The 129737-nt window shown below is 60.9% G+C and overlaps 5 protein-coding genes across 12 annotated transcripts; 4 read left to right on the forward strand and 1 right to left on the reverse strand.

Annotated features, from left to right (window-relative positions):
* Positions 1 to 22571: 22571 nt before the first annotated feature.
* Positions 22572 to 49660, forward strand: INF2 (inverted formin 2). Of its 5 annotated transcripts, XM_081047376.1 has the most exons (24): positions 22575 to 22691; positions 29466 to 29636; positions 33459 to 33858; positions 35007 to 35122; positions 35202 to 35361; positions 35855 to 35888; positions 37271 to 37412; positions 38124 to 38265; positions 38423 to 39178; positions 39606 to 39751; positions 39823 to 39884; positions 40564 to 40666; positions 40842 to 40927; positions 41271 to 41371; positions 41905 to 41975; positions 42048 to 42155; positions 42436 to 42506; positions 43170 to 43290; positions 43605 to 43769; positions 43900 to 44002; positions 44180 to 44341; positions 44940 to 45590; positions 45954 to 46010; positions 48794 to 49660. In XM_081047376.1, exons 3-23 carry the CDS (start codon positions 33468 to 33470, stop codon positions 46007 to 46009), a joined length of 3747 nt encoding a protein of 1248 aa, XP_080903502.1. In that variant the 5' UTR covers positions 22575 to 22691; positions 29466 to 29636; positions 33459 to 33467; the 3' UTR covers position 46010; positions 48794 to 49660. The 5 variants fall into 5 exon arrangements, with proteins under 5 accessions (XP_080903501.1, XP_080903504.1, XP_080903503.1 ...); XM_081047375.1 differs by lacking the exon at positions 29466 to 29636 and having other exon boundaries at positions 22572 to 22691; XM_081047378.1 differs by lacking the exon at positions 29466 to 29636 and having other exon boundaries at positions 22572 to 22691; positions 45141 to 45590.
* Positions 49661 to 52356: 2696 nt separating this feature from the next.
* ADSS1 (adenylosuccinate synthase 1) lies at positions 52357 to 71695 on the forward strand. 2 transcript variants are annotated; one of them, XM_081050457.1, is made up of 13 exons: positions 52357 to 52674; positions 59621 to 59723; positions 61988 to 62050; positions 62596 to 62646; positions 62961 to 63027; positions 64587 to 64694; positions 64792 to 64873; positions 65575 to 65701; positions 66201 to 66355; positions 67101 to 67225; positions 69857 to 69954; positions 71007 to 71243; positions 71318 to 71695. In XM_081050457.1, exons 1-13 carry the CDS (start codon positions 52483 to 52485, stop codon positions 71368 to 71370), a joined length of 1461 nt encoding a protein of 486 aa, XP_080906583.1. In that variant the 5' UTR covers positions 52357 to 52482; the 3' UTR covers positions 71371 to 71695. The 2 variants fall into 2 exon arrangements, with proteins under 2 accessions (XP_080906583.1, XP_080906584.1); XM_081050458.1 differs by having other exon boundaries at positions 52360 to 52674; positions 71094 to 71243.
* Positions 71696 to 77286: 5591 nt separating this feature from the next.
* On the forward strand, positions 77287 to 82713 carry SIVA1 (SIVA1 apoptosis inducing factor). Of its 3 annotated transcripts, none has more exons than XM_081050459.1 (4): positions 77287 to 77479; positions 79716 to 79910; positions 80551 to 80707; positions 82354 to 82713. In XM_081050459.1, exons 1-4 carry the CDS (start codon positions 77362 to 77364, stop codon positions 82427 to 82429), a joined length of 546 nt encoding a protein of 181 aa, XP_080906585.1. In that variant the 5' UTR covers positions 77287 to 77361; the 3' UTR covers positions 82430 to 82713. The 3 variants fall into 3 exon arrangements, 2 of the variants coding, with proteins under 2 accessions (XP_080906585.1, XP_080906586.1); XR_013993475.1 differs by having other exon boundaries at positions 77316 to 77479; positions 80551 to 80901; positions 82520 to 82713; XM_081050460.1 differs by having other exon boundaries at positions 77316 to 77479; positions 82520 to 82713.
* A 7262-nt stretch (positions 82714 to 89975) lies between these two features.
* AKT1 (AKT serine/threonine kinase 1) lies at positions 89976 to 111785 on the reverse strand. Its single transcript, XM_081048640.1, has 14 exons — positions 111664 to 111785; positions 109058 to 109195; positions 98519 to 98647; positions 96112 to 96223; positions 95816 to 95963; positions 95329 to 95460; positions 95190 to 95255; positions 94148 to 94216; positions 93911 to 94036; positions 93712 to 93840; positions 93421 to 93635; positions 92997 to 93084; positions 91132 to 91234; positions 89976 to 90897 (listed from the first exon to the last, which is right to left on the reverse strand). The coding sequence occupies exons 2-14, from the start codon at positions 109101 to 109103 to the stop codon at positions 90818 to 90820; spliced, it is 1443 nt and encodes a 480-aa protein (XP_080904766.1). The 5' UTR covers positions 109104 to 109195; positions 111664 to 111785; the 3' UTR covers positions 89976 to 90817.
* A 5469-nt stretch (positions 111786 to 117254) lies between these two features.
* ZBTB42 (zinc finger and BTB domain containing 42) lies at positions 117255 to 120821 on the forward strand. The gene has a single exon (XM_081049672.1). The coding sequence runs from the start codon at positions 117402 to 117404 to the stop codon at positions 118656 to 118658; it is 1257 nt and encodes a 418-aa protein (XP_080905798.1). The 5' UTR covers positions 117255 to 117401; the 3' UTR covers positions 118659 to 120821.
* The last annotated feature ends 8916 nt before the right edge of the window (positions 120822 to 129737 follow it).

Here is a 129737-nt window from a genome sequence, read left to right on the forward strand (position 1 = left end):
CCCTGTGGTGTGCCGTGTCACACTGCAGTGTGCCGTGTCACCTGTGGTGTGCTGTGTCACCTACGGTGTGCCGTGTCACACTGTGGTGTGCCGTGTCACCCGTGGTGTGCCATGTCACCTACGGTGTGCCATGTCACACTGTGGTGTGCCATGTCACCTGTGGTGTGCCGTGTCACCTGCGGTGTGCCGTGTCACACTGTGGTGTGCCGTGTCACCTGTGGTGTGCCGTGTCACCTACGGTGTGCCGTGTCACACTGTGGTGTGCCGTGTCACCTGTGGTATGCCGTGTCACCCTGTGGTGTGCCGTGTCACCTGTGGTGTGCCGTGTCACACTGCAGTGTGCCGTGTCACCTGTGGTGTGCCGTGTCACCTACGGTGTGCCGTGTCACCCTGTGGTGTGCCGTGTCACCTGTGGTGTGCCGTGTCACACTGAGGTGTGCCGTGTCACCTGTGGTGTGCCGTGTCACCCTGTGGTGTGCCGTGTCACACTGTGGTGTGCCGTGTCACCTATGGTGTGCCGTGTCACACTGTGGTGTGCCGTGCCACCCTGTGGTGTGCCGTGTCACCTGTGGTGTGCCGTGTCACCTACGGTGTGCCGTGTCACACTGTGGTGTGCCGTGCCACCCTGTGGTGTGCCGTGTCACCTGTGGTGTGCCGTGTCACCTATGGTGTGCCGTGTCACCTGTGGTGTGCCGTGTCACCTATGGTGTGCCGTGTCACACTGTGCAGTACTGTGCTATGCTGTGTTACGTTGTGTTGTGCTGTGCTGTCCTGCTTACAGGAAACTGAGCAGGCATCTCTGATTGTCCTCACACTCGCAGAGCTCCGGCACGCCTCCAGCACCTGTGTGGGGAGTACCATCTGCCCACGTGTCCCCGCTCTATCCGCAGGGCTCGGAGTTTTCCAGGATTTCCCTTAGATGTTTTGAAGCCTCGGCGTCCCAGAACCCTCCACGGGGAACCTACCATTTGGGCAACTGAGTCATGTCTTGCCAGCGGAAGACCCTGACAGTCCAGGGTCAGAAGCAGCGTCAGGTCCTGGGACCTCGGATTGTGGCGCCCCCGTGGCAGGTCCTTCCAGGCTGGAGGCTTCACCGGAAAGACTCAGGATGTGGGGAAGGTGAGCTGGGGTGACAGACAGGCTCACCCAGCTGCGACCACAGAGCTGTCTCAGGGACAGCACAGGTGGCTGGGTCCCCAGAGGCTCACAGCCTTCCGGTCCTGGGCCTCCCATCCCCGCCCCAGCTGGGAGTCCTGCTGACTATGCCCACTTATCATGGAACTAGAGGCACAGACCCTGAAAGAAAAAGAAAAGGGAGAGGCCACTGCCACGTGCTGCCCACGTGGAGTCCAGGGGCAGCTACAGGGTCCGTCCCCACACGTGGGCAGGGCCAACAGGGGAGCCACTGCCTCCGTCCACAGGGGGGCACCCCCTCAGGACTTGTTTTTCTTTTATTTTCACAACCCAGGAGCTTGGAAAGAGGGAACTTTTGATGGGGGACTCTGGGTTCTTCTGGCAGGGCGGGTGTGAGCCTCATCAAAAGGCAGGAGTGGGAAGATCCATCACAGAGACCCCATTTAAATTGGGGTGGGGAGGGCCTGTAGGGGCGCTCTCACCCCCACCACTCATCTCAATTACCCCAAACTGGAACAGACTTACTTTCCATCTCCAACAGGAGCATGTTTTCTACTCTACTTCTCCAGCAGGAAGAAGGAGGAGCTTCTCCTCCCAGCAACCACTCAGCCAATGAAAGACGATTACAGCTCAGCCAAGGAGAAGCCCTAGCACTTCCAACTCCCAATTTTCTCCAGTGGACTTTGCAACAGCCCCTCTGAACCCCCCCTTCACCTATAAAAGAACTTTCCACTCCTTTGTGCTCTGGACTTGCCAGCGGTTTGCCATTGGACCACACGTCCCGAGTTACAATTCTTTGTTGTTCCCAAATGAACCCATTTTGGCAGAAAAATATTGAGTCATTTGTTTATGGTCAACAGCAGAAGATGCAGAGCCTCGACCCCATGGGCCTGAGAGCTCGGAAGGGTTCTGAGGACGATGGAGGAAGAGAAAGCCCTGGTGACCGGAGAGCAGCTCCCGTGTGGGGTGGGCTGGGGACCCAGCAGAGCCAGCCATGAGTTGTAGGGGGCTGCTGAGCCCCCACTGTGGGAAGGCCGGGCAGAGGGGTGGAAGGCTCCAGGCAAGAGGAGAGCGAGGATTAGGAGTCAGCTCACATGGTCAAGTGGAGTGGGGATTCTCAGCCCTCCTCTGCTGAGCCCAGACCTGCAGGAGGAAGGCGGCACGCGTCCTCCCAGATGAAAAGGTGAGGCCGGCCAGGTGAGGGGATATCCAGCAACCAGGACCCAGGACCAGGACAGCAGAGGCCCAGGACCCCGAAGCGCTTGCCCCTCTGGGAGAACAGCCTGGGCCTGGGCTCTCTGTGCCGCAGCATTGCAGCCCCAGGAGGCACCTGGTGGTCAGAGCTGGAATGAGCCATTTCTTCTCCAGGTCACAGCTCCCCTCAGCAGCGCGCAGGGTCCAGGCCACCATCTGCACACCAGCTCCGGGTTGCTCAGCGCTTCTCAGCCTGCAGACAACAGATAGCAACTCAAAATGACACCTGTCTACCTGCACACTGAAGAACTCTGTCTGCAGAGGGACCCACCACCACCACCCAAGGGAAACCCAGTGTGCCTCCTTTTCTGAGTTCACCTTGAAAGAGGAAATTTCTGAGATGTCCTGAATTAATAACAGCAGGCTGGAGGGTGGAAGGAAGAGAAAAGAGGGGTTAACCAGGTAACAGCTGCGAGCAGAAACCGACCAAGACTGATAACATTCCTGAGTGTGTGGTGAAATTTTGGATTCGCCTCCAGGAGGCTATTTAGGCAATTAATTATCTAAAGAGAATAGTCGACCACCAAACACCACACACACACTCACACACGCTGCGTCCTGCTGGCAGGCTCTTTCCCAGCTGTCACCTACACCAGTGCTGAAGAGCAAAGTGTCTTCCTTGGCCTCTGCACAGACTGGAACTAGCCCTGCCTCGCCTTCTCCCACCCCCGACCTATGGCCAATGTAAATGCTTTCAGAACAACTCACATCTTTCTTCCCCAAACTGTTTGCATAACAGAACCCATCAGCCCCAGGATGGTGGACCTGTTTGTGGCTGGTGGCTTAGACAGCACACCCCAGGACCTAGTCCTTTTTCTGGCTGGCACTCAGTAAACCCTTTCTTTCAGAAAAGCTTCCGGCCATAAAAGTTTATAATACCTCAGTATTTCTGATCTATCAATGTGTCTGTGGCCGGTTCCCTCCAACCCAGCTACGCATCGCCTGATCCTTCATTGTGAGCTGAGTCTGCTCCTTCAGCAAGAGCTGGGGATTTTTTAAAGCTCATTGAGATATAACTGAAAAACCTGTGCGTGTTTAATGTACACAGTGTGATGAGTTTGGAACAAGTGCTCATGTTTACATCCGTGTGAGATTCGTAACATTACCCCTTTTGGGAAATTATCATTTGACGTATGTTACGTAACTACTTACTTGCCTTAATATTCACATACGATGTCTGACAATTAATTTCGTGAATTTGCTGCAACAATGCTACTAACCTGTTTTGATATCAGAGGGATTATTCATTATGAATTTGTACCAACTGGACAAACAGTTAACCAAGTTTACTATTTGGAAGTGCTGAAAAGGCTGCGTGAAAAAGTTAGGTGACCCGAACTTTTCGCCAACGATTCATGGCTCTTGCATCACGACAATGCACCAGCTCACACGGCACTGTCTGTGAGGGAGTTTTTAGTAGTCAACAAATAACTGTCTGGAACACCCTCTCTACTCACCTGATCTGGCCCCCAATGACTTCTTTCTTTACCCGAAGAAAAAGGAAATATTGAAAGGGAGACATTTTGATGACATTCAGGACATCAAGGGTAATATGACAACAGCTCTGATGGTCATTCCTGAAAGAGTTCCAGAATTGCTTTGAAGGGTGGACTGGATGCTGGCGTCGGTGCACAGCTTCCCAAGGGGAGGACTTCGAAGGTGACCATAGTGATACTCAGCAATGAGGTGTGTAGCACCTTTGCTAGGATGAGTTCACGAACTTCATTGTCAGGCCTTGTAAACCATCCTCAGAAACGAGGCCAGCACTCTTTTGAAAAGTCTCCAGACAATCTGATTTTCTTCCCCTGACAGACGACTTGGGTATTTGCCTCACTGTCCACAGGATTTTTTTCCTTCAATGTACAATAATTTTATAAAAACGTGTGGGATGTGTCCTTTCAATGTATCAGTTTCAAATCTTTTTATACCAGGTAAGCTGTCTTGGATTTTAATTTTTAGTATCAGCTTTGTTCGATGCTTTCTTGTTTGTTTTTTCCAGGAATTCCTATTATACATATATTGGCTCCTTTTCTTTCTTTTTTAAACATCTTGATTGAGATACAATTTACATATTGTAAAATCCACCCATTTCAAATATACAGCTCACTGGCTTGTAGTATATTTACAAAGTTGCACATTGAAGCCGTCATTGTAATCTAATAGGAAAGCATCTCCATCACCCAAAAAAGAAGCCTCATACCTATTAACAACCCAGCCCCTGGCAGCCACTAGTCTACGCTTTGTCTCTATAGAATTCCCTGTTCTGGACATTTCGTATAAATGGAATCTTACAATATTTGGCCTTGTGTGTCTGGCTTCTTTCACTTCGCATAACATTCTTAAGGGTTTTTTTCATGTTGCCACATGTGAAAGTATTCAATTTATTTTTATAGCTGAATAATATTCCATTATATAAATATGCTATATTTTGCTTATCAGTTGATGCCCATTGGGTTTTTTCTACTTTTTGGGTATTGTGAATAATGCTGCCAGGAACATCCCAGGATAGGTTTTTGTGTGGACATAATTTCCGACTGTTTTTGGTGTATCCCTGGAGTGGAAATGCCCATCACATGGAAACTGCTTACCATTTGAGGCTCTGCCTCAGGACAGGGGCGGCTGCATCTCTTACTTCCCCACCAGCAGTGTGTGAGCACCCCCCTTCTCCTTCCCAAAGCTCCTGCTCCTGTGTTTTTCACCATCCGTGCCCTAGTGGGTGTGAAGCGGTGTCTCACTGCAGTTTTGATTTGCATTTGCTATTGTTGGGAATGTTTTCATGTGCTTATTGGCCATTCATTCATATGGGGAAGTTTCCACTGAATCTTCCTTGTCGGTTTTTTATATTTGCTAGTTTCTCCCTAATCCTTGCTTCAATTCTTGTTATCTTTCTCAAGAATGCTTTCTTTTGTGTTTATTCACTCTTGGGTTCCCTCTGGTTTAATCTTAATTTCTGAAATAATTTTCACTTTATTTCTAATTCTCTAAGTACTATCACCTCCTTTCTGAGTTTTTCTAATTCTGACTTTGAGGTATTAGGTTGTGTTTTCGTCTGTGTGACAGCCACACTCCAAGACAGCTCATTCATACCGGGCTCCCAGAAATCCTGCGCACATCTAGGCCCCACCCAGTTTAAAATTGGAGTGACTAGCAATATCTGGGGACGTGCCATCATTGAGTGCTGTGGCTGGGTCATGAAAGGTCCTGGAGCCTGTCCTTGATTTCCTGGGAAAGCCGCCCTCACGTCATGAGGACACCGTCACAGAGAAGTCCACACAGGGAGGACCCAGCTTGCCGCCCTGCGAGTCAGTTCCGTGGGAAGCAGGTCCGTGGGCCCCAGTCAGGTCTGCAGATGACAGCAAACCAATCAAACATCTGACTGCATGACCAGGCCAAGCCGAACTTCCAAAGGAGCCACCCCAAGCACCAGCCCACAGGGGCTGTGATGGTGAGTGATGGGTGGCTGTCGTGCAGCAGAGGTAATGACACAGTGGGTCTGCAGGGTGTCATGCTGCTCCTCGCCTGTCTTCTGCCTCGAGTGTCTCTGCCCAAGATCTGACCACAGTCCACTGCTCGTTCTCATACTTCATAAACCACGTTTCCGGTGCTTGGAGTGGAGGCGTGGTCTAGACCCCTTTTCCAGTTCATGATCCAAGAGCTCTTTCCTGCTGCTCTCGTGGAGGGTTCCACAGGCCAGCTGCTCACGCCCCGTCCTTCGTCTGGACTTGCTTTTCCTACATCTCTGCGGTCCCCGTGCTCCCCAGTCTGAGTCTATTCCCGGCACTTTCTTTTCTGGGAGCCTGGCTGGTTACTCTGAGAGCTCCAGGGGTCCCCGACTACACGGCCTGCAAATGTCCGCAGCGTATGCCAGCCATCTTGCATTGGCAGCTGCACTCACATTGGCTTCTGGGGACATTCCTGCCGACGGCTGTGGAGTCCCCAGGCCCACTGCATGCCCCAGTTGCTTCCCTCCGCATCCTCCTGCTCGGAGGTCTATAGATGCTGGTGGTGGTGTGTTCCTGCCACCCACAGAGGGACACACGATGCCTGGCTTTACTGCACAGTGTCCGGGTACTTCGGTTTGCTGTCCTGGTGGCTTTGTGTGTTTGTGGGGCAATTCAGGCCTATGCCACTTCTGCCACATCCTTCTAGAATTTTTCAGTGACTTAGAGCAACAATCACCTTTGCTCAGGACCTGAGAGCCAGGAATTCAGGCTTCGGTGGTAATCAACTGTTGTTTTGGCAAAACTAAGGGGGGGGGGGACACAGACCACGTGACGTCATACACTCTGTTTATGTGCAGTTGATGGGGAAAGGGGTGTCTTTCAACCTTTTTGGTCCTTGGACACCTCTGGCTGCCTGCTGAAGCCTGTGGAGCCCTTCTCAGGAAATGATTTGTAAACACACAAAATAAAATGCAGCAAATTACAGAGAAAACCCATTATATTGAAATACTCTCACCAAAATAATGCAAAGTCTCATTTGCTGTACAGTAATAAATGAGCTTTCCCATTAATAAATTGATTAAGATCTAGCAGCAGTTTTGATGACCCCTGCCCTGTGGGGATGGGACAGTATGCAGGGTTTCCTGCCACGAAACACTCCTAGGGCCCTTGGTGGCCAGTCAGTTAGGGGCACTGTGGGGACAGAGCCCCAGAAAGCAGTTTCCAGGCTCTCGGCCTCATGTGGAGAAGTGCTGACTCGGATAGTAGATGGCCGTCAGCTGTGGCTGGTTGGCCATCAGCTGTAGCCATTGAGCCATTGGCCACTGATATAACTGCCGCGGCTACGGAGGGGAGCCGAGGAGAATGAAGGAGGAGACTGAAGGAGAGTAAGGAGAGTCGAGGAGAGTTGGTCGGTTGGCAGCAAAGCGTACAGCAGGTCGCACAGTGAGACTATAGTGGTATGGTCTGCTCACGTCACCAGCCTCCAGTGAGACCATAGTGGTATGACTTCCCTACCTATGGCTCCGTGGGTGTTCCTTTTTGGCCTCACCATGTCCTGCGTTCTTATGTGGGGAGCGGGAGCAGAGACCCCGCAGGCCGCCCCACACGACAGGCACTAAATTTAAGGGTAGAGAAAATAAAACTATGACTCTTTCCCATCCGAACTCACAGGCAGCCTGATTCTGTGCTCAGTGCTTTCCAGCCTATGAATGGGGTGGACTTCACACTGGGGTGAGGTGAGCACACGTCTCATCTCCTTCCCTTTCCTCCTAGACGTTTTCAGACGACTGTAATTGGAGCGGAAGCGTTTGAGTTCCCTTCTTTCTCCTAGATTCGTGTGTCTCCTGGCCAAGTCCTTTCCCGAGACGGTTTTCCATGGGGGCCTTTGTGTGCTGAGAGCTTCGCACTGGGAAGGTGACGTGAGCAGACACATTCTTCTAGCTCGAAAGCCTTTCTCCAGCACCCGACATATGCCGCTCCCTTGCCTGTATCAGTGCTGCTGTTGACACGCTGGGTGTCAACCTGATTTTTGTTCTTCTGTACACAATCCTCTCTCTTCTTGGAAGCTTTTAGAATTTTGTTTTAGTCTTTAATATTCCAAAACAAAAATACACCTGACCATCCTAACTGCTTCCACTGGCACCCTCAGAACCCCATGAGTTCTTCATACATTGATTCTGGTGACAAGGAAAAACTCCTGAGATGTCCTGAATTAAATGACAGTGGCCAGAGGGTGGAAGGAAGAGATGAGAGGGGTTAGCCAGTTAACAGCTGCGACCCAAACAACAGAGACTGATAACATTCCTGAGCGTGTCTCGAAACTCTGAATCGACTTCCGGGTGGTGGTTTTCACGATTATCCAAAGATTAGCCAAGGGCCACTGACTACCAGCTGCCTCCCCTTCTTACAGAAGAACTTTCTGGACTAACCCAAGGGGGCAAATGCTTCTTCCTTGGACTCTGCACCCCCCTACCCAGAACTGCCCCACTTCACCTTTTCTACCCCCGTTTGTCTACACCAGTGTAAATGCTTCCAGAAAAATTCACATCTCTCTTCCCCCTACTTGATGTATGAAAGTCTCCGCTAGCCCCCGCTCAGTGGACCTGTTTGTCTCTCCATCCAGCCCTGCTGCTGGTGGCTTAGACTGCAGGCCCCAGGGCCTGGCCCTTTTCTGGCTAGCACACGGCTCAATAAACCCTTCCTTTCAGAAAAGCTTTCAGCTGTGAAAGTTTCCCTTTAACACTAGGAAATGTATCTTCCCTGGTTTTTCAAATGTTTCCTCCACTCTGGGGCCTCTATGCCCCAGATGTTGTTGGCACCTCTACTTTGTCCTCCATGTCTGTCAGCTTTTTCTACCTATGAGGTCTGATAATTAAGTTCACGAACTTGTTGCAACGATTGCTAACTTTTTTTGATATCAGAGGGATTGTTCGTTATAAATGTGTACCAACTGGACAAACAGTTAACCAAGTTGACTGTTTGGAAGTGCTGAAAAGGCTGCATGAAAAAGTTATACGACCTGAACTTTTCGCCAACAATTCATGGCTCTTGCATCACGACAATGCACCAGCTCACACGGCACTGTCTGTGAGGGAGTTTTTAGCCAGTAAACAAATCACTGTATTGGAACACCCTCCCTACTCACCCTGATCTGGCCCCCAGTGACTCCTTTCTTTACCTGAAGATAACGGAAATATTGAAAGGAAGACATTTTGATGACATTCAGGACATCAAGGGTAATACGATGACAGCTCTGATGGCCATTCCAGAAAAAGAGTTCCAACGTTGCTTTGAAGGGTGGACTAGGCGCTGGCGTCGGTGCACAGCTTCCCAAGGGGTGACCATACTTCAAAGGTGACCGTAGTGACATTGCACAAGAGGTGTGTAGGACTTTCTCTAAGATAAGTTCACGAACTTCATTGTCCAAGCGCATATCCTCCGTCTCATCTCGCCACGGACCCCCACTGCCTTCCACACGCTTCCTCTGTCCAGAGAACTGGCCCAGGCGTTCAGCTGCATCCACTTGCAATTTGCCTTGGTGTTATTTATTTCAACAATCATGGTTGCCAGACCGAATATTTCCAATAGGTTCTTCTTGTCATGATTATTTTCTTGCTTCTTATTGATTATGTCCTCCTTTATCTACTTAAATAGATCTGTCTCATTTGCTTTGATGTACTACTATGACTTCATGCTCGTTTTACGCTCCCGGTCCCGCTGTTCCCATAATAGTGCTTCACGCCGTGGGTGTGCTCAGTAGCGGCCTCTCTTCCCTGGGCCTCTGCTCCTGGCATATCGGCTATTCGGCTTGAGAACTCGTGTTCTGGTTCTGGTTCTGGTGGGGTTTTCACACTGGTCATACTGCCTCAGAGCTCAAGGAGGGCGAGAGCTCTGCCTCCCTGTGATATGGTGACTTATAATAAATACATATTGGGTCTTCATTCCCGTTCCTGGCACAGAGCTACCCAAATCCTTGGAATTTCGGGTGATGAGGGTGACAAAGGTGTCTTCTGTTATGTGAATGAGGTGACTTGGAAAGACCCAAGGTCACCTAAGGATGGGGGCTGGTTGCCAGGGGAGCCAACCCTGCGATTAGAGAACTGGAACTCTCCAGGAAGGGGAGAGGGCCTGGAGGTTTAATGGATCGCCAATGGCCAATCAGTTAGTCGTGCGTGCCTGTGTGTGAAGCCTCCATGAAGACCAGAAGGACGGGCTTCTGGGAGCTTCCGGGCCAGTGGACACGTGGAGCTGGGCGAGAGTGGCCCCTGGAGAGGGCCGGGAAGCCCCTCCCCTGCCCATAACTGGCCGGTCGTGTCTTCACCTGGCTGTTCCTGGGCTCTCTCCCACTGACCTGCTGAGTGAAGGTCTCCTGAGGTCTGTGAGCCGCTCCAGCAAATGAATCAGACCCAGCAGGGGTCATGGGAACCTCCCATCTATAGCCTGTTAGTTTCCTGGTCAGAAGAACAGGTGACAGCCTGGCACGCGACTGGCCTCTGCAGTGGGGGAGGGGGAGTCCTTAGGACTGAGCCCTTGACCTATGGGGTGTGATGCCATCTCTGGGGTGACAGTGTCAGAATCGAGCCAAACTGTAGGACGCCCCGCTGGTGTCAGAGAATTGCTTGGTGTGGGGAAAACCACACAGGGGTCAGTGTCAGAGCCCTCGTCCCTGTACCTGTTCTTCCAGCAAGCCCTCTCCTCAGGGTTTCCCCTTTAAACCCCCCCGCCCATTAGGTATCCCCTGCCTGGGCTTGGAGGCAGAGAAGGGAGAGTGGGCCCACGAGCAGCCACCACGCTGTTCTCACCAACCCCTCACACCAGCAGGTGTACCCGCCATGCCGGCCCCCCTGCAGCCTGGCCATGGGCAGACCTCCCATCTCTCGCTGCCCCCAGGACCCCTCCCTGCCTTACCTCCTTGCCTCACCCACCCCAGTTCAAGATGACCTTGGTCCCAGGGGTTCCCACTGGGATCCTGTTGGGTTTTATGGTTCCCTGAATCCATCCTTTCCTGCCTTCTGTGGTTTTCCCAGGTGATTGGGGACCGGCCTGTATTACCCATGAATCTGGACAGGACTCAGTGCAGAGGCCCTAGGCATGCCCTGGACAGAGAAGACTGTCCCCAAAGAGCTCCACACCCTTCTTCTGCTGTCTGAGATTACGTCTTAGCCCCAGCCGAGTAGGTACCTGTGGCTGTTGAAGGGGGGACCTGACCTGACAGCGTGAATGAGAGAGAGAAGGTCGGGGCCCACAGAGGGAACCTGATCCTGCCAGGGGGGCTGGGACCACCCCCTCCTGACACACATACACACACACACACACACACACAAATCACTGTGTTACTTAAGCCACACAGTCTGTGGCATTTTATTATGACAGGCCAAGCTGACTGAGACACTGTCCCTGAAGCCAGTCGTAGGCTCCAGGGTCCCCAGGTTCTGAGTTTTGTCCAAGACTGAGCTCCTATCTCTGGCCCTGCAGCTGGAATAGACCTCACCCTCTCCTGCTACTGCCCATGAAGCTGGTTAGAGGTGCCACGCCACAGTTGCTCAGACCCCAGCTGGGTCCTGAGATCTGGCTGACACTCAGCCATCAGATCAGAAGTAAAGGCCCTGTGTCCCGGTCATCCCCTCGCCCCATCTCCAAGAATGCAGCCTGTGTATCCCCCCCACACACTGCAGGGTAGATGGTGCCCCTGGCACAAAGGCGCTTTGTCCTCTGGCCAGTGACCCCTCGTTGATGCTGGAGCTGGAGGAGTGTCAGTCTGAGTGGGTGAGCAGCCACAGTAGCTCCCTTGGGCCCCGGGCTGCAGAGGCCTAGCTCCTCCCCGGGCCCAGCTGCAGGGCCCTGGAGCAGGGAGAGGATCTGCTGTCTCCAATACCCAGCTGGCTGCAGGGCCTCGGCGATGAGAAGGATCTGGGCACACCTCTCTCAGTGTCCACGCTGGAAGACACAACTTCTCTCCTCCAAGTCTTCTCTCTGATTAATTTCTTATCCACAATACATCGTAGACCAGAAAGAGGCACCAGGGAACATCCTGCTGTGTTGGAAATGCTCCACATCTTGTTCTGGGTGAGGGCGGATGGGTGGGTGGACGGATGGATGGACAGATGGATGGATGGGTGGATGGACAGATGGATGATGGATAGATGGATGGGTGGACAGATGGACAGATGGAAATGGATGGAGAGATGGATGATGGATGGATGGATGGTTGGGTGGCTGGATGGATGATGGATGGATGGATGGACAGATGGATGATGGATGGATGGATGGGTGGCTGGATGGATAATGGCTAGATGATGGATGATGGATGGATGGACAGACAGACAGAAGGATAGATGGATGATGGTTGGATGGATGGACAGATGGATGTTGGATTCTGTAAGGGTTTTAACACTAAGTAGCCTTAAGGATCCTATGACAGAGCCAGGGTGGGAGCAAAGGAAGTGCCTGCTGACAGGAAGACCCCTAACTCTGACCCATCCCACTAGCTCTGTTCAGATTCTGTATCTGTAAAATGGGAACGCTCTGTTGTGCCCCAGACAAGAGGAAGCCCTCTGCGCTGGGACCTAGGCTATGTGTCCCTGACGTGGGAAGGGGTAACACGACTTACCTGCAGGCTTCAAACCCCGCAGTGGTCTTTGACTTCACACAAGGGGTGACTTCTCAATTCCCAACACCATGGAGCTGCTCCCAGACAGTTGACCATCCCCTTGCCCAAGCCCAAGCTCGCTAGCATCTCTCCACAGCCTTTCAGAGGCCTCTGCAGTGCTGGTGTTGAGTCAGATACACCTGTCCCACCTGGGAATCACGGGAGCCATGGGAACCACGCCTTGTACTGCGGTCCCCTCTTCGCATAGCAAAGGGCTCATGTGAGGCAGCCCAGCTCCAGCAGGCACCTCTCTAACCAGCTCTCGCCTCCCCTCTTTTGGAGAACTGCCCCTTGTTGAACCAAGATCTCCCCTTCCCAGCACCTCTCTCTCCTGGCCCTCCCACCACAGGGACTGTCTAAAGATGTCCATGAGAGGCCATCCCAGGATTCTTCTGGGGGGTGAGGTGTCTCATCATCAACCTCGCCTTCCTCCGAGGGTCCCAGGCAAGGGGCAGTGAGCCAGCAGCTGCGGGCAGATGGTGCCAGCCTGGGTGGAGGACAAGGCTGGCAGGGCAGAGCTGGGACAGGAGAGGGGAGAGGCTGTGCTGATCCAGCCCCGCCCACCTCTGTGTGACTTCAGTCAGTCAATTCCTCTTTCTCTCCTTGCCTCCACCAAGAGGGGTTTCTGAGCCTTGTAACCAAAGGCTCTTAATGACTTCCGCATCCATGGACAACGGCCACACCCAGTCTTAGGGACTGCGCGTCACCAGGCCTGGGCCCAGCCCTGCAGGCACCTCTACCAGTGGCTTCCTGCTGCTCTGACATGTGTCAGGTGCAGCACAGAATCCACCTCTCCCCCACCAGTCCCAGTTAGACAAGAAACCCAAAGCCCAGAGAGGAACATGGCCCACATGTGCTCAAAGCAGGTGCGGGAAAGGCAGGCGCAGCTCGGCTCTGAGCAGTGAGTGTCTGTGCAAGCTTCCATCTGGACAGAAGATCCCACCACTAAGATGCCTGATACTCCACACGCTGGAACCCACTGTCCCAGCAGCGGGGCAGACCTGCGGGGAGGCCAGGGTGTCTCGGGACATTGCGGCCTCATCTGCACAGCCCCAGAGGTGAGGGAGGCAGTGTCACCTGGGGCTATCCCAGCCAGAGAGGGAGCGGGAGGGTGATAGGGCTAGCACCCTATCAGAGCCCCCGCAGTCACCCCACCACCCTCACCTCACAGCCGCCCAGGGTGGTAGTTCTCAGGGACGTGGGAATGGGAGGCTGGGGCTGCTCACCGGGTCTGAGCCAGGATTCTCAGGGCCCCAGGAGACAGGGGACATTGGACCACAACACATCAGGCCAAGTGGGGGTTGGTACTTGGCACCCAGCGCTGTGCTAAGGTCCCTGAACTGGGGAGAGGTTTCCCAGAGGGGTCGCTGAAAAGCCCCTTAGCAAGAACCCTGGTGTGGCCTGGGTGTGCTATGCAGATCATCAGACACCCTCCCCTCTAGGGAAAGACCCCCACCCCACACCAGTCAGCAGAAGGCAGAGGCCAGGAAGACCACGGCATGAGGCCTTGAGGCCCGAGGACAGAGGCCAGGACTGAGGTGGCATGCCTCCCCTGCAGCCCTGCCCTTTGCCCTCCCACCCCCGCTCTTCCCAAGGAGACAGATGGTGGAAACGGCTGCCTTCCTTCATTTTCCGGAGTGAGTCAGACCACAGCAGCCTCCTCAGTCCCACACAGCAGCTTGTGGTCTGCCCTCCCCCACCCAGCAGGGCCCAGGGCTCCCCAGGGACCCCTTCCCCGAGCTTCCCCCCACCCCCGGGAAATGCAGGTCAGAGAAGCTGGACAGTCTCTGCCAGGACCTCCCCACCCCAGGCTTAGGAGGGACGGTGTGGCCTGTCCCGCAGCCTGGGCTGACCCTGAGAAGGACCCGGCTGGACACCCCTCCCCCATAGACCCCTCCGAGGCTTCTCCTGCCCACCCACCCACTGGCATCGGCACCCACAGCTTACAGTAGGGATGGCAGCACATCCAGGGGTTCCCCAAGAAGTGTGTGGGGGGGGAAGAGTGGGCAATACAGGGGCACGGAAGTGGTGTCAGGCTCAGCTGTGGTTCCCAGGACACTGCCCTGGCCCAGGGGAGGGCTGAGGGCAGGGGGAGGGGAGGCCTAGAGGGAGTCCCGAGGGAGGAGAAGTTTCCAGAAGCAGGGCTTCCTGCTGCAGGAATGCAGCAAGAGAATGTGGGCCAGAGGCCAAGGAGGGCGGAACCCACCCAGGGATCACCCTAGGACATTGGCCCTACACATTAACTCTGTCCTTCTGAGCTCCTCCTCCTCTCAACCCCCTCCCCCGAGCCCCCAAAGACACTGAGTTTGGGACAGCCCCCACCAGCATCTCTCCACCCCCACCTCCACCCCCACACCTCACTTTCTCTCCCTCTCCTGCCACGCCATGGCCACTGAGCCCACCCCAGAAAGCAGGCACAGGCACCAGCACAGGGGCACACACACCACCTCACCTAGCAGGGCCCTGGAAACAGAATCCTGTTCTCAGAGCCCCTCCTCCAGCCCCTGGAAGAGGAGCCGCCATGGCCCTCCCCCGGCCCTCCCCGGCCCTCCCCCAGCCCCAGCTGACAGCTTCCTTAGGGGAACATGCACTTGTGTGGGGTGCCGAGACCCAGGCCAGGTGTCCTGACCCCAGGGCCACCGCCGGCAGGAACACTGATGTTCACAGTCTGGGTGGGACCAGGTCCCTGGCAGGGCCCCCTGGCTGAGCGCTGCTCCCCTCTCTGAGCCTCCTCCGTTTCTGCACCTGTAGGTTGGGGACAAGCCCCCACAGCCCTGGTGTAGGTGCGGAGGAGCCAGGGGGCGGGGCAGGGGGAGTTGGGAGCTGGTGTTCTCCAGGGTGGGCAGTCCCACCCCAAGGTGCAGGCTTGTTCCCTCAGGGAGACCTGGACGTGGCCCGGCCATGGCTCCCGCTGCCTATGTGGCCTCCAGCGAGCCCTGAGCCCCTTGGAGCCTGGCTCTGCGAAGGGGTGACGACCCCTGCTGGGCAGAGCCACGCGAGGGTCAAAGGGGTTGAGCCCCGGCGGGCGCCCGGTGCCACATGCTGAGCACCTACTGCGTGCATGCACCACACTGAGCACCCTTCCGGGACGACGCCTGCGCCTCCTTTTGTCACTCTGCCCACAGGCTGTCCGCTGCACATTCTGGGGCTGTGGGCATGGCCCACACCACACAGCGGTGAACCACAAGGCCAGGTACCAGCTGAGCTGCCCAGAGAGGGCCAGAGAAATAACCAAGCTCCCAGGGTCCCAGGCCTGGTGGCTCTGTCACCCTGGGGCTTCCTGCCAAGGGCTGTGGGGGGTGGGCCACCCCGGGGGTCCCAGCTGCTCTGGCCTTTCTCTAGGGGTTCACGAGTTGAGCAGGGAATGAGGCCCCAGAGGAAGTCAGCACAGGGGTTGAGACAGGCTCCCGCGTGTCCCCAACCTTTGAAAATTGCCAGCTGTCCCCATACGGCTAATCTTACCTCAACCTCAGAGGACAGCGGGGGATCTGGCTATCCTCCCTGCTGGGCACCAGCCCGTGTCCCCTCTGCGGAGACCAAAAGCTGACTTCCCATGTGCACGCTCACCCTCAGGCGATCCTTCTCATGCTCACACACACGCTCGCACACACACACTAACTCACGGGCACTCAGACCCCAGCCAGATCCTGCCAGCTGGCCCCAGCTTCTCGTCCCACACCAGGGGTCCTGCTCACACCCTCTCCACGCCCTGCCCCACCCCGCTCTCCTGCCTGTCTCTGCAGGTCCTTATCTGCTGATCCCTCCCTCCCCTCGGCTTGTCAGGAGGAGCTGCCCTAACCGCCCCCCACCCCCAGTCTAAAGCAGCCTAGTCGCCTCCACCCCTGGACTTCAGCTGGACATTGAAGGGCTGTTGCTGGCTTGGCCTCACCTCCTGCCTGGATGACCCCATCTCACAGACAGCAGAGCTTCACACCTCACCCCATCAGATGGACACCTCCACTTTACAGGGGGCCCAGCTCCTTGCAGCCAAGGTCCCTGCCTGGGGCCAGGCAGCACATATGCACAGAGCCAGGCTCTGGGCCCAGGCCGTCCAGCTCCAGGGCCCCCGGGCTGGACACTGGGCCACACTGCCCGCTGTCCGTGGTGGCATAGCCAGCCTCTTGTGGGGCCTACCCAGGCCCACAGCTCCGGAATGCAGCCTGTAGTCAGCACTCCCTGCCTGCACAGGTCCTTGCTTGGCGGGAGTCAGGCTGCACCCACCCCCCAGGCCTCTGTACCTCCCCACCTTGTGCACAGCCTGCCTGCCCCCACTGGCCACTCCCCTGTGCCTCTGCTGCTACAGAAGGTGGGTGGTGACTCAGGCCTGAGTCAGCAGCTTAGGGAAAAGGATGTGACCATCCTTTTGCCAACACAAGGGGAGGGGCAGAAGGGCCCAGACTCTGCAGACAGGCGGGGAGGCAGGGCCGAAGGAGTTGTGAGGTGTGGGGTGTGGGGGAGAAGGGCTGTGGTGAGGGGCGCCCTGCAGAGCCAAGAGCTTGGGCAGAGGTGGAGAAAGACACAGGACACGGAGCTCTGTGGCCAGTGTGGGTCCAAGGGCCACACGTGGGTTACGGTTGCTTGGCTGTTTTTACCCCTAAATCTCCATCTGCTCTGCTGTGAGTCGGCAGAGTGGAGCAGGCTGACGGGCTGAGACCGTTCTGGGGGCCCTGGGACTGGAGCCCTGCCGCTGGGCCTCAGGGGACGCCTTCCTCCACCACCCACACGAAACCTGTCAACTTCATCGCGGGAGCGCTAAGGTGCCAGTGGATTCTTTCCCATACAGGTGAAGGAGCTCAGAGCCCACTGCGAGGACATCTGGGGTGGCTCAGAGCCACACCTTAAGGTTGTGATTCTGGGGGCCTGGCAGGACCTACAGGGACCCCCCCACACACACCCCAACCACCACGAGCAGCGGCCTCGTTCTGGTCCATTCATAAGCGGTTCTATGACACGCTCCTCACCCAAAATAAAACCGCCAAGACCCCCAAGGCCCAGACTGGTGCCACGTCTGTAAGCAACACAGTCCAGTGGCCCCAAAACAGCAGCAAGGAATTCCAGGCGCGATTACCATCTCTCCAAGAACTCCAGGGAGGACCCAGTCCTGCAGCCTGAATGCCCTTCCCTTCCCCATCTGCCCACCGCGCCCTTGCCCCTCAGCCCCTGCCCAGCCCACCCTCCCAGTCTGCAGCTTCAAGGTTGAGGACAGGTAAGCAGAAAGCTGCTGCACGGTGCAGACACTGCTTTGGGGCACTGCGGGTCTCAGGCCGTCCTCACCCTCAGAGTTCTGAGGGGCCTCCAGGGATCCCATCTGATGGCCCCACCCCCATCCTGCCCCCACATTCCCAGAACCAGGGCTGCAAAGTCCGTGGTAGGAAATGGTGATGACATGGCCCAGCATCCCAAATAGTCACAGCCAAACCACTCTCTGCCCACATCACACTGGGTCATCGGTGCAGAACCAAGCAGAAAACCACTCACCCATCTAGACCCTCACTGGTCCACTGAGGTGACCAAGCGAGGCTGGGAAGCGGAGGGACAGCGCAGGTCTCTGTGTGGGTCAGCAGAGGCCCCAGGCCACCAGCCCCAGCCCAGCCTGACTCCTGTCCAGGCATGGCCCCAGCCCTCCCTGCGGCCAGCCACTAACTGTGGGGTGGGGGAGGGGAAGGGGATGCTACAGGATTATGGTGCAGCTGCTCAGAGAGGCTTCTGAGGGGCATCAGGCCACGGACCCAGCTCTGTCAACACTCCAGGCTCTGCAGTGACACCTTCTCAGCTGGACGGGCCATGCTGACCACATGGAGGGCACAGCTGCACATGCCTGCAAAGGAGTGTGTCACCATGTTCCCTGTTTCCAGCTGCAGGACCCACACAGGGTTTCAGCTAGCCCAGGCCACAGCACCGACGGTCAAGTCTCCACAAACACGGAATCAGCGAGCAGGAACCACTGCTCCTGGGGCACGCAGGCTGAGGGTGCTGCCAGCCCCTGGTCACACATTCTCAGCAGCCCACCAGCTCGGGACCTGTGCCGTGTGTTCCAGGCGAGACTCCTAGTTTGGTGCACGTGGCTGAGTCGTGGACAGAGCTCAGACCAGCAGCCCCGGGGCTCAGGCCTCAGGGGAGCCCACCTACCACACGGGTTTGCTCCGGGAGGCACATCCCAGCCTCCTGCGCTCAGGACACTGCGGACAGCTCAGTGTACACTCGGGGCCATTTTAAACAGGGCAGTCGTCAACAAAAATACGAAAACTACGGCACTGACAGGCCTGGAGAGGGCCACTCGTCTGCAGTGAGGGGTGAAAGAAGAAGGTACAGGTTGTCTTGTTGGACTTCAGCTGAAATCAGTGTCTCTGCCACTCTGTGCATGTCCACAAGTGACAGCGAAGTGACTATTGGTTTTAACGTTACAAGTACATTTTAGCGAGATCACAAATACAGAATCTGCAAATGATGAGAACCTCCTGGGAGCATGTTTGACATTCAAATGAAGAGGCCAGAGGTTACTGGCTGATCGCAGCCTCTGCCTGACCGACTGCCCACTGTCCCCACTCACAGCGGCTGTCTGGTTCCCGCTCCCACTTCCCTCCCCAGACCAGGGATGGGCCCTAACTGACAGCTACCTCCTGCTGCCAGGCACATGTAGGCTGGCACTCAGGTGCTCTCAGGAGTTTAAACTGAGAAATGCAGGAGAAATCTGAGAAACTGAAAGACTGCCATGAGAAGTGATAAGGCCACAGTCTTTAAGCTGCCAGGCCACAGAGCAAGGCCGAACGAGAGACCGAGATGCTGGGGCCTGGGGCCCAGGCCAGGCTTGCAGTGGCCACCCTATCACAGCCCATCTGTCTGGAGGAGTCCTTGTCAACAAGCAGGGAAGCAGAACAGCTGCCTGAGGTACCATAGGTGCTTGGTGTCAGGGCTGGGTACCCCAGTGCTTACTCATCAGGTAGGGCTAGCCCTGGAGTGGGTGGGTGGATGGATGGGTGGGTGGATGGGTGGATGATAGATGGATGGGTGGATGATGGATAGATGGGTGGGTGGATGATGAATAGATAGATGATGGATGGATGGATGGATGGATGGATGGATGGATGATGGATGGATGGATGATGGATGGATGGATGGATGGATGGATGATGGATGATGGATGGGTGGGTGGATGGATGATGGATGGGTGGATGGATGGATGGATGGATGATGGATGGATGGGTGGGTGGATGGATGGATGATGGATGGATGGGTGGATGATGGATGGATGGGTGGGTGGATGATGAATAGATAGATGATGGATGGATGGATGGATGGATGGATGGATGACGGATGATGGATGATGGATGGGTGGGTGGATGGATAGATGAATGGACGGATAGATGGGTGGGTAGGTGGGTAGATGGCTGGATAGTGTTAGCAGCATCAGAAATTGTCTCAGGACACCACTGCAGGATACAAAAGGAAAATTATTTTAAAACAAAAAACATATAAATTATTTTGGGTGCTGAACTGACAAATGAAATGAAACCCAAGGCCAGGCTGCTTCATGGGGTCCCGGGGTGGGCCCCAGGCCTCCCTCTCGGTCAGAAAGTACCTGCCTACTACACTCAGGGCTGTCCTGGCTTTACCACCTCATCCAACAGAGAGCTGAGCAGACTCTTCTGAGAACTGCCCACGCCTGCCTGCCTGCCTGCCTGCCTGCCTGCTCCTAGCACAGTTCCGCTGGCATCACTCACCCGGCCTCATCCCCTCTCCAGTTTCTGCTTCCCAGCAGGAGGCAGCAGCAAGCTCTCTGAAGGCTTACTAGGTCTGCATGTCACATGCGTGTCCATCTAGGGCCAGCACCTGTGTTTCTGTGGGCGTATGTGGAGGCGGCGGCTGCAGCGAACTGACCCAACCCTCAGTGTTTGGCACAAATGTGCCTCCTCTGTGGTGCCTGCGCAGGGCACCAGCCGGACTGTGAGAGCCTGGACCGGGCCAGTCCCTGGGCCCATGTGCCCCGCAGGAGCTAGCCCTGAAGGCACTGACCTCCGTCTAGTCTCCCTCTCCCCTCTCCACGCAGGCGTCCTCACACCTGATGTGCCCCAGAAGGGCCCCACGAGGCATCCCGCTCCAGTCTCTGGGGGAGGCTCACGATTCTGCCCCCCCCCCATGCCCAGGTGGCTAGAGCTGGGGGATGGGCGGGAGGCCCCAGCCTGACACTGCTCTCCCAGCTGGGCCATCCTCCTCAGCCCAGGCCAAAGGCCTGAAGGTCACTCCCACCTTCTTCCCCTGCATTCCTTCGTTCACTGGATCAACAAACACACCTCCTGGCCACAGCCCGCTGCAGCCAGGCGCCAGTTCTGGACAGCGATGAGTCAGCCAGCCTGTGCCTCCTACCCCCATTTCCTGGTGGTGCCAGGACAGGGCCTCAGGAGAGCATGGAGAAATCCAGCTGGGGATGGCGTGGAGGGCAGGAAGGCTTCAAGGAGAAGGCCCCACCAGCTGTGGATGGGGTTGAGGAGAGGGCCCGTGGTGAGGGCTGGTGGCCTTCCAGGCAGAGGCAAACCCCCTCGTAAGGACTCTAAGGCGCATTCTAAGAACGGTGGAGGCGGCCCCACACTCACATGTCCCCAGGCTGGAGGGTGTCCAGGAGTCAGCAAGCACCCTCCTTGGCTGGCTCTCCTGGGCACGCCTGGCTCTCAGGGGCCCTCATTCAGCACTCGTCTGTTGCCAGAAGCTGCTTGTGTTCTGGGGCTAAGCCACAGAGACGTCCAGGGACTGGGACTGCTGGGTTGGGAGTGGACAGTTCCGGAACATGTCCCCACCCAGCGGAGTGGCACGAGAAGGCACGAGGTTGGCCCCAGGGCAGAAGCTGGAGAAGGCTGGGAAGCCGCCAGAACCCCAGTCTGAAGCAACTATGTCCAACGCCCTTCCCTCTGCTCCAAGCCCCTCCCTCACAAGCCCTAGCCACCCCACCTGCCTCCCCAGGTCTGTGCACAACAGGTCTCAGGGGAGACTATTCAACACAAAACCAGTGTCCTGTTTGCTCATCTCATGCTGGTTACAACCCCTAGAGGCACTTGTCATTCTTTTACAGATGGGGAAACTGAGGCTCAGCAGTTCCTGTCACATCTGAGCCCAAGTCACACTCTAAGTGAGCTGAAGTAGAGCCCTCAGGGCAGGGTTGTGTCTCCCTCATCAGATTGGGGCTGGACACAGGCCCCCTCATGCCCTCATGCACCGCTGAGCCCCCAAGCCTGGTGCACTCTGCTCTCTGTTAGCTCTGACTGAGGGTTAGATGTCAGAGGGACTTCCAGAGCCGGTGACCTGTCTCTCTCCAGCCAGTCAGCCAGGCATCCTGGGCTTACTATGGGCAGGCAAGGTGAGAGTCACGGCAGGGTGCCCAGCCATGTCTAGAGTGGTTGATGAGGCATGAGAGGAAGAGGTGACAGAGGACCAGGCCACAGCACTTGTGGCTGTGGGGGGCAGGGACAGCTCCCTCAGTCCTTTTGCCTGCACCCCTATAGAGTCCAGGCTGCCCAAAGAGACCCCACCATGGCATTCAGGGAGGGCTGCTGGGAGGAGGCTGCACAGACTGGCCTGTTTGATGATGCTCTCTATCCCAGAGGACCAACTCTCCTGTGAGGGAACCTCAGACGCGGGAACTTGGGATCAGCTGCCTCCAGCAGGGGTCCCACGTGAGGGCAGAGGGAGATGAGCACCTGGGCCACCCACTGGTCCGAGGTCTGGCTGTCAGAGGTGGGTGGAACGTGAGGAAGTGTAGGGGAAGGGCGCAGTAGAGACCAGGAAGGGGGGCAGACGGTGAGGTCCGAGGCAGGAGGATGGCTTCCAGATGTTTCCTAGGCCCCGCCCCGTGCATCACGCCCCCACAGGACGTAGGCCTGCAGCGCTGAGACCGGGTGTAACTCCGCGGGAGACCGCCGGGTATTTATAGGCGTGGGGAGATCCCCTGAACGCGCCCCGTCAGAGTGGGCGGAGCCTCCTCGGCGACCCCCGCCCCGGGCCCCGCCCCGGGCCCCGCCCCGGGCCCACGCTACTCCCCACGTGGCCGCCTGCGGGCGGGGCGGGGCGGGGCGGGGCGGGGCCTTCCCTTCCTCCCGCGCCCGGCGAGAGCCCGAGCCTGAGCCCGCGCCGGAGTGTGCGGAGCCCGCGGAGAGCGGCGCCCGGACCCGACCCGACTGAGCGCCGGCCGCACCCCCCACCCCCGGCTGCCCCCTTACCCGGTAAGTCCGCGCCCTCTGGGCCCGCCGGGAGCCGTGGGGAAACTGAGTCACGGCGGGGGGTGGGGGCAGAGGCGTATGCTCCCCGAGTGGCGGCAAGCCAGCGCCGCGGCGCAGAGCGGCTGGACCCGGATTTCGATTTCCGCGGGGACCCTCGGGCGCCTCGGGCCCCACCGCCCACGCCCACCCGGGCCTGCCGCCCCGGCGAGGAGACGCTGCGCGGGTGGTGGACCGAGGGTGGAGCGTTCTCCACCCGGAGCCGGCACAGTTTCCCCGCCTGACAGCTGCCACATCCTAGCCATAAATCAGTCACAGGTGGAAAAATAAACTTCAACTTCGCGTTCGCCGCTGGAGTGGAACCGCGAGGCGCGCAGGCCTGAGGTCCCGCCTGGGCTGCCGGGTCTGTAGCTGCCCACGCTCGGGCGGGTGAACACGGGGCCCTGGCACCCCTCCGGGTGCCTTGGGGAAGCGAGCCCCAGCACTGCTCTCAGCTCCTCCTGGGTGGGGCTGGGCGGCTGGCCTGTGCTCCGCCAGCCTCACTCTAGGACCCCCTTTCTGGGGAGGAAACCAAGGAGGGATGGTGACCTCAGGTGGGAAGCCGGGGTGCCCAGCTGTGCCTCCGCCAGCCCCCAGCTGCTCCCTGCACAGCCAAGGTATCTGCCAGGCCTCCTGAGGTTCTTTGACCCAGGACTCCAGGCTGCATGGTGACCATCTCAGTGTGGCCACAGCATTAGTGTCCCTCCCCAGCTGAACACAGCAGGAGTTAGAGGGAAGATGGCGATGACCCATCTACCCCAACCAGGAGAGGAATACGCCCCTGAGGTCAGGCACGCCCACGAACGGAAGCTGGAGTTGGGAAGTTCCCTTCCCACCCACCTGCCCCTACTCCCTCAGCCTGTGGGGCCTGGCCAGGACACTTGCCTTCTATGGTTCTCAGTTTCCCTATCTGCACGCTGAAGGGTGGGGACAGTGGCTCAGGTGTGGACCTCCCCCTCAGGAGCCAGGGACACAGAACCTTAAACCCCTTTGTGGTGCCACCCAGGGTAGGGGACTTTTGGGGAATGGGTGCTGCAGCTAATATCAGAACTCGGTTCCAGGTGTGGGGTCTGAGACCTCACACTGTCCCCTTCCCAGGTCAGCTGTTGGTGCAGTGAGCCCTTCCTGACCACTGGCCCTGTCCTCCCGTCGTCCCCCAAAAGCTCTCCTCTCCAGGCTTTTGGACATCACAGCCGGCAGGCAGCAAGGGGGGTGCTGCTGAGAGGAATGAGCTGAGGTGACCAAGTGGGGCTGTCCTTCTGTGACCAGCCAGACAGCCTTTGTGCCCCGCTCCCTCCCAGCAGAGTTAACCTTAGGTGAGGAGGCCCCCACGTTGTGGAGGTGCTGATGGGCTGTCTGGCTCAAGCTAATTACACACACCTCACATTCGGGGACCTGGAAGTTCCTACCTTAAATAGATTCTGTCCGCCTTTCATTCGAGTGTGTTATTTTCTGGGTGGGAAAAGTGAGCGGGTGAAGGCTGTGGGAAGGATATAACGGGGTAATACCAGGGCGCTGCCAGTGGGTGCAGGGCATAGCACCACCAGCCGGCTCTGCACCGGGCTTTTGGGGGGTCCCAGAGGAGGACTCGGGAGGCAGAGTTCCCCCACAGGACCTGACTCAGCTGCCTGACCCCTCCCCCACTGTAGTCTTGCACACGGCAGGTGTCTAATAGGTGACCAGTTCAAGGCCCAGTGGACATAGTGGGTGGGGAAGGCATGCCCACTTTTGTTTCAGGACAGTGGACGGGAGTGTCTAGGGGAGATGGCGCTGGAGGGCTGTCCCCAGTGGATACAGCCGGGCCTGGGTGCCTGGATGTTCAGGATGAGCAGGCTGGAAGGAGTGCCTAGGAAGGGTGAGCTCCCCGTCACTGGAGGTTGACAGCAGGGTGCAACCATGTGGCCTCCTGTTAGGGAGGCCCCCACTCCAGCCAGCCTCACCCTAGCAAGGAGGGTCCAGCCCCGTCTACCTCTGAACACTGTACAGCCTGAGTCCTGAGGCGGTGTGGAGCCTGTCCACACAGCTGCCCCCCATCCCCCGCCCAGCACACAGAGGCACCACCGTGGTGAAGGGGAGCTCCACAGTGACAGCCAGGCAGGAAGGGGGGGCTGTCCCCCCAGGAGAGGCCACTGCTGCTGGTCCTCTCACAGCACCGTCCTCGGTGTGACTAAACGTGGTGCTGCCAGGTGTACCTCAGCCCCGAGCCTGGCCTGTCCACTGCTGCACTCCTGCCCGGTGCCCTGAGCGGAGCCTGTGCTGAATGAGTGAGTGAACCAGCCCGCCGCATTCCCGCAGCCTCCTGCCCTCATGCCCGCCTGCTGAGGTGTGGGGATGGTGATTATTGTCTGTTTCACAGATGAGGAAACTGAGGCCGGGGTGGCTGGGTTATAAAATCAGTGCTGCCATTCTTGCAAGAGGCATTTATAAGCCCCTACTGTGTGCGTCGCCTCTGGTGGCAGACACCGCACTGGGCATATAGAAGGCGACTTCCTGGGGTCAGGATGAGAACTGGCTAGCCCTGCTGGAGTATCTGGAAGCCTGGGCCATCCCCATACTCCCTGTCTCTTCTACAGCACCCAGGAGCCCAAGTGGGACAGGAAGTGTAGGGAAGGTGGACTGGAAGCCACCAGCTCGCACGAGCCACAGGGAAGGCAGAGGCCTCCTGGGCAGGGAGTGCATGGCCAGCGCTGCTAGGAGGATTGGCTGACCAGGACCATTGGGTGCGGGCCTCCATGGGTGGGAGGCCAACTTTGCTTCCCATTTTTCAGCTGGTGCCCCTGAGACCTCACATCAAAGCCTAGTATGGAGGCTGACCAAGGCACGGTGGTCAGGGAGGAGAGGGCCAGGCGTCCAGTTCCAGCCACATGCGCAGCCCTGGGGGTGGTGTCCTTGCATGGCCTCCGAGCCCCCACTCAGCTGCTGTGGGCAAGGCCAGCCCCGGCCACTTGCATGCCTAGTTGTGCCTGCCTCCCAGGCACGTGGAGTCCTGGCAGACCTGGCTAGTGGGGCAGGGGTTCCCCTAAGCTTACTCTTGGCCCTTGCGAAGTGCTGGTGGATGTGGCGTGCATGCCAGCATGGATCTTGGCCGGCTGTGTAAGAGGGCTTCAGTGTCCCCGTCTGTGCCTGGTCCCCGACCCCCGGGATGTGGCTTCAGCGTGCAGCCTTCCCCGCAGTCCATGTCCCTGGTCCCCGTTTCTGCTCCAAGTACAGCTCTGCACTGCGACCCGCGCACAGCCGTGCGGAGGCAGACATCTGCTCTTCCTGGGGTGTTGCTTGTGCCCGCACTCTGCACCCCCATGCCCTGACCTGACTGGCCTGAGAACGGGAGCCCCAGGTGCTCAGATCATATCCTGCCCAGTTTAGAGGCACCCATGGCTCCCTCCTGCTACTTCCAGGTCGCCCCCCCAAGGGGCTGGGCCAGGCTGGGAGGTGGGGACAGAGAAGTGAAGGTGCTGCTTGTGGAGGTGGCAGGAGGATGGGAGGAAGGCCAAGACAAAGACCCAGAGGTGGGACCCAGGAGGCCGCCTTTGAGAGGAGGTGGGGGGAGCAGCAGGGCGGGGCCTGGTGGGCTGCACAGCACAGCCAGCCCCAGCTCCTTGGAGAACATTGTGGCCATTTCGCAGGTGAGGAACGCGAGTCCAGAATGGGGCTGGCCCCTGAGCTTCCAGCAAGCAGTGCCACCAGCGCCTGGCGCCACATGCTGAAGAGCTCGCTCGTCCGGTTGGGCTGGGCTTTTGGTGCTGGTGGCCCAGGGATGCTAAGCAGGGCCGCCCAACCTCACATGGGCCCAGCAGCCTGTGGGGTCAGCGTTGACATGCTCGCCTCCATTTGAGTACGGACCCAGGGCCTGGGAGGTCGTGTGGTTTGTCCCAGGGACCCCACTGGTCAGTGGCAAACCTTAGTCTTACCCAGAACCTGAGCTGTGTCCTGCCCGCCCCCATCCCCTGGCCCTGGCCGCAGCCCCTGGCAGTGCCGGTTGTGCAGGATGGGCCCTCCCCCACCCTCAATCTGCTGCTTTGTTTTCATTGCTCCGGGCAGGCAGGCTTGAGCTGGGACATGGGACAGGGCTGGTGCCGCCCTTGGGGGCAGGCAGTGGGCAGGCAGTCCCACCCCGACACCGAGGCCTAGACCAGCACACACACCGGAGCTTTGTCCCCCCTGGGCTCCCAGGGGCCTCCCAGGCTGGGCGGTGCCTTTGCTTGGGGTCTCCTGGATGGGGCATCTCTGTGCTGCGTTTGGTCTTGGGAGGGGGAACCCGGGCAGCGGGCATTCTTGCGGCAGCCTCGGAGCCGCGCAGGTGGTGGGGCCTATGCTTGAGCAGCACCATATTCAGACACCACCGGGCCACCTGCCCCTGGGCCACCTGCAGGACCTCCGAGTTCCCCACCCTCCCCAACCCCTAACCACAGATCTGTAGACATCACTGGCTCCAGTGTCTGCTGTCGGGACTGACTCAGGCACAGCCAATGGCAGAGGCCACTGTCAAGGGGGTGTTGCCGTGCTGCTCCCCTGTGCTGGGGCAGGCGGGAGGGTCCTCCCCTCCTCGGGCCCCCAGGCTCTGGACCAGAGCCTGGGAGTGTCAGAGGTGGCCAGGCCCTTGGAGAGTTCGCCATGAGCCCTCCTCTTTGTGCAGCTGTGAAGGCTGAGGCGCAGAGACCCTCCGGTGACAGCAGGAGGCCAGGGCAGAGCCGGCCCTGCCAGCCCACAGTGCAGGTGGAAGCGAAAGCAAGGCTTCCTGGAGCCAGTGTCTCCACCCTTCCTGTCCTCCAAGCAGAGCTAGGCCATGTACTGGGGGAGGGGCTGTCCCAGAAAACACTGCCCAGCCCAGGGCTGTGCTGCGAGGACCCTGCTCCAGGTGAGCATGGCAGCTGCACTGCCCACCCCTCCCAGTAGGCATGGCCTGTGCCTGAGTCCTGGGCCATCTTCCCTTCCTTCTGCCACTTCTGTTCCTAACCCAGGAGGGTGGGGCCTGGAGGATGCGGCGTGCCAGGCCTGGGTACAGCGTGCCTGACATCACTCCAACCTGCCTCCACGTCCTAGGGACGCAGTGGGCTGAGTCCTGGCCGGGCTCTCTGACCAGTAATGTCCCCCAGCTCTCAGAGCAGCCAGCCCAGACCCCCGCCCCTCTCTGCTAGGGGGGGGCCCACCAGTGCTTTGCTGCCATGCTGTGGAGGAGGCCCGGCTGCTGGCCGCGCCCCTTGCTCCCTGGTGACCTGAGCTGGGGGTGGCTGCTCACTGCTCTGAGCCCAGCTTCCTGTGTGAGGTGCCGTTCATTCTCTTCACTCACTGCCCTCTCGCTCTCTCATTGTGAAAATGACTATATTCCTCCCAGTGCAACTTCTGCTAGTGTTCCGGCACATGTCCTGTGTGACACATCATATTTCATGGGGTTGAAATTCTACACAGTGTGACTTGGTGCCCTGTTCCTCGTCTCTGTTTTAACTTGGCACTGCCATGAATCTCTCGGTGCCCGCCCACCTCCCAGGGGGCCCCTTCTGTCCTGCTGTTGGACGCTGACTGCAGTGGCCGGGCAGGGGCCCTCCACATGTGCAGCAGTGAGGACTTGTGAGGCAGGGGCCCTCCACTCCATCCTGGGACTGCTTGGGTATGAGACGGGCCAGGGGACAGTGAAGACACTGCCAGCCCGAGGCCCTGTGCACTCCGAACCTCTGGATGGGCTGGCAATAGGTGGATGCTCGAGTCTTCCTCATTCCCTTGAGGCTCACTTTGCACAGGACCCGTTACCTGGTTTGAGCCCACATAGGTCAGTGGAGGTCCCTTGAGGGCTCATGGCCTTGTGGGGAAGATGACACAGGCACCAGAGGCTCTAAAGGACCCAAGATTGTGGAAGGGGGAGGAATAGGGGGTCGCGGAAGGGCAGTCTCAGCACCAAGGGTCTCCCTTCACCCCGCAGAGTCTGCGCTGCCCTTGAGCTGCAGGAAGCCACCAGGAAACTCAATCCAAGCGTTGCCAGGCAGTGGAAAATTTTGGGTTCTTGGAGGAGCTAAAAATACAGTGTGGCAGCCCCTGCCACCCGGTTCCGGAATCCTGCTCCTGCCATCTTAACCCGCCCACCCGAGGGAAGACAAGCACACTCTTTGCACCCCACCCCCGCTGGCTCTGGACCCAGAAGCACCCCATCCCCGTGCTGATGCTGACAGGACCTCCCTGAAGCTGCCTCCCCACCCCAGGCAGCTAGCCTTTCTCACAGGTGCCCATGTCCCCAGCCCTCAGCCCTGGGTCCCCAGAACCCCTCCACCAACCCTTGCAGGAATGAAGGAACAGAAAGCAACACCCCCTTCACAAGGGTGCCAAGCGCTAGCCTTAGCCTCGAGTCTGGGCTTCCCCACCCACCACACTGCTCAAAGCTCAATAGGCCGGTGTGGGGCCTCCCAGCAGCTGTGCCCAGGACACAGCTTGGCCCTGGTGCCAGCCTCAGAGGCTTGCCCTCTGTGGCTCAGTTTCCCCCTCACAGCAGGGCTGGGTAGCTGGTCTCTGAAATCCGGGGGACCAGCCACACATACACACGCACACACGCGCACACACACACCCCCTCCCTGCTTGACAGACAACTGCCAGACAGGGGCAGTGCCTTCCTAGCTCCTTGTATCAGTGCAGCTGCCTTGGCATGTGGGCACCCAGGTGGAGGTGCCAGCATCGCTGTGCCAGGCTGGCCTGGCCAGGGCAGGAAAGCAGAGGTGGCCAAGAGGCCCACTGGACCAATGTCCCTATCTCTTCCAGGTCCTGAAGGCAGCCCGTGTGTGGGTTGGGTAAGCACCTGCCAGCAGGACAGCCAGGTCAGAGGGCTGACCCCGTGGGAGCTCTGAGGGAGACCCTACCCTCAGGAGTCGCAGTCTGAAGGGGTGGCATGACCCCTTCCCAGTGGAAACCCCACATTATTGGTAGAAAAAGGTGAGCAATCCCGTCAGAGCCTCGCGGTGTTCACCTGCAAAGGCCCCTGCCCACCATAGTTCCATTGGTGCAGGTGGATGGGCACCTGCCTGGAGGGCAGATGGTGCTGAAGCGCCCCTGACCTTTCAGCTGGCCTCAGCCTCGGCGTACTTGGACCTTGGGAACCTCGGATGGTCTTACACTGCAGTGGCGTATGGTGTTGGCTGAAAAGCTGGGCAAATGAAAAGTACTGTGCAGTCCCTCCCATGGCAGGGCAGCCACGCCCCTCAGCTGGGGAAGCTCTGAGAATCCATCACATTCCTGAGTTTGTGGCCCCGCCTCCACAGGAGGTCCTGCCCAGGGCAGGCGGGCCACACCCCACTTGGTGAGCCTGGGCCCGGGAAGGTCCGTGCGGCCACGCCTGGTCTGGGCATCAAGCCTACCTGGGAGCCAGACACAGCCTGCGGTCTGGACAGGGCCGAGGGTGGAGGACCTGGCCTCCACACGGTGTTACAACATCGCGAGTGTTCCCGAGAGCTCACTGTGTGCCCACCAGGTCCAGTTTCTCCGTGGGGAACCCCACAGCAGTCCTCTGAGATACAAGCTTTCCAAGTGGAGAACAGAGTAAGCCCAGGCCCCAGGCCCTACCTTCATGATGCTGCGTCCTGGGAAGGGTGTTCCCTGCAGCCCTTCTCCTGAGAGCAGTATACACGGGCCTCCCTCCTGTGCTCCGCCACCCAGACATGAGCAGCAAAGGCTGCTTATTCGGAGCTGGGACTCAGCCACCACCTCTGCTCAGGGCAGGTTGAAGAATGGGAGAGCTTGGTAGTTTTATGTGCGTTTATATGTTAATTGTTACTATATCCACACATGCACGTAATGTAAACATATTATGTGATATATATATATATATATATATATATATATATATATATATATATATATTAATCTGTTAAAACGTCTTCTGTGCGTAGTTTTGTAGAAAAAAGGCTCAGGGGTGCCCCGAGGGCCTGGGGAATCGGCAGCCAGCAAGAAGTGGGGTATTCCAGGTGACTGTTTGGGGTCTTAAGCTGAAGTGGGGCCAGAGTTAGGGAAGCCGTCAGTTACCAATCAAGCCCGGTGCCTGGATGCCCAGTACAGGGAGGGTGTGTGGCTTCCGGAGCTGTCCCTGGAGACAGAGGTCTGACTGGAGCGGGCTGCTCCCTAGGCTGGTTCCTGCCGATGAAGGATCTGCTTCCTGGAGGGTTGTGGGTCAAACTCTATCTTTACATGTGGTTTGGCCATTGTCTGTTTGTATATTCAGGCTCTTACCCTGACAAGCAGTCAGAACACTTGTGGGGAGACGTCCTCGGCCCAAGACCTGACCTGGTGTCACTGAAGGGGGTTGGGCCACCTGGTGGGCATCCCCGAGGGAGAACGGTCACCCCTACCTCAGCCGCTGGGGCCCCCGCTGAGCTCACTGTCCTGGCTGGACATCCTGTCCAACCTTGGCCACAGCCAGCGGAGCCCTGTGCATGCTTGCTGCCCCACTGGGTGCCAGGTGGGACACAGCCAGCTTGCGCAGCTCAGCTCCGGGACACAGAGCAGGGTGCACAGCACAGGATCTCCGTGGATAGGTGGGGTCATTCACCCCCTGCTGTGCTTCCACGCACCCCCCCCCCCGACCAAGGGGACCCCATAGGCAGGGTCTTTCGGGGGAGTGAGCCCATGGCCCTGGGCAGTGCTGGTGGGGCAGCTCTAGGTGATGTTGGCTCTCTCTAAGATACGGCTTTTCTGCATCCAGGGACCCGTGGGGCTCTTGGTTGGAGAGGACACTTGGGATCCCAGAGGCCTGGCCTGGGAGAGGTCATGCCCTGTCCACTCAGCTTGTGCCAAGGAAACAGGGACTCGTGCCAGTGGAGGCGGGGAAGGGGGGGTCGGTTCTGGGTACCTCTTTAAGCAGCAGTACTTGCGGGGGTGGCAGTGTGTGTGGATGCCCGTCTGCTGTGCTCTTCATGGTGCTGGGAGCGGCCTCCTCCCCTGCCCAGAAGGGACCAGGGCTGTGGCTGGCAGCTGGGCAGCTCAGCGGTCAGCAGCAATGAGAAGCCAGGAGAGCATGAGGGGCAGCCCGCGGCAGAGCCTGGAATGGGTGGGCAGAGGCAGCAGGAAGGTCTTGCACATCTGGGTGAGTGGATGGTGTGGGGCGAGAGGGCCATGGGGGCCAGACCTGGGAGGGGGGTTCTGACCATGGAGTGAGAGGGAGGGCTCCAGGCTCTCCATCAACAAGGACCAAGGCTGAGGGTCCTGGGGGAGGGCTGGTGAACACCCCGACACCCCTCTGGTTGCCTGCTGGGCACGTCCATGCCCACTGCCCAACAGGCTGATGCCGCAGGCACAGGTGAGGAAACAGGCTCAGACAGGACAGTGACTCAGCCAAGGTCTGCAGGCAAGGGCCAGAGCTGGGCGCACGTGCCGGTCGGAGCCCTCTCTTCCCCTCAGCTAGGCTGCCTCCTGAAGGACCCACAGCAAACAGGGCAGGGGCTGTTCTATGCTCCCAGCAGGCAGTGGGGTGGGCTCCGGAGCCTCAAGGGAGGACACCTAAATCCTCACCAAGACAGAGGAGAACAGGGCCTCCAGGAGGGGGACTTATACCTGGGCTCTCGTCCCCACTCAGCCCCTGTCTCTTGTGTGACCTCTGATAGCCCCTGGGGTCTCCCCTCTGAGTTACCAGGTCCAGCAGCCCTTAGAGTGAAGCTGAGCTGGCCAGTCAGCCTCTCGTGGGCTCCAGGTGCCCATCTGGGGTCCAGTCTCACGTGTCCCAACTGTTTCCAATTCTGAGGCTATGGCATGTGGGCTGGCTTCTCCAGGCTCCGACTTCATCCCCCTCCTGTAGAGTGGGGGTGTACAGTGCTTGCCTCGGGTGGTGGGAGGCTGAGAGTCAGGGGTGGGCAGTGCTGGGGCCAGGCCCTGGGTGTGAGGAGGCACGGTGGTGCCGCCATGCCCTGCCCCTCGTGCTCCCTCCCAGCGGCTCCACGCTGCCCTTCTCAGACGCTAAATATAAGAACCGAGCCATACATGGTCACTGGAGAGCCTGGGCCGCCCCTGACCTTTGGGGCCAGTTCCCAGGCACTGTGGTTGGGGACAGCGTCACAGCCAACGGTCCCAGGGTGGGGGACTTGGGCATGTTTTGGGGAGAGGCACGCTTTGGGGGGACGTTCTGGGCAGGGGTCACAACTGTTGCTACAGTCTGGGTAAATCTCCAAATGCCGAGGACCTGGGGACTACCCAGTCTTCCACCTGCACCCAGGTTGACAAGCTGAAGCCCACAAAAGCTGGGACCTGGCAGGGCTGCTCACCCATGGCGCCCTGGATTTGCCTGAAATTGGATGGGCGTTGGACATGACCTTGGAGTCAGCCTCCCTCCCCAGCCACAGTCCTGGTGCTGTGGGCAGTCCAGAAGTGCCCAGCGTCCTGCATCTCCCACGATCCACTCATTGTGCCCATCTGACCCTGTGCACTGGGCAGGGAAAGCACCCTGGGAGTGAAATAAGGGAAACAGGGCCATTTCTGTTGCATTGTTACCACTGGGTCAGTGGTGTTCCTGCCAGTGTAGCCGCCTGGGGTCCTCACGCGTACAGCGGGGAGGTGCTGCTGCCCCCTTAGTTGCTATGGTGATTCGGTCAGTGATGGGTGCGAGGAGCGCCTGGCACAGGGGACGCCCTGGTGGCACGAGGGCTTGCCAGCATGTTGTGAGGCCCGGGTGTCGTCGGGAAGCACATGAACCCCTGATTGGCAGGTGGAGATCCCCGGTGGAGAACACTGCCCCCACGGGCGGGCTGACCTCCACCTCTCTCTGGCCCACAGTTCGGCAAGATGTCGGTGAAGCAAGGCGCGCAGCGCAAATGGGCGGCACTGAAGGAGAAGCTGGGGCCACAGGACGCGGACCCCACGGAGGCCAACCTGGAGAACGCAGACCCCGAGCTCTGCATCCGGCTGCTGCAGGTGCCGTCTGTGGTCAACTACTCCGGCCTGCGCAAGCGCCTGGAAAGCAGCGACGGAGGCTGGATGGTGCAGTTCCTGGAGCAGAGCGGCCTGGACCTGCTGCTCGAGGCCCTGGCACGGCTGTCGGGCCGCGGCGTGGCCCGCATCGCGGACGCCCTGCTGCAGCTCACCTGCGTCAGCTGCGTGCGTGCCGTCATGAACTCGCAGCCCGGCATGCAGTACATCCTCAGCAACCAGGCCTACGTGCGCCAGCTCTCCCAGGGTGGGCAGGGCAGCAGGGTGCAGGGCTCACCTTAGGGAGTCAGTAGGGGCTCCAGGCCCCAGGAGGCGGGAGGGCTTCCTGGAGGAGGAGCCAGTTTCCCATTCGCCTCAAGCCTGAGACCACCAGCTCACCTCAGAGCCATGGTCTCCCCACCAGCTGCACCTAGTTGCCCCCTCTGTTCTGTGACTTTGCCTCAGTTGTCCACCCAGCCCGGTGCTGGTTCAGGCCCCACCCCACCCCCGTCCCTGGCCTTCCAGCCCCCATCCATGCCACTGTGGCAGCCGACGTCACCTGGGTCAAAAACACAAGTCCACCTGAGTGGCCTGTGGCAGCCCTCCAGGCCTGGCCAGCATCCGCAGTGGTGTCATCCACCCCCGCCCTGTCCCCTGTCCCTGCCGCCTGGGGACTGCTTCCTGAACAGTGGCCCGGGTCTCCATCTCCACCTCAGGCTGCTGTGCTTTGTGTGCCTGCAAGTCCTGCTCACTGTCACCTCCAGAAAGTCCCCTAGGCCATGTCCGGAGTTAGCCCTCAGCCTTGGGAGAGGCCCTAGGTGGGCCTTGGTAGACAGTGGTCAGTATGTGCCCCTTGTCACCAGGCTATGCTGCTCCATGGCAGTGACCAGGGCCCTCATGCTCGGGGCTCTGGGGGGGGTGGAGGTCAATGACAGGTGAGCTCGCCAGTGGGGCAGGTGCCCGTGTGGGTGACACCGGTCATCTCATTCCAGTCTGATTTGGTCAGGGCCTGGCTGTGCCTGGCTGTAAAGTCCTTTGCCAGCCAAGGGACACCCCTAAAACTTTCCCAGCTCAGAGAACGAGGTGGGAGGCTGTTGGCACTGAGTTTGGGGAAGACACGGGCTTGGCCCAGGGCAGGTGTGTTGATGAGGCCAAGGGCACAGAGCCAGAGGGCAGAACTAAGGGTATACCCTGGTGACTGGGGCTGCCCCTGGGGTTGGGGAGGCAGGTCAGCACCCCTGGAGAGGTTAGCACCTGGTGTGGGGGTGAATGGGTGCACAGCCCCGCCGCGTGTCTGCCTGCAAAGTGTGGAAGTTCAGGCCAGAGTTAGGCACAGGTGGGAGGAGAGCTGAGGAGGAGGAGGGGGAGGACGGGCCTGGGGATGTGGGCCTCGCTGAGACCCCCTGCCCTCGGCAGCTCTGGACACATCCAACGTGATGGTCAAAAAGCAGGTGTTCGAGCTACTGGCCGCCCTGTGCATCTACTCGCCCGAGGGCCACGCCTTGGCTTTGGATGCCCTGGACCATTACAAGGTGAGTGGCGGGGTGGCGGGGTGGCAGGGTGACAGGGTGGCGGGGGCCTGGGGCGCAGGCTGAGCCCTCATGCCCACAGACGGTGTACAGCCAGCAGTACCGCTTCAGCGTCGTCATGAACGAGCTCTCCAACAGTGACAACGTGCCCTATGTGGTCACCCTGCTCAGCGTGATCAACGCCATCATCCTGGGCCCTGAGGACCTTCGTGCCCGCACCCAGCTGCGTGGCGAGTTCATCGGTAACAGTGCCCTAGCCCCTGGCTGCTGGGGGCCCCTCTGCCAGCCTGGCCTGCACTGACACCCCTCAGGAGATGCCCGAGCTCTCCTGACCCCGGCCCCACCCCAGGCCCCAGAGGAAGGCCCTGTCATAAGTCTGGGAGCCTCCTTCCCCCACCTGCTCCCTTCGGTGGGCCAGGTCCTTCAGGACCCTGGACGTTAGGCCTGGAGGGCTCTCAGTATAAGGCGGATGCCTGACTCCCAGTCCCAGCCCTGCCAGCTGTGGCAGTGACCATTTAACAGGCACCACTGTGTGTCCAGCGAGATGTTAACCTCAGAGCCTTGTATCCCTCGTGTTCCGTGGGAATGGCAGAGTTCCCTCGTGCCCCCATGGGCTGAGTGCTCTGGGTGATGGGAGCAAGCCCAGGGGAAGGTGTCACAAGGTACAAGTGACCCTGGGGTGGGGGGCTGGCCTGAGCAGCCTGCAAGGCCCGCTGACCCCGTCTCCCTCCACAGGTCTGCAGCTGCTGGACGTTCTGACGCGACTTAGGTGAGTCCCAGAGCCAGGCCCACCTCCCACTTGGGTCCCCAGCAGAGCCTCCAGATGGGCAGGGAGGGCCTCGGGTCCCAGCGAGAACCCCTGCCATACAGGCTGCTCTGGAATTTCCCATCAGGGGCTTGGCAGCTGCCTCTAGAAACTAGGGTTGCCAGATACCGTACAGGACAGCCAGTTAAATCGGTTGTAGTAGACTGAAGATCGGTTTTGTGGTATTAGTATATCCCGGATATTGCATGGGATATACTTATGCTAAAAACCATTCATTGTTTATCTGAAATTCAAATTTAATTGGGACCCACACAGCTGAGAACCCCATCTGGGGCCTCAGGACCACTGTCCAAGGTGGGGCCCCCACCTTTAAGGAAGTCAGCTTGAGTTGCAGGACCCTGGGAAGAAGAGGTGAGGCTGGTGTGACTGGCTGGTGCTGAACTGGCCTCAGACAAATATCTGCAGAGTGCTGAGAGGGTGCCAGCACCCTGCCACCAAGCGTGCAGCTCATTGGCCAGGCTGAGATGATTGGCAGGTCCTGGGCCCAATGAACACTTAGGTTCCCACTGCTCAGGGCAAAGCCCTGCCCCTCCACAGTGTCCCCCCTCAGCTGTAGTCTTGGTGCCTCCCTCCCAGCACCCGGAAGGGGCCCTCCCCTCATCCTGTGCCCCTTCCAGCACATCGTCCCTCCCCTCTCTGCGCTGCGTCTCTCCTTGTGGATGAGAACTTGCTCTTCCCTTCCCAAGGGGCATGAGCTGCTCGCTGCCTCCTGGGCCGCCCGGAGGGGGCCAGGCTCAGACCCGTGAGCCCTGACTAGGGATGCCAGCCCCACACACCTGGCTGCCACCTGGCTGCGCTGGCCCTGTGCTGGCCCTGCGGTGGCCCTGCGCTGGCCCTGTGCTGGCCCTGTGCTGGCCCTGCGGTGGCCCTGTACTGGCCCTGCGCTGGCCCTGTGCTGGCCCTGCGCTGGCCCTGCGGTGGCCCTGCGGAGGCCCTGCGGTGGCCCTGTGCTGGCCCTGCGGTGGCCCTGCGCTGGCCCTGTGCTGGCCCTGCGCTGGCCCTGCAGTGGCCCTGCGGAGGCCCTGCGGTGGCCCTGTGCTGGCCCTGCGGTGGCCCTGTGCTGGCCCTGCGGTGGCCCTGTACTGGCCCTGTGCTGGCCCTGCGCTGGCCCTGCGGTGGCCCTGCAGAGGCCCTGCGGTGGCCCTGTGCTGGCCCTGCGGTGGCCCTGTGCTGGCCCTGCGGTGGCCCTGCGGTGGCCCTGCGGTGGCCCTGTACTGGCCCTGCGGAGGCCCTGCGGTGGCCCTGTGCTGGCCCTGCTCAGGGTTGTCTGTGCAGGGGGCTGGTGGGAGCTGCAGGCTCAGCCACCCGGCACCCTCCCCTGGCAGGGATCTGGAGGACGCTGACCTGCTGATCCAGCTCGAGGCCTTCGAGGAGGCCAAGGCCGAGGATGAGGAGGAGCTGCTGCACGTGTGCGGGGGCGTGGACATGAACAGCCACCAGGAGGTCTTCGCCTCCCTGTTCCACAAGGTGGGGCTGGTGAGGCAGCCCTCCAGGGACTGTCTCCAGGGAGGAGGGGCCGCCTCCCTGCTCTGGTCCCACCCCCACCGTAGTGAGGCAGTGGGACCAGATCCAGAGCCACACCCAGGGAGCAGCAAGGGACCAGGCGCTGGAAAGACGAGGAGCATGGAACTGGCAGCCCAGGGCTGGTCTGGGCAGTCCCTGGGACAGAGCCAGGGCTATAGGGCCCAGGGTTCCAAGGCTAGGGCTGCCTAGAAGTGGCTGTGCTGTCCTGGGCCCCAGCAGCGTGGCTACCATCAGGTGGACTAAGGGGACTTCAGAACCGGTGGGAGACCAGGAGGCTGGATTCCAGTCCATCTCAGGCCTCCGTGGTTGGGACCTCCCATCCTTCACTGAACCCAGTGGCTCTCAGCCCAGAGCAAATGTCCTCAGGGGGGCATCCAGAAACATCTGGAGATATTTGGGTTTTCACAATTGGGCAGAGATGCTACTGGCTTCCAGAGATGCTGCTAAACATCCCACAATGCACAGGGCAGCCCCCAACCCAGAGAGCAATCCAGCCCCAAATGTTACCAGTGCAGTGCTTGGGGAACCCTGGTGCAAGCTGATCGCCAGGGCCCGAGAGGCATGGAGTGGTCGGGGGTGGTAAACTGAGGCCAGTAGTTGTCAGCCATCCCAGGGAGGAGATGGACCCTGACCTGCACTCGTCCACCCCCCCAGGTGAGCAGCTCCCCGGCATCTGCCCAGCTGCTGTCCGTGCTGCAGGGCCTCCTGCACCTGGAGCCCACCCTCCGCTCCAGCCAGCTGCTCTGGGAAGCCCTGGAGAGCCTGGTGAACCGGGCTGTGCTCCTGGCCAGTGACGGTGAGTGAGCTAGCTGGTGGGCAAACCCTGGGGTCTCAGACTGTGGTGGGCGGTGCCCATCCTTGAGCCCTGACCTGCCCCCAGCCTGAGGGAGGGACCCACCTTTCTCGCTGCCTTCTCTGGCCTTCTGCCCTGACCCCAGCCACCCATACCACAGACCAGGAATGCACCCTGGAGGAGATGGTTGAGCGGCTGCTGTCTGTCAAGGGGCGACCCCGCCCGAGCTGCCTGGACAAGGCCCATAAGAGTGTCCAGGCTGACCTAGGCCAGAGTCGGAGAGGCAGCTGCCCCCAAAACACTGATGCCCTAAGGGCAGGTGTGGAGGGCCAACAGCCGGTGGTGACGCTCACCGGCCAGAGAGCAAGCCCAGAGGTGGCTCAACAGCCAACAGCCCTGGAACAGCCAACGCCCACCCCTCCGCTGCCTGCACCTCCCCTCCCCCACTCCACCACCTGGCCCCCTCCCCCCTTGCCAGGCCCAGGGGCTTCATCCTCCACCCCCCCTCCACCCCCTCCACCCCCACCCCTTCCGGGCCCCAGGACCTCATTCCCCCCTCCCCCTCCCCCACCCCCGCTGCCAGGCCCGGGGCCCTCATTCCCCTCACCACCCCCACCCCCACCCCCACCACTGCCTGGCCCTGGTGGACCCCTCCCCCCCCCACCCCCACCCCTCCCAAACATGGGGTGCCCACCCCCACCGCCACTGCCCATCATGGGTTGGGGTCCCCCTCCACCCCCACCCCTGCCCAGTACCTCTGGCACCCCCACCGTGGGTGGTATGGAGGAGATCATTGTGGCCCAGGTGGACCACAGCCTGGGCTCCTCCTGGGTCCCCAGCCACCGGAGGGTGAATCCCCCCACAGTGCGCATGAAGAAGCTGAACTGGCAGAAGCTGCCGTCCAATGTGGCACAAGGTGGGAGCCCTGGATCCCCACAGGTGGCTTCCCTCTGGAGGTGGGGGCCTGGGCCCTGCTGGGAAGAATGGCAGGAGGTATCTGTAGCATGTGTGTTGGCACCTGGCACCCTGGGCAGTCCAGTCCAGGAGGGTCAGAGGTCACCTATGAGGACCCTCCCCTCCCACACACCCCGTAGGCTGATGTGTGTCTGATGCCATGCTCCCCGTACTGCTCAGGCCCCTGGCTGGGTGCTCGGCACCCTGGGGGCTGGGGGGGCTGTGCTCAGAGGTCACGGCCAAGGTCACTGCCAGCCTGGACTCATGCGTGTGTATGTGTGATGCATACATGTGCACACGGGCGCTGGCAGATGGGGGATTTTCTCTGCCCAGCCACCAGCCCCTCAGACCCCTGGCAGGCATGAGCCTGATGGCTGCCTCACCCACAGAGCACAGCTCTATGTGGGCCTCGCTGAGCAGCCCAGACGCCCTGGTGGTGGAGCCCGACTTCTCCAGCATCGAGCGGCTCTTCTGTTTCCCGGTGGCCAAGCCCAAGGAGTCCGTGGCAGCCCCGGCCAGAAAGGAGCCTAAGGAGGTAGGGCCTGGGCTGGGGCTGGGGCTCCCTGCCACCGCCAGACACCAGCTCACGGGTGGGCTGTTTTCCAGATCACTTTCCTGGACTCCAAGAAAAGCCTGAATCTCAACATCTTCCTGAAGCAGTTTAAGTGGTGAGTGTGATGAGGGGAAGGGCCAGTGTCTCAGGGCCAGGCCTCCCACCAAGCCCCGCCTTCTGGTCCTGCCCGCCTGCCCGAGTTCCTCCAGCTGCCAAAACCGCCCATCTCAGGCTCGGCAGTGCCCTCTGCAGGCCGCTCCTGGAAAGTGAACATCCTGTTTCTGGGGCAGGATGTGGTGGGTGGGGTAATATCTGCACATTGCCCCAGCTGGGGGCACAGGCCACCAGTCCAGACTCCTTGGAGAAACACCAGAGAGAGCCTGGGACCCCTGCCCAAGGCCACAGACAGGTGACAGGCAGCCAAGCCAGAGTGAGGACCTGGCCCTGCCTCTCAGCCCCCAGGCCTTCCCTGCAGGTGTCAGGCACTGGCTCCTGCAGGGGGCTGCTGGGTGCTGCTGGGTGCTGCTGAGCCGGTCTCCTGAGCAGGGTCCCCCTACCCCCCGGAAGGGGAGGCAGAGGGTGCTCTAGCCTACAGGGACTGGGTTGCTCAGTCCCAGCCTCATTGCTGTGTGACCCAGGCAGGTGGCTCACCGACTCTGTGCCCCCAACTTCATGGCTGTGGGAGGAGACCATGGTGTAACCAGCAGAGGTGTCGCGGGCCGAGGGCTGTCCCTGCCCAGCTGGCAGGGTCCCTGTCCCACACCCCACCCTACCCGTGCTCTCACCCCCTTCAGCCCCAATGAGGAGGTCACCGCTATGATCCGAGCAGGGGACACCACCAAGTTTGACGTGGAAGTGCTCAAGCAGCTGCTCAAGCTCCTTCCCGAGAAGCACGAGGTCAGCAGGGAGAAATGTGGGCCTGAGGCTCCCAGCGGGGAGAGCGGAGGGGAGGGCCGGCTGCACTCTGTCTGGCCCACTGTGCTCAGATGTGAGTGGCTGAGGCCAGCAGGCAGTCTGGGGGTTGCTGGAGGGGCAGAAACTGGAATCCCACGCGTGGGCCTCCTCCCCACAGATCGAAAACCTACGCTCCTTCACGGAGGACAGAGCCAAGTTGGCCAGTGCTGACCACTTCTACCTCCTCCTGCTGAGCATTCCCTGGTGAGCTGGGACTGGCCTGCCTGGGCAAGGGCAGCAGCTGGGCTCAGACCTGCAGGAGAGAGCAGGGCTGTGCGGCTGTCGCCCAGGCCCTCCTGGGACACCCCAGCCCAGACCTGCCTGCTGTAAGAGGGAGAGGTGCCCCACGGGGAGGTGACTGGGCATCTGAGGCACCTGGGTGCTGGCCTGAAATGCCCCTTCCTGGGCCCCACCCAGGTCCTGCCCAGTGCGCCCCTGGGCCCAGCCTGGGAACGTAGAGCACCAAGAGGTGTGGGGCCCCCAGCTCTGTGCTGAGTGGAGCTGTGGGCCTCGGCTCCCGGGCCCTGACTGCCCGCTGTGCCCCCAGCCACCAGCTGCGGATCGAGTGCATGCTGTTGTGCGAGGGCACGGCCGTCGTGCTGGACATGGTGCAGCCCAAGGCCCAGCTGGTGCTAGCCGCCTGTGACAGTGAGTGGGGCCCAGAGGCCGTGAGGGGGCGGCAGCAGCAGGGGGTGCCCACCCAGCTCCTTGTACCGCCAGCATTGCTGAGACCACCACCCCAGCTCTGAGGCACACGCTTTGCAGACACACGCAATTTGTGCACGTGCAGACACACACACAGACACACTGCACACACACGTTGTCTGAGTGAGTCAGAGGCACTTGCTGCAGCCGTGGAGCAGGAATATGAGTGGGCCTGGTCCCTGGGCTACAGCTCATTTCTGCTGGGGACACACGCAGTAGATGTCCACTCCATCTTGGCCACAGAGCCGGGAGGGCCACCTTTTCTGAAGCCCCACGGGACAGTTAGCTGAGCACCAGGCCGGCTACAGGTTCTGGCAGGTTCTGCTCAGCGTCCTCAGCCCCAGAATGGAGCGGTGGTCATCGGCTCTCCGGGGTTGTGAGGGTTCAGTGAGCACTGATGTTGGGGGGCTTGCTTCTAGAGCCCCCCGAGCTCGCCTGTGGTGGGGGTTCCAGTCTGAGCCTGGCCCCTTCCTCAGGCCTGCTCACCAGCCACCAACTGCCCATTTTCTGCCAGCTGATCCTGAGAATCGGGAACTTCCTCAACTATGTAAGTGGCTGCACCCCAGCCTCCCTGGCCCCACCCCCAAGAGTCAGGGAGACTCACTGCTGTCCCTCGCAGGGCAGCCACACCGGGGACGCTGACGGATTTAAGATCAGCACGCTGCTGAAGCTCACAGAGACCAAGGCCCAGCAGAGCCGCATGACACTGCTGCACCACGTGCTGGAGGTGGGGCCGGCGGGGCTGGGCGGGGCTGGGCGGGGCTGGTGGGGCTGGGTGGCCTGCTGGCGTCTCCCTGCTCTTGGGCCACTCTTCCCATAGCCCCTGTCAGGAGCCCCTATTCAAGCTTCCTGGCTCCCCCGTGCCGTACTCCAGCTCCCATCCAGGCCCAGAGGAAGGATGCAGAGGCCCCTAGCTGCTGGGGGGGTGGGCGACAGGCAGGGGACTCTGGCATGCTCAGGGCTTGGGGGTGACCACAGTGGGTCCCACCAGACACATGCTGTTGCAGGAGGTGGAGAAGAGCCACCCAGACCTCTTGCAGCTGCCACGGGACCTGGAGCAGCCGTCCCAGGCGGCAGGGTAGGTACCTCCTACCCCATGCACCTTCCCCATGCCCTCCTTTGGTCTCTGCTAGCAGGGTGGCCAGGCCAGGCTGGGTCTCACGGCTGCAGTACAACCCCAGGTCCCCCAGGAACCAATGCCCAATAGATGGGTCACTTTCTCTTTGAGACAGGACCTCGTGTCCACTGTGGCCTGTCCTGTGTGACTTAGAGGACGAAACAGGCCTGGAAGGCACAGGGAGTGACCTGGCCCCAGTCATGCTGGGGGCGGGTCTAACAACCACTTTAAAGGTTAACCTGTGAGCAAGGCTGTGATGGAACCGAGGCCCAGCAAGCAGGGCCGCATCCGTGGGGCCACAAAACCTGTAGGGGGAAGCTCTGGGAGAGCATCCCAGGCTGTCTGAGCCCAGGGTCCATGCTGCCGAGGACAGTTCTCTGGTTCCTGAGCTGCTGAAGCTTGGGGGGGGGTCAGGTGAGGACAGGCTGAGCCCTTGGGGTCCCTGACACTGCAGGCCCAGCACCTGCTATGGCAGACGGGCACCTCTCCCCACACTGACCGGCCCATCCTAAAGCTCTGACATGCTTCTGGCAACCTGCGGGTGTGCAGGATGAGGGCCCAAGTGTCCAGCAAGGCTGGACAGTAGCTGTCACCTGACCCCACCTGGTCCTCGGTGGCTTCCAGGATCAACCTGGAGATAATCCACTCCGAGTCCAGCACCAACCTGAAGAAGCTTCTGGAGATGCAGCGGAAGGTGTCCTCCTCCATCCAGGAGGTGCAGGAGCAGTACGCCCACCGCCTCCAGGCAGGTGTGCTGGGCGGGGCCCTGGGCTGAATGTGGTCTCCCAGTCCCCACTCCTGCCAGGCCTGGGGTCTGCAAGGTAGGACCGTGAGATGGGCAGGACAGGTGAGCGTGGGGAGGGGGGGCTAGAGCAGGCACCTTGGCCGGAGGACAGCTCTGCTCTTCTGGACGCCCCCCACAACGTGGTTCCTGCAGGTGAAGGGCCTGCCCTGATCCTGGGGGCTGCAGCGTCCAGACCCCTAGTCCTGCGCCGGTGGCCGTCTCCCTCCTGCAGCCATGGGTCCTCACAGGGCCGTGACCGTGCCCCGCTCCCCCAGGCCTGCATCGAAGCTTCCCAGGCACTAGAAGAGGTGTTCCAAGCCATCGAGCAGAAGAAGCTGCAGCTGGCCCACTACCTGTGCGAGGATGTCCAGCACCTGTGCCTGGAGGACACATTCAGCACCATGAAGACCTTCCGGGACCTCTTTGTCCGTGCCCTGAAGGTGGGCAGGGCCGTCCTCAGGCGGGGCAGGCAGGCGCACGCATTGAGCGCTGGGGTCACGGCTCTGTCTGTGACGGCCTTCCCCCTTCTTTCCCCTCCCCCCTCCTCTCCCCATCCCCCTCCCTGCGCAGGAGAACAAGGACCGGCAGGAGCAGGCTGCCAAGGCTGAGAGGAGAAAGCAGCAGCTGGCCCAGGAGGAGGCGCAGAGGCCGCGGGGCGTGGACGGGAAGCCAGGTGAGGCCAGGCCCAGGGAAGGGGTGGGCCGTGGTGGGCGGCTCATCTGTGCTGTGGCCACTGTCCCCCCAGAGTCACACAGGGTTCCTCCATCCGCTGTGGGTCATCTCTCAAGGGCTCCTGGTGGCTTCCGGGGACCCTGTGAGCAACATCTCTGAGTGTCTCTGGGCATCTCAGTCAGGAAGGGAGGCAGGAAGCAGGACGAGGTGTGCGTCATCGACGCCCTGCTGGCCGACATCAGGAAGGGCTTCAGGCTTCGGAAGACAGCCCGTGGCCGAGGGGACCCGGAAGGCGCCAGCAGGGTGGTGGCCGCAGACCCTCCAAAGGACAAGGCTCCTGGTGAGACCCCAGCTCCTCCTCCTCACCATTCTCCCCCCACCCCAGTGCCATTCTTGCTGCCCAGTGCCTCCCTCCCTCCAGGACGCCCTCCCTGATCTCACAGGGAAACCCTCTCATCTCCCCTGAGGCCCTGAGATAGGGGACAGTCATGAGGTAGGGCTACAGAGGCCGCTCGCCCCTACAATGCTTCCACATGTCTCCTCTGAAACATAGAGCTCCCGGCTGGTGTGACAGCCATCTGTCCAGCCCCTGGGGTGGGCTCATAGGGGCTGCGGTGGTGAGAGGCAGCCTGAGGCCTTAGGGGGGCACCTCCACTCCTGGGGGTGGCTGCCATGGGGACCCTGGAAACAGGGCACGTACTGCTGCCTTGGGACTCAGTTCCCCTGCTGTCCCCCACTGTGGACAGACAAGATTCCAAGCCGGGCCTACCCTGTGGGAACCCTGGCTTGGAGACGACCAGGAAGGCTCCCAGGAGCAGGGACATTCAGGTAGAAGCTGACGTGGAGGGAGGCCCCCCACTTGGGCTTATCATCAGCAGGGGTCCATCGCGATAGCTTCAGGGTGCCCTGCCCTCTACCGACATGTGCTCCATCCACAGTGGCCGCCAGTGACCCCACAGGAGGCCCAGTGGGCGGCACCAGCTGCCCTGCCTCTGGGCCAGGTGTTGACACTACAGTGGCCAGGGAGCGTCAGTCCTGGGGTCTCGCGGACGCCACCACCCCCAGCCCGAAGCCCACTGGAGGCCTGTTGGAGGAGGGCGGCCCCGGGCCCCAGGAGAGACGCTCTTCCTGGTACATAGATGCCAGCGATTTCCTGTCTGTGGAGGACCCCCACGGCCCCCAGCCGTCGGCAGGGGCCTGGCCGCTGTCGCTCGGGGATGCTCAGGCCCTGAAGCCTCTTCAGTTCTCCAGTGACAAGCCCCCTGGGGCCGTGGGCTCGAGCCATGACACTGAGGACTCCACAGCCCCTCGGAGCATCTGCCAGGCTGAGGCCGGCAGCACAGGCGAGGGACCGGAGGACACAGCTGCCCACGGCCGCGGCGCCAGCCTCCCTGCCACAGAGCCCGCTGGGGAGGGGGATGAAGAGGACACAGCCCCAGACTCCACTCTGGACACATCCCTGGACAGGTCTTTCTCCGAGGATTCGGTGACCGACTCCTCAGGGTCTGGCACCCTCCCCAGAGCCCGCAGCCGGGCCTCAAAGGGGACTGGCAGGCGAAGAAAGAAGCGCCCATCATGGAACCAGGAAGGTAACGTGGGGCCCCTCCCGTCACTCTTGTCCCCTGAGCAGGGAACCCAGGTGGGCGAGTCATGCAGGGCTCGGGGCACTGGGCCTCTGTGTCAGCCAGCCAGCCCCCCGCCACCAAGAATGGGTGACTCCCGGGGTGTCCTACATCCTGCAGGAGAGGAGGCAGCAGCCTCTCCCCAGGAGGGGCAGCTTTGAGGGTCGTCGCCCAATGGCTGCACCCTAAGCCACTGGCTCCCGCCTGCAGTGGGAGGCTGCCCCACCTGGGGCCTGGGCCCTGGGGCGGGCTGCGTGTTGGCCCAGCGTCCAAGTTCAGGTTGCTAGTGGGCGATAAGCTGTTGAGTGCACGTCTTTTATTTGAAAGCAGAGGTTGCCCCTGACTCTGCTGATAATAAAACCAGAAGGTTCTGTGAGATCCAGTAAGGTAGGTGCTCCACCTGGCGCTCTGCACTAACGCTGGTGACGGAGGCAGGCTCGCGCTGGTGTCCTGACGCTAATCCCTGGCCCCCCTGCAGCCCGCCTTTGCCGCTTGTGGTGGGCCTCGCCCCTCGTCCCCACCCTCCAGGGGCAGCAGCCTTGCTTAGCTGGTGTCGGTCGCCTCCGCTGTGGCAGGTGCAACCCCAGAGCTACCCTCTGGGCAGTTGGGCCTCGAGAGGGCGGGTGGACAGGGTCCACTCAGACGCCCTCCGGGAGCAGGGCTCCAGGGCCTGGCTGGACAGGACGAGGGTGCCTGTCCCTAACCCTGGGCTTTACTGACCTTGGGGCCTCCAGGGCAGCACCTTTACTCTGAGTCTGTCCACAGGGCACAACCCAGCCCTCCTCTGGCCCTGGTGTTGCCACGCATGCCTGCAGGGTGACAGTCAGGGACAGGGACAGTCCCAAGGATGGGCTGCCAGAGACAAGCAGGCCGAAACGCCCCACTGCAGGGTGTGCAGGCCTGCTCTCTGGAGGCTGGGCCTTGGACACAGTGAGTGGGTCTGTTTAGACGTAGGCGCCTCCCAGCGAGCAGTACTGGCTCCCGGGACCCTGCCTGTGGCCAGGACACTCGGGGCCTTTGCTGTGGCCCAGGATGTGACCACACAGATGGGCCCAGGTCCCTGCTGCGCCCGGCCTATGCTGAGTGGGGGCCATCTAGTGCACAGACCCACTCCTGCCCCCAGCGATCGTGAGCACCGTGAGCGTGGGGCCATCTGTCCCCACACGCCTCCAGCCTTGCCCAGCTGGGCCCAGGCCCGGCTCGGTGCCACAGCCGTGTGCTGACCAACGGGGCGGGGGGCTCAGGACCCAGGGCACAGAGCTGCGGGCTTGTGGCACCAGAGGAGGCACCTCTCTCTACAGTTTACGCTCACTGTTGGCCGGCCTTTGCTCTCGGCTCCAGGGTTGGCCCCAGTTACGTGCTGATCTGGGCTGTGGTGTGAAACACCGATGTGCCCCTTAAAACAGTGCTGGCATGTCCCTTAGGGGCCAGAATTTAGCTTTGTGAGTCCCTGCTCCTGGCTCTGGGAATGAGCGACAGTTGGGCTGTGCGGCCTGTGGGTTCGAGGGCCAGCGGCCACATGTGGCCGCTCCAGCTAACGATCAGCCTGCCGGGCATGTAGCCCCGTCAGTGGGCGTGAGTTTCTGCTGTGCCCGCCCGGTCCTGCCATCCCCATGACTGAGGCGGGAGGAAGCAATCCCACTTCCTTGTCTCCCCAACTTCTTATTTGGAAAAACTTCAACCCAACAGGAAATTTGTGTAGAGATTAAAACAAATACCACTCGCCCTTCACCTTGAAGTGGCAAAACGTTGCAAAACATAGCAAAATTGTTCCTATTTGGTACATTGTACCCACAACTTGACTGAACGATTTGAGAATTACTTATAGACATCATGGCCCCTGAATTTGCCCCAGGGGTCTCCTGGGAACAAGGCCCTTGTCCTCAGGACAGCCAGGCAGTGAACATACCAGCTCATGTCACTGCTGCTCTCATGTCCCCTACCACCAGCGGTCCCGGTCACACCTGGGTCGTCGTTGATTTGGCCATCAGCCTCTTCCTGTATTGTGACACTGAGATCGTGGACGACACCTCCACTTTGGGGGTGTCCCATTGCCCTCCCCCCCACACACACACACTGGGCCTGGGATGCCTTTTGGGGCAGGAATTCTATACCTGTGACACGTGTCCCCCCAGAGCATCTCAGGAGGGGCTAGGGCTGTTTGTCCTGTGCTTACTGACGGTAATGCCGATTGCCAGGTTGAAGTGCTGTCAGCAGCCCCGCCACCCAGTCCGTTTTCACACTTTGATTAGTGGAGCCAGGAGTGACTCCTGGTTTGCATAGAGGCTGCAGAACAGGGGTTTGTTCCACCATTCCTCCCACAGACTGCCTTTCTCCTGTATTTTAATGACGTGAGTCTTAATGTGTGGATGACCCATCACTGGTCCATGGCGATGCTCCTGGGGGCCCACACTGCCCCCTGTGTCCCCTCCATTCCGCTCTCCCCGCCTTGCCCTGCCCTGGGCCTGGCCATTCCTCCTGGCTGTTAGTCCTGGTGCCCTGCATTGGGGAGTGGGACTGACTCCGCTGGGAGCGACATTTGACCGTCTGTTTCTGCCCCTCTTGCCTCCTTTCAGTGGTTCTCAAATCTGCGGCTGCCCAGGACCCCCAGGGGCCTGGGACAGCACCTGGCGGGGCGCTTGGAAGGAACAACCAGCAAGGGCGCTGGACCAAAGAGCACAGAGGGTGTTAGATGGACAAGTGGGGAGGCCATGCAGGTGGCAGGAGCCAATGGGGCTGGGCCTCCGGGCCCTTAGGACCCAGCTGGAGAAAGGGCAGGCGGGAAGAGTCCAGCGGGAGGGCCACTGTGGGAGGGACAGGGAGCTCCAGGGAGGGGTGGTAACTGTGGGGACTGGTGAGCGTAGCTAGTGCAGCCTGGGTCTGAGACACCGGAGGTGCAGACCCTGCTCACCTCAGGTGAGACCCAGCTTAGACACAGGGGGGTGGGAGGGAGACAGGAGCCAACCTGCTGGGGCTCATCCTGGCCCCTTCCACCAGGCGGAGCCTTACCGTCCAAAGAACAGACCTGGGTCAGTGGACACAAGAACATACGGCACAGCCTACTGGGCGGTGGTGACAGAGGGACAGCCGAGGCCTGGGGACCCAGACATGGCGCCCTGGCACTGCCCTAGCAAGGCTGCTCCTAACCATGTCATTTCCTTTCCCCACAGGCCTCAGGCCCAAGCCCAAAGCCAAGTGACAGACCCCGTGGGCTCTGGACGTGCTGCTGAGTGGGGCCCTGCAGGGCCAGGCTGGGACTGGGCCCTGGGAAACCCAAACTCTATGCCTTACCCAGCCAGGGACATGGGCCTCCTGGAGCCTTCTGGGGCATTTGTCCCGGCCTGCCTGGCGCCCGCTTGCACACCCCCAGCCCCTCTGCTTTCCAGAGCTGATGCCTGCGCCTGCATGCACACATGGGGTGTCAGGTGGCTGCGTCCCCAGGGCGCCTCTAAGCTTGCACCCACTTTCCAGTGAGCAGACACCCAGATTCTTCTGGAGATAGGTCCTCACAGACCCTTCCCCAGAAGCCATGGGAGCCCCCCGCTCCCCCACCAGACCCCCACCCCTGCCCCCCAACCTGCTCAGCTGGGCTGGAACAGTGTTTTTAACCAAAATACGATTGTTTATGCATTTCTGCTGTCCTGTGGTGGCTGAATTGGGGATGGGTGGGTGGGTGGGTGAGAGCACCCCAGGGCCTTGGGTAGGGGCAGGCTGGCCGACCGTGCTGTGGGCAGGACAGGGTGCCCCTGCTAGCAGACGGTTGGGGGACTGCATGGAGTTGGCCCCCACCCCAGTACGTCCAGTGCTGAAGGTGACAAGGTGTCTGCCCCTGCTGCCATGCCAGGACCTGGCCACCTTGTCAACAGGTGCTGCCCCCACCCCAAAGGGCTGAGATGAGGCCTAGGGGACAGGAGGCTGCCACCTCTCCTCACAGCCCCACCCAGCAGGGGGCAGCGTGCCCAAGCCCTGCCCCTGCCCCAGGCCGGCTGCCAACGCTGGAAGCTGGAGGGACTTGGACCAATAAAGTGCGGAGCTGGCCCAGCTTGCGGCTGTTGTGTTCTGTGAATGTGGGGGGGCCTGAGCCCTCAATAGCTGTGGTGATGTGGGTGGAGGGAGGGCGGGGCCTGAGGGGATGGGGGTGGGGGGCAGGCCTGCCCGCGGAGCACCTAGAATAGGGGCAGAGCATGTGACAAACAGGCTCCACAGCAGTGGGGAAATGCGCTCCGCTCTCCAGGGGCACCGTTCACGTGTCCTCGCCCTGTGACCGCAGCTTTGCAAAGTGCTGCGATTCTCACCGTGGTCTGGGTTAGAACGTTTCCATCATCCCCAAAAGGTTCCCTCCTACTCTCCCTCACCCCTGGCCCCCACGGACCTGTCTTCTGTCTCTACAGGCCTGCTTTCTGTGAATACCAGATAAGTGAAACCACACAGCACGTGGCCTTTTGTGGCTCCTTTCATTTGCATGTTCTCCAAGCATCCGTGTTGTAACGTGTCAGCACTGCCCCATTTTCACGGCTGAGTAGCACCTGTTATATGGACAGGGCATGTTTGGTAGCCACTCACCTGTCGGTGGACACTGGCTGTTGCCAGTGAGGCTTTTGTGAACATGCCCTGTGACACATGGGGAGGGAACGCCTGGGTCATAGGCTAAGTTTATGTTTAACTTTTTAAGAAATTGCCAAAGGATTTCCAAAGTGGTCGCAGCGTTTTTCATTCCCACCAGGCACTGTTCCACTGAGGGGAAGGGTACAAGCGTTAAGTGTGGGTGTCTGTGGATGGTGTGGTCCCACAGTGAGGTGTGGACACCACAGGGCGGAAACCCTGGTGGCCGAGTCCATGTCCTCCCTGAGGGCTTGCTGGAGGTCACGCAGGGGCCCCCAAGCTTGGTGACTTGTACTGCAACCACCGTGGGTGGTGTGGGGGCAGGGTTCTAATTCAGGCTGGGCCATGTGACTGGCAGGGCCCCAGCCTGGCCTGGACAGGGCTGTTTATAGAAGGGGACTCCCCCAGGCCTGCTGACTATTTATAGACCAGGCTTGGGGGACTTGGTGTGGCAGCCAATGCAGCCAGGTTTGGCCCTGCAGAGCCTGCCAACCTCCCATGGTCCCCCTGGGCGCCCCTCTCACTTGCTGGCACAGAGCCTTGGGTCTCCCCCAAGAAGGGCTCAGAGCCAGTGCCCTCCACCCCCACCCCCAGGCCTCCAGCACTGCCCCAGGGTGGGCAGAACGAAGCACCCACACAGCGGATGTGAATCCAGCAAATGCCTCACATGACCAACGGCCCAGCTTCCTTCATCTGGAGACACGCAAAGAAGCCTCTGGAACCCTCTTAGCCCCTCCTACTACAATCCAGCCTCTTCCTCGTCCACCCCGCCAATGACTGTGCCCCAAATTCCCTCCCCCCTCCAAATCCCCAGCCGCTGGCACAGCCCCAGCGGGATGCCCCACCCTCAGCTGGCTGGGCCTTGCGTGGTACCCACAGCCTCACGCCCGGCCTGCCACTGCTTCCCAGGGGCTGGTGGCTGGGATGCTGCTCACTGCCCCCACCGGGCCAGCTGTCACCAAGGAGACTGCAGACGTGATGCCTGCACCCCACGCCCTGCCTGGAACCTACATTACGGGGTTTACCCCGCAACAATGCTGAGGGAATGGAACTGTTGGTGCCCCCGTGTGAGAGATGGGGGACTGGGGCACAGAGGGGTCAAGTGACCGTGCCAGGGTCAGAGCCAGTAGCCCAGGGTGGGAGGAAGGGAGAAGGCAGAGTCAGAGGGGCAGCGGCTGGGCAGTGCAGCCCTGTTGGGGCTTGAGTCGTCAACTGTCCGTGAGTGACCTTTGTGCGACAAGCCTGGGGTCCATTCTCTTCCTCCTGGGGACTGTCTGGTCTCCCTGTCTCCAGCCTGGGAGCTCCAGGCTGCTCTGCACCAAAACCCCAGGGTGGGAAGGGGCAGGGGCTCCCAGCCCTGGCCTGAATGCCCAAGATGGCACCGTTGCCCCCAGAGGATCATGGCTGGCCCCTTCTGCCAACCATGGGGCTAGCCTAGCCCAAGCCAGAGTCCATTTGGAAGGGGTGTGTGTGTGGGTGGGCCGGGCACTGCGCCCAGCTGAGAACACAGGAGCCCAGCAGACCATCACACAACCTCTCTGGGTACCCAGTCCCTCCACAGGCCTGAGCAGGAAAGGTCTGGTGTGGGGCCTTTCGGAGACCCTGGCGGCTCCCCTGCCCCGCCAGGTCACCCTGCCAGCACGGGTCGGTCCCTTCTCCCTGGACTCAGGCCCTTGAGAACCGAGAGCAGCCAGCCTGCTGGTACCGGCGCGGGCAGGCGCGGCCCCACGGCGTGCCCCGTGCCAGCGCCGGCCCCTGCTGCGTGTGCGTGGGGGCGGGGGGGGGAGAGGGAACACGCTGTGCGCGCGCTCCGCGGCCACCAGAGGGCGCGCGCGCCGGTGCCGGGAACCCGGGTCCCCACGGGGCGGGTGCGCGCCCCCAGCCCCTCCGCATGCGCACCCGCAGGTGGGGCGCGGGGACGGAGCCCCTCTTTGGCGCGGCGCACTCCGCCCGGGACGGACCGCCGCGGTTCCTGGGACCCCGCGGGCCCGCTGCGCCCAGGCCTGCCCCTGGGCGGGGGCCGCGAGCGTCCCGGCTACGGTCACGGGGCGCCCTGCCCAGTCCCGCGGGACGGACCCCGGAGCGCGTCGCCAACCTTCGTGCCCCCGAAGCGGCCGGCGGCGGGGGCGGGACCAGCGGCCGGAGGTCAGCGGCGTCACGGGGCCCGCCCCCGCCCCCGGCCGGCGCCTTTTAATGGCGGGGGCGCGCGGGCCGGCGGGCTCTCGGGCGGCCCAGCGCGGCGGACGGGCCAGGCACCATGTCGGCGACTCGAGCCTCCAACGACCGGCCCCCTGGCGCGGGCGGCGTCAAACGGGGGCGGCTGCAGCAGGAGACGGCGACCACCGGCTCCCGGGTGACCGTGGTGCTGGGCGCGCAGTGGGGGGACGAGGGCAAAGGCAAGGTGGTGGACCTGCTGGCCACGGACGCCGACATCATCAGCCGCTGCCAGGTGCGCCGGGGCGGTCCCCCACCCAGACAGACCCAGCCCCCCAGTCCTCCCACCCAGACTCCGACACGCCTCTTGGAGTCCTTACCTCCGCGGACACCTTCCCAGCAGCCACCCCCACCCACTCAGGCGCTCCCACTTCCCTCCCTGCACGAGACACCCCTCCCCCACTGCCGCCCCCAGGCTCCCCTCCTTCTCCGCCCAGCCCCAACCCCCACCCCTGCAGTGGGCCAGGGCCGAGCTATAAATACAAGAGTTGCTGAGTTGGGGACACCCGATCCTCAGGGGGTGGGTGGGGAGCCTCATGGGTGTGACGCTGGGCCCTTCAGTGGGGGAGGGTGGTGGGGACCTCAGCTCCCCTGAGGGTCTCTAGGACACTCCCATCCTTCATTCTGTCTGCGATGGGACTGGCTGACTCTGCAAAGGGTTCATGTACCCAGAGAGGGCTGGGGCGGGGGTCACTGGGATCCAGCGAGGCCTCTCTGGGAGGGGGTGACCCTGAGGGGTTTACCAAGGGGTCAGGGCATGATTGTGGGGAGGACATGAAAGAAGGCAGAGCAAGGACAAGAGGGTCCCAGCTGGACGCACAGAGAGACGGGAAGCATGGACCTCTTGGCCAGGGTGACCAGTGGCTGGCAGTACCACGGAGGAGGCAGACACAGGCTTTGTCCCCTGAGGGCCCAGGGCAGGGCCTCTGCCAGCTGCCGGCTGCTCTCAGCACCCTCTGTACTGATGGACCCTGGGGGCCACTGCCCCATGCCAGGGCCGCCAAGCCACATGTGCTATGTGGGCTGACCTAGAGCTTGGTTGCAAAGGGTTGGCTTTGGGGTGTCTGCATTGGAACTACTGGGGTTTGTTGCCCAAAATGGCGTAGGGGCGCCCGCCGAGCTCCTTCTCCCTGGTTCTGTGGTCCGGAGGCTGGGGCTTAGAGCCCCCTGAGAAGCTGGTGGGCTCAGTGCCCACTTGGCTGGGGAACACCTCAACAGCTGGACCACTCCTGCTGGGTGCTGACAGTGGGTTCCTTGGGAGTTGCTCCCAAGGGTCTCCCACCCTGTCTCTGTTCTAAGCCACGGAAAGCAAGCTCACCCCGACCCCTGAGAGCCCCAGGAGCCCTAGGCAGCCTCAGGACCCCTGCTGTGTGCGTGAGGGGCCTGTGTGTGGTCAGGCGGCTGCCATCCCTGTGCCCTCCCGCCCCCAGCACAGAGCACTCCCTCCGCCTGTGTGCTCCAGTGAGCCCATGACCCTCTCCGTAGACCGCCCGCTCTGGTCAGCCCATCTCCCCTCCGTGAAGTGACTTTGCGGTTAGTTGCTCTTGGTACCCCGTCTACCGCCGCCTCTCCTGGCTGTGGGGACGGCTCTGGAGCAGAGCTCTCCCTGCTCCGCCACCTGGGTCAGCAGGCCAGCCCTGCCCACTCCTGTCACTTCAAAGAGCTGCAGGTGGGACCAGCCGCTGGGGGCAGTGGGGGCAGGCTGGGGCCGAGTCCCATGTGGGTGGCTGCCTGAAAGGGCTACAGCCAGCCTCCCCCCCTACCCCCCTCCCCCCCCTCCCCCCCCTCCCCCCCTACCCCCCCCCCCCCCCCCCCCCCGTGACTGGGTCACCTGGCCTGTCACCTGGGCTTGGGGCCATCCTGAATGGCGGCTGTGCCCACACGGTTGCCCTCTCTTTTATCCCCATCTCAGTCATATGGGGCCTGTGGCCAACCTGCATCCTAGGAGCCCCCAGCACCTTTCTTCCCATCCAGTCTTCGGCCTTGGGTTCTTCCTGCTGTTCTCTTCGCCTCCAGGACCTGTTTCCAGGGCAGCCTCTCCTCCTCGCTGACCATGGACCGCTGACCTGATGTCGTGTGTCCCGGTCCCCGCCACAGCTCCCATGCCTTCTTACCCTCAGCAGCTCTTCCCAGCCGGCACTCAGGGACTGTGGGCGACTCCTGTACCCTCCCCAGCACAGGCACCCTCCTGCCCCAGTGCCACCTTCTTTCTCTCCTTACCCCCAGCTTGCCCCCCAGGGCTGGGCTGTGGCCATGCCCGCCTGTGCCTTTCCTCTTTGTTGGCTTCCTGCTGCGGCCACCTCACAGTGACCCTGAGACCGTCATCGGCCACCCCATGCTGGTGTTCTCTGTGCTCTCTGCTGGGATACGAGGACCATGCCTTCTGGGAGTCCCTGCCCCTCCACTGCCTGGCTCCCCCTTTCTGTGCCTCCTTCCTGCTGCCTGGCCCCACCCCCAGGCCCAAGCAGGAGCTAAGGGCCTGCCCACCTCACTGGCCACCGCAGTCTCCCCTGCTGCACCCTGTCCCCAGCCTGGAGGTGGCCCCAGGTCTACAGTAGCCAGCCCCTCACTTCCAGCCGTACCCTCATGTCCAGAGTTACCTTCATCAGAGGCTCCCAACCACCGAGGCAAGATTTAGAACCCACCCCTCTGACTGCAGTGAGGGCATCACCGGGGCTCATTGTGCTCTCCGTGCTCAGTACAGGGTACCCTGCTGGGGTTTTCTTAGTTTCTACAGGAGCTTTCATGCCACTACCCCCTCTGGCAGGGCTGTGTCCATCCGAGTTCCCCTGTGAAGGGCCACAGGCTGGTGGTGGAGAGCTCTGGTGATGTGCAAAGTGGCCTCACTCACCGAGGGCCGTGTCCTGCAGCTTGTCGGTGCTCTGGGGTCTCTCTCCAAGGGGACTATCGGGAAACACGTCACCATGCCCCCCAGGCTGGTCCAGGGGCCTTTGGGGACAGAGGGGCGCGGAATGCCTGGTGTTGCTTTCAGAAGCAGGCTTCCCTCCACATCTGCACCCTCAGATGGCACTGGTCACCCAGTGGAGAGCAGCTCCTGGTTTGGGTTGAATGAATGAGTGGCGGGAACCTGCTGGGTGCCAGACCACGTGGAGCCCTGCATCGCTTGGGGGGCTGCATGGCTTCACCAGAAGGGGACCAGGCATCTCCGCCCTGAGCGCAGGCTGGCTGCGTGGAATGCACCATCCTGATGAAACCTACCCTCTCCCGACAACCCACGGCCTCTGAGGGGCTGTCAGCCCCACCCTGCGCTCACCTCTCTGCTCCCTTTGTCCCCTCAACCTGCACACGGAGGTGGGAGAGCTGGTCCCTCCCTAGACAGGAGATCACTCCCCTCAGCCGCCAGTGCTGATGACAGGGTACTGGCAAGGGGCTGCATCACGGGAGAAAGGCCAGGTGGGCGCCTCCCTGAGAACCTGCTGAGCAGGCGCTGTGTGACCTAAGGAGCCATTCTGAGCACCTGTGTGGAGGGGGGAGCTGCTGCCTGAGTGGGTTGTGGGGTGGGGCACCTGGCAGGTCAGAGGGCAGTGGGGGGCCTCCAGGCACATAGCGGGGTAGGAGGGGCAAGGGCTGTGAAAGGGGGCCAGGCACAGGACACATACCCTGTTTCCCCGAAAATAAGACCTAGCCGGACAATCAGCTCTAATGCATCTTTTGGAGTAAACATTAATATAAGACCCGGTCTTATTTTACTACAATATTTTACTATAATACCATACTATAAGACCCTGTCTTATATTAATGTTTTCTCCAAAAGACGCACTAGAGCTGATTGTCCAGATAGGTCTTATTTTCGGGGAAATGCAGTACTAGAGAGCAAGGCTGTGGGAACACGTGAGGACAAGACTCACAGAGTACACTCCATCCCGAGAACCCTGCTGGTGTTGAACGTGAGGGCAAGGAAGTGTGGAGAGTCACCCCCATGGGGACATCGGGGTTGGGTCTAAGGGCTGCATGACCCTTGGCGTGCCTAGGAGGGTGGCAGAGGCCACACAAGGCAGCCAGGCTCTCTAGATGTGGGGGGGGAGCACTCAGGTGGGTTGCATGGCCCAACGTCACCACTCAGGGTCTCTGGGGACAAGCTGTGCATGGAGCTGAGCCCAGGCAGCCCCAGGAAGAGAGCACCCCGTACTGAGCCCAGGCCCACCATCCCCGGCCCCAAGGAGGGTGGGCTGCTCAGATACCTGTAGGGCCAGGAAGTTCAGAGCTGGTCAGATTCCCCAGTGGGCTTGGTCCTGTTACTGTGTCTGGGAGGGATCTTAGATCCCTGCCAGGGAGGCAGCTGGCATCCACTGGGGACTTTGAGTGACTGACCAGGCCGGGCAGAGGCAATGAGGGTGGCTTCAGCCCCCGCAGGGGCTTTGACCTGTGCCTGACCACAGGCTCCAGCACAGAGGGGAGACGCCTGAGGGGCTGGTGCTAAGGCCCACCTCCGTGCCCCACCCCGGTTGACAGGGCCGTTCTCCCAGGGGCATGGAAGTGGGTGCTGCTGAGCAGACGGGGAGGCTGAGGGCTGGGAATCCCCAGCACTGCCCCGAGGTCCCAGAACGGTCCTGGCTCACTGTCACAGGGCACTGGGCACACAGCCTCTGGAGCCTGCCTACCTGGGACAGAGGCTGAGAGCAGACCAGGAGGAGAGGGCCACTCCTCAGAGGGCTTAATAGTCCTTTTCATGTCTCATGGGGACCCTGGGTAAGTGCCCTCTCCACGTGGTTTTCCAAACCAGCCCCCAGCCAACACATGCCCTCTGGCCTGGCTGTCCTTGGGCCTGCAGACAGTAGCCAGGCCGCAGCCTGAAGACAGAACAGCTGGTGGAGTGGCCCTGCTCCTACCTCGCCACGGCCCTTGTGCAGCCGGGGGAGCACAGACCAGGGTCTCTGGTGGTCGGCAGGCCCTGGGCTCTGCATTGGGTTGGCTCATGCCCCTGGGAATGGACTGTGGCCTGACGCCTGGGCCCTGCAGCTGGCAGAGGTCATCTGATGCCCACTGGTCCACAATGGCCTGGGCCTGTTCCTAGGCACCCGTGTTTACCCCAAACAAAGGTGGGGCTGTGCTCAGAGGCGCTTCGTGCCTGCCTGTGTATCCTCCGGCCAGCAGACACTGCCGCTGGGTGCTCAGCAGGAGAGAAAGGCAGGGTGTCTGGGCTTCTCTGGCCCCCAGCCTGGCAGGCAGGACTCAGCATCCAGAGGGACAGTGTCTGCAGGGAGGCATGCTGGCCTGTGCTCTGCTGAAAACGCCCTTTTCTGGGGACCTCGGTTTCCCCGTCTGTCTGTGGATGCCACGCCTCCCGGGCTGCCCTCCTATGGCAAAGGCGATTGCGGTGTGACCGTGGGTAGACACCGCAATGTGCCCAGTGAGGGGACTCACTGCCCATGTGCCCAGATGAGGGCAGAGCAAGGATGGGGTCTCTGGGAGGGGAGTGATCCCACAGCCCGGGGCTGTCAGTCACGCGTGGGCTGTCTGAATGCGCAGCCTCCCGGCGGACTGAACCAGCACCCCAGGGCGGGACTCGGGTCTGCTGGTAGTGCCACTGACCATTGCGATGGGCGAGGCTGAGCCCCCGGCTGCTCTCCCCCACCCCACACCTCGCCCACATCAGCCCCTTCGCCTCCCCTCCGGCAGCTCCCGGGGTGGAGCACCAGCACCATCTCCATCCTCAGTCCCCAAGGCCTGGGGCCACTGCCGACCCTGGCTCCTGGGGCAGCCCTTCTCACGTCCCACGCCCCTGCTGCCCCCTTCTCCTCCGGCTTCCCCCGTCTCTTGTGCAGTTCCCACAGCCAAGCACCTGGAATTCCCAGGTCCCCTCAGCCCCTGCTGGTCATGGGGCGCCTGGAGAAGCAGCAGGCCTGCCCTCGGGAGCCAAGCTGTGGGACACCCGGGTGGCAGTGACCCCAGGAGTCTGAGTGGGCAGACCTGTCATGCATGGCCTCCACACCCTGGGTGGGCGGCACTGGGGACAGGCCCAGAGAGGCCTCCTGCATGCGTCTCATAAGTGGGACCGCTGGTAGAATTGGTTTTCAGCAGGGCCTGGAGGGCAGAGCAGGCAGGGGGAGCAGGAGGTGGGTTAGGGCACCATCCCCACTTAATGTAGCGAGGTGGGCAAGAGGCCCAGGAGGGAGTGCCCCTGGCCGGGCCTGCTGGCATCTGCCCTTTGCTGCCCTCAGCTGCCCCCGTGCCGCCTGGCTGGCCTGCTTCGGTGGAGCTGGGAGACTCGCCATGCGTGAGGAGCAGGTGCTCCTCGTGGGGGTAGGGGAGGAGGCCTGTCCTTCAGCCCTGCCTGGGGTGGGGAAAGGAAGGCAGGGTGGAGCGCCACCCTTCTGGGCCCTGCAGGGTGGCAGAGACACCACTAGCCTGCAGTCCACCACCCCTCTGCAAGGCAGGAGGACCGCAGGGTATGGCAGCACAGAGGCCCAGGGAGACTCGGGCAGGAAGGTGGGGCCGGGCCAGGCTCCAAGGTCTTGGGGAGCAGGCACAATGAGGGGGCACCAGCAAGCTTGTGTCCCTCCCTGGGGCGCACAATGCCCTCCAGTGATGGGAAGTGGGGCTTCAGGCCAGCCATCAATCTACCACTGGATCTTCCTGGGGCTCCCCCCACCCCAGCTATGGCCCCAACCCACTGTTAGCACAAGACCCATCACGAGGAAAGCCTGTGGCCTGTGTGCCCCTCAGAACAGGCTGGCCTCAAAATTGTTTTCTTTATTCGTACGTGGGAGGCGTGGGCCCAAAGGGAGGAGTCCCAACCGAGGCGGTGAGGTGCTCTGGCCCCGCAGGCCTGTGATGGTTCTGTCCCCCTCAGCTATCTGCCACCATGCAGCTTGGGCCCTGGGGCCTGAGTGTATGCTTTCCAGAAGGGTTGGGCCCCCTCATTCCTACATCAGAGGAGGGACCCTGGAGGGGCTCCGAGTGTCCCAGCGTCAGGGTCCTGACTGAGACACCTCCTTTGGACATTGCCATGTGCCCACGAGCCCGGGTGTTGGAGCCAGCCCCTGCGGCACTAAGCCAGCACAGCCCAGAAGCGTGTCAGAGCCGACCACTGCGCCAGGCTGCCCAGGTCCACATGTGCACGCGGGACAGAGCCGCCACCCACAGGCGTCTCCTGACCCCCTGCTGTGGGAGCTGGCCTGGCAGGCTGCCTGGACACTCAGCCGGATCTCTGTTCCCAGGGGGGCAACAACGCTGGCCACACCGTGGTGGTGGACGGCAAGGAGTACGACTTCCACCTGCTGCCCAGCGGCATCATCAACACCAAAGCCATCTCCTTCATCGGTGAGTGCCAGGCCCCACCAGGAGCCTGTCGTCAGCCTGTGCGGCAGGTGGGGGCGCCAGGGCCAGAGGGAGAGAGGGGCAGCGGCCGCGGAGCTCCCGGACTCCCGAGGGCACTGAGCAGGTCTGCGTACGTGCATGTCTGTGCCAGTCTGCACGTGTGTGTGCGTGTGACGGCCTGGCTTCCTGCTGTGTGGGTGGAGCCAAGCCCGTGAGGGGACGCTGTGCTTTTTCTGTCCCCGGCGTGAGGGTCCATGCTCCCCTCTGCGGCCCCCTGCCCCAGCCCTCACCCTTGCCCTCTCTGCAGGCACCGTGACATTTTAGTGCCCCCGACAGACAGCCGCCTTCAGGACTGGGAGGCTCTCTCCCTCTCTTCTGTTTGCCTGTCTCCCTCTCTATCTCTGCTCTGTCCCCCCTTCTCTCTTTCTCTGTCTCTCCCCGTCTCTATCTCTGTCTCTCTCCCTCTGTCTCTCCCTCCCTCTGGGTGTGTGTATTTCTCCCCCCCCCCCCATGTTGACAGGGCCTGACTGCCCATCCTGGCCTCAGCTCCCAGCCTCCCTTGCTCAGAGACGCTTTCTCTGGTCCCCAGGCCATAGGACGTGCTCTCAGAGCTTCCAGTACTTTTCCTTCTGGCTCTTTCCATGACTCACCACACTCGTGACCCTTCTGCACCCTCCCTCATTGCTCAGGAAGTGGCGGCTGCAGGGCAGGAGTGTGCCCGGTGATGGCACAGGGTCTGGCTCCCTGCACGTGAGACAGGAAGGGGTCTGGGTGAGGGGCCGCCTGCAGTCGGGTGAGCGGGCATGCCATGTGGGTGCAGACTTGGGCCCCAGCAGTGGGTGAGGACATGCGGTGACAACCTGCAGTTCACATTGGGGATCCAGCCTGGGCCCCAGCCTGGGCCTGGAGTGGGGTCCTGCTGCAGGAAGCCCCTCAGAGTCAGCCGGTCTGCTGGGGCCTCGCTTGCCAAGGAGGGTGCTCTGTTGGGTCTCAGGGGAGCTGAGCACACGTCAGGCCAGGCAGGCACCAGGGAGCATCGGTCAGCGTAGCCCGACGGTGCCCGACACAGGCTTAGCTGTGCGGCCTGCCGGAGCTCACACAGCTGTTCTCAGCTTTTGGACTCCCCAGGCCCTTCCCACGTGGTCATTTCAGGACGCCTGGCATTTAGGTGACCTTTTGTGCTTGGTGTGGCTTGCGTAGTCTCTGAGTCACTCCCAGCTGCACTCATGCCCTGTCTTCCTTGGTCCGGCCTGTGCCACTGCCAGCCCCAGCAGGGATCGGTGGGAGACGGTGGCCCAGCCTGGCACCTTGTGGAATGGGAGGAAAGGGCCAGTGCTCAGCCTCACCTGGACCCGACACGAACGTGCTGGGTGACCTTGGGCTGGTGTGCCTGTGTGGGACCTGCTGCAGTTTCATGTGGACGGGGCAGCACGGCTCCTGGGGGCCCACTGCACCTTGGGAGGGGTTGGGGCTTCGTGACGCCTGTCTCCCACTGTCAGGCCGTTGAAGTAAACCGTGACGCTTCATTGGGGCAGAATTCATGTGCCATGAAGTTCTCACAGCGGTGCAGCCGTCCTTGCCACTCAGGGTTAGAGCACTGCCGTCCCCTGAGAGACCCCATGCCATTTGCTGGTTGCTGGTTGTCCCCCTGCCACCCAGCCCCGCCACCCCCTCTCCTCTGGAAATGCTTCAGGCTGGGTTGTTTTATTTGGTCCCTTTCTTTTATTGTGGTAAAATACACATAACACAAATGTACCATCTTAGCCATTTTAAGTGCACAACTCAGTGGCATTAAGCACATTCACTGTTGTGTGACCATCCCACCATCAGTCTCCAGAACTTTCTCATCCTGCAAATCTGAACCTCTGTCCCCATTAAACACTCACTGCCCGGCCCCCCCTCCCCCGGCCCCGGCCCCACCATCTACTTCCTGTCTCTGTGGACCTGAATCCTTGGGGGACCTCGTGTAAGTGGATCACACAGGATTTGTCCCTCTGTGTCTGCCTTATTTCCCTTCATATAGTGTCCTCAGGTCCATGTGTGCCACCGCAGGTGTCAGAGTCCGTCCTCTTTAAGGCTGGTGACGCCCCAGGCTGTGGCTGGAGCCCATTCGTTCACCCACTCATCTGTGGTGGACACTGGGTGGCGTCCACGCCTTAGCTGTTGTGAATGGTGCCCCTGTGAGCGTGGGGTGCAGATTCCATGCCATTTTAAACACGAGGCCCAGTGTCTGTGATACAGTTCAGTCTCGTGTCTGTGTGTTGCAGGCAATGGGGTGGTTGTCCATTTACCAGGCTTGTTTGAAGAAGCAGAAAAGAATGAGAAGAAAGGTAGGTCCCAATGCCCGTGGGGGTGCCCTGTCCCAGCCCCTGAGTGTCTTTAGCTGCCGTGTTGGCTGGCACCTTGCTGTGCATTTTCTCTGGTGGGCCAACCCTGCCTCCAGGAAAGGACATGGTTCCTGGGGTTCCTTGGGTACAGGAGGCAGGTAGGCAGTGACCGAGGCCACCAGCAGGGCATCCGGGTAAGACGGACCCTGTGAGGGTGTCCATAGTCAGGCTGCCCACGGAGCAGCAGCCCTGAGACCCGAGAGGGTCCGTGGAGGAAGCAGAGGCTTGGCCTCAGGGTCCAAGTTCGTGGCAGGTGGGCACGTGGCCTTGGGACGCTGCAGGTGGCCGGACAGAGGCCCTGGGGAGGTGTTCCTGGGCTACCTGGGGGACGGGTCTGAGACCCCCAGTGGGGAGACTACAGGGTGTGGGGGGACCTGTCACTTGCCACATGCCAGAGGTGACCACGGTGGCCTCTTGCAGGGTAAGAGGTGCGGGGGGGAGTTGGCTAGGGGGGCCCGCCTGGCCCTCACCTGTGCCTGTTGCCGCAGGCCTCAAGGACTGGGAGAAGAGGCTTGTCATGTCTGACCGAGCCCACCTCGGTGAGTGGCAGTGCTGTCTGCCCGCCCCCTGCATGCTGACCCCGCCATGGCCCTCTTCCCTGGCTGCACAGCCCACAGAGCTCCACATGGTCTTCCTGGGCAAGGTGGTCGGGCCACTGTCCCCATGGCAGATGGGAAAACTGAGGCCCAGGGGGCCTCACACTCACACATGAGTTGGTGGGGAGCAGAGGCTGGATTCTAGTTTGTCCCCTTTCAAACTGGCCCACGGCTCTGCGACAGTCCGGGTGCAGCAGGGGTGGCCTGTAACCCTCTGTCTGCTTCCCTCACTCCCTCACCCTCACCTGGCCGTGCAGTGTTTGATTTTCACCAGGCAGTGGACGGGCTCCAGGAGGTGCAGCGGCAAGCCCAGGAGGGGAAAAAGTGAGTACCAGCGCTTCTCTTGGCTGCTTAGTCGCCTAGTTAGTGCCCTGGGGGCGTACCCCATCCAGTGTGACAGGAGGGGAACCTGGATCCCCTGAAAGCCTCTGGAGAACAGCCGCATTGGCCCCTGAAGCCCGGATGCACCGGCTCTCCCCAGCTCACCCCCAGGAATACCCGTGCTGTCTCTTCCGTGCCGTGCCCGCTGCCGCTGCTGGGATCCCCGGCCAGCCTCGACCCCACCCACAGCCTCAGCCACACACGCGCCCACATCCTGCCCACCAGCACCTGATGGTCATACACTTGGCCCCCAAGGATATTTGTTCCGATAAGCTGGGACTGTGGGTCACAGAGCCAGGAAGGGGCGAAACAGACGAGCACGCACCGCACACACACGTGCACACGTACGCAAACTCACACGAACACATGCACATATGCAGTCTGACAGTGAAGTTCACGAACTGGTCCTGGAAAAGGTGCTCCATGCCTCATTGCTGAATAGCACTGCGGTCACCTTCGAAGCACCTAGTCCACCCTTCAAAGCGATTTTGGAGCTCGTTTTATAGAATGACCATCAGAGCTGTCATCGTATTACCCTTGATGTCCTGAATGTCATCCAAATGTCTCCCTTTCAATATTTCCTTTATCTTCGGGTAAAGAACGAAGTCATTGGGGGCCAGGTCAGGTGAGTAGGGAGGGTGTTCCAATACAGTTATTTGTTTCCTGGCTAAAAGCAGACAGTGCCCTGTGAGCTGGTGCATTGTTGTGATGCAAGAGCCATGAATTGTTGGTGAAAAGTTCAGGTCGCCTAACTGTTTCACGCAGCCTTTTCAGCACTTCCCAATAGTAAACTTGGTTAACTGTTTGTCCAGTTGGTACAAATTCATAACGAATAATCCCTCTGATGTCAAAACAGGCTAGCAACAAGTTCACAAACTTAATTGTGAGACCTAGTACACACATGCACATATGTGCTTACTCACACTTTGCACATGTGTGCACTCATATCAGTACACACGTGCACTCACGCACGTGTGCACATACACATGTGTGCATGCTAACACGCTTGCATGCACACGTGCTCTCACACATGTAGACCCTAACATTGTTCACATGAGCACGAGTATGCACACATACACATGCACACGTGTGCACACTCATGTTTTTACACACATGTGCTGGGCAGTGCGTGCAGGGTGGGCACAGCTGGCTCCCAGTCCGAGGAAGCAGCGTCCCCAGCCGCGTCCCAGTATCGGTCAAGAGGGGCGCTTGGGCAGAATACAGACGGGATGGGAGGGCCCCATGGGCACGGTCCCAGATGGAGGTGGTGAGACGACGGGAGGGTTTGGGGCCCAGAACCATCTGCCACTGCCCAGCCCCTGGGTCCCTGAGAGCTGGCAATTCGAGGAGGCTGGTCGGTCCTCATAGCTGCCCAGCCCCTGGGTGCTGCTGCCAGGGAGGCGCCTGACATGTCACCCAGGTGTGGAAACTGTAGTATGGGGGCTGGCCGGGGACCCCAAGTTCCCAGGCGGGCTCCCGTGCTCACAGCCGCTCCCTCTCAGCATCGGCACCACCCGGAAGGGGATTGGACCAGCCTACGCGTCCAAAGCGGCCCGCACCGGCCTGCGCATCTGTGACCTGCTGTCGGACTTCGATGAGTTCTCCGCCAGGTACCTGCCTGCCCACAGCCCCAGGGAGCGCCCCCAGTGAGGAGGGGCTTGGGGATCCAGCAGAAACGAGGGGTCCCAGTCACTGTCACCTCTGCAGATTCAAGAACCTGGCCCATCAGCACCAGTCCATGTTCCCCACTTTGGAAATAGACGTTGAAGGTCAACTCAGGAGGCTCAAGGTAGAGCTGGGGCGGCCGGGCGGCGTGTGGTTCCGATGACTAGCCCACGTCCCTTGAACACACACGGAGCGCGCCCATTGCAGGGCATTATTACTGGGTGGCTGGCCTTCTTGGGGACCATGGCCGGCTGTGGTCAGCCAGGTCTCAGGAGGCTGGGCTTACCTGCCTGGCCCAGCCCTCACTTCCTCTCTGGGGAAGGTACTCAGGACGTGCTGGGGAAGGGAGGCCGGCACTGTCCTATCTGCAGCAGTAGGTAAAGGTGAGAGGGGCAGGTGGGCTTGGGGACAGGATGATGTCAGTGCAGAGCCCTTCTGGAAGTTTCCAAGGTTAGGATCCTGCTCCAGCCCTTATCTAGGGCCGTAAATGAGGACAGGGACGGACTGACAGGGACACCAGTCATACTGGATTAGGACCCACCCTAGTGACCTCATTTGAACTTGAATTACCTCCAAATACAGCCCCACTCTGAGGTCCTGGGGATTAGGGCTTCAATATATGAATTGGGGGGACACAATTCACCCCATTGTAGTCACTAAGGCCAGTGCTGAGTGTCGAGGACAAGACCCGGATGGGGTCATGTTTGCAGACCAGGCCCCTTGCTGAGAAGGATCATGCTGGCTGAGCAAGGCTGTCAGGAGGAGGCAGGAGTTGGGGGGCCGTGCCCAGGTCCCCCCCGACAGCGGCGTTCCTCCTTCTCCCAGGGCTTTGCCGAGCGGATCCGGCCGATGGTCCGAGATGGCGTCTACTTCATGTACGAGGCACTCCACGGCCCCCCCAAGAAAATCCTCGTGGAGGGCGCCAACGCAGCCCTCCTGGACATTGATTTTGGTGTGTCCCGACCAGCTGATCCCAACGCTCCTCCCTTTGTGTCTACTGGGCCCAGGGCATGGCAGGGTCCCTTCCTCAGACACGCTGCCATCCATGCCATGAAATGGTGCAGCTGTCCCTTGTTCTTACTTCAGCAGGAGGGGAAGGGAGAAGCTGAGCTGGAGATGAGAGGATGGAGGGCAACAGAGACCCTGACAGGGCGGGTGCTGCAGGGGTGCTAGAGCCACAGCTCGGGCTGTCCCATGCCGGCCTCTGTATCCCCTTACCCGAGCCCAGGGTCATACCAGCTCCGAGGCCACCTCGTGCCAGCCAGGAAATCTCCATCTTCTCCCCCACCACAACCCTGTGGGGGCCACTCCCCCAGGAGTTGGCCCTTGAGACCCCACCAAGGGGCCATGCAGGGGGCTTATCTGCCTGCTGTCCTCTGCCCAGAGGGACCCCTGGGCTGGGGTGACCTGTGGGGGGTGGCGGATGGTCCCTGACCGGTTCTGTCTTGTAGGCACCTACCCGTTTGTGACATCATCCAACTGCACAGTGGGCGGTGTGTGCACGGGGCTGGGCATCCCCCCCCAGAACATTGGGGACGTCTATGGTGTGGTGAAGGCTTACACCACACGTGTGGGCATCGGCGCCTTCCCCACCGAGCAGATCAACGTGAGTGCCCAGCCCCCGTGGGACCCCGTGGGTGCATGGGGGGCAGGCGCATGGCGGTGCGTAATGAGATGTATGGAAGGCTGCGTGGTCCGGCATCATGGCATGTGTGGGCATACACTGAGGACGCCCTGTGCACACACGTGTCCACACCACCCCACTCCTCAGGGAGGTGTTGCATGCGTGTGGAGTGCTACAGTCTCCCCTGAGCCCGGGGCAGGACTGCCCAGGGACTCCCGGGCTCAGAAAGGAGTCCTCAGGACGCCACCAGCCTGCCTTTGTCAGTCCTGTGTCAGGCCTGTGTCCTGGTGGCTGCGAGGACAGGAGGTCCTTGTGCTGAGGAGCTGTGTGTAAAGTGCAGAGTGGGAAGGATAGCAGGTGGTTTTCCCCTGGGATGGGGACCCCAGGAGAAATAAACTCACCCCCATAGGCCCCCAGCTAAGTTACAGGACAGGTGGGTCTGCCCTGCCCTCCCTGCAGGTGGCAGCTAAGGTGTGGGGGTGGCAAGGCTGCCTGTGCCTATCCACCTGGCAGAGTCCTCCTGCTTTCAGGAGGACACCCTCTGCCGGACCCCTCTGGCCAGCAAAGCGGGACCTCAGCTGGGCCTCAGCCTATGGGGAGTGAATTTGACAGGGGGTGCAGCTTCCAGATTGCCCTGAGGCAAGGCACGAGGGATGGTGGGCCAGAGGGCTTGCTGAGCAGAGTCAGCCAGGGACAGCTCTCTTTCACCTGCTCTGTTCTCACACAGGAAATCGGAGACCTGCTGCAGAACCGCGGCCATGAGTGGGGGGTGACCACGGGCAGAAAGAGGCGCTGTGGCTGGTTAGACCTCATGATTCTGAGATATGCCCACATGGTCAATGGATTTACCGCGTAAGCAGCCACCCGTCGTACTTGTTGCCACATGGTCACTCTGCTGCCGTCCACACCGGGTCCCGTCTCGGACTCCCTGGACGCCACCAGAGCAAGTGGAGCTGGGGGTCAGGGCCCAGGGCCTGTCTCCCCCGTGGGGCGTTGTCACCCCAACTAGGCCCTTCCACACAGCAGGGCCTGTCCCCGGCGCTCAGAGCCAGCCCTGCAGCCTGGGCCTGTTTTCTCCTGAGCAATACCATGAAGGCAGAGGGCATCTTGGCATCTGTAAGAGGCTAAAATAGTTCATCTAGAGACGGGCGTAGGTAAACCCGAGCCAAAGGGCTCTTGTCCTGATGGACCCAGCACGCAGCTATGTGGGCACTGGCCTGGGCCAGCTGAACCTGGCTGTCCAGACCTCTGGGCTGTTAGGGTGCAGGGCTGGGGTTGTGGGGAGGAGAGACTCTGTTCAACACAGTGTGTGACTGAGGACCAAAGGGGGCTATGTTGTGAGCTCTGAGACCCCAGACAGGCCCCCGGAGATGGCCAAGCAGGCAGGCCTCCCACAGGGCTCTCTGAGCCTAGGAAAGACCTGGCACTTTGAGATGCTTTTGTGTGCAGAGTGAGCTGGAAAGCTGCTGACCAAGAGCACTGACAACAAAGTGGTGTTCGTAGGCAGGGCTGGGCTGAGGTGATGGGAGCTCCAAGGTGAGGGTCAGGGCCAATGGGAGCTCCAAGGTCAGGGTCAGGGCCGATGGGAGCTCCAAGGTCAGGGTCAGGGCCTATGGGAGCTCCAAGGTGAGGGTCAGGGCCAATGGGAGCTCCAAGGTCAGGGTCAGGGCCAATGGGAGCTTCAAGATCAGGGTCAGGGCCGATGGGACCTCCAAGGTCAGGGTCAGGGCAGGGCCGATAGGAGCTCCAAGGTCAGGGTCAGGGGCAGGGCCGATGGGAGCTCCAAGGTCAGGGTCAGGGCCTATAGGAGCTCCAGGGTCAGCGTCAGGGCCGATGGGAGCTCCAAGGTCAGGGTCAGGGTCAGGGCCGATAGGAGCTCCAAGGTCAGGGTCAGGCTGATGGGAGCTCCAGGGTCAGGGTCAGGGCCGATAGGAGCTCCAAGGTCAGGGTCAGGGCCGATGGGAGCTCCAAGGTCAGGGTCAGGGCCGATGGGAGCTCCAAGGTCAGGGTCAGGGCCGATAGGAGCTCCAAGGTCAGGGTCAGGGCCGATGGGAGCTCCAAGGTCAGGGTCAGGGTCAGGGCTGATGGGAGCTCCAAGGTCAGGGTCAGGGCCGATAGGAGCTCCAAGGTCAGGGTCAGGGCCGATGGGAGCTCCAAGGTCAGGGTCAGGGCCGATGGGAGCTCCAAGGTCAGGGTCAGGGCCGATGGGAGCTCCAAGGTCAGGGTCAGGGCCGATGGGAGCTCCAAGGTCAGGGTCAGGGCCGATGGGAGCTCCAAGGTCAGGGTCAGGGTCAGGGCTGATGGGAGCTCCAAGGTCAGGGTCAGGGCCGATAGGAGCTCAAGGGTCAGGGTCAGGCTGATGGGAGCTCCAGGGCCTTGGCCTGTGCCAGCAGTAATTGTCCTCCATTCAGTTTCCCCTGAATTCCAGGATGACACCAGGCTTGTAAGAAGGGTGCAGAACCCCAGAGGGAAAGGCTACCTTTAAAGCTCACCTCATACCCCCACCACATGGCAATAGTGGGAGTGGAGCTCTGGTTAGAACCTGGAGAGCTCTGTCCCACATTCTCTGTCCCATCAGAGGGGCCTCCACAGGTTGCCACCTCTGTGAGCCAGCTTTCCATGGCTGTGGGGCGGGAAGGTGACCCCGAAGAGGGGATCCTTCATCTCATGTAGCTGTTTTCCTGAAGTGGTGTTCCCATGGGGCAGTGGGGTGGGCCCCCATGGTGTTCCCGAGACTGACCAGGCACCCGGGGCTTCCCCTTGGTGACAGTTACAGGTCCAGCGGCTCAGGACCTTCTGGGGAATGAGGGGCTTTGTTTGAACGGGGGACTGGCTGCTTCCTCCTGAGCTCAGTGAGCCTGGCAGGGCTGAGAGGCACACGTCTGTCACAGGGTGAGGGCCTCATCAGAGTGTCTGTTCAGTGCAAACGAGAGCCATGCCTCCTCCATGCCCATGGGGCCAGTCTGTCAACAGGAGGCCAAGGGATGAACCTGCCGTAGCTGAGCACCTGATGGGCATTCCAAGCGCACTGTGACCACGGGCTTGGGGAGCACAGGGAGACCCACCCGTGAAGGGAGGAGGAAAGGAAACAGGAAAAGGGAAGACACTTATATGAGGTCCTGGGCTCTGGGCCTGGTGGAGGAAGAACTGCCAAGGTGGACACCGTCGTCGGCATCTGTGGTGTGGACGGGCTCGGTGTTTACGGGGCAGCCTGGGGCGTGTGGGCAGAGCAGTGGGAACGAGCTAAGGCCCTAAATGCAGCTAGGAAGGAGGGCAGATGGGGCAGGAGCCGCCCTGGGGGCACTGGAGGTGAGGGAAGCTGGGGGCAGCAGGTGTGCCCAGCTCGTCCGCTGCATTTCTCCGGGGCTGCCTCACCGTTATTTTCTGGTCACTGAAATGGACAAGTGAGGGGAGGAAGCCAGAAGAGCCATGAACACATTGCCGACAGCTTCTCCACTTGTCCCTTCTGTTGGTTTTGGACAGGCTGGCCTTAACCAAACTGGACATCCTGGATGCCCTGGATGAGATCAAAGTCGGCGTGTCATATAAGCTGAACGGGAAGAGGATCCCCTATTTCCCAGGTACGGGCAAGAGGGGGCTTCCTCCGTGGGCAGCTTCAGCCACCACGGAGCGGACTTGGCCTGTGGACCCTGGAGACAAGGGAAGGGTCTGCACGTGAAGAGTGCAGAGCACGTGCTTGTCTGCAGACCCACCCGTCACAGGTTCTCACTACAGTGGGGAGGCCTGGCTGGGTCTCGGGGCAGCTGCAGGTGCGTCCAGGGTTTGGGAAGCGCTCAGAGGGACAGGCCTGGGTAAGCTGGTGGGAGGCACTTCGGCACTCACCCAGAGACATGGGCAGCAAGGCCTGCCTCCCGGAGAGCTGGACACTCACCCAAGTTAACAGACATGGATTGCTCTGGAAAGCCTAAAACTGTGCAAATGGGAAGATGACTATTTTCCCTAAGAAAACATCCTGGCTGGGGTTTCTGTTACCACACAGCCCTACTTTTCAGAAGCATGAATGACGGTGATACTGTCTTCCTGGGTTTCAGTTACTTATGCACCTGGACTGGGGGTCATGTTCTGACCCCACTACCGCCAGCAGCTTCCTCCGCAGCTGTGAGTGGGCCACCCCTCACTCCCCTGGGTGTGTAGACCCACCAGTGCCTCCTGGCTATGATGGGCAGGAGCTGTATGTGTCCTCTCTGTTAGTGTCCCCTGGCCCTACTGACCCCTGACCTTTGGGAGGGCGCAGCAGGAGTGGTGTGATCCCGGGTCCAGAGCCCCAGGGAACATGCAAACTCAGAGGAGCTGAGGCTCAGTGACCCTCGGAGTGGATGGCTCATTCCAGCATCTTCCATCAGTAAGGGATGGCTGGCATCTGCTGTGACCCTTGGAGACCCGGGACAGATCCTTCAGGATTTCCTAATATTTCTGGGGCCCAGAGCCCTTAGCATTTCCAAGTGAGTCCCTGGCGTCCCTTAGCTGAGTCACCTGTGGACGTTCCAACAGAGCATGTAGCAAATCTGCATGCAGGGTGGACATGGTCTGAAAGGGGTATCGCCAGTATCCAAGAGCCACTCCCCGACCCGGAGGAAACCAAGCAGGGTGACTTGCCCTCCTCGCCACTCAGCCCCCAGGCAAACAGGCCCCGGGCTGGGAGTCCCAGCTACCCGGCGTCGGCCCGGTGATGGACCTCGTCGCCCCTGTATGTCCCCAGCTAACCAGGAGCTCCTGCAGAAGGTGGAGGTGGAGTACGAGACCCTGCCTGGGTGGAAAGCAGACACCACAGGGGCCAGGAAGTGGGAGGACCTCCCCCTGCAGGCCCAGAGCTACATCCGCTTCCTGGAAAACCATGTCGGAGTGGCAGGTGTGTGCCCCGTGTCTGCTTGCCCTCCCCCACCCCTGTAGCACCCCGGCCTCAACGACCCTTTTCCCTTTCAGTGAAATGGGTTGGTGTCGGCAAATCAAGGGAGTCGATCATTCAGTTGTTTTAGACCAAGACAGAGCTGACGCAGCAGGCCCAGCAAGTACCAGTTCCCATATCCACAGCCGTAGTCTGTTCCTCGGAGGCAAAACCAACACCACAAACAAACAAATGTGAAAACTGTTTCCTGGACTTTTGTATTTCTCCTTGAGCCCTCGGCTCAACCCGTTGATTTCTACGATGATTTTCAAACCCCAAAAGCCAGCACTGTTCACATTTTCAAAATTCTATTATTGAAATGAGCCGAGGTGCTCGAAACACAGACCTTTAATTATCACATGGTTGTATGTCCAGTTGGAGCAGTTTGACAATAAACATATCCAACAGCCACTGGACAGTAGTAGTCAATGCATGTTTCGTTCTGACCTTGTTGTTTTGTTTTGACTGTTAAACACTAAAAAGCACCACTGACACTTCACTGTGACAACAGCCTGGGTGACGGACGTGTTTGGTGACACAAAGCCAAGTTTGTTTGCTCAGACAACAGAACAGAACCAGCCCATGAAAGAGAGACCACAGCAGTGAATATGTTTTCCAAAACCAAACATTTAAACAAATTTCACTGTAGAGCCCTGAGCCCGTCCCTGCCGGGACGGTGGTGCAAAGGGCAGCCCCTTGTCATTGCAGTGGGCGCTCCACGTGGCGCTCTGATGTCCGCATTGAATGAGCTCATCCCCACTGGCCAAGCGGCACGTTCCAACCATACGCTGTGCTCACCCTGAAGCTGAGTAGCCTCCTTAAACCACACTGCAGGGTTGGGGTCAATTTAGAAAAATAACTGCCTTTTTGGTATACTTTAAAGAAGGAAGGAATTATTATATATGGGGAAGCCCAGATTCAGCCAGGGTTACACCAGGCTTTTTGGAGCTGAGAATGTCGGCTGGGTTCGCTGAAATTGCTGTGTGCCAGCGCTGCCAGCTGCCATGAGTCCCGCCACCCTCACCCGTGGGACGCTGACTCCTGTGACGTGTCGGATGAGCAGCCACATTCTGAAAATCCAGTGACTTCACCATGCCAGCAAACACCTCAGACAGTGCCCGAACCGCATCAGCGACTTGAAGGGAGTCAGGAAAACACGGTTACGCTCCAGCTGCACAGCTCCGTGGGTGACAGGCACACATAGAAGCTGTCTCGGAGTTTTCCAAGAATTATTCCCTCTGGCCCACAATACAAGAGAGAGAAAAGGAGAGCGGCCCGAGGCAGGGTGAGCTCTTAGGACCCCGGCCTCACTGTCTCCAGGGGGACCAGCTTCCATGACCGGGGGACCAGCTTCCATGACCGGGGGTCCGCCTTCCATGACCAGGGGACCTGCTTCCATGACTGGGGGTCCGCCTTCCATGACCAGGGGACCTGCTTCCATGACCGGGGGTCCGCCTTCCATGACCAGGGGACCTGCTTCCATGACCGGGGGTCCGCCTTCCATGACCAGGGGACCTGCTTCCATGACCATGCTACATAAAAAGCTATGAGCCTGCTTTGCAAGGTGCGTGGGGGACACATGAGAGCTGCAGGAAGGTTTCAGAGGGAGATTTTGCAGTGGCCGCTGAACACCCCCCTCCCCCCAACACATGGTTCTTTCTCCTCCATCTCTGGACAAAATCTTGAGAAGCCACCGCCAGACCATGTTGCTGCATGTCAACAAAAACAGGACTGGAGCCTCTGCAGATTTCAGAAGTTTTTCCCTGGGCCCGTATGAGGACATGTCCGGGAACAGAGCTCCGAGCCTTGAGACAGTGTCCAACTTGAAGGCGCGGGGAGGCTCGTAGAAGCAGGAGGAGAGGAACAGCAGCAGCTCAGAGTTCCCTGCATTCAGGGACAGTTTTACATCCAGTGACAGGCGGCAGTGTGCAGATGGGGTAAGGGCCTCAGGCACCTGGAGCCGGAGCTGGAACCATGGGAAGGGGTGAGGAGGCAACTATTTTGAAACTTCCATCAGATGTAGAAAGCAGAGACACTGCCCTTTATAATCATTTATCTGTGTAACTGGGACTGTAGAAGGTATATGTGGCCAGTCCCACGAGGCCTTGGTGAGGAATTCACTGTCTGTCCCCACCCCATCCCCTGGAGCAGCTCAGATGCCCTTTCCTTTCACACATTTCTGCATATTTTACAGGGTGAAAGGACATTCACTTCGAGGGGACATAACTGCTCCCCAGCACCGACTGTCACTCCCGCATGGCCAGGGGTGGTGATGGGCTCGGATGGACAGCCCCCTTTCTCACTAACATGTTTGGAGGATCATAGTAGTTGTAACAAGGTGCTCGCTCTACTTTGCACCGACGACACAGTCTCCGTGTAGACGAGCTCGTATGGTCTCAGCTCACTACATGGGTAAAGATAAATAAGGAATTTGGTGAGGTTGGATAAAATCTGTTTCCAGGCACTTTGGAAAGCTGCCAGATTCCTTAGAATTAAGCATTCATCTGCCCACCCCCAGCCATTCCAGCCCCAAGCACTGACCCACAGTGAAGGAACACAGACGTCCACACAAAGCTGCATACGAGAATGTTCCAAGCAGCTGCCTTGATCACCGCCAAGACCTGGCACCAACCGAGGTGTCCGTCAACAGGTAAGTGAGCTGTGGTCCACATGCCCCACGCACAGAACGTATTCAGCCACAAAAGGAGTGGGCCACTGAGGGTGCGAAAAGATGGACAGCCTTGAAGTCAACGTGCTGAGAGGAGTAGCTAGACACTGAAGCACATGTGAGGGTCTAGGATGGCCACGCTACCCATAGGGACTGAGGGCAGACCACCGGTCACTTCTGCCGGGGGCGTGGAGGGGCGAGGGGTCACCCACGCGTGCGGATCTGTCTGAGGGATGAATTGCACATGTACCATCTGGGCATCCTATTGGGTATAAATGCGTACAATTTCACTGTAAGTAAATTACAACCCGATTTAAAAATTCCTGAAAGTAGTCCAACCGCACTACACAACTTCGGGACTCTGAGACGACTATTACTCAAAATGTTAGGATCAAGGCAACTCTGAATAAGCATTTTAAAGAACACATTTCCAGCCAGCCTCAGCTTCTGTGCGTTTGTTGGAGAGGACGTTTGCTGCACTGCCCACAGGAAAACAGAAGGTGTGTTCCTTCGTCAGTCCGATAAACATTCACTTCCAGAGTGTCCAACTTTCCCAGGTCACTTATGCCGAGCAGAAATGGTTTGCATGAGCTTGGGTCCTGGCCAGCCAGTTTTCCTGGGGTGACCCCACCCTGGGCAGGGCAGGTCTCCTGACTGGGTTTCCCCTTCCGTGACAGTTGTCCAACCAGAGGGCAGGGGCCCTGTTGGCTCTGCTCAACGCCACCCCAAGGGCCTAGCACGGAGCTTGGCCCTTGTTATGGGGCTGAATTGTGTCCCCCTAAAATTCATGTTGAAGTCCCAACTCCTCATCCCTGAGAATGGGACCATATTTGGAGATGGGATGTAAGGAGATAATTGTTTTCCCCAGCTTTATAGATATGTAATCGATATGTAAGATATAATTTGACATATAATGTGCAATGTGATTTGATACTGGGAAATCTTTGCCACAATAAGGTTGGTGAACACATCCTTCACCTCAAAATTACTACCATTTTGTTGTTGTTATGGAGAGAACATTTACGATCTACTCTCTTAGGAGCTTTCAAGTATACAATGCAGGATTGTTAACCGTCGTCAGCATACTGTACCTTAGACCCCTGGAAATCATCTGTCTTACAAGTGGAGGTTTGTGCCCTTTGACCAACATCTCCCCACTTCCCGCACCCCCAACAATGGGCAACCCCTTCTACTCTCTGCTTCTGAGTTCAATGATTTTAGATTCCGCACGTGAGATCAGACTGTATTCTTCTTTGTCTGTCTGGGTTATTGCACTTCGCATAACACCTTCAATGTTAGTCCGGGTGGTTGCAAAGGGCAGGATGTCGTTTCACGGCTGCGTAGTATTCCACTGCATATACGTACGCCATCGTCTGCTGTCTCCATGGCTTTGTGAACGACGCTGCTATGAACATGGGGGTGCAGACATGTCCTCAAGACATGATTTCATTTCCTCTGCATATGCAGAAGTGGGACTGCTGGGTAACATAGTCATTGTATTTCAATTTTTTGAGGAACCGGCAGATGATGAAGTTTTAAAGAGGTCATAGGGGCGGGCCCTAATCCAGTTTGACTGGCGTCCTTGCCAGACAAGATCAGGACACAAGAAGACAGCCATATACAGGCCCAGGAGCGAGGCCTCAGGAGGAACCCACGGTGCTGACGCCTGGCCTGGGACTTCCCACCTCCAGGACTGGAGACAGTAATTGTCCTGTGTGAGCCCCGCAGGCTGTGGTGCCACATTTCCCATTATCCACTCAGAGTATTCGAAGGCTCGGGGGTGCTTTCAATCTGAACACCAACAACTCTCCAGCAATTCCTAAGATTAAAAACAATATTTCCAGGAATTGCAGCTCTTCCTGGGATGAAGCAAACCCAGTGGTGTTTGAGTCAGTGACGGCACAATCACTGAGTCGGTTCCCTGAAACGTGCGGAAGGAAAAGGGCCACACACCGAAGCTGACAAGCCCCGGGAGGCCAGCCTGCAGGCCCCGCAGGCGGAGACCCCGCGCCCCACAGGATGGTCTCGACACCAAACTTCCTAAGTAAAGCGGGAGGCGGCGCGTGGTCACGTCCGGGCCTGTGGCTTCCTTGACCAAGGCCAGGCCCCACCGCAAGTGAGCCCGTCTGCCGTCTTTCTGCATCGGGGTAACAGGCCCTGGGAACGCCGCCTCCCCCTTCCCGGCCCCCCGGGCTCCGCCCAGCACGGCAGGCAGGGGACTGGGGCCCCCTGTCGCTGTTCTGGTGCCATTACCATCCCTGCTGTAAAATGCCGTTAACTCCCCGCGCCCACCCCGTGCAGAGGCTGTGTCTCCGTCTCACTGTCTATCCCACCCCGGGGATGTCCCGCTTCGCTCTCCCCCGCCCCCTTAATCTATAACCGATGGGTCACATGTAACCTTCCTCCACGGACTCTAATGTATAAAATAAGCTGCCAACGGCCATTTTCTGGAGCATTTTCTGAACCCGTTGCCCATTTGCTTCCCAGCAGCTGTCGGTCAGTTTGGCTCAGACGAACTCCTTCCCTTTCTGGACAGGTTCGGACGTTTCCGCCGGGACACAGGGCGAGCCGGGGACCCGGGGACTGAGCAGCGACGTGAGGCGACCTGGGGCCCCGCCGCCGGCCCCCGCCGCGTGGAGCGCTCCCCCGCTGCTGACGTCCCGTGGGGCGTCACGTCCCGCCGAAGCCGCTCTGCTCGCTGGAAAGGCAGTCACGCAGGAGCCACACGGAGGCCGTGGGAGGCACCTCCGGGCCACGGAGCATCTGAGCCCCTGAGCACGTGTTCTCCCCGCGGCTCCCGCGCCGCCGTCGCGGGGCCGGATGTGACGTGGCAGCGCCGGACGCGCGCCCAGGACAACCCGGGTCGTGCACTGGCCACTCTCCACTTCCGTGAGGATGGGAATTCCTTCAAAGTAAAACTTAGGAGGAAGGAGCTCATCCTCCAACTCTGGTGACGTGAAAGAGGAACTATAACCAGTTTCAACAGTTTACGGACCAAAAAAAAAAAAAAAAACACACAAAAAATGAGACGCTCCGCCCCTTCTGCACCAGGAATGTCGTCCCCGTGTCGCCTCCTGCCTATCAGGAGGCGCACCTCACACAGGACCCGCCCCCAGCGCAAGAGTCCCGCCCACAGCCTCACCCCGGCCTATCCCGCGCCTCTAGCCCTCCCAGTGCCCCGCCCTGGTTAGCCCACTGCGACCCAGGCCTTTCCCGCGCCGCCAACTCCCGCCCCCGGTATCTCCCCTGGCCTATCCCGCGCCGCGCAGCCCGCGAGCCCCGCCCCCACACTCGCCCTCGGCCTATCCCGCGCCGCGCACGAGCCCCGTCCCCGCCCTGCGCGGGGGACGGCGCGCGGCTGTGACGTCACCGGCGAGGCGCGGGGCGGACGCTGAGCTCCCCGGGCCCGCGGCGATGCCCAAGCGGGGCTGCCCCTTCGGGGACGCGGCCCCGCTACAACTCAAGGTCCGAGTAGGCTGGAGGGAGCTAGGCCGCGGCATGTGCGCCGAGCGCTACTCGCAGGAGATCTTCGGTGAGAGCGGGGCGGGCGTCCTCTGTGCGGCGCGGGCCGCGCCCCCAGGAGCTGGGCGGTCGGGGGCCACCGGGGGCCGGGTTGGGGCACCGCAGGAGGAGCGAGTGCGTCCGCGTCCCCTGCGCTGGCCACGACCCTGCAAACGAGCGGCCTCGGCTTCGCGGGGACGCCCCGCTCGCGCCTAGCCCGGTGGCTCGCCCTCGCCTGACAGCACGAGGTGCCCCGGCGCGCGAGAGTCCGGAGCGGGCCGTCCCGGGGGGAGTCGGCCGGTCTAACGGGGGGGTTGAGCGGCGCGCTCTGCCAGCCCCGCGAGCTCCCGGGTCCGGGGGACACCAGCGGGACAGCAATGTGCAGAGGACCCGCCGGCACAGGTCGCTGCAGCGCCACCTGCGAGGGTGCCAGGGCTCTGCTGGCGGAGCAGAGTCTACGCGCAGCCCCGCAGGTGGCCTCCCGCAGGTGGCCTCCCGCAGGTGACCTCCCGCAGGTGGCCTCCCGCAGGTGGCCTCCCGCAGGTGACCTCCCGCAGGTGGCCTCCCGCAGGTGGCCTCCCGCAGGTGACCTCCCGCAGGTGGCCTCCCGCAGGTGACCTCCCGCAGGTGGCCTCCCGCAGGTGACCTCCCGCAGGTGACCGGGAGTTAGGCGGCGAGCGGGGACAGGAGGACCCCCGGCAGGTGGAGCACACGGTGCACAGCCAGGAAACGGACGGTGCAGTAGGCCCGTGTGGCTGGACTCGCCACCTCCGGGTGAGGTGTGAGGGCAGTAAGCCATTGGAGTCCTTGTCACTGGCGCTCATACAGGTTTTAACACTGATGTTGTTGGCCCTCAGTTTGGGGTGGTTGTCACTCTGGGACGGCTCTAATGTAAAGCTTACCTTACTGAGAGGTCGGGGGCGCAGGCACAAGGTTTGCACCCGCACAGCAGTTAGAAAGTGACCTGGGTGTTTGTAATTAAGTGGTGCTGCTGTGTGTTAGGGGCTGGGGAAGAGCCCAGCCTCAGGAGACCCCCTTTTCTGCCTCTTCCCCCCATCCCAACGGCCACCATCCTCACCCACTCTGCCTTTCCTTCCTTGCTCACTCGGGTGGCAAACGCAAATGCTTCCCAAGGCCATGCAGGTGATGAAAAGGAGTGAAGCCATGGGGCCTGTGGCTGAACTGCATATGTAATCCATCAGGACATTCAAAAAACATAAACACTACCAGCAGCAAGAACTAAAAATGGGGACCAAGGCAGTCTGGCGCTTTCCCCTCTCCCTTGACCGCCTGTCGTGGAGCGATTGCAGGGCCCCATGACTTGCAGGTTTTCCAGGGAGAGGGGCTGGGCTCCCTGGGCATTCCATAGTCAGGGCAGACGCCCAGTTTGAACTGCTGTGTAGCAAATTCCAAGCTCAAGGCTATGACACTGACCACAAGACCTTGAAGATAAACATTAGCTTCGCCATGTGACACCCCCTCCCCCTAATTTCCATCCCATTGTGAGTTGGGGAGGGCACAGGAGAGCCCAAAGGAGGAGCTGGTGGCCGGGCTGTCATTAGCCACTCCATTTGAGTTACCTAGTAACTGTTCCTGTCAATTTCACATAGTGCCACCAGCTTCCAGGATCCCCACCCTGGCTCTGTTGGGACAAGACAGAAACAACAAACAAAGCACTTCTGGGGGTGGCAATGGGCATTTGATCCTGTGAAAGTTCCCAGGTGACTGACATGTGGCCCGAAAGAAAGCCACTGCTGTGGGTGCTGAGCTGCCAATTCAGCTCTGTGGGTGGGTTGTCCAGAGCCTGCAGAGGTCTGGAAAGTTCAGGAGCCAGTTGCTGCCATGTCCTGCCAGCAGCTGTGCAATGGGTGAAGGAGGCCCAGCTCTGAGCCTCTGCCTGTGAACCCGTGCTCCACAGCTCAGAACTCCTCTGCCAGACACAGCTGTCTGGTGGGGCAGGGGAGGAGGGGAGCAGTCGTGAGGTGAGGCCACGTGTTGAGAGAGCTGTATGGAAAATGAGCAGAGTGACCGGAGAGGGAGCCCGAGTGGGGCTGCACAGCCCCAAACCTTCCTGTAGGAAGTAGCAGCTGAGCCGGTTCAGGATGGGTGGGAGGCAGGGTGGGTGCAGTTCCCCAGGGAGCGGCGTGGGTAGGGGTGACCGGAGGACAGCACGGAGGGGCCTCACACACCCGGCATGGAAGACAGGATGGCTGTGCGAGGGCTTCTGGGCCAAAAGGCCTAACAGGAGGAGTGCTCTGTCTCCCCAGAGAAGACCAGGCAGCTGCTTTTTCGTGGGGCCCAGGCCTACATGGACCACATGTGGGAGGAAGGCTGCGCCATCGTTGACCTGCCAGAGTCCCCGAAGCCCGGCCCCACAGAGGCCCCGCGGGCCACACATGGACAGATGCTAATCGGACCAGATGGCCGGCTGACCAGGAGGCGAGCCCCGGCCTGCGAAGCCGGTGAGTGAGGCCCACAACAGGCACTTCCCCCCATCTGAGGCACTGTCTGCCCAGCTTCTGGAGCTGGGGCAACCCGGGAAGGCCCCTGACATGTGGAGGCTGCCCCCGCCGACATCCAGCTCTGGCACTTGGGAATTGGCTTGTTACAGTCAGGTCAGAAAGGAGCAGAGACCCACTGGGATGTCCTGCCCGCTTTCCCTGCAGCTTCCTGACAGTCCTGTCGGGGTGGGGGCGGCCTGGTCTGGTGTCTGTGCGGTGCAGTGTGCGTGTCAGACTGACATCTGTGTCCCTGGTTAAAAACAGAGACCCCAGCCCACCCCTGAGTCTGGGCAGAGCCCAGGAATCTCTGTTAACCTGTGACAGAGATGCCAGTCACAGGACAAAGGCCAGGAGAGTTCTGATGCGTCCTGGGAAGAGCTGGTCCTTGCATCCAGGGTGTGGGGGTCTGGGGAGCAGTAACGGGAGGGACACGGCCTGGAGTCACAGAGCTACCCTGCTGTCCTTGCGCATGGGTTGTCCTGAGCATCTGGGCAGGCCAGCTGCAGGAGGGTCGGCCTCTCCCCAGTGGGGAGGCGGTGGCCCCGCAGGCTCAGCACTGCGCGTCCCTGCCGGGCTGACAGGTGGCGTTTCTTCCTCACAGACACATCCGGGGTGGCGTCCAGAGCCTGCTCCTCGTGCGTGCGAGTCGTGGATGGGCCGGCGGCGTGTAGCCAGTGCGAACGCGCCCTGTGCGGGCGGTGTGTGCGTACCTGCAGTGGCTGTGGGGCCGTGGCCTGTGCCCTGTGCGCGCTCGTGGAGTAAGTGCTCGCACCGTGGGGCGCCCCGGCGGTCGTTTCTGAGGGGAGTCAGGCCTCGCAGGTTGCCAGCTCTGCTTGGCCGAGGCCTTCCGTCTTCTGTTAAACAGTCATATTCGGTCCTTTAAGCCCTCACGTTGGGATTGTGCACATGGTTTTCCTACGTGGTGGCTCCTTACTGGAGGAAAGCCTGATAGGTGAGAGCAGGTGCGCCACAGGTGTCACCATGTCCTGTGTGCCTGGTTACGGCTGTCAAGCAGGAAACAGTGTTTGCTTGGCCTGTTAGTTGAGTGCGCGTGTGTGCATGCATGTGAGTGAGTTTGTACGCGCTGAGCCAGCCCAGTGGTGACCCTGGGCTGACAGGTGGCGGTGTGGGCAGCGTCTTGTAGGAAAGACGTGGGGCCCCAAGCGGACTGGGAGCTGCCCAAAACTGCCTTCACCCTGACACTTGAGAGCCAAACATAGGAAGTTAGGTGGGCCTGCTGGCAAGACAGAAAGCCGGGCAGGTGGGGACTCTGGGAGGCCCCAGGGAATGGGACACAGGACTAGGGAGCACTCACGCTACCCATTTGGGGAGTGATATTGTTGGGCGAGGTCCGAGTGTAACTTGATCTCACCGCCTTCACTCTTGTCCTTCTGTTGATGTGCAAACGGGGCAGGGCCTGCATGGCCATGGTCTCCTCACGTTAGCATACAGCACAAGGGCAGGCTGAGGGGTGGCGGGCACCCTGCCAGCCCCATGTCGCGGGGAACTTCCTCCTGCCCGCAGTGTCCTTGCAGGACTTCCCCTGCCAGTTCCCTCCCAGCCTCTACTTCCTGCTTCCTCCTCCCTAGCTACTCACAGGATTTGTGGTGCACCCTCACGATGTACACACCCATTTCTCATGGCCACAGCCAGGTGTGGGCTCTCAGCCCTGTTTTATGAACAAACAAGTTGCTCCACGTCACAAAGCTGAGCTGCGTCCCCAGGCTTGGGAGCCAGGCCTCGGGCCTGCTGTGCCCACAGCCTCCTGCCTCTCCCCAGCTGCTTCCAGCGTGGCTTGTCGGGGTTCACAGCCTGGCTGCTGGCGGGTGGTCCTGGCATGAGCTTTGGCTGGTTCCCGGCTCACCTGCTGACAGCGGGCTTATCTGAAATACCAGGTAGCTTGCAGCTCGGACTTCCTTGCCGACTTCTCAGACTCAGCAGCCTTCCTTGTGTTTCCTATAACATGCTACCAATTTCCTGTCCTTTCAAGACCCCTCCTGATGAATGTCCCTGCGAGTCCCTGAATTTCCTCTTCTTGACCCTATTTTCGTGCTCCCGGCGTGAACCATCGGAGTCCAGGAAATCCCAACTGGACACCTGGGCAGTTTCTCTGGGGGCTTCCATCCCGTTTGAAACCCAAGTGGGGCCCTCGGTAGCTCAGCGGCTGTCTCAACACAGCTGCTCCAACGGGCACAGCAGACAGGCGGCCTTTGTTCCCTCGCTCTGGTGCCGGAAGTACGATATCAGGGCTTCAGCAGGGCTGGTTCCTTCTGAGGCTGCAAGGAAGGACCTGCCCCAGGTCTCTCCTAGCTTCCGGTGCTCTGGCACATTGGTGACCTCCGTGTCCTCATGTCACCTTTCGTCTGAGTATGTCTTTCTTGTCATGTGTTGTTCTTTTTCTCAGAGTCCCCCCATCCCTACCGCAGGGGGACTACATCCTCACAAATGAAGTGAACGGCCCCGTCTCCAAGCAAGGTTGAGGGCCTGGGTGTTAGCCCCTCAACATATTTGGGGGACACAACTCAGCTTCCTAACACCAGCTCTTCTCCCTTCTCCCTGCGATGTCGCAGCTGCAGTGACATTCATGAGAAAGTGCTGTGTGCCAGCTGTGCAGTGTTCGAAGCCTGAGGGCCTGGAGTGGATGGCAGCCTTGCCTGGATGACCTCATGGGCATCGACGCAGAAAACAGCTGGGGGGGGGGGGCTTTCTGTTTTATGTTTTGTACTCCTGGTGGCAGAAGTGAATAAATCCCTTTATATTTGGACGCAAGGACTTGCTTGTGTTGACAGTCCAGAGGGTGCTGTCTCCTGGACGAGTGACCAGCTGGTGCTAGAGGCAGCCCACAGTGGGTCCTAGCAGCTCATTTAATGCCCCCTGGGCTTCATGTGAAGTGCATGCCCGGTCATCCCCCATTTTATAGATGGGAAAACTGAGGCCAGAACCTGAGTTTTCCCATCTATAAAACTTACCAGTCCACCCAGCCAGTCATGGTGAGAAAGAATTTGAACCCGGGTTGTCTGACTCCAGAGTGGTAACCATTGTGCCAGCGCACCAGACTGTCCCTGAAATGGTGCCGTAATGCCCCATCCCTGTGTCCGCTCGCTTTTTTGTGTGCCTGTGTGATGGGGGTCCTGGGTAGCTGACAGGCCCCGCCCTCCAAGAGCAGTAGCGAGCGGGGGCGATTCAGTAGTGCAGCTTGTGTGGCCTGAAGTTTGAGGGAGTCGACAGGACAGGTGATGGCGTTGGCAGGAGACACAGACAGTTGCGGACAAGTGGTTTGCGTGTTCCCACACAAGAGGCCCCTGCAGGGCCACCTCGGCACTGGGGGCAGGATGGGGCCTTCCATGCTCGTGGGGCTAGGGCGGTGTTTGGTGGGCAGTGGGGTCATGGCTAGTTTTGAGGGGTGGGGACACTCTTAGAGGAAGCTGGGTGATGGGGCGGAGCCGGGCCCAGGTCCGGTTTGCTCCAGGGGCTGAGCACAGAACCGCTGAAGCGGGCAGGGAGGGCTGTGGAGAGGCGATTAGGACAGGGGTTGCATGTGACTGCCTGGGGTCATCTGAGCTGAGAGCGAGCGTCCTGAGGTCGTCTGACTGATGGGCAGTCTGCCATGGGCACAGAAACAGCGAGCCATTGTCGGCCGTCCTCGTCAGGGTCATCTCTCGCCTGGCATCCTCTAGGTGTCCACTGGCACGCTTTGACCCCACGCCCTCATTCCCACGCGTGCTGCTACCTCACTCCTCCGCCCGCCCGCCCCCTGGGGCGCAGCTCCAGCTGGACCCGTCAGCTCTTTCCTCCTTTCCCTGCAGCCCGGCCCAACTCGAGCTGGCAGGTGTGCTCGGCTCCATCAGCTGCCAGGGCTCCCAGCCCCTGCTTTGCCCTCTGTGTGTCCTCACAGCAGCTGATCTGTCACTGCCAGGTGTGCGTGGCCTCAGCCCCCAACATGACACCCTCCGTCACTGTCCCCTTACCCTTCCTGACTTCTCATCACCTGACATGATCTGTATTTGTTACTGCTCTCCGTTTCCGAACTGTGAGCTGAGTTCCATGTGCGCCGGCGTTTCACCAGAGCAGTGCCTGCACATTTGTTTGGGACAAATATTTGTTGGGCTTCCAGCAATGGTGAAGTGCCAGGAGCAGGTTTGTGCTCTGCCCGTAAACAACTTTTTAAAAAATACAAACTATCCAGACATTGGACAGCAAACTGCAGGACAGTGACCCTGACAGACGAGAGCAAATGAGGTGCACCCTGGGCTGCAAGTAAGATGTACCCAGGGTGTGGCTGAGAGAGGAGAGCTCTCAGACTGCAACATTGGGGGACGTGGGCTCGGGGGCCTCACTGAGCTAAGAAGTGCGGCCAAGGCATCTGGAGCTTGCATAGGCGGGTGCTGGAGTGGATGCGCAGAAAGCACGAGCCTCTGAAGGCTCACGTGTGTGCAGAGACTGCCCGCAGCTGGGCCATTGGGAGAAGACCGGGCACGAGGCGCCACCCCACAGCCAAGTGGAGAGGCCTCGGCACTCGGCCCACTTCCCCCGAAAGACGGCTCTGTTTCTTCCTAACAGAATTTAAAATCAAGCCTCGAAAAGACCAAACTGGGGCCGGCCCGGTGGCTCAGGCGGTTAGAGCTCCGTGCTCCTAACTCCGAAGGCTGCTGGTTCGGTTCCCACATGGGCCAGTGGGCTCTCAACCACAAGGTTGCTGGTTCGACTCCTGCAAGGGATGGTGGGCTGTGCCCCCTGCAACTAAAATTATACACGGCCCCTTGAGCTGAGCTGCCGCTGAGCTCCCAGATGGCTCAGTTGGTTGGAGCGTGTCCTCTCAACCACAAGATTGCCGGTTCAACTCCCGCAAAGGATGGTGGGCTGCGCCCCCTGCAACGGCAACTGGACCTGGAGCTGAGCTGCACCCTCCACAACTACGATTGAAAGGACAACAACTTGACTTGGAAAAAAGTCCTGGAAGTACACACTGTTCCCCAATAAAGTCCTGTTCCCCTTCCCCAACAAAATCTTTAAAAAAATAAAATAGACCAAATTGTTTCAAGTAATGTAGTAACACCCCAGAAGAAAGCTCAAAAATAGAACTTTTAATCCAATAAGATAAGATTTACAATGTTTAGTGTCCAATAAGAAAAAAATCACCAGAGATGCAAAGAAACAGGGAAATACAATGCACAGGGAGAAGGAAAATCAGTAGAATAGACCCAGAAAAGGCACAGGTGGCAGATTAGACAAAGACATCAGAAGTGCTATGATAAGTACATTCTACATGTTCAGAAAGGTCGAGAAAAAGAGCATGTTAAGGGAAGAAAGGAAGGACCTAAAATGACCCAAACAGAACTCCAGAGATGAAAACACTGTCAAGATGGAAAAGGAGATAGACTGGACGAGATTAAAGGCAGATTAGACTCTGCAGAAGAACATGTTAGTGAACTTGAAGACATGGCAATAGAAACTGCCCAAACTGAAACAGAAAATACTGGGAACAAGTGAACAGAGCTCCAGTGCACTGAACTGAGACGCTCGAGCCCCCTGATGTGCCTGTGGGTGAGGGCCCGGGGCTCAGGGGCGGGGAAACGTGGAGAAAATTACATGGAAGCACAGCCTGATGAATTCCTCAAAACCATTGTGATAAAACTCTTAAAAGCAGCCAGAGAAAAAGACAACTGTCAAGACAAATGTCATTTCAAAGAACAAAAGTAACTATGGCAACAGACTTCAGGAACTGCAAGCCAAGTGTGGAACATACCTTTAAATTTAGTTTTGAAAGGAAAAAAAATGTATCAATTTAGAATTCTATACCCAGTGAAAATACCTTTCAAAAATGCAGGTGAAATAAAGACTTTTTCAGACATACAAAAGCTGAAAGAATTTCAAGAAATACTAAAAGATTTGCAGGCAGAAGAAATGATACCAGAGAAAAGGACCCTGCAGAGATATGGAGAGCGCCTGACTGGTCAGTACATGAGTAAGTAGAACAGACGTTTCTTTCTAGTTTTTAAAGTCTTTTTCAAGGACAATTACTGTATAGAGAACTTCTAAAACTCAACAACAACAAAACAATTTAAAAAATGAGCAGAGGACTTGAATAGATGTTTCTCCAAAGAGGACAGCCACATGAAAAGTTGCTCAACATCACGCCTTATCAGGGAAATGCAAACTGAAACCACAACTTGGTAGCACCTCACACCCGCTAGGATGGCTGCTAATGCTGCCACCATGGGAACAATACAAAGGATCCTCAGAAAATTAGGCAGAATTACCATGTGTCCCAGCGATCCTCCTTCTGGGTGTACACAAAGCAGGGACGTAAACAGTTATTTGTGCACCAGTGTTCATAGAGTGTTATCCACATGGTCCAAAAGTGGCAACAACCCAAGTGCCCATGGCGGATGAGTGAACAAGGTAATGTGGAGTTATGCACACCCTGGGACGTCACCCAGCCTTAAAGAGGACGGACTCTGACACCTGCGGTGGCACACATGGACCTGAGGACACTATTTAAAGGGAAATAAGGCAGACACAGAGGGACAAATCCTGTGTGATCCACTTACACGAGGTCCCCCAAGGATTCAGGTCCACAGAGACAGGAAGTAGATGGTGGGGCCGGGGCTGGGGGAGGGGGACTTAGTGTTTAATGGGAACAGGTTCAGATTGGGATGATGAGAAAGTTCTGGAGACGGATGGTGGGATGGTCACACAACAGTGAATGTGCTTAATGCCACTGAGCTGTGCACTTAAAATTGGTTAAAGTGGTAAAATTCTGTATACATTTTACCAATAAAAAATATCAAAATGTTTAAGAGACAAGTAACTATTGAAAGCTACAATACTGTATTTTGGGGGTTTTGACATATGTGGAGATAAAATTCATGACAGTAGCACAAAGACTGGCAATGAAAGTCTGCTGCTTAGGGTCCTTGTGTGTGAAGTGGCATGACCCCCGGAAGACAGCCTGTGACGTGCACTGTGAATCCTGAAGCAGCCGCGGGGCCCACATTCGTTCGTTCCAAAGGTACTCCAGAGGCAGCACGGTATCCTGATTGGATCCTGGAACCAGAAAGGCACGTTAGTGGGAAAATTGGAAAAATTGAAATAAATTAGCCATTAAAGGAGATAAAATGGGATGATTAAAAAGATGTTTATTAAACCCAAAATAAAGCAGGAAAAGAAGAAAAGGAACAAAGGACAAACGGGCACAGCAAAATAATAGCAAGATGGTATTTAAGTTCATCCCTATCTATAGTTAAATTCAGTATAAGTCTGAACACTATAATTAGAGGGCACAGGCTGTCAGATCGTTCAAACAAGGACAACGAGCTGAGACCCAACTCTGTGGCCTACAAGAAACTCACTTTAAGTACAAAGACACAACTAGTTAAAAGCAAGAGAATGGCCTAAGAATGTATTGAACTGAATGATAGATTCTGTCTTTGAGCGGACATTCCAGGGGTGGTGCCTGGGGGGCTGGCCCAGGGTTGTTCCCACCACAACGGGACCCCACGTCCTTGTCAGCCTTCTCTAGATGCTGCTGGGCTGGCCCGCAGCCCCCAGGGCCTGGGCGGTGCCCCATCAGAGCCCCATTTACCTGCGCAGAACGGGCAGTCCCAGTGCTGAAGTCTCTTCTGTTTCTACCTGTCCCTCCTGAGGCTGGCCTTGTGTGGGACACTGGAAGGTGGTACAGCTCCCCTGCAGGCCAGGCCGTGGACCCCCAGCCTGCTGGCCCTCACTGCCCCCCCACAGTCCCAGGCCACGAGTCAGCAGGCCCCAGCCATGGCCTGTCCCTCCCTGCCTGCGCTGACCTGGCTGGCCAGGGCGGATGGCACCCAGGAGTTTTCTCTCTGTCTCCTGGCGCTCTCACTGCTCTCCGTGGACGCAGCTGCAGAAAGGACTGACTGGGGGATCCCACCCTTTACTTGCTCATCACCCCATTCACCTGAGATGGGACACAAAATGACGTGGTGCTTGTGTCATGCCTGTGACCTTGAAGCCTCTCCTGGACAGTAGGAATGTCCCTCAGGCACTCTGCGCCCCATCACGGCAGGGGCCCCACATTACCCTCAGCCTGGCTGGTGGGGCCGCCACCTGACACTCCAGCTCCAGTTTGAAGGCACTTCCCCACTTCTACACCACTTCTGCCACTTTCAGTAGCTATTTGCTTAAAGTTTGGGGATAATGGAAGGGCATAGCTGTATTTTCTGGTTTCTTTTTTTTTTTTTTTTTAAGATTTTATTGGGAGCAGGGGTACAGGACTTCACTGGGGAACAGTGTGTACTTCCAGGATTTTTTTTTTCCAAGTCAAGTTGTGTCCTTTCAATCTTAGTTGTGGAGGGCGCAGCTCAGCTCCAGGCCTAGTTGCAGGGGGCACAGCCCACCATCCCTTGTGGGAGTCGAACCAGCAACCTTGTGGTTGAGAGGACGCGCTCCAACCAACTGAGCCATCGGGGAAGCAGCTCAGTTCAAGGTGCCGTGTTCAATCTCAGTTGCAGGGCGTGCAGCCCACCATCCCTTGCGGGAGTCAAGGAACCGAACTGGCAACCTTGTGGTTGAGAGCCCACTGGCCCATGTGGGAATCGAACCGCAGCCTTTGGAGTCAGGAGCACAGAGCTCCAACCGCCTGAGCCACTGGGCCAGCCCCATATTTTCTGGTTTCTGCAATGCATGTTTTTGTCTTTTTTATTGCATGAAAATACACAAACTTTACTGTTTTCCATTTTTAAGTGTGCAGCTCTGGTCTTCAATAGTCCCACCGTTGTGTACTCATCACCTCCCCCTACCCCCAGAACTCCCGTCACCCCGCACAGGGGAACCTCTGCGCCCCTAACACTAAGTCCTCATCCCCTCCCCCAGCCCTGGCGCTACCGTCTGCTTCCGGTCTCTGGACCCCGCTCCCGAGGGACCTCAGGTGAATGGACCACAGACTTGGTCCCCGTGTGTCTGCCTTATTTCACTAGGCCTGTGTCCTCAAGGTCCATCCGTGTCGTAGCAGGTGTCAGGGTGTGTGTCCTCTGTAAGGCTGAGTGACGTCCCAGTGTGTCGGTGGACCAGCTGGCTTACCCATCATCCATTGTGGACACGTGGTGGCTTCCCCATCTTGGCTCTGGTGAAGCGTGCCGCTGTGAGTGTGTCCGCACGTCTTTGGGACCCTTTTAGTTCCTTGGGGGATATGCCCAGAAGTGCATTGCTGGGTCACAGGGTCGTTCTGTTTTTAATCTCTCAAGGGACCACTGTCGTCTGCCAGGCTGCACCGTTTACTTTCCCAACAGTACGCAGGGCCCATCTGATGCGCGATTTTATGTGTCTGAAACCTGGATGTCTCTTCCATCCGAAGCACAGTGTGTGACGGTACGCGTTTGTGGTTTAGAAAAAACAGCTGTGTACATTGCCACTGGTGTGATATAATTCACACCCTGTCACAACGGGCCGTCGGGGACTCGGGACTGGGCTGCTTCCTATATGCCCCCAGACCTGGACTGTCCCCACCCCGTGCTCCTCAGGGCGCCCCTCACAAAAGGGGTGCGGTGGGGGCCGCCGGTATGTGCAGGCTCCCTGGCCCCCGTGGCCTGAGGGACCAGGCAGTGAGGTTCTTGCTGGGCGGGGCCCCCACCACGCCTTCCTTGCTGCGCTGCTGGCTCCCCCCCGGCCGCCAGGTGGCGCGCGCAGCACGCCCTGCGGGGCTGCTCCGCGGGGGCGCCCTCCGCCCTCCGCACCGTCCAAGGTTGCCGTGACCTCCAGCGCGCCGCTCGGGCTCCTTGGGTCGCAGGGGCCTGGCTGTGGCCCAGGTCGTGACCGTGGCCAGCTCTGGGCCCTGTGAGGTCCTTCCTGGTGGTTAGGTGGCCATGCAGCCGGGTGGCCGGGTGGCCTCCGCGGGGTCATGGGGCCGGGTGAAGTCGGTACCGACAGGGACGGCCAGGGCACCCCGCTTGGGCAGCTCCTAGGGGACCCAGGGCAGGGAGACCTTCCCTTGGAGGCTGTCCTCGGGCCTCCGGACACAAAGGACAGGCTGCTCCCCAACAGCAAAACAAGCCACAAAGTTGAAAAGCCATTTTTATTGAAGAATTTGGAGGGGAAGTCTCATAATAGTAAAAATACTAAAGTTGAATGTAAAAAAAAAAACGCCACGGGGCAGCGCAGTGTGCGGAGGACGCAGGAGCGCCGGGCAGGGGCTGGCGCCTGGGGACAGTGAAGCTTGTATAAAGGTCGTGCTACTGGGGAAGCCATCAGGGTGAGACATCCCAAGGGAAAGAAGGGGAGGCAGGAGGGGCTCTCTTCTCTAAGATGAACCCCCCAAATGCACAGCAAGATTTCAACCGCTCCCTCTCCAGGGTTGAACCCCCGCCCCGCCCGCCCCGTGGCCCCATCTCGGGCCACGGGACGGGCTGCTGCATGCCCCCACGCGACAGAGAAGGGACCAGGCCTCGCCCGGGCTGCTTCTGCTGCCTCCGGGCTGGACCAAGGTGGTGATGGCCAGAGACAGCTGGCGAGAGGGACTGAGGGGCCACGGGCGGGGCCCACCCGGACCCCCAATCACACGTGGCTGCAGAAGTCCTCAGCGTCTCCTCCGTGAATCTCAGCATTCTGAAGGCTGAGGCCTTGTCTGGAGAACTGGATGAAATAAATTAAGAAAACCGCAGGACAACCTTCCTCCCGATTGCCTGCCGGCCGGGAAGCCACCGCCTCGAAGACGCACAGCCCTGCCCGTGGCAGGAGATGTCCCCAGATGTCCCCAGCCATGCTGAGAAGGGCGTGGCTCCTCCAAAGGCAGCCAGTGAGGAAAACGTTAAATACAGATGGTCCCTGCAGGCTTCCTCCCCGGTCCATGAGGAGTGTGGCCGTCCACGTTGCGCCCACCAGCACGGCGGGGCTGGCCCTCAAGCCGTGCCGCTGGCCGAGTAGGAGAACTGGGGGAAGTGGGGCCTCCGCTCGCTGTCCACGCACTCCATGTTGTCGTCTGCAGGCGGGAGGCTTGGCTCAGACCCCGGGCCAGGCGTCGGGGCTCGCCTCCCGGACCCCACGTCTGCACCCAGTGAGCCCAAGCCCCAGTGCTGGGGGCAGGGACAGCCACCCCGAGCACCATTCTGCACAGGGGATTTTTCCGAGGAAAGGTGAGCACCACAGGCCTCAGTGAGGGCAGCCCGAATCCTCCCGTCTGTAGAGGGGTGGTTGGTGGGAGATGGCCCCTCACCTTGGTCGGGTGGCGTGATGGTGATCATCTGGGCCGTAAACTCCTCGTCAAAATACCTGGTGTCCGTCTCCGATGTGACCTGGGGCTTGAAGGGCGGACAGAGCTGCGGGGTGGGCAGGAAGTTACAGGCTGGCTCTGCATGGCCCGGCACATCACGCCCCACGTTCCCACTGCTGTCTCCAGGTGGTCCAAGCCGCCCCCCCACAAAGCTCTAGGAAGGAGACTGGCTGGGGAGGGCGGCGGTCTGGGCCCTGTCCCAGCTCAGCAGGACCCCACATCCCCAGGCAGGAGACAATGAACCCATCTTTCCTCCGGCTGTCTTGGTGATGAAAAGGGCGCCATGGAACGAGGAGTATGTGGCGGGCTCCCCGCTCCCCCAGCAGATGCCGTTTACATACACGCCTTCCTGACCATACCGCGGGGGCTGCCGCTGGGCTGGATCATGATGCAGGCACATCCCACTGGCCCCCGACCCACCTGGCTGCTGCAGCGGGCCCAAGGGGCAGCCGTGCCTCCCAGGCCCAGGGAGCAGAGGCCAGTGCCAGCCACCTGCAGGGCAGGGCTCCGGGCCTGCGACATAGCCCTGGGAGAGGCCCAAGCAGCAGTGGGCCACTGCCCACGCCCAGGACCCACCCACGCCAGCCCCAGCCAAGTGTCCTGGAGCACCAGAGGAACTGCTCTGTCCACGCTCTGCCAAACCCACGGGGCTCCTGGAGCCTCCCTGCCATCTTCCCACCCAGGAGATGAGGATGGGGACTCTGGGGCCTTTGCCAGCTCCTATCTGGGGGACAGGAAGGAGGTGAGTCCTGAGTATGGGGTCCATCCAGCCCCGTTCACGGCTCAAGGACACCATTTGGCCCGGCTGAGTCTGGCTGCAGAGAGGACTCATGACCCAGAACACCCAGGACCTGAGGGTAACTGGAAAGGGATGTGCATACGGGAAGACTGTGCTGTCGTTGAGCACCCCCAAAATTCTGCAGACCCTGGCCTAGGGCTGCCCCTCCTGAGGTCGGGGGCCTTCGGTTGAGGCTTCGGTTGAGGAGTCAAGCCCTCGCAGGGCAGGGCCAGGCCTCAGGGCTGGCCACCAGGACACGTGCTGAGCAAGGAGTGGGGATGAGAGTGGGGGTAGGGGTGGAGGGACTCCCAGGGAGGACAGAGGCCTAGCCAGCCGTGTGTGGCCTGTAGGACGGGGTGGGCTGGAAACCAGGCAGACGCGTGCTTGGTGATGGCGCGCAGCACGCCCAGGTACCTGGGCCAGGGCACAGGGTCGTGTGCGGAAAGCAGCTGCCTCCCTCCTGGGAGGTGTCCCTGCCGAGGTAGGGCAGGTGGTGTCCCTTTCCCGCACACCCGGACAGCCAGCCTGGGCTCTCCCTGGAGCACGAGAGACTGAGGGCAGGGGCAGTGCCCTGACTGCACCTCCGGCCTTCAGCACACAGCACTAGGAGGGAGACCTGGTGCCCAAACCTGATGGGGTGCGGCTCACGGGAATCTACACGCACGCAGCTCTTCCTGCAGCAGGGACCCTGCACCGCGTTCAGGAGGGACAAGCCGTGCAGAGCCTCTGAGCCCCAGGGCTGTGAGTGGGTAGATGTGAGTGCAGGGGTGGAAGGGAGTGTACATCTGAGTGTGGTTGTGAGTACGTGGGTGGGTGTGTGGGGGTGAGTGTGTATGTGTGTGTGTGGTTGGGTGTGTATGTGGGTGGGTGTGCACGGGTGTTGAGGGAGTGCATGGTTGGGTGTGCACCAGGGTTTGTGCAGGGGAGAATGTGGATATGCGTATGAGTGGGTGTGTGGGTGTGAATGATGGGTGGGTGGGTGAGCCGGTGTGTGGATGTGCGTGGGCGGGCAGGCAGCAGCCCCACGCACCTTCTTCTCGTACACATCCTGCCACACGATGCTGGCAAAGAAGCGGTGCTGCATGATCTCCTTGGCATCGTCAGGGCCCCCTCCAAGCCTGCGGAGGACACAGGACAAGGGGACGCTGCTGCCACCTGCCCACCCAGGCCTCAGGCCACCCACCAGGGCCCTCCCCCACTGGGTGCGGCCAGGCTGTCAGATAGCAACAGTGCAGTCCTGGGCAGTGCAGGGAGGGCCTGGTGGGACGTGCGTCCAGGCAGTGGGGACACACAGCTCCCTGGATAAGCCCCAGCAGCTGCAGAATGCTGGGTGGGCAGGAGCTGCTGGCAGGAGTGGGGTCCCAGCCAGCCCCAGCGGCATTGGCCCCTCTGCCTGGGCCAGTCCTGCTTAAGGACATCACACACAGCCACCAGGGCTGCCCCCGAACGCTCACCGCTGCTTGGGGTCCTTCTTGAGCAGCCCCGAGAGCAGGGCCTTGGCATCAGGGCTGAGCGAGCGCGGGAAGCGAATCTCCTCCATGAGGATGAGCTCGAACAGCTTCTCGTGGTCCTGATTGTAGAAGGGCAGCCGGCCGCACAGCATCTCGTACATGACCACGCCCAGCCCCCACCAGTCCACAGCGCGGCCGTAGTCGTTGTCCTCCAGCACCTGGGAGACGCACGCACGGGTCACAGGCGGCTGGGACAAGGGGGCTGGGGCACTCGGGGGCACGCGGCAGGCGCACCTCGGGGGCCAGGTACTCGGGCGTCCCGCAGAAGGTCTTCATGGTGGCACCGTCCTTGATGCCCTCCTTGCAGAGCCCAAAGTCGGTGATCTTGACGTGTCCATCCTTGTCCAGCATGAGGTTCTCCAGCTGTGGGAGGGGCCTCGGGTCAAGGCCCACCCCCACCCCTCGGGCCCCGCCCCCACCCGGGCAGGCGCACCTTGAGGTCACGGTAAACCACGTTCTTCTCCGAGTGCAAGTAGTCCAGGGCCGACACGATCTCCGCCCCATAGAAGCGCGCCCGGTCCTCGGGGAACACCCGCTCCCGCGACAAGTGGAAGAAGAGCTGCAGGACGGGAGCCTGAGCGGCGGCCGGGAACCCCCCCGCCCCGGCCACCAGGCCTGTAGCAGTGCCCGCGCTGGGAGGTTCCGAGTGCCGGCCGCCACGCAGCCCTACCTCGCCACCGTTGGCGTACTCCATGACGAAGCACAGGCGGTCGTGGGTCTGGAAGGAGTATTTCAGGGCCTGCGAGGGACACAGGGCTGGGACAGCGGCCCTCCGGCGGGGCAGGGACGCGATGCTGCCCTAGGGGCCAGGCTCGGAGGACCAGCAACGCAGGGTGTGGGGCAAGTCTCTGAATGGCAGGAGCATCTAGAAGCTGGCAAGTTCGGTGAACTTGGGGGCTCCCCGGACAAGGCAGTGGGCAGCAGCTCGATGACCCCACGAGGGGAGGACATGACCTCCATGCAGAGCTGCCCCGCCACCTCCCCACAGGCGGCCTTGCTTTAAAAGGGCAGGCGGATACCAGAGTCTCACCCACAAATGCTGCCCCTGGATCTAGTCAAGCAGCTGGAGCTGAGCCCGGGTCACAGAAAATACAGACAAGGGACAAGCTCAGCACTGTGCTGGGCAAGGGTGGGGTCCCCATGCCATACTGTCGCCCTGCAAGACCCCAGAGGCTGACCCCACCACACAGGACCCAAGTCCTGACCCCTAGGAGAGTGGGGGCCCTTGCAGCCACCTGCTGACCAGCTTGCCCATGCCTTCGAGGAGCTGGCCGAGCCTGGCAAACCAACTTCTAGCTAATTCCTTGTTGTTCCCAAAGGATAACGATTTTGCATACACTCCTCCTGGGCCAAGTCCCCTGGGACAGGGACCCTTCCTGGCTTGAGCCCCACATGGAAGCATCTGGAAGATTGTGGGCAGAAGGGCAGGCACGGGTACTGGGGGGGCTTCCTAGGGCTCAGAGCAGAGAGAAACCCCAGGTCACCTGTCCCCTTTTGCACACGGGGTCAGCAAGCATGGCCCACCAGCCCCACGTCAGGCACCTCCACCCTGCCCACCAGTGCCGGAGTGCTGAAGCCCAGGAAGCCCCGTTTCCGTCCTAGATACAGGCTGGTGAGTGTCCACCTGATCCGTGGCTGGCTCCCGCCAGCACACTGGCCACAGAAGGGCCGAGTTCTGCCCAGAGGCCCAGGTGACCACAGGGACCACTCACCGTCAGGAAGGGGTGCCGGGAGTTCTGGAGGACACGGTTCTCTGTAAGCGTGTGTGCCACCTCATCCTGGAAGACAGGCTGAGTGAGCCCCTGCCCACCCCCGGCGTCCTGCCCCCGCCCGTGCCGGCCCTGCACCGACCTTGGCCACAATGACCTCCTTCTTTAGGATCTTCATGGCGTAGTAGCGGCCTGTGGCCTTCTCCTTCACCAGGATGACCTTCCCGAACGTGCCTTTGCCCAGCAGCTTCAGGTACTCAAACTCGTTCATGGTCTGCAGGGGTAGGGGGCCAGGGTCAGGGGGCAGAGGGTGATGGGCCCAGGGCTACCAGACCAACCTTGGGCTGGCACAGGTGGGGCCCAGGGCGGCTGGAGTCCACATGTCACAGGACAATATGGGGCTAAGTACCCCAAGTCAGCACTGGGCTTTGGGACACGGTGGGAGTGACAGCGCCCAGGCCTCTGGAACCCCAGCGTCCGTGCCTTCCTCCTGACATGGGCTTCTGATGGTCAGACTGCTGTCCACAGGGAAGGAGCCCAGGAGGGAGGTGGGGGGATCCCAGAGCGCTGAGGCCAGCCGTGGGGACCCCGTGAGTGCTGTGCCTCCGAGGGGGTGGGACGGGCCTCACCACGCGGTGCTTGGGCTTGGCCAGGGACACCTCCATTTCCTCGGCCCCTGAGTTGTCACTGGGCGAGCCTGATCGGAAGTCCATCATCTCCTCTTCCTGCCTCTTGAGCCCGTCGGCCACCGTCTGGATGGCAGTCGTCCACTCCTCCCTGCAGAGTGCTCAGGTGAGGTCACAGCCACTTAGGATCTGGGACCCGGGGGACACTGAGACCCAGGCCCCACCCCAGAGCCTGGGAGCACTGGAGAGCGAGGGTGCCATGAGCAGGGGGCACACCACATGCCCACACACCCCCATACCGTTCCTCGGGTGTCTCCACGTGGAAGGTGCGCTCGATGACCGTGGTCCACTGCAGGCAGCGGATGATGAAGGTGTTGGGCCGGGGCCGCTCTGTCTTCATCAGCTGGCATTCTAGGGGGTGGGGCCAGCAGGTGAGCGTGGGCACGCCGCAGACGCCACCCACCGTGTCCTGGAAAGCCCTACCCCTCTTCTCTCCATGTCTCGGTTTCCCTCATAAAATGGGGCTGGGACCCCATTCCCACTCAAGACACTGCTCTGGAGCCACCCCAGCAGGTGTCGGCTGGGTGAGGCCAACCTCCCACTGCACGCCAAGCCATGGCCCTCGACTCACCAGAGGGTCTCGGGAAGGGCTGGCGGGGTGGGGGCCTCGTGGGAAAGCAGCTCGCCCACTATTTCCCCAACCATGCCATGACTACCGGCCCCACTGCCTCTCGCAGGACTGATCCCAGGGGGAGGCTGCCTGTCCTGGAGGTGGCTGGAGGACGTGACCTACCCCACTGATGCCAGCCCTGCCACCGGGGGTGCTGGGAGTCTGGGCTCCACGGGAGTATAGGTTGTCAGGCCTGACTATACACAGCTGGGTTACACACACCTGAGCACACACACGTGTAGCATGCATACCTGCTGCCAAGCAACTGGGAATGTGCCAGGCCCGGAGAGGGGTGTGCATGAGTGTGGGGGCCGCTGAGGGCTCCTAGGCTGGATTCTGGCCCAGCCTGTGAGGCAGGAGGGGGCTGTGGGGCCAGCGAAGGGGCTGACATCCCAGTGTCTGGCCCCAGCAACGGGATGGGCACCCCGCCAGGCTCAGACAAGCACGGGGAGCTGTCTGCCAGGCCTGGGCTGGGGCAGGCCGGCCTCCTAGGTCCCTGCACACCCACTGCCAGCTCCCGCGACCCATTCCAGGGCCTAGCTTCCCACCCCCCGACCCCTGGCTGCAGGCCCCAGCAGCACCACCTCCCCGTCTGGCACAGCTCGGTCCCTTGGCGGTGCCAGTGGCCTAGGGCCTGCTTTCAAGGCCCCGCCCCCCCACACCGCTCAGACAGCCCCTGGCCGTCCCATGTGCCTCCTCAGCCCCATGCACTCGACCTGGGGAGCACTCCCAAGGGGCTCACCCCCAGCAAGGCAGCCCCCACCAGGGCCAAGCTTCCTGCTGGAGCCCTGCAGCTCCCAGGCCAGCCAAGGCCTGGATAGGGGTATGCCGCCAAGATAGGGGTACCTGCCTCCTTGGCCTCTCCTCACTCAGGGCCCCTCCTCTACCAGCTGCTTTGCAGAGGCATGAGGAGCAGGGGTGGGGGGTCAGACCTCACAAGCACCGCTCCCCATAAAGCCCCTCTGCCTGGGGCCGTGGGTGGCAGCAGCTGTGTTCCGCCCACCTCCAGAGGCCTTCAGTGGGTGCATTGGCAATGCCCAGCCAGGGCAGCCAGTGCCAGGATGCGCCTACCTCTACAGGAGTCCTTCCCCGTCAGCCTGGGCACCGCCCAGCTGTGCTACACCCTCCTGAGACCCTGGACCAGAACCTGGGGTCTGGCGAGGTACGGGGCTGAACGGCAGAGGGCAGAGTTAGCCCGAGGGTAGGGAAATCAGAAGGAAACAGAGGTGGAGCCCGGGACCCCCATGGGGGGTATGGCACCCAGTACTGCAGACAGAAGCTTAGGACAGACCTGGGGCTCAGCAGCTGGTCACTCACCCACCCACCGGCCTGTCACGGGCCAGCCCCCAGGCAGAGCCCGGGACCGCGCCCATCTCCACGCCTGCCTGGCCTGCCAGCCCCATGGGGAGGGTCATGCCTGCCGTCCCCACAGGTAGACAACGAGGACACAGCAGCACAGTTTAGAAAAAATGCCAGTTTACCCAGCTTTGGGAGATGCCCCAGGCCAGCCAGGCCCCCTTGCCCATCCCTCAGGTGGGGTAGCCCCCACCCCAGCTAATGGCAAAACAAACACACCACGATAGGGCCCATGGCCTCTGAGAATTCCAGGGGACAGCCACAGGCTCTTCTTGGGAGTTTCGAAGGTCCCAGAAGCTGGGTGCCCTTGTGTACCCTCTTCCTGTCTCCCTACCCAGGGGCTGGCAGAGAGGCCCTGGAGGGCTCCCTCTGACCCTTGCTGGAGGGGCCCCTGGTTTTAGCTGCCCCACGCTGGGCTGTCCCCAGTTGGCCAGGCCTTCCGGTCCCAGAGCAAGAGCGCCCCAGAACAACTCCAGGGTAGCCAGTCTTGGGACTCAGCACAGAGACCCCCACCAAACAGAGCTGGCTGCTAACTGTCCCCAAGGTGACTCGGAGCCAGCACTGCCCAGGCTGGCTCCTGGCCGCTGCCGGCCCCAGACAAAGAGGCCCAGAAGGACCTCAGGGTGGCTCCTGCTGCCCAGCCAGTGCTCCCATCCTCACACGGCCCTGCAGGCACTTACGCGCCACCGAGAAGTTGTTGAGGGGTGACTCGCGCTGCTCCACGTCCTGCGGCCGCTCCTTGTAGCCGATGAAGGTGCCGTCATTCTTGAGCAGAAAGTACCGGGGCCGCCAGGTTTTGATGTACTCCCCTGGGGACACAGAACCATGAGGGGCTGTGCTGCTAGGCCATGTCTTCCCCCCCCAGACAAGCCCCCAACGGCTGCGCCCAGGACACCCAATTGTGCAACCACTATCACCTTCTACGGGGGTGGACAGGGTGAGAGGGACGGCGGAGCTCACCCGCGAAAGCACCCACCTCTGATGAAAAGCCCACCTCCACCTGTGTTGGAAAGTGGCCAGGTGGGCACCTGGACATGGGGGGAAGGGCACAACTGATGGGCGTCTGGCCCAATCCAGAGGGCCGTCCTGGAGGAGGTGGCACCAAGCCAGCGTGTCCCCAGCGGGCACCAGCTACAGCCACCCACTCAGGGCTTCAAAGCCAACAGCTGTCCCCAGCCAGATGTTGGCCGAAACAGTTACTGGGATAACAATGGCAGGTGGGCAGCTCACCATGGCTGACCCCTGGCTGAGGATGGAGCCTGGCATCCAGTGGTGAGGGCAGCACCACACTCAATGGGACTCCTGGGTTTGCCCACCTGCAGCACGTCCGTCCCCGGGCTGGGCACTCGGGACAGAGCCCTCACCGCAAGTATGACAACAGAGCACCATCCTGGGTACCAGGGTGAAGCCAGGCCTGGGGCGGCCGTGTGCTCCTCAGGCCAGACCGGCCACCCTGGACCCCGGCACCGCACCCACAGGTCACCCACGTCCACGGCAAAGTCTCCCAAAAAGTTCTGCGACATCAGCCGTAAACAGGCATTCACAAGGGAACTGAGCAGATGTCCTCTGTGATATTCGAGTGACTGTCATTTTTCATACTGACACCCAGAAAAAATGTTTCATTTACATTTTGCCAAGCAAGGAGTTTGAACAACAGCAGAGAACTTACTAATGAGGCAGCCCTTCCTCACAGGAGCGACTGGGCAGCGGCAGGGAGGGCGTAGGGTCGCTGACTCTGGGCCAAGCCGAGCCCTGGACAGGACCAAAGGGCCCGCGGGACGCTTCTAACCCAGGGCCCCTGGTGTGGCCTCTGAGGCCCTGCCCCCACTGTGCGTGACCCAGGGCCGCTGGGGAGTGGGGCCTGCAGCCACTCCCAGCACTCTTCCCAGGGAGCTCACACACAGGCTGCGTCCCCAGCTCCAGGTGGAGGTCACCACTTGGCCCAGACACCACAAGCCCAGGAAGGACCGAGCAGCCGCTAGCCACCTGCTCCCACCCCAGTGGCGTTTAGCGGGCGTTCATCCAGTTCCACCCTCCAGGCCCCTGGGGATGGGCGGCTGGAAAGGCTGCGGTCCAGCCACCCTCGGGCGTATGCTGGCTCCTGCCCTGGCCTGGGACGGCCCCACCAACCTCCCCGGTCCCCCTTCCCCGCCTGGGCAGCGGGTGGGCGCCAGCAGAGCCGGCTCCAGGGGCATGCCAGCCACCCGCCGCTTGCTCCCACCCTCCTGCGCGCCAGTCTGGAGCTGTCGGACCCTGATGGAGTGCCTCCCATCCCGCCAGCTGCTGCTCTGCAGGACGCTAACTGAGCGAGGAGAGTGATGAGCGCCTCACCATGCAGCCCCCAAAATCCATCTTGATGCACCAACTGCCGCCGGCCCCCCAGTGCCGCGCCCTGCGTGTGCAGTCGGTACACTGTGCCTGCACTTGGTGGGACCTGCTCACCAGACTGGGCCTGTTTCCCCACTGTGAGTTAGGGGGTGCGAGAGCTGCCGGGCACCCAGAACGCACCCAGCCACGGGATTCTGCACTTGCCTTCCACCAGCTTGCACCCACAAGCCCACTTCCAGGGTTGGGAAGGTTCTAGAATCCAGAACGGGGGGCCCAAGGGAGCAACATTCGCCAGAAGAGGCTGGGGCCAGAGGGACCAGGGTCACCCGCGCTGCCCCTGCCTACACCCCCCAGGGCTGAGCCCCAGAGCCAGGAACGGGGGCCTAGCTTGGCTGCTCACCCTTGGCAGCTCAGCAGGGAGGAGCGGGAGCCCTGGGGAGGCCAGGGTCAAGGCTCCCAGACATACAGACCCCTTTCTTCAGTGTCTCAGATGCTCCCGCCTACAAAGGTCCAGCCAGGCGGTCCCTCAGGGGCCATCAGCCGCACCAGCTGCAGCCTGAGCCACGGCCTGCGTCTGAATGAGTCCAGCCCAGACAGGATGCCGGGCAGGCGTCGGGCCAGACAGACAGGGGCCCTGGGGCCCCACGCACTCTCAGGGCTGGAGGTGGCCGCCCGTGCCCAGCCACCACCATCCTCTCAGTCACAGGATGCCTGTCGGAGGGCACCTGCCCTGGAGTCCTGAGGGGCAGGGGACAGACACATCAGCAGTGCTGGCCATGGGACCTTCACTCCAGGCACAGACACAGGCAGGTGACAAAAGGGAAACTCAAGTCTACCCTCAGGACACTGCTCCCTAAACAGGGTCCTCACTCCTCCCCCAGGACCAGACATCCGCCCACAACCAGGCTGATTCCCCAGCAGTGGGCACTCGTGGGTAGTGAGAACTGGCTGGCACCAGGCCCAGGGCGTGTCTCCTCCCTGCTGCCACTCACACCCGACGCTCAGCCCTAGATGCCAGGGGCCCCCCAGTCCTGCCCCGTGCAAACACTCCAAGGCCTTGGAAAGCACTGGGGCTCCGGGGCCCACCCCAGCCCGAGGGACCACGGCACCCGCCAGCAGGCAGGCAGGCCAGATGAAAACTCAGTGGTGCCCCCGTGGGGTTCTCAGAACCCCGACTTGGGCTGAGGTGCGGAGGGGCCCACACTGCCCTTCCGAGACCTCCTCCCAGCCAGGCACCAGGAAAGGGGCTGTGCCCCTGCACCTCAACCTCCAGGCCAGCACACCCACAGTGAGGGCTCCAGGTCCCAGGAGGCAGCTGCCCTGGGAGGGGTGGGGGTGCACAGGCTTAGCCAAGCTCCTGTGTCCAGACCAGGGCTCCCCCGCCAGGGCCCCTCAGCTCGCAGCCCCCTCGGCATCCCCAAGTGCCCTTAACCAGGGGTCCCTTCCACTGTCCTGATCATCCTAGGAGCCAGTGCAATCCCAAGAAGGGGCTGCAGGACCCCCAAAGGCAGGAAACTCCTGGCTGGCAGCCTGGCCCTGCCACAGCCCTCATCACCTAACAGGCCACATAGCCAGGGCTTGGGGGCAAGACAAGCCGGGCAGAGGCCAAGGGCCCGTCGCCACACCTGCCAGCCACGTGTCCCAGGTACCCAGGCAGCAGACTTGGGGGACTGTGTGCTGTGGGCAGCCTGGGCTCAGTCCTGCCATGCCGCCAGGAGTCTCGGCCCCTCCAGCGCCCAGCACGTGGCACCTGGGCCACAGCCACCGGCCACCACGCCCTGAGCTCTGTGAGCATTCTCCCCAAGTCCCCAGTTCTCGGGGAAATTGCTGGATAAACACTTTGCGCAGCAGTGGTGGCGGTGGCTGGCAGGGCGCCAGGCGGCACCGAGCTGTTTCTCCACAGCAAAGCGAGCCCCAGCAGGCCTGGGGAGCGCCGCCAGCTGACAGCAGCGGCCTCCACGCACTCCCCCGCCGACGACACATCCATCGCACCGACAGCTGCCGGGCGCCCATTTACCTTCCCCAGCACAGCGAGCAAATGGCCCTGCTGACGGCGGCCCATCCATCGTCGCCCGCCAGGCAGCGGCACGGGTCACCTCGAGGGGCCTCTGCCTGGGCCAGGCATGGTCCCTGTCCCACCAGCAGGGTCAGGGGAAGGGGGGGCGCACCCCCGCCCAGCACAGCCCAGGTCTGCGGGCATGAATCCACAGGGCTGAGCCTTTCCAAGGACAGCACTTGCGGGTTCCTTGCGGGGGCCAAGCAGAGGACTGACGCCTCCTGACACAGCACCGAGCCCCCGGACCTCCCCCCGACCCATGATCCTGCCCGGGCAGGCAGGGATCCTTACACCCACAAGCCCCCTGGGGAAACTGAGACTCAAGTGAGGGGACTCTCAAGGTCACAGAGAGGCAGGTGGTGACCAGGGACCCAGGCCCTGATGCCCGGGTTGGGCTCGCTCCTTGACACAAACAACCCTTCACAAGTCTTCGGTTCTGCCGTCACGCAGGCTGGGCTCCAAGGACACAGCCCAGTGTCAACTTAGGGGGAACGTGCATGTGTGGGGGAGGTGGGAGGGAGGGCCGAGTCAGAAGCACCGAGCACAGCGGGTGAGCTGGGGGCCGCTCTCCTTCCTGCTGCCCAGGATGGCACCCGGATCTGGGCCTCAGGACAACCTCCCCTTCCAACCCCCCACAGCTGGAGCACGTCTGCCTGGACACCCCACCCACTGGCCGTCTCCCCCTCAGGTGCCCCACGTCGCCCCCCCCTGCAGGCCCGAAAGAGTCCACTTTGGCCCCACCCTGCGGCTGCTGCATCCTGGGTACCCCAGTCCTGCCCGCCGGCTCTGGACGCACAGCCTCTGCCCTGATCCACTGGCCTCCGGCCTGTGCCCACAGCCTCACGCCGCGTCTCCTGCGCCAGAGCCCAACAGCCCTCACCCATGTCACCGCCTGTGTGGAGACCGTCTCGGGCCACAGCCCCACTGTCCAGGTGCCACCTGCTGTGCCCACTGGCTGTGCCGCGAGCCGCTCTCCCTGCACGAGTCCCATGGGCTTTGTCTGGCCTCCCTGGGCGGGCTGTGTGGGCACTCTCCCCACAGCCCACGCCTCAGGGCCATCCTATCAGGCCAGCCTCTGGGTCACCTGCCCTCCCCACCGGATGTGTGCCAGGTCTCACTATGATGGGGTCTGGGGGCGCTGGTTTTCAAAGACCTGGGCTGGGACTGGGGTTCAGGGGCAGCCACAGCTCCATCTCCCTCTGAAGAGTGTCCTGGGGGGTCGGGAGAGGCAGTGGGCAGCCCTGAGCCTGCCAGTCCCCCAGGTTCCCCATCTGCTAGACTCTTAAGTCACAGGCCCCATGAAAGGGGAGTCCTGAGAGCCCCAATCCTGGCCCAGGCTGTCAGGTGGCCCCTGCCCGAGGCCACATAACGCAGATTTTGGGTTTCTAGAATGTGCCCTAGGGACACACCTGTCACTCCTGTGCCAAGAAAGGCGCCGGGTTTCCCAGGCAGGACTAGGGGAGAGGAGCGAGCGCACAGGAGCAAACGGCCCAGCCCCACTAGGGACAGCCCTGAGCAGGACAGCAGGCTCCTCCCAGGGCTCTGGCTGCCCTGAGCACCTGCAGCCAGGACAGTGACATGTGCGAGTCCCACGGGTGGCGGCCCCACCCACAGCCCCTCTCTGCAAACACTCAGAAGCGGCAAGCCAAGCCCCTGCCTAAGTGGCCCCAGCCTCTCCTGCTGGGGCAAAGGGCTCCAGGCACTGTCGGGGGCATGGGCCTTAAGCCTCGATGCCCCCAGGAGAAAGCACGGGTGGGGGTGCGGACACGCCAGCCATGGGATGTGCCCTCCAGAAGGGGCCTCCGCCCCACAGCCGCCCTCTCTCATTTATTTCTGCCCTAACTCAGAGCCACGTGATGGGGGGATGTGCTCTCTCAGCCCCTCCTGTGACCAGGTGGAGGCTGTGCACTCCCAGCCCCCTGCCCTGTCATCTCACATCCTGTCCTTGCGCCCCACACATCTCGCCCAACCTCAGGCCCACCATGTGCCCTCCACCGTGTCTGCTGCCCCCACGCCCCACCCGAGAGGGGCGTCAGCCCTCACCAGCAGAGGCCCTGGTGACCTGCCCGAGTGGGTCTCCCGGGGCCACTGGGCTCCCACCAAAGGCACCTGCAGTGTCCTGGGACCCCCACCACCAACAGGGACCACCAGCGGAGGCCTCTGGGCAGACGGTACCCCCGGGAGATGAGTGGGGGGGCTACAGTCCTGGGGCCCAGCTGGACATCCTACCCAGAGCCCCCAGCGGTGGTAGCAGCGGCACCAAAGAACCCCCCACACCAACCCCAACACGTCAGAGCTGCTTTAGGCCAGGAAGAAAGGAAGCGAGAGGGGCTGAGTGGGGGCACGCCGCTCCCGGGAGCTGGCCAGGGGCTCGCCCTGACCAGGCCCAGCCCAGCCCAGAGCTCCAGGGCTCTCTGCCAACCTTTCCAGGGCCCGGTCTGGGCTGGGGGGCCTTCTGGTGGGGCCGCCGGGCAGGGCCTGGGCCGGGCATGGTGAGTGGGCAGGGGCGGTGGCCTCTGCCCACTGTGGGGTGGCCCTGGAGAGCGGGCAGAGAGACAGCAGCCAGATTCAGTTACGGGATGGCCCTCGGGGAGGGTGCTGGCCCCAAGCCTGGCCGGGTGTGCCCAGGCAGAGGGGACGCCAGCCGCGACGGAGCCAGCTCCCTGCCCTCACCCTCCCACGGCACTTCTAGGAACAGGCCTGATGCAACCCAGCTCGGGCTCCCAAGAGCTGGAGGCGGCGGCATCTGGGCGCGGGGCTCAGGACGATGCTGTGGACACAGCCCCACACCCCTCTCATTCCAGGCCTGTTTCCCTTCTGCACAACACGCACTGTGCTACCCAGGGCAGCTGGGGTATCAACAGAGGCTGTCCCAGGGCCCCAGGCCCTCCCCTCTGTGACCCCCATCGAGTCTGGCCCAGTGCAGGGCAGCTGTGGCCAGAGAGCACCCGGCAACCAGGAAGGAGGCTGGAGCGCTGCCCACTTGGAACCACCAGGCAAGGGCCCAGGGACCAGGGCTGGGCGGGCAGCGACCCCTCACCCCCGGCGCAAGGCCCAAGCTTCCTCTTTTGTTGTTTGTTTTGAAGGGAGAACTCAACACACTCACAAAACAGGAAATTCAGCCCCACATTGCTAGGCCAGCGTCGGCCACGGCCACGGCCACATGCATGGCCTCATGCCACGGCCAGGAGCCCAGGACCGCACCTGAGGAACAGGTGCCTGCCCTCCTAGGCACTGCCCTTCAGAGCAGAGGCCCTGCCCCTGCTGCCACCCTCGGGCGCAGTCCTGGACGCAGGGCATTGCACGAGCTGCAGAGCCCACCAAACAAACTGCTGGGACCAAAGCCATAGCCACAGGCGTGTGACCAGGATGAGATCTAGGGCTGCCCTTTGCCTGACAGCAGGGAAACTGAGGCGCAGGAGGGACACAGGGCGAAGGAAGCAGGCTCCGTCCCTCAGCATCCCGCTGAGCCCTTCCCTGCAGGGCACGTCCATGTGACACCGAGGAGCCCTATGGGGCTCCACAGCAGTTTGCGCTCACAAATGGGTTACACAGGCACCCACAGGCTGCAGCCCCTGGGGTCTGCTCAGCAAAGCCACTGCCTCCTCCAAAGGGGGCCAGGCTCACACTCCACGTTCCCCACAGGGACCCCCAGGAGAGTTGGGGTGGGGTCACGCCAGCAATGTGCAACCACACTGTCCCCACGTCAGAGCCACATGAGGGCTGCAGGGAATACCCAAGACTGGAGGAGCCATGGCCCCAGCAGCCCACGTCCCTCTTGAACAGACGCTGGGGAGCTAGTCAGCAAGGGTGGCAAGGGCCTCCCCTTTCTGGGCCTGGAGCTGGGGGAGGGTCTGGGCCAGGGACAGGTTCAGGGTGGGGCACAGCAAGGCCTGAGACACACCAGAACCCACTGAGCTGTGGACACAGCCCCCCCGCCCCTGTGCAGCTCCTGGGGTGGAATTCACCTGGGGCTCGGACACACCTCCTACACAAACATGGCACAGACACCCACATACCGCACAGGTGCCACTTCCAGGCAGGCCCCAGGGCCAGGGGAACCCCGCTTGCTGGACCATTGCCTGCTGAGGACAGCCAGGCCTTCTCCTGTGCTGGGTCCCTCCCGGCCAGCAGTCAGCCTGCATGAGCCTGGGTAGGTACCCACTCCGTCCCAGGCCCAACTGCTCTCGAGAGCCTACAGCCCCTTCCTTCACCCTCTGTCCCCTCATCTCACTGCCCTCCTCCCCTTTCCCGGCCCACCTGGTCCGGCTGGCCTGTCCATGGGCTGGGGACACAGCACCGGCTCTACCAGAGCAGCTCTCCATGAGCTGGGCTGTAGCCTCGGCACTGCCAGCCCATCAGGCGTAGGGAAAGTGGGCAGGGATGCCAGCCTCAGGGAGACTTGGGCCTGCAGACTTAGCTCAGAGCACACAGCCTGAGGACAAAACCGGAGGCCACAGCCAGGAGCCAGAGGAGGAAGACGTGACAGGGCAGCTTGGGGCAGCTTCTCGGAGAGTGACAGGGAGGTGGGACCTTCGGGATGGCTGGGTGAGACAGGGAAACGTGGTGATGGCCCCCCGCTGCCAGGCATGAGCACAGTTTTCCAGCCGTCACCTCCTGTCTGCTGAGTGCACGGGGACCTGCTGCTGGACGCAAAGCAAAGATGTCACCCTGTCACCCCCCCAGCCCCAAATCGGGTGCTCCTGATTCCCCCCACAGCTAACCCGAAACCACCCATTTCCCCGCTCCATGGCCTGTGCCCCTCACCCAGTCACCCCAAACTCTAGCACACAGGAAGAGCAGACTAGTAAAAGGATGGACGCGAGGACGGCAGGGAACATGACAGTGGCATTTGTGGGGGAGGCAGCTGGCTGGGGGCAGTCAAACGCGTCTGCGACACAGGGGCCCTGGAATGGGGAGTTGGGGGAATGAGGGGCGCCCATGAAGACAGGCCTTCCTTGGTAAGCAGGGGCGGGCGAGCCAGGTGGGACACGGTGCCCGGGCCGGAGCACGACACCCACCTGCACGAGCCACATCCCCTCCTGGGCTATGCAAGGAGCCACCCCTGCCCCGGCCCCCACCACAGCACAGCGCACACTGCCTGGGCTGGGGACAGAGGAGGACGGGCAGGCACGGAGGGGGCACAGGACCCTCTCTCCTGGCCTGGAGGCTGGGGAGCCTAGCTGCACCCTGACTTTGGCCCCCCACAAACCACAAGCTGTACTCCTCTAGGCCTTCCCGACATCAGCCCCCTTCTATAGATGAGGACACCAAAGCCCAAGGAGCTTCACGGACTTGCCCTTTGCAGAGGGACCCATGACAGGGCACTCAAATCGAGTCCAAAGCCAGCTCTCTGGACGCCCGCCCTTCAGAAGACACACCCCCCGACTGACAACGTCAGCTCACGCAGGCATCGCAGGGGTCTTCTGGGTCAGTTCTTCGTCTAACATTCAGTTACCAAATGTTTGCCAAGGTTAAGAGGTCCTGGTCCCAGGTGGGGACCTCCTAAGTGAGACCATGTCCTCGTGTGGCTGCCAGGCGCGGAGGAGAGGAACAGGGGAGTGGGGGGGAGGGGGGGCTGGAGCTGGACCTGACTGGGGGCGGGGCAGGGGTGCTCCAGCAAAGGAAGTGGGACGGGGGAGCAAGGAGAGGGTAAGCACTGGGGGGGGGGGGTGCAGGAGGCCTGGGGTAGCCAGGGCTCCCCATGACCACAGGCCCCTGCAGCCGCCTCACCTCCGTCAAGGCCCAGCGCAGTCCTCCCTACAGCTGCCAGACTGAGCTCTAAAAACACACAGCTGACCACATCCTCGGTCCCCTGCTTCGAGCTCTCTGCAGCCCCCGACCTCATCTCCGCCCCTCCTCTGCCGCCCACCCCAGCTCCTGCACGTTCCCTGTTCTGCTGGGGAGCTCCTATGCATCCCACAAAACCCAGCTCCTCATACCCGCTTTTGCCACACCTCCCTGTCTGCTCCATCTGTCTCTGAGGTTCCCTCTCTCAACAGCCTGTGGGATCCTGGGGTGGGGAGGGGGACGCCCACATGCCATCTGTGGGAGGGTGAGTGTGAGAGGTAGCTGGAGGTCTGGTGAGCACGGGGTCACCAGAACTTTGGGAGGGAACAGGTCTGGAAGAAGAGGAAGTGAGGGGGATGGCTGACCAATCCCTGTCCTGGGCAGGAGGGCAGGGTACCTTGCCCAGGGCACCTCGGGGTAAGGCCTGTCCATCCCCCCACTGCCTGTCCCCGAGCAACAGAGGGTGGGGGCAGGGCTGGAAGATGAGGGGCCAAAGCCTCAGCCCCCATCCCAACAGCTCCTGCCTGAGGCTCTCCCTGGGCACAGGGCTGCGTGAGTGAAGGAGCGGGCAGGCTGGGCGGGCATCAGGGTCAGCCAGTTCCAGCACAAACATGTCCCACAGCCCAGGCCCAGCAACCCTGCCCTGCCCTCAGGAGCCCTCAGGCAGTGCCCTGGGCCACCAGTGAGCTAGGCCTTGGACCAGCCCCAGCGTCCTTGCTGCCTTCCAGGAAAGTGGGGAGGGAGGCAGCAGCAGCTCTCCCTGCCAACCAGGCCCAGCCAGGCGGTCACTCCACCGCCAGCCAGACAGGCTACAGGCCGGGCCTCGGGCCTCACGTCCCCACCCAGGGGGACCCACAAGGCCATGCCCTGCACACCGTGGGAGACACTGGGCCCTGGAAGCTCACCTGGGCAGGTCTGGGAGCCCCAGGGAGGCCCCTCCCATCCAGCAGGCCACCAAAGCACCTGCCACCTGAAGGAAGCCTGTGGGCCAGCTCAGGCCGCCCTGGCTCCAGGCCCCTGGCTCCAGGCCTCCAGGGGCACTGACCTCTTTTGTGCAGCCAGCCCTCTTTCACGATGGCCACGTCGGTCATGCTGTGCGCTGCTGCGGGCCGAGGCAGCCCAGGCGTCACTCACGCTCCTCTCTCAGAAGGGTCTCCCTGAGCCCAGCCAGCACCCACAGCCTCTGGAAGAAGCAAAGGGAAGTGTGAGGCTGTGTCTAGCTTAGGGGCCACTCCTCCGACGTGGTGATGAGCCCAGAAGGCTCGTCCCACCTGGGGCCTCAGCCTGGGTGCACCTTCCCGTGGGGCCTGCTCCCCTCAGTCCTGAGTCACTGCCGCCCCTCACTTTCTTCCCACCACAGACCTAATAAAAGGCCCTCAAAGCTCCGTCCCTCTCACCTAGCCCATTCCCACTCCCCCTGGCTTTTGTACAAATCACTCCATCCCCAAAAGGCCCTCCCAGTGTATCCCAGCCTCCCTAAGCAGCCGACTCAGCAGGCCACCTCCTGTAGGCAGCCCGACTGCTTCAGCGCACACCACCCAACTTCCCCAAGCTCCTGGTGAGGGTGCCCCGTTCTCCATCCACAGTCTTCCCACCCACAGGTGGGGGCAGGGCACATGCTCCTCCTCCCTGCCCCAGACTGGGAGAGACATTCAAACAGGAAGAAGGCAGCACCAGAAGTACAGGCGGCTGGCATAAATGGGAGCCCAGAGCCCTCCAGGGTGACGTGAACCCCTCCCCCGACCCTCCTAAGCCACGGTGCCCCTGCGGGCCTGAATCTGGTTCATTCATTCGGCCAGTGTAGACCAGGCACTGCTGGTTTGCCAGGCTCAGCACTGGGCGCTGGGGACAAAGAGGTTCAGACGGGCCCGTCTATAAGGAGTACCCAGTCCAGGGCGGTTACACATCCGTAATTAGAGCATCCAAAAGGCAATCAACGGGGGGCGCTGTACAAACACAGCGGTCCTGGCACCCGCCCACAATGGCCCACCAGTGGCCCTCTCTCAAGTAGACACTTTGGCCGTTCATCTTGCATGACCCTCCCCATGGCTCCCCTGCTGGATAAACTCCTAGACATCCCTCAAAACCCAGTGCTCACATGACCTGTTCTGGGCATCCCAGGATTCTGCTACCCTCCAGATGGGCAATCAGAGGGCAGGCCCTAAGAGACTCCACTCTGGGACACCCAGGCCAGGCAGGGAGCCCTGAGAACCACTGGAATGGATCCCAATATGGGTCTTCCCACAACCACGAAGATGGCCTCCCACAGACCACCTCACGGGCCTCCTGAGGCAGGGGCTGGGCACCCAGAGAAGGTTGCTTTGCATTGACGGTCTGAGGCTAAATTTAGGAGGGTGGTTAGACCCCACTCACTGCCTGTGTGTGATGCCAGGATAGGGATGACACACTTTGCCTAAGAAAGTGCCGATGTGCTCAGCAGGCCCATGGGCAGCAGCGGGAAGATATGACATGTGAGGATAGGGCTCTGAGCCCCAGCATAGTGGGCACTGGGGGCTCTGGTGACACTGAGTGGGCGTGGCCTGGAGGCAGAGGGCTGGATTCCAAGGCCTCTGGATGTCCCCCTACCCTACCCCCACCCAGGCCTGAGAAGGCCCTGCTGCTGATAGAGTCAGACAGCTGTCGAGAGCCCATGTGTAAAAATACATCTGTACACACACACACACACACTCACACACACAGCCCAACACCCAGGCTGCCTCTCTGCACAGGACTGGCGGGACCCAAAGGGACCTGTATCCTGCTGCCCGGTACTGAGTGCCTTCACCAGACACTACGCGACTGTTGTCATTACCAAAGCCACAACTTCTTAAAAAGTAGTCTGTGCTTCGAAAGGAAACCCTCCTTCTGCCTCCCAACATTGGTTTATAAACTGTATGTTTCAGCTGGGGGGGGGCAGGGAACCAAGCTGCAGGGCCTTCACTCCGACCAGGGGCTCAGAGCAGGCAGGGGTGGCCTGGAGGCAGGCCAGCGGCCCAGGAGTGAAGGAAGAGGCCCTGTGGCCTGAGATCACAGGCCCATGCCCCAACTCTGTCCACCATGGCAGTACTCTGAAACCAGTCCCACCCACACCTGCCCCCACCCTCCAATCTGGGGACCAAGCCCTAGCTGCCCTCCAGACCCCAGCCTCTAGGATGGGTGGGCAGCACCTCCACAGCCCACTCAGGTCAGGAAGCAGTTTCAGGGCCCACGAGGGATAGTAGTCCTTTGTGGGCTGGCCTGGGCCCCCCGCCACCAGGGACAACTTTTTGTCTACGGGAAGATGAGGTCTCCTTCCAATGGCCCACCCCCAAACTGGAAGGAGGGCTGGGGCGAGCCTCGTCCTAAGGCCCCTTAGCCTCCTGTGCTCCGGGCAGCGCTGGCCAGGCGCCGGGGAGCCCCCGACGCAGAGACGCCCCCGTCCGGGCCCGGCCGCGCCGGCCGGCGGGCCACTTCGCCAAGGTCATGAGGGAGGCCGGCACCGGCGGCCCGCACCCCTAGCCCGCGCCCTCCCCGCCCAGGCCGCGCTCGGCCACTTCCTGCTCCCGCGCCTCCATTCCGGCCGCGCCGCCCGCGCCCCGGCCCGGCCGGCCGGGAACAAAGCGGCGGAGCGGGGAGGAAATCCGGGCCCCGGCGGCGGCGGGCGGGACTCACCGGGCGCCGCGTCCGGGCGAGCGCGGGCCTAGCCGGGCCGCGGCCTCCGGCGCGCGCCGCTCCGCATCCCCGCGGGCCGGGCCGGGGACGGGCTGGGGCGGCGCGGGCCGGCGGCGGGCGCTGTCCGGCGGGCCTCGCGCCGCGGGCCCGGTGCTCGTGCGCGGCCGCGCCTCGCGTCCTCCGGAGCCTGCTGCGCGCGCGCTGGGCCGGCCGCCGCCGCTCCGTCCCGCCGCCGCCGCCGCCGCCGGCCCGCCCCGTCCCCGCCCCGCGCGCCCCGCCCGGCCGCCCGCCCACATCCGCCTCCGCGGCCCTGCGCCCCCGCCCGGGCCCAGAGGGCGGGGGCCGGGGCTGGGCCCGCCCGCCCAGCGCCCGCCCAGCGCCCGCCTAGCGCCCGCTGCTCTGCCAGTCCCCGGGCACGCCCTCTCTGGCCTCAGTTTCCCGGGTTGTCCGGTGAGCCGCACTTCTCAGCCTCGCTGTGCGGCGACGAGGACGAATGCCGGCTTCTGTCTCCATGGAAAGGGATGGGGTGGGCTGTAGGTTAGTTTGATATCAGAATGTGCTGTGCCCCAAGAGGGTAGCACCCTGCTGGGTCCAGGGAGAGAGGCGCCAACATTGTCCTGAATGACCCAATCAGAGGTCCCTTCCTCACCGGTGCAGGAGGCTGGGGCGGTCAGGTTGGAGGTGGGCCTGGAAGGCTGGGCCATCTGGGACAGGTGGACAGAAGAGGGAAAGCCAGACCCTGGAGAGACAGGGGTTCTGAGCCCTCCCTCCTTGGCAGGGGGCTTCCAGAAACTTCCCCTCCCCCAGAAGGAAGATGCTGACACGTGGCGGCTACAAAGTGGATGGGGACTTATTCCCATGGTGACAGAGGGAGAAGAGGGCACAGGAACCAGTGGAGGGGCATCCACTTGGCCTGGACTGCCCTCTCTGAGCTGGGAGCAGACACCCAGAGCGGGAGCAGGTGCAGGCTCCAGGCTCAAGAGAAGGGTCTTGACAGCAGAGGCCGCCCAAGCCGCTCCCTGTTGTCTCAATGGGCCCTGGGCACCCACAGTCCACTGGGGGGCAGCTAAGGGACCAGAGGCAGAAGGAGGCTAGCACCCTCCTCCTACAGATTCCCAGGACACTGCAGACTGTGCTCCGCCCCGGAGCCCTCCACTGGAGCCTCAGGTTCCTACTGTTGCCCCTTCCCCCAGCCCTGAGGCCTTCAAGTTGATAGTAATCCTTTTGTGAAATGAAGAACACTGTGAGCTATCTTCCTGGGGTTGGTATGTTTGTTTTTGCTTTTTTTTTTTTGGAGGGGGACATTTTTGTTCTTCATCCAAGGTCAGAGTTCAGCCTGGGGTGTATAGACACTTTATCTGGGTCAGAAGCAGGTACAGCCCAGCTGAACCCCCAGGACAGCGTCTACAGCGGAAACTGGGGCTCTGTCCCAGCCTCTCAGGCCCACTGAGAGAAGGATGCTTCTCAGGGAAGGACTCTCTCCCCTGCTCAGGGGACACCTGCTCCTTAGGGAGGGGCCCCCCAGTTCCACACATCTCCCTTTGGCCCTTGTGTCCCCACGCCAGCACAGTTGTCTCAGTTTTCACTGTGTACCCCCAGGCAGGTCCTGCCCCTGGGGCCAAGTGACAGGCCCAGCCAGTCGGTGCTGCTTGGGCCAGACCCCTGACCTAAGGGTACCCCCAGATGTCTGATGTCTCTCCATCACTCACCCCACAAATCCTCCCGTGGGTACGTGGGGCCTCCTCTGGGACTGTCCCACCTACACACTGCTCTCCCAGGTGGGGTTTCCATATCTACACCCCATCCTGGACTCAGCAATGCTTTGGAGAGGCAGAAGATGGGAGGAGAATGGTGAGGTGTCAGCGAGTGGCGACTGGGGGGACCAGGAAGGTGCCTTCTCATGGAAGACGTGGCGACTCCCCAGGTTCCTCTCGGGCCTGCTGACCCACATCTTAACCAGGAGGCTGCGCTGAGGTGGTCCAAAGCCCCCTGTCTTCAGGGGCCTCTCCATGTGCTTCGTCTGAAGCTCTGGCGCACAGTGGATACCCAGGACCCGCTGTGAGCCCCGCACCCACCCCGTCTGTGCAGCACCCAGTCCTGTCTTGGCCTCTTTGTGAGCCTGCCCTGTGACTGGCGTATCCCTGTGGGCAGGGCCAGCCCCCTCCTCCACTGGACTCCAGGAGGGAAAGCTGAGCTCCTTTCCCCAGGAACACTCGTCTCCCACCCCCCAAACAGAATGGCAAGGAGAGCACGAGCCCTATTGGCCAGCCCTGGCCACTGCTGGAACCTCTGGGGAGCCCCTTGGCCAGATGTTTCCAACAAAAACTGCTGCACCGGCCCCAGAGAGGGCAGCTGCCTGACCCCTCCCTGAGTACAGGGGCCTCCAGCCCTGTCACCTTCTGCAGCTGCCGGCCATCGGGCAGGACTCCTGGGCCAGTGCCCCCGGCTGCCTAGTCTGGGCAGCAGCTGCAGGGCGGGGCCTCAAGGCAGCTCCCAGGCCAGATGGCGGCCTGGCTGACTGCATCCAAGGAGGCTCTGCCTGCACCACTGCAACACCTCCTGTCATCTCTGTGCCTGAGACCTTGCTGGGCCAGATAGGGGACCCAAGGGCCATGTGGGGGCCAGCTCCAGAGTGCCATTTTGGGGCTGCCTGGGACAGTCCCTTCTCAGGGTGCAGCAGGACAGGGGGGCTTAACTCAGACCTTATGACTAGAGAGGCACAGAGGGCCTCTCTCCCATGGTCCCCTCCCCCAGGGATGTTTGTCCTCCCTGACCCATCCTTAACTTGCTGGCCTCCCAGGCCCAGGCCCAGGCTCTCACCCTCAGTGTCCTAGCCTGCTTTGGTCCCTGTCTGTGCCCCACAACTTGTGTCAGGTGCCCAAGGAGCGCTTTGTCTCACCAGCCAGGCCGGGCAGGCAGGGCACTCTGCCCATCCCAGGCCCTCACACCACCCAGAGCCCTGACTTCGTGGGCTCAGGGGCCAAGCCTGGGGCACAGCTGGGCAACGGGCAGCAGTCGGAATCGGACGGTGGCACTCTTGTGGATGTCCTCACAGGAGCCATGCACTCCCTTCCGACACTTCCTGAAACCCCACCGGTGGCAGGAACCCTGTCACAGTACGGTCACATCACACGGGCAGGGCTGTGAAGCAGGCTGAGGCTGTGAGAGAGAAACGAGGCCTTGGGGGGGGCTTAGCTGGGTGGTCGTGATAGACCACTCTGGGGTGCCCCGCTGGAACAGACAGGAATGGGGACGGCCGGAGGAGGGCTCTCTGGGGAGGGGCCTGAGTGACCAGTGAATGGCCTGGGGACCCTGTGGTCATTCTTCTTTTGCAGATGAGGATATTCAGGTTCAAGGAGATCAAGGGTCGTTATCAAGGTTGGGAGGGGGCAGGGGCAGGGCTCTGAAGCCGCCAGACCCAGGGGGCAATACCATCTGGGCTCCCAGGGACCTCATTTGAATTCAGTCCCCCCCCCCCCGTAGGGTGAGATCCTGGAGGCAGGGGTGTGGCCCTCCTCAAGGGTCCCCAGATGGATGGGCCTTGGGAGCCAGGGCAGTCTGTGGCCAGGTACAGTGTCAGTCCAGGATTCCAAGCTGCAGTTGCTGGATTTAGGAAATAAAAATGCAGGGTGTCCAGTCAGATTTGAATTTCAGACAAACAAGGAATAATTTTTTAGTGGAAGAATGTGCCTCTCCTTCCCACAGACTGCAGATCTAATTGCAGTGGCCCGGGGCCTCTGGAGGCTCCTCAGCACCCCCCCACATCCTACCCGCCCACAGCGTTGAACGGGACTCTGTTCTCACAGAGGGCTCACCGTCCTCTGGGGCATGAAGGAGAATGGCTGGAGGGCCATTCTCTCTGCCCACGGATACCTGGCCGACTGGCGTCCCATCCTTTGTGACCCAGCCCCTCCTCCAGCACATCCCCAACCCCTAGTTAAGGCCTCCTTTCTACCCCCACTCCTGGATGGGGCTCCTCCTCCCCTGCTCACCTTCCATTTAGGGGCTGCTGGGCAAAACCCTGGCAATTCAGGAGACTGCAGAATTCGAACCTTGGTTCCGCGACTTGCTGCCTGCAGTCACCTTACCTAACGTGCCCCACCCATACGGTGTGATAATTCTAGCATCTAACGAAGGGGGTTGTGAAGCTGAGCTGAGCAGTGGTCCCGCGGTGTTTAGCAAAGCCTCAATGCTGCTCCTGTAAGGGCAGCCCCCTTAGGTAATGGCCCCAGGAAAATGCTCCCCGGTCCTTGGGGGTAAGGGGCAACCTCTCCAAAACCATGTCTCTGGGGGCTAGTTCCTTCTTGCATTAGCACTAGGTGTCCCCTCACACCTTGGGTGCTTTTCCACCTGAAATACCTGCATACAGAATATCAACCCCACCCCTCCAGGTGCCTCTTCCTCCCGGAACACTTTCCTGCCTGCTCCGGGTTCTGGAGCGGCTTGGCCTCTCTCCATCATAGTGCCATGTCTGCTGGGACGTGCCCTGTCCTCTAGGCTCTCAGACAAACAGCTCCCCACCCAGACGCGGAGCGAGGGTCCGTTGAAAGGGTGGGAGTCCGCTGTTGTGGACTCCAAGGTCGAGATCCGGCTTAAGTGTTTGGAAGAGGGTCCCAGCTAAATTAACTTAAATTTAAAAACTGGCTTTCAACGAAAAGGGGTGTCATCTTTTTCAAATTTACGACCTCCCTCCTCCATCCCAGAGCCGGCGCCGCGGGAGGTGACAGGAGGCCGGGGTTCCGGCTGCGCCCCCGGATGCCGGTCCTCGGAAGGGGTCCCTTAGCAGACGGGCGCAGTTGGGACCCCATGGGGGAGACACCGAGACGGAGGCGGCATGTATCGCGAGAGAGCCCCCTCCCCCGCCGCGCCCCGCGTCCCCTCCCACCCCAGCGCTCCAGCTGGCCGCGCGCAGGGCCCGGTCAGGCGGGGCGGACAGGGAAGGGGCGGCGAGGGTGACCTCAGCGGTTCCGCCGCTCCGGGAAGTCGCCTCGACCCGCCCCCTCCAGCCCCCGCCCCGAGTTTCGCTCTCTCCGGGGCGGGGCCAGTGGCGGGCGGTGCCGGGTCGGCCAAGTTGGAGCGCGCCCCGCCCCGCGCCCCCCGGTCCCCGCGCCCTCCCCGCCGGGGCGCGCTGTCCGTCGCTCCGCGCCCGGGGCCGCACCGGGGAGGGCGGGTGGCGCGGGCGGGGGCCGGAGAGGGGCTCTGGCGGCGGAGGTGAGCGCGGGGGGCGGGCGCCCGGCTCTGCCCGCCCCGCCCGCCGGCCCGCTCCCCGCGGCCGCGCTGCCATAAATGGGGCCCGCGGCGGCGGCGGCGGCGGCGGCATCTGGAGGGCCGGGCGACAGCTGGAGGCGCGAACGCGGGGCGGCGACGGCGTAGCGACTCGGGCGTCGGGGGACGCGGCGGACGGCCGCCCCGGAGTGAAGTTGGCGGGCGCCGGGCGGGGAGGGGAGCCCCAGACGGGGACGCGCGCAGGTTCGCGCGGCTCGGGCCCCCTCCGCCCGCGCCCCGGGACCCGCCCCCGCGGCGGAGCGGCTTCTGTTTACTTTCGATCGAGTTTTTCCTGCTCGGGGCAGGTGCCCAGGGTGGCTCCGGGCGGAGGGTTACGCGCGGCGCCCGGCGCCCCTGTCTCCGCCCTGCCCGCACCGGGAAACGCGCGTCGGGCGGCCGGGGCAGCGGCGGCCACGGCGGCTCCAGGCGCGCTCACGGGCGTCCGCCTGAGCCCGAGCGATGACGGCAGCAGCATGGAGTTCCCGGAGCACGGCGGGCGGCTGCTGGGCCGCCTGAGGCAGCAGCGCGAGCTCGGCTTCCTGTGCGACTGCACCGTGTTGGTGGGCGACGCGCGCTTCCCGGCCCACCGCGCCGTGCTGGCCGCGTGCAGCGTCTACTTCCATCTCTTCTACAGGGACCGGCCCTCGGGCAGCCGCGACACGGTGCGGCTCAACGGCGACATCGTCACGGCGCCCGCCTTCGGCCGTCTGCTGGACTTCATGTACGAGGGACGCCTGGACCTGCGCAGCCTGCCGGTCGAGGACGTCCTGGCCGCCGCCAGCTACCTGCACATGTACGACATTGTCAAGGTCTGCAAGGGCAGGCTCAGGGAGCAGGACCGCGCGCTGCATCCGGCCCCCGCCCCTGGGGCAGAGCCGTCGGGCCAGCCCCTGTGTCCCCTGCACGCCTGGACCCCTGAGCTCTGCCCAGCTGCCCAGAAAGCCAGGCTCCCTGGGGCTGGGGTCGAGGCCGCCTTCCCTCCACGAGCGCTGGGGCGTCCGCCCTGGCAGACCCCAGGAGAGTCAGAGCGGGCTCTGGACCTGTCGCTGAAGCCTGGCCGGAGGCGGGAGCCAGGCCACCCACCCTGCGTCCTCCAGGCAGCCCCCTGCAGTCAGATGCAGCAAGGGGCCCCACGGCCAGTGAAGGACGAGCGCAGTTCACTGTGCGAACAGGACAGCGTGGGCCTCTGCAGCCCTCTACAGCCACCCTGTGTTCCTGCAGCCAAGCGCTTGGCAGGGGGCATGGAGCCACTGCCAGTCAGCGGGGTGGGCAGCCAGGAGCTGGAGCTGGAAGCAGAGCCGGGGGCGAGCGACGACGAGCTGGCGCCCGGCGGGCACCTCTGCACATGCCCACTGTGCAGCAAGCAGTTCCCTAGCGCCCACGAGCTGCAGCTGCACCTCAGCGCCCACTTCCGGGAGCGGGACAGCGCGCGGGCCCGGCTCTCGCCCGACGGCACCATGCCCACCTGCCCGCTCTGCGGGAAGACCTTCTCGTGCGCATACACGCTGAAGCGGCACGAGCGCACGCACTCGGGTGAGAAGCCCTACACGTGTGCGCAGTGCGGCAAGAGCTTCCAGTACTCGCACAACCTGAGCCGTCACGCTGTGGTGCACACCCGCGAGAAACCCCACGCCTGCCGCTGGTGCGAGCGCCGCTTCACGCAGTCCGGGGACCTCTACCGCCACGTCCGCAAGTTTCACTGCGGCCTGGTCAAGTCCCTGCTGGTGTGATGTGGGCGGCGGGAGTGGGGGTGGGGGGAAAGGAGGGAGCAGACCTCCCAGGTGGGGCACCGCGATGGAGTGTGAGGGACCCCGAGCGGCATGCTCCCGGCAGAAAGAACCCTGCTGCCGCCTGGACGTGGACCAGCGGCCTCAGACTCAGAGTGATGCCTGCAGCCCTCCGCCATGCCTTCCCCCGCCCCCCACTCTCCAGCTCACTGGGGCCTGGCGGTTCCCAGACTGTGACACGTCTTCCTTTCCTGCCAGTTCCAGGGCTGTCTCAAGGGCCCTCAAGTGTGGCCCCAGCACCTCGGTGTAGGACGGCCAGTGTATCCTTTCTCCCGGGGCTTCCCTGACCTCACTGGCATGTTTGTGAGCCTGGCCCCACTCGGTGAAGGACCACGAATCACAGTTCTGGGTGTGAGGCCCTGCACCTAACAGGCCACTTCTGGTGGTGGCAGCAGAATCTCCTGCAGGGGAGGCCCCAGGCACAGCAGGGGCATGGAGGCGCAGCTGGTGGGCGGGGGAGGGGGGTGGGTACAGGCCCTAGTGGGGACCCCAGGGTGACAGGAGCAGAAGCAGCCAGAAGCTGACTGGCTGTGGGGTTACAGGCGCTGTGGTCCTGACCGCACTGTAACTCAAGGCAGACAAAGTCGGTATTTGGAGATGATTCTCTAAATGTCAAACCTCCTGAGGTTGCCAGATGTCTGCCCGTGGGTGATGGGCCGTGCCGCTTCCCTGTCTGAGCCAGGGGCCAGGGTGCCTCTGAGCACCCCCGGGGGGGGGCGCACAGGGTGGCAGGAATGCAGCCCTGGACCGTGAGTATCACAGGCCGCTACTGGGCCTCAGTGGACCTGACCCTGAAGGTCACTCGTCCATCCCTGGAACTGCTGGTCATTTCCAGAGCCCTGAGCAGGGCCAGAGGCTGCTGTCCTACCAGGGGTGTACCACTCGTTGTAGGTTTTCTCTTCCCTACAGTGGGGCATGGGTGAAAGTGGCCACTGCAAGGGAGGAGCCAGGGGAGAGAGCAGTTGGCCGCTGGGCTGGGGTAACAGCCCCCCAGCTTCATGCACAGTCTTGGGAGGCTGAAGCTCCTACAATGTGAAAGGCACTGCGTTTGCAGTAGGCTGGGGCCACCCTGCCTTAGCCACCTACTCACTGAGTCAGTCTCGCTGCCGGAACCTCAGTGGTTCTGAACGGGGGCTGCCCCAAGAACTGGGGTTCTGCAGGTGGTACAGCTGCCTGGGCGCCTGGTTCTCCTGGACCACAAGGGTGATTTCTGCTGTGACTGACAGTGGTGCTGAGAACAGAGTCCGGCCAAGTTTAAGTTATTTTCCCTTCTCCTGAGAACACTTGATGTCGTATTTATTCACCTGCCTGGTCTCGAGTGAAAGGACCCTCCAGCAGGTGGACAGATGGGGGCAGCTCTGGGCTCTCCCTCCCTGTGTGTGGGCGGCCTGTCGATGCTTGGCGGCTCGGACGCCCTGGACTGCCTGCGGACCGGACAGCTGGGTGAAGGGCACCTCTGCTTCCCATCGTCCTGGCCCGGCCCCGCCGCGGGAAGGGCCACGGGGCTTCCTGCTCCGCGTTGGTGTGCTGTGCCTGGATGTGCTCGTGCGCATGCATGCGTCCGCGAATGGCAGGGCCGAGCCGCCACCGCAGGATGGGCAGCCAGGGATGTGGCAGTGGCCCCGGTTTTCCCCAGGGGTTTCCGTAGGGGAAGAAAAGTACTTTCCTGGGGCAGGAAGTGGGCCCTGAGTTATCAACACTGGATTCATTGTCTTCTGCGAGACGTTACTGTGAAGTTCACGTGAAGAGAAGTGGTCAGTTTTAATTTGATAACCGGCACAGTTACAATGAATTATATATACATATATATGTATATATATGTATGTATTTAAGACATTAATTGTGTGGGAGCACGTAGAAGAGGCACGTGTAGGTGCATGGTGGGTGGTGCCTGCTGTGTGGGCTTCTCCAGGGCCCTCCCTGCCTCCTGCCCCTGGGGGGGCGGGGGCAGGGAGGTGGCCCCGAGGACAGTCAGTTGTTCACGCTTACTGTCGCTGGGAGATTTTCTGTGCACACAGCGCGCCAGCCGAGGCGGTCTGGACTCAGTGCTATTTCCCTGTGTTCACTTCGTCTTCGTGGTGACAGTGGTGAATAAAGCCGATGTGGAGATAGCCTGATGATTCCTGGGGACAGTGTGGAGAGAGGGGGCCCTGCTGGGCGGGGATGCTGGGGCTTGGTGGGTACTCTGGGAGCCCTGTTCCAGATGCTACCACCAGCCGTGTCCCATGAGGGAGTGGGCTAGGGCACACCCTCTTTCCCCATGTTGCCCCCCACCCTACCCTGACTTTGTGGGAGGGGTGTCCCAGGGAGGCAGGTTTGTTTTGAGAGGCAGGAAGCAGACTGGCCCCAAGAAGGAGGCGTCATGGCTTCTTGCCCTCGGGAGGGGGACCTTGCTAAGCAGCCACGAGCCCTGGGGCTTGGATCTGAGGCTTCCTGCACCTGTGGTTTTGGGTCCTCATGCTCCCGTCTTCCAGAAGCCACCCCAACTCTCCTGCCCGCTCGTCTGTCCTATCCACACACACCTGATTTGTCCCCCAGCTCCTTCAGAGGCCTCCTGCCCCACTCTCACCTGCGGGCCTGCCTGAGGAGGGGCAGATGGGCAGACCACCTCATGTGTTCCCCAAGCCCAGTCCTGGCCAAGCACCCTCCAACAGGGGCAGAGGTGGGGCAAGGTGGGGGGATAGTGCTTGCCAAGCGTGCTCAGGGGTCATCAGGCTGAGCTGACCTGACACTGCAAGGGCCAACCTTTCAGGCCTTCCCAGTGCTGACAAATGCAAGTCTTTGCCTCTGGGAGGTGGTGCCTGGCACCTCCCTGGCCCAGCCTGCCTCCCACGGAGCTGCTGTCCTCTTCCCAGTTGGGCCCATGCTCAGCCCTGCCTTCTCAGCACTGGGAGGAAGCTGTTGCCATGCCAATCAGGCAGGGGTGGAGATGCCCTTGAAGGGAGGGTCTGCCCTGGGGAGGGGGCTTCCGGGCCCATCCCACCCATCCAGCTCTGCCAAGCTGTGCTCACTCCGCTCATGACGGGAGCCCCGCTCCTGGTTTCCTGAGCAGGGTAACCCTCCTAGAACCCTCCCTGGAAGCCATTCAGCCTCACCCCTTGGCTGCATGGTAAATTGAGACACCTGGAAGGGCCTGACTCCCTCCCACAGCCCCAAAGCCAGGTGGTAGCAAACCCAGGACTTCCTGTCCCAACTTCAGGAGCCCGGGCTCCTGCCTGGCAGTGCTGGCATGGGCCCTGCACTGTCATACCTGCCCTCCCGGGATGGTGGCGCCACACGGCAGCAAAGGAGCACACAGGGACTCCTGGGTTGGTCCAGGTGAGAGGTCTCCCAAAGGCCCTGGCAGGGTGGGCTCTCAGGGTCCTTGGGTGGACAGCACAGAGATGGCAGTCCAGGCTGAGGGCCACTGCAAAGGTGATAAGATAGGGTAAGTGGTCACGGGCGGTGTGTGAGGCTGGGGGCCTGGGGAAGCCAGGCAGGGAAGCAGGGAGGGGTCAGAGCAGTGCTGGTAGCCTCTGGCCTCCCCCACGTGCTCTGCCCCTGGCCATGGGTCAGCCAGCTGCCCACACCCTTCCCCAAATTCATGAGTGGCACCACAGCCTGCCTTGGTAAGGGAGTTTCACCACCCAAGAGATGCCCAAGGAGACTCAGGATGTCACACTGGGCACAGAGATGGCTCCAGGCCTGCCTCCCCCACTTCCTTGGGCTTCCCTTCCCATCTCAGGGCCGTCCTTGTTCCCTTCTAAACCCAGACCCTGCACTGACACTGTCATTGTCATCACTCTGCCTCTTCTCCCCTCCCCCTCCACTGTTCACTGCTGCCTTGGAGCTGTGGTACGCCCCAAGGAGACTGACGCCTAAACCTAGACCAGTCCCCAAGTTGAGGGCCTCGTGCTTGATTGGCTGTAAGCTGAGTCCTGGGTGGAGAAAGGGTGACACCCAGTGGGACTTCACTACCTCCTTCTACCTTCCCTGCAGCCTCCAAGTTCCAGGGTGTTTTGCAGCGCCCCCCCCCCAGCTCCTCCAGCCCTGCCATGAGCAGAAGGAAATGTGTACGGAGGGAAAGTGGGGACCTGCCTGTTCCACCCACACCCTCTGGCCCCCCAGCGCCAGCGAGGAGGGGCCGCCTGGTCCCTGTCCCGGGTCATGTCGCTCTTCCACCTCAGTGTTCTCACTTGTGAAGTGGGGACAATGGCAGACTGGGTTCCAGGTGAAGGGGTAATGCCCAGTGAGCACACAGGCAGTGCTGCTGTTGACGGTGAGAATGTAACGGGCCTGCTCCCTGGGGCTGTCCCCAGGGCTTTGGTGCTGGCCTGGCTGGATCATGGGTGCCAGCAGCCTGAGGAGCGTCGCTGATGGGCCCTGGGTGAAGGGCAGAGGAGTACACCTTGGTGGCAGTGGACCAGCTTGGGGACAGCTGGCTAGAGAGCTGGGGTGGCTCCAGACTTCCAGCCACTCTGCCTCTGGAACTGCTGGGGACTGGGGGCGGTTCAGAGAGGCCAGCTGAGTGTCTGGCATGCCCACCAGCCCCAGGTAGCCCCACAGAGAAGTCAGTGGAAGGGGGTAAAGTAGGGGGGCTGGGATCCCGGGAAATCTGAGGGACCCAGGACTCACCTCCCCAAGTTGAACCCAAACAGTTGTTTTCACCAGTGGACAGAAGTCTGTGTAAAGAGAAGCTTGTAACTCAGGTTCTGGACCCAAATTCACTGTGTGTGGTGGTGGGGGGAGAAGGGGGGACCCCACACATCCAACAAGCAATTCTCTGACACCAGCGGGGCGTCCTACAATTTGGCTCAATTCTGACACTGTCACCCCAGAGATGGCATCACACCCCACAGGTCAAGGGCTCAGTCCTAAGGACTCCCCCTCCCCCACTGCAGAGGCCAGTCGCGTGCCAGGCTGTCACCTGTTCTTCTGACCAGGAAACTAACAGGCTATAGATGGGAGGTTCCCATGACCCCTGCTGGGTCTGATTCATTTGCTGGAGCGGCTCACAGACCTCAGGAGACCTTCACTCAGCAGGTCAGTGGGAGAGAGCCCAGGAACAGCCAGGTGAAGACACGACCGGCCAGTTATGGGCAGGGGAGGGGCTTCCCGGCCCTCTCCAGGGGCCACTCTCGCCCAGCTCCACGTGTCCACTGGCCCGGAAGCTCCCAGAAGCCTGTCCTTCTGGTCTTCATGGAGGCTTCACACACAGGCACGCACGACTAACTGATTGGCCATTGGCGATCCATTGAACCTCCAGGCCCTCTCCCCTTCCTGGAGAGTTCCAGTTCTCTAATCGCAGGGTTGGCTCCCCTGGCAACCAGCCCCCATCCTTAGGTGACCTTGGGTCTTTCCAAGTCACCTCATTCACATAACAGAAGACACCTTTGTCACTCTCATCACCCGAAATTCCAAGGGTTTGGGTAGCTCTGTGCCAGGAACTGGAATGAAGACCCAATATGTATTTATTATAAGTCACCACATCACACCGTATTTCTTTATTGGTTGTATTTGTTTGCTCCAGCGGCCATAACATGGCACCACACCTGGGCGGCTGGAACAGCAGAAACGGATTCTCTCCAGTCCTGGAGGCCGGAAGTCCCAGGTCAGGGGCCTGCAGGGCTGGTTCCTCCTGAGGCCTCGCTCCTGGGCGCGTGGACGGGCCTTCTCCCCGCGTCCTCACATGGCCATCACTCTGTGTCTGCGTCCTTTTCTCCTCTTCTTAGAAGGACACACTCAGACTGGATTGAGGCCCACTCCACAACCTCATTTTATCTTGATCACCTCTGTAAAGACCCTCTTCCAAATGCAGCCACATTGTGAGGTCCTGGGGGTTAGGACTTGAGCATATGAATTTGGGGGGACACTGGTGTTTCAGAGGGACATGGAGGCCACAGAACCCTGGCCTGTGAGTCGGGAGGCCCAGGTCCAACCTGGCTCTGCCTAGACCTGAGCCTCCTGCAGTTTTCTCTGTGACGTTTGTTGACATTTCCATTTTCACCTTCCATGTGCTGGGCAACTCATGGGCAGCTGGGCATAGCTAACACCGCCTGGCATTCAGAGCCACAGCTCAGGGGAAGCCCCTCTGCGCCCAGGCCCGATACCGTCCTGCCCATGCTCTCCCTGGTACACCATCACCTGAATCTCACATGGTCGCCTACTCCATCCCAGGGATGACTTCCTGGGTGTGAGATGGACATTTTGCCCGAGGGCTCACTCTTCCCAGATGCCCCTTGCTGTGTCCCACCTGGCTGTCCCTCCCAGACTTTGCTTCCCCTTCAGTGTCACAGTCAAGCTGTTTTTTCCATCTGTCCCTACCCACCAGGGCCAGGAAGGGAGGTGGGGACATCTCTGTCAGGTCCCTCTTACAAAATCCCAGCTGTCTCAAGGCTCGTGCCCTGGGGGGACCACCCTGCCTTCCTCCCCTGTTCTCAAAGGCTCTGGCTCCAGGTGCTGCTTCCTTCATTCCCCCTCTAGTGACCGAGGCCAAGGCCTTCCATCCAGGTCGGCAGGAAAACGCACCCACACCCTGCCCTGGGCTCAGCATACCCCAGCCCCATAGCCCCACTCCTGGCTCTCAGGCATGGCCAGCAACAGCACCCACCCTGGAAGCTGAAGTTCAGTCTCCCTCACTCGACACAAGCTCCATTTCCCGTCTGCCTGGTCAAGCAGCTTCTCGGTAAACACTCTTTGGCATTGTGGTTTTGAATACATTGACCTGGCCACCTTCTCACCATCTTCCCCTCCCCACTCTGGACTCCCTCCGCTGACCAGGCCTCCAGCCTCTGCCCTCTTTTCCTACCAAACTCCTTGGGAAAACCCAAATCTGGATAAATGTGGACATTCCCTTCACTGTGCAGCCAATAAGAAAGGAAGGGCAGGAGACTCCAGGACTGTGAAAAGCTGCTCAGCCTCACTCCCAATAATGCAATCAAAGAGATGCAAATAGGGGCGGCCTGTCAGCTCAGCTGGGTAATGCTCCTAACACCAGGGGTTCCGGATGGATCCCCACGTGAGCCACTGTGAGCTGCGCCCTCCACAACTAGATTGAACAACTACTTGAGGTGGAGCTGATGGGTCCTGGGAAAACACTTAAATAAATAAAAAAGTTTAAAAAAAAAAGAGTGATGCAAATAAACGCATGACATCTGGGAATGCTGGCATGGCTGGGTTGGTCCCCCTCCCGCCCCTGCCACGGGTAACATTGAGAAACTCGGGACAAAAACATGTAGCTTTCAAAACATCTATTTGAAGGCATGGAGTGAGTAAAAGGCAGAAACTGGAAAGAAACCAATCCTTGAAAAAAACGGAAACTGCAACCAGTGAGATGTGTGCGTTTGTGGCAGCAGGTCTGACAGACACTTCTCAAAGGAGACTGTGTTACACGTGGAAAAGAGCTCAGCACCGTCCATCACGGGGATGCAAATGAGAGCCACAGTGCGATCCCTGACACGGCCACCGTGAAATTCGAAGGCTGGCCACGGCAAGCACTGGGGGGAATTCTGACATGGCACGCCCCCTTGGGAAGGCGTGGCCAGTTTCTCAGGAAGTTAAATATGCACCTGTCATTTGTCCCAACGATTCTACTCCTAGGTTTCATCCAGGAGAAACGAAACGTGTCCGCAAAAGGACCTCACGCAATGTTCAGAGTAGCTTTGTCCATATGACCAAAGACGAGAAACCCAAACGTCCAGCAGTTGCAGAATTGACACACTGACTCACGCAATGGACAGCGTGCAACAGCGAAGGGGAGGGGCTACCATACACGACAGTGGGTGCACGGCACCGCGGTGAGGGCAGACAGCGCGCCCCTGTCGGAGCTCCTGTGCGGGGCAGAGCGCCTGACTGGGAAGGCCACGAGGGACTTTGGGACGTGCGGACATTTCTAGAGTTTTATAGAAGGTGTGCTACATCGGTGTAGCTATTTGTCAGAATTTACAGTTAAGATTTTTGCATTTCAATGCACGGACTATAAAGATTACAATAGTTGTGGGAGGACAAGAACAGAGGAAGGGCTAGATGTGCCCAGAATGACAGCTTGAGAGCCTTGCAAACTGGGGATGGGTGCAGGGAGTGCACCTACTGTACAAGGCTGTGGGCAGCCACTCTGTAATACGTCACCAGCAGGGTCTGGGTTGGCACACGGTGGGAGGGCCACTTGAGAACTGCCGTCCACATTACAAAGGCACAAATGCTTTGACCCAAGAGCTCTAGGACTCGTCCTGCGGATAAGCTCCCACTTCCATGGGAGGTGCTAGAGAGTCGTGCCATATGGGAAAGTGTTGGAAAAGGCGTCAGTGACCTTCCCGGGAGACTGGATAAACATGGTCCTTGCGTTGCACGGACCGTGGAAGTGAAGGCGCTCTGATAGTAAGTGAAAGTTATGAAGTGCAGAAGCCTGTGATAGCTCTCCCTCCCTTTGAGGAAAAAGGGGAAATTACAAGCATGTGAATATACATTTGCATGTGCCTAACATATTCCTGGAAGGATGTTCAAGAAATAGATAATGTGGAAATTTTGGTCACTTGTAGGGAGGGAATTTGATGCCGGGAGCATGGGAAAAGCAGGGAGACCTTTTTTTATCTTGAGTCACATTACCAATCATTGGTTACCAACACAAATGAACTGGATAAAAATGTGAAGCCTCTTCCTTCATCCGTTTCCTTGCATTTTCCTGTTCTTTCCAACAAGACTTCTCACGTGACTGCTTAATTCTCTGTACTATTTCCTTTTCCCCAAAATATTGTTTTTATCTTTATTCTTTGTCATTAAAAGATAGGGACAGGAATTGCGCCCTCCCCCCGCCTGCTGTGTGCCCCCACCCCACTTGTCCCTCACTTCGGTTTCCACTATTACTCATTTCTTGGGTACTTGCCAGTGTTTCTTTTTGTAAATACAAGCCAGTATTCCTCCCCATCATTACCCCCAAAAGGTGGCAAAGCACGTATGCTGTTCTGCATGTTGCTTTTCTTCACTTAAAAACAGACCAGACATATTTCCACATCAGCACACGGACACTTCCATGACCCTTTGCTTTGTACACAGCTGCATTGTTTCGTGCTGTGGTCAAACGTCTGTGGATTGTCTCCTAGAGAAGGACATCAGGGTGGTTCCCTACACATGGACACCTGGGTGGTGCCCAAAGTTCCGCTGTTGTAAGCAAACAACCTTGTCGTGCACCGTGGCACAGGGAGGGATGAGACAGACCTCAATGTGTAGAAGCACTTGTGAGCAAGTCAGACCGCTTGTGCCCATCTTCATTCCCCCGGGTTATCAAACCGGGACTTTTCAAAAGTTGATGGGTGAAAAACGGCACCTCAGTATCATTTGAGCCCGTGTCTCCCTTACAGAGTGAGGTTAAATAGCTTTTCCTGTGTGCATGGGTCACCCTTGTCTCCTTTGGGTTGATTCTGCTCGTGTTTTTTGCCCATTTTCCTACTGGGCATTTCTACTTCCATTCCAGTGTTAAAGAATTCACCATTTTTTTCTTACTTTTGTTTTTAATGGTTTCACTTCTTTACATTTATACCATTGATCATCTTAGTTTTAACTGGCACGTGACCAGGCTATGGGTCTAATTCTATCATTCTTCAGATTTACTAAAATTGTGCATCCTCACCCTCCCTGGCCAGGGAGCAGCTTGTGGCAGGAACCCCCAGGGCGTGCAGCTCTGGCTGCCCCCTCCTTCCTCTGTCCGCATCCTCCCTGCAGCCGCGCTGCACGTCTGCACTGCGCGGGGCTCCGGGAGGACCACTGCTCTCCTTCCTCCTTTGCTCGGAGTTGTCTTGACCACTTCTGCTCGTGCATTTTCCACGTGAACCCCAGATTCAGCTCATCCAGCTCCAGGGGAAAAGCCATTCCCTCTGCCACCCACTCCCCCGAAACTGCTCAAGACAGTTTCATGAGGCTCTCACATCATCACACTCCCGCCTCGATTTCTCAGCAGCGTTTTGCTCAGCTGGCTCCCTCCTTCCAAGGCGCCTCTCCATGTTCTTTCTACCTCACCGGCTGTCCCCCTGCAGTGGGTCTCCGTCCGGCAGCTGAGTCTTCTGTGCACGCCATTCCTTGGGGGGTCTCTTTGCACTGCGACAGATGCCATCTTCCGCTGGTGCCTCCTAACCCCACGCTGCCTGCTGTGGGCGCCCCCGACTCCACTCACACACGCAACAGCTGCACACGCCTCCCGAGAACCTTCCCGGGGCACAGGGGATGCCAGTGCCCCCGCAGAGCCCCTCACCCAGCCGCCCCACGTCCGAGACCGCAGCCCCGTGAGCCTGTGCCCAAGCGCGGGCCTGGCCGTGGGCCGCGACCCCGCGCACTGCCCGCTCCCTCAAGGCCCTGGGTGTCTGCGGGCCTGACACGTCGTGGGTGCCCCCACCCCGGGCCACACGCGGTGCAGGCCGGCGCCGTCCAGGCGCGGAGTGCGGGGGCAGCGGCGTGGCCCAGGTCCCCCAGCCGCGCGCTCAGAGCCCCCCCGCCCCTCGTGCACGCGGCGGCCAGCACCTCGGGCCCCAGGCGACACGCCCCCTCGGCACGCCCCACGAAGACCCGCCCGTCGCGATGATGCCACCGGGGGCTTTCTAGAGACACGTGGTCACGCCGCGCCCCGCCCTCCCCGAGCTGACACTGCAGTAGACGGCTGGCACCAGAAGGCGGCTGCTGGAGGCCGTGCCCTGCGCCTCCGACGGAGCAGACAGGCCGCCGACTCAGCCGGCGGGGAAGCAGCCCCGGCCCCTCCGCCTGCATCGCGCCCGGAAGTCGCCGGCCAGACTGCGCACGCGCAGTTTCTCCCTCCCCCGGCGTCACGTGGGGTGGCGCACGGCCCGCTCCATGTAGTCCCCCCGGAAACGCGAGCTGGGGCCGCGGGTTCCGCTCGGCCGCGCTGGGTGATTAGGTTACGTGTGGACGGAGGTTCCGGTGCTCGCTCCGGGAGGACCGGCCTGTGCAGGCGCCTCACTAGTGTCCTCGGGGCTGCCCGCGGGGCCGACGTCCTGCACGCTGGGGGAGGATGACTGGACGGAGGAGCCACAGTCGTTC

This window comes from Rhinolophus hipposideros (genome assembly GCF_964194185.1).
Source record: "Rhinolophus hipposideros genome assembly, chromosome: 5".
Lineage (NCBI taxonomy): Eukaryota > Metazoa > Chordata > Mammalia > Chiroptera > Rhinolophidae > Rhinolophus > Rhinolophus hipposideros.

Coding starts and splice junctions, on each gene's coding strand:
- SIVA1 (XM_081050459.1), top strand. CDS start 77,362: ATGCCCAAGCGGGGCTGCCCCTTCGGGGACGCGGCCCCGCTACAACTC. Junction 79,911..80,550: donor AGCCCCGGCCTGCGAAGCCG/GTGAGTGAGGCC, acceptor TCTTCCTCACAG/ACACATCCGGGGTGGCGTCC. Junction 80,708..82,353: donor GCCCTGTGCGCGCTCGTGGA/GTAAGTGCTCGC, acceptor TCTTTTTCTCAG/AGTCCCCCCATCCCTACCGC.
- ZBTB42 (XM_081049672.1), top strand. CDS start 117,402: ATGGAGTTCCCGGAGCACGGCGGGCGGCTGCTGGGCCGCCTGAGGCAG.
- AKT1 (XM_081048640.1), bottom strand. CDS start 109,103: ATGACCGACGTGGCCATCGTGAAAGAGGGCTGGCTGCACAAAAGAG. Junction 98,648..109,057: donor GGGCTGGCTGCACAAAAGAG/GTCAGTGCCCCT, acceptor CTGTGTCCCCAG/GGGAGTACATCAAAACCTGG. Junction 96,224..98,518: donor CAACAACTTCTCGGTGGCGC/GTAAGTGCCTGC, acceptor CCCACCCCCTAG/AATGCCAGCTGATGAAGACA.
- ADSS1 (XM_081050457.1), top strand. CDS start 52,483: ATGTCGGCGACTCGAGCCTCCAACGACCGGCCCCCTGGCGCGGGCGGC. Junction 65,702..66,200: donor CCTCCTGGACATTGATTTTG/GTGTGTCCCGAC, acceptor TCTGTCTTGTAG/GCACCTACCCGTTTGTGACA. Junction 69,955..71,006: donor GAGGATCCCCTATTTCCCAG/GTACGGGCAAGA, acceptor CTCGCCACTCAG/CCCCCAGGCAAACAGGCCCC.
- INF2 (XM_081047375.1), top strand. CDS start 33,468: ATGTCGGTGAAGCAAGGCGCGCAGCGCAAATGGGCGGCACTGAAGGAG. Junction 38,266..38,422: donor TGTGCTCCTGGCCAGTGACG/GTGAGTGAGCTA, acceptor CCCATACCACAG/ACCAGGAATGCACCCTGGAG. Junction 39,885..40,563: donor TTCCTGAAGCAGTTTAAGTG/GTGAGTGTGATG, acceptor CACCCCCTTCAG/CCCCAATGAGGAGGTCACCG.